At 41.9% G+C, this 144,179-nt stretch overlaps 1 protein-coding gene across 1 annotated transcript; it reads left to right on the top strand.

The window, feature by feature from the left end:
- The first annotated feature begins 32,733 nt into the window (after window positions 1-32,733).
- On the top strand, window positions 32,734-76,719 carry PKDCC (protein kinase domain containing, cytoplasmic). Its single transcript, XM_065401884.1, has 7 exons — window positions 32,734-33,414; window positions 50,127-50,249; window positions 53,381-53,652; window positions 58,328-58,407; window positions 59,767-59,874; window positions 73,198-73,371; window positions 76,634-76,719. Exons 1-7 carry the CDS (start codon window positions 32,734-32,736, stop codon window positions 76,717-76,719), a joined length of 1,524 nt encoding a protein of 507 aa, XP_065257956.1.
- Window positions 76,720-144,179: the final 67,460 nt, after the last annotated feature.

A 144,179-nucleotide genomic window follows, 5' to 3' on the forward strand; every position in this document is an offset into this window, starting at 1 on the left:
GCTTTTGGGCCCTTAATAGTGTCCCTTTGAAAAACTGCCAACTCTCCTCAGTTGTTTTTCCCCTCAGTCTTGATTCCCATGGGACCTTACCTATCAGCTCTCTGAGCTTACCAAAATCCGCCTTCCTGAAATCCATTGTCTCTATTTTGCTGTTCTCCCTTCTACCCTTCCTTAGAATTGCAAACTCTATGATTTCATGATCACTTTCACCCAAGCTGCCTTCTACTTTTATATATATTAGTGAAGAAGGCAGAAATACACAAGCATGAAAATGTCCAAGAACTTAAATGGCTGAAAGGACATGGTGAAATGTGACTCTGAGATCTACACCAACACCCAGGCTGACGAAGCAGAGGATGGCCTAAGTACAACAATCTGTGTCCTGCCTACAGAGCCATCACACAGCTGGCTGGCAGCCATAAACAGCCTTCTAACATCCCCATCATGAAACCAAATGGCTCTTCCTGATAATCAATGGATGAGGTCCTGGACAGAAGGAAAACACATCATGGGAATGTGCTTCCACATGCACCTGCTGATGGCTGTCTAGAGCTATGTGACTTGGCAAACCACATGGCTGCAGACCCAGAGGTGAACACTGATCCTCCATCACTCCAGAAAGCATGAAAGGCCATCCAAAAGTTATTGAATGGATGTGCTGCTGGACCTGATGGTATTCCACTTGAGCTGCTCAAAGGTACCATGGAACCAATGAACATCAGCCTGCATCAACTGTTCAAGTTCCCTCACCAGAGCCTTCCCTTTCCCTCAGATCGAGAGAGAGTAAACAGACCTTGCAGCACACCCTGAAGGTTAATAAACTAGGACTATTTACAGATAGAAAACATTTTGGACCAGACTTTTAAAATTTCTGATGCAATTTGGTTTCTTTAGATGCCTAATTGCACTTGGAAATCCTGTATTTTGACAGGTACATGATCTAAATTGCACCCCCAAATAATCATGATATAAATTTTCACCAACAATGATGTATGCCGGTAAAAAGGCACAAAAAATGAGGTCCAGTTAAACCCAGTCTTAAAATTTGGTCTTTTCTCTCTAAAATATATGACATGCAAAATATGCCACTGTATTTCTTTTATTTTTGTCTAAAAGGCTAAAAATACAAAATTATATGAACTATTAAATTTCTATAATGTCAGCTGTAAAAACCAGAATTTTTTCAAACTAAGTTCAAATGACTTTCTGGAATTCTTCACCACATAGTGGGTAAGAGAGAGAATTCAGCTTAACACTGTATGGTGTCTTGTATTACACTTGATCTGAGAAATATACAATACAAATGGCTTGGCTTTCAAAAACTTAATAGGAGGCCTCTCTCTAAACATATTCTCTCCCCCTGTGTCCGTGAGAAAGAGATTAATTTATGTGGCTGCACTTAATATTTTCTTCAAAGGTGTAAACCTGTAGAAACTGGATTAGTACGTTGACTCCATCAATTAACGTTAATCTAATATCCTGCCTATTTAAATTAGTGTAAACATTGGCATATAGGGTTAAGGGAAGGGATTTAAATTGAAAAGGATTTATTTAAGGATTAGGCTAGTAGCTAAATTAGAATTAAATCCAGGAAGTAAACATCCAAGCAAAGCAAGTTGCGGGAAACAACAGACCGCTGCTGAGATCAGCAGTTCAAAACAATCATGTGCCATCACAGCTGTAAGAGGAGAGAAAAAAGCAAGTTATTACTGTAGAAGTAACACTCTGGGTCTATTCCTGCTCCTATTGGAGTGTACGGAGAAACTCCCAATTGGTTTCAATGAGAGCAAAAGTTAACCCTCTATCATTTTCAATACCAGTGATTCACTTGACTGAAATAAATCATTGAAATCATGTAATGAGGACATTTAAAACATGGCCAAAAAGATACATCCACAGAAGCATCTAAAGGGACAGCAACATTTGCAAGGAAATGATCTTCTGAGCAGATTTGATTCAACATTTAATAAAAGGTAATTTTAACCTTATGACACCAGAACAGCAATGAAAATAGCTATCGACTTCACTCCCTATTACTGTACTGTGGGCCAAATTCACCCCCGATTTACATGGATGGAACTCCATTCAGAATTAAACTGACTTGTGCAAAGTGGCCTAGGCAATGATTTTTAATTAGGTCACAAAATATAGGAAAACTTCCTCTCAGTTAGGCCCCTCTAGAACACATAGTCACACCTGAACACAGCACCTGCCTCTCTTCTCATGCCAACTACATTCCTTTCCCTCTTTCCCACTGCCAGAGGGATAGGTGGCAGAAGCAGGCTGGGTAGTATCTTTTTTGTGCAGCTCATAAAATTCCTAAGTCTCCTTAGCTTCTCAGAGCTGTTTGCGTGAAATACAAAGGGATATATAGAACCTGATGCAGTGAAAGGGTTAAGATAGAACATTATGTGCCACTCCAAAGTCTTCCTACATGTCTAACAAGCATTTTTAAAATGTATTGATGCATTTAGGAATTAAGAATGACTAAATAAAAATAGTAAATGAATGTCCTCTACCTTCCTCCTCGTGTTCCTGTATTCAAATTTTTATTTTGCTGTTTGTGGTATCTCTTTTTTCTCAAACCTCTTTTGTGTCTGTTTTCCCTCAGTCTAATAACTCTCCCTCCACCCACTTTTCCCTTCCTCTCTTTCATCTCCTGAGACTGTTCTCTTCCTTCCTTCCTTCCGTCCTTCCTTCTTTTTCTTTCATTGTCTCCTTCCCTTTACTTACTAAGGCCAGGTCTACACTACAAACTTCTATTGGTATAACTATATCACTCGAGGGTGAGAAAAATCCACATGCCTGAGTGGCACAATTATACTGACCTAATTCCTGGCATAGACAGTGCTACATCGACAGGAGGGCTTCTCCCATTGACATAGCTACTGCCTCTCATGGAGGTGGATTAACTATGCCGATGGGAGAAGCTCTCCAGTCATTGTTGTAGCACAGTTGTGGGCAACCTGCGGCCCGCAGGCCATAAGACATTTTGCTGATGTTGACCATCAGCAGGCACGGCCCCCCATCAGCTCCCAGTAGCCACGGTTCGCTGTTCCCGGCCAATGTGAGCTGTGGAAAGCGGCGGGCCGCAGTGAAGTGCAGCCCGCAGCTTCCCGCAGCTCCCATTGGCCGGGAACGGTGAACCGTGGCCACTGAGAGCTATGGGGGGCCGTGCCTGCGGATGGTCAATGTCAGCAAAATGTCTCGCGGCCCGCAATCAGATTACCCTGATGGGCCACAGCTTGCCCACCACTGTTGTAGCATCTTCACTGAAGCGTTACAGCGGCACAGCATGCCCCCGTGCAACTGCACTGCAGCATTTTAAGTGTAGACCTGCCCTAATTCCCAGCCTCTTCTACTCAGTGCCCCTTTCCCCCAGCTCTCTCCCTCTCTCTTATGCGCATGCACGCATACCCCTCCCCCTACACTCATATTTATTTGTTTCTGTGCCACTGTGAACAATGCCACTGTGAACAATCGATAATTTAGAAGCTTCTTTCCCCCATATAAACACACACTAACTATACACTAGAATAATCATTTCACCACCACTGAAATGCCACCTTTGTAGTAGAATGTGACAGCTGCTTTGGAGTTTACTGCCAAATAACACAACTGAACATGAAGAATACTGTGTCTGGTTAAAGTAGGCACAGTATCATTAACTAAATTGAAATTTTGTACAGGTCACTCTTGCTCTTTCAAGAAATGCCATAGTACCTTTGTTGACCACAGGTGGCTGGGACCTATGATTTGAATCTCATCTAAAAGGTGGCGTCTTTAGGAACATAATACCAGCAGCTCCATGTTGGGGCATTGTCAGAGCTACTGGAGACCTATACATGTAAAATAATCTCAGCTCTCATTAAGATATCCATTTTCTTGCAGAGCTTCCCTTGATAAACCAAAGTAAAATGATGTAAACCCACCTAGATTTAAAAGCTTGTCTCTGATTGTTCCTAAAGATCACCGGTTATTCAGTGTCCCCACCCCTTTCCTTGACAGCAATCCAGGCTCCTCTTTGGGGTCTGTGAAAACCATGGCCCTTGACATGTGAGAAGACCTCAGATCAGTCTGTGGCTGTGCAAACAGTGCTGCCCAGACTGCAGCTGATGGCACCAGGATCTGTGCAAGTTTATTCTCAGTAAGCTGCCTGAGAACAGGGACTCAGATCATTTTCATTATACACATTTTATGTAACAGGAACTTGAGTATATATCCCAAAAAATCATCTCACTAACCCGCCTCAAAATGCAAACGTCATCCCTGTTCTTAGTGGTTTCATAATGGTGGAGAGGAGCTGGTGATATTTTCCTGGAGTGAAAAGTTGCTTTGCACTGAGGCTTGCCTAAAAATGGCAAGTCTGGCTGTGGGCATTAGTTTAAGAATAACTCAGATAGAAAAGTGTCACCTACTGGATCCCCACTACGAGTTCTTAGGTTTTCATTGGTGGTCTTCCGTCCAAGTACTGCCAAGGTCCAAATCTGCTGAATTTGTGACAAATATCTGACAAATTTGTAGCCCAGAGTAGTATGGCTGCAAGCCATATTGGATGGGTAATTTACAAATTAGATATGGGATTATGCAGTCTATGAATGCAGCTTTAACAGCACTTCTCTTAAACCCCAGTGCACTATGCAACTGTCAGCTTCCTTCCTTTTTTGCCAGTACTTAGTGGCAAAGAAATTTGCCCCTCACTGCAGTGCCACCAAGCAGAATGCTAGTCTAGCATTAAATTATACTTCACCTATCAAGGACCACTATTGAATTGCAGTAAAAGCATTATGAAAAATCTGAACTGAAGGAAGGCTTGAAGAATTGGGTGGATGGTTGAAAAGTAGTTGGCTTGTTATCAAGGTACAGTTGGAACCATGCTTGGCTTAATTTAGTCTAGCTGAACACACAGATTGTTTCTCAGACGTGTGGATAACTCAGTTTTTAATCATTTTGGCAGTTCCTCTACACAGCAGAGCCCCAAAAGACTGAAACAATCCAACCACTTTCTTGCAAAGAAAACTGTCTGAATTTCAGTCACACAGAGCTCTCACACAAGCTGTTGCCTTGTAAAGGCAGGCGCTTCCATATTTCATCTTTCTGAGTAAAGCAGCGCACTAACAAGCGCATTGTTGGCAAAAGGTTTTGGAATCAGTAATTACTGAAATGCGTGTGCTGTGTTCTAACAGCATAATAGGCATTAATTGGCACCCTCGTGAGCAGTTCTAGCAGAGAGACCAAAGACTAAGTGGGCGCAATGGTCCCTCCAGGACATAGGGGGCTGTGTTAGGGGAAGATTGCAGAATCACTGCTCATCCTTGGTAGCTAGAGGACTTTCACAGGATAAATAATTCACTTTAAAATGTGCTATTTAAAAACAAAACAAAACAGATCCTCCCCTGACTGCTCCCTGTATACATAGTCTGTGGTAAATCTTGATTGCTCCATTCTGTGCAGAACAAGTACTGGCAGATGTAAATACAACCCAGTGTTCTTTCTGCTTCCCTTTTTTGAAAAATGTGCAACGACAGAAGTAGCTGCATACAAGTCCAACAAAAGAGGTTGCTAAGATTTTTCCCCTCTGTAATTCAAGTTTTCCACCTGCCTGACACATGTTCAAGCCTCACTTGTAATTGAAATTAGTTGAGTCCTTCAGATTATCTTTAATGGACTGCTGACCTGAGACTGGTTCTGACCTCGGGGACACTGCTGCATATCCAGAATAACACCACTCGTTGTTGTGTTATATTGGTGGAAGGGAGTTCAGAATCCAGTCCCAGATCCTTAAAAATCCTATTCTCTTCAGAGGCTAACTAATATGGACCTGGACCTGTAAGGTGCTGAGCACCCTCAACTCCAGTAGAGTTTAATATAAGTCAGTGGGCATTGAGAGCACTCAGGATCAGGCACATGAGCTGAAGGGATAGGTTGTGCCACCCTGACTGCCTTACTCCAGAAGTAGTGCCATTGGGGCTGATTCTGACCCTCTTACTCATTCTAAGTAGAATCTTATTCTTCTGGCAGATTCTAAATGGGCCTTAGAATAGCTGTCCCTTTATAGTGCCAGAGTGGTGTAAAGGGGCTTCAGTTAAATGTGAAACAGATTCAATGTGAGTAAAAGTAGTGGAATCTGTGCCTGAATTACCTTAGTGAAGCGTCAGGACATAGTTTTACCAACTGGATGAGTTCTTCCATCCTACTTCTTAACTCTCTGACTTTGTGGCCTTTAGTGGAGATGCTCAGGATTTACAGTAGTAGGGTTACCATATTTAAGTTTTAAAAAAAGAGGACACTCCACGGGTCCTGGCCCTGCCCCTTCCCCACCCCGGCCCCGCCCCAGTCCCGCCCCTTCCCCAAAGTCCCCGCCCCAACTCCGCCCCCTCCCCTGAGCACCCCGCATTCCTCCTCCTCCCTCCCAGCCACGCGAAACAGCTGCCTGAGCGCTACCGGCTTCATGGTTGGCCGGACAGCCCCCAGACCCTGCGCCCCCGGCCGGGCGCTTCCCCAGCGCAGCCGGAGCCCGGAGGATACTGCTCTCTCCTCTCCAGTCACACCCCTGCCCTCTCTCCAAACCTCCCGGTGGCCTCACCCAGTTAAGAGTAACAAGAGTGCAACGCAGGTGGCTGTTGGGGCTGGGGGAAGAACACTTTTGCTGCAGCAGAAAGGCACTGGGAGCACTTTCGCCCGGCTGCAAACTGCCGAGTGACACCCGATGCGAAGGGCCAGAGACCAGCCAGATCCACCAGCCCAGCCCCGCTTTCTGCACGTTGTCCAAGACCCGGCGCTGCAGCGCCCCCCGGTCTGCATCCCGCCCCCCGCCGCGGCGCTGGGTCTACTCATGCTGCTGTTGTGGCCCGACCAGTGCACCATGGCTTGGTTGTGCGCCGAGTCCCCGGTCAGCGCAAAAGTGCTGCTGCTCAGCTTCAGCTCCTCCAGCCTGAAGCGGGCGGCTTTGCCCTGCGGCTGCTCGGGGGATGCTCCTGCTGCCTCCCTGCCCTGCTGGTCCTGCTCCGCCGGGACCCCCCTGGCTCTCCTCCGCTCCGCTTGGCTCCTTCTCAGTCGGATGCCGCGGGGCACACGCCCAGCCGGGGTCCGCTCTTTGCCTCGTCGGCCCGGCAGGGTGGGCGCAGTCCCCCGGGGGGGAGCTTGGGGCAGGCCGGGGCCAGCGGAGCATGCTGGGGATGCGCTGGGGTCGGGCTGGCTGGTCGGTTTCTCCTGGCTGGGAGCAGCCGGGGAGAGAACTTCCCCGCCAGGAACCACCTCGCCTCTTCCCCCGCGGCCCGGCCACCCGGGCATAATAATCCCCACTGCGGCTGAGGCGGCTTCCCCGGGGCCAGGCAGGCGTGGCACGTTATCTTGGCTCCGCTGGTGCCAAAGGTGCAGAGGAATTGGACAAGCCAGGTCCCGGCGAGCAGAGCATACACGATCTCTGCCTTTGCCCACGCCTGGCTTTCCCATGATCATATGCCACCTCCCCAGACCTGCGTCCTGTTGAAAGTTCCGATCCTCCCCGCAACTCCTCTGAAAATGCAGACACACAGACATGTCCCCTGGGGAATGAAGGAACAAACACTCCCCTCCCCAGCCACTTCAGTAATGCCGGCATTTTCCCGGACATGTTCGGCTTTTTGGCAATTCCCCCCGGACGGGGGTTTGATTACCAAAAAGCCGGACATGTCCGGGAAAATCCGGATGTATGGTAACCCTATACAGTAGTGTACAAAATAGCAGGATTTGGCCCATTGTGTGTTTAAATGAGAAGTAAAGGGAGAACAGCAGAAGCAGGGAGAGTACAGTCATATTGAAACACCCTTAAAACATTTCAGGGCTAAATCCTGTTTGTCTGACTCACACCACTGAAAATCTGGGTGATTCAAGGTTGGATTACCAAAACAGATGCACCCATTGGGCCCTTTTGTGAATTTGGGCCTAGATGGATATACAGGCTTCTGTTCTGACAGTGGTTTCATGAGCTCACACATTTGTGGGCTTGTACTTATGTAAACGTGATGTCCACAAGTAATTTATTGAAAATGCCTAAGAGACTTAGGAACCTCAGGCCCATTGATTTGACTAAGTCACGTACATGCTTTTTAAAATTTACCACACTATAACAGAGGTCCTGATCCAAAGCCTATTGAATTTAGTGGGAATCTTTCCATTGATTTCAGTGTTGTTTTTTTATTAGACCCTCAGCCGGATCACTGTGGTGAAAGCTCTTTCACTGTGGTGTTCTTGCATCCTTCACATTAATTCTGTATATAAAGATCAGTTTTGAGAAGCAGTTTCCTCCTCATATTTAAATAAATTAAAGTGCACAGCTTCTGAGTACCCCATCAAAGCTCCACGTCAGCTGGCCACATTTGCTGAAAAGCCAGCACATCAAACCTATATTTGAAGCAGTGCAGGATATCAATATAGAAAACCAAAGATGTGTCAGTTCTCCTTGCTCATGTTATAGGCTATAGAGTTTCACAGGCTAGAATATTGGTAAATATTTATTTTTAATTACTTGGTTCTTTTTTACAAAACCAAATGCAGCCAAGAAAACTACACTGTAATTTAATGGGTTTTAACATGCCACACTAAACTGCCCTCTTAAACATAATGAATTATGTGAAGTCATCCAGTTTAAGACTCTCTTAAAGAGGTATTTTAATTTAAACATGGTTACATATTACTAGCTTCAGTGTCTGAAAACATTTATAGTGCCAGTAACTGTTCCATCGCCCTAGGTTATGCTACAGACTGAAAGACAGTCATAAACTAAGCTCAGTAAAGTGTGCTGTGGTTTGGTGTAACTGATAGATGAAATTGCCAGTGTGATGGCCTCAGGCAAGAAACACAGGCTGGTTGGACTAGAGTCTCATTTTAAACAAAAGTGTTGGTTAAAACAAGGACAGGAAAATAAATAAGGCACTAGTTGCTCAGCTGTGTTTTTTTAGAACAATATGCAGGAAAAAACAGCCCCCACAGTAGCTCTTCCGGCATCTTCCCTCTTGGAACTGGCCATCTACTGCTGCTTCCATGCTTATGACTGCCACTTCTCACATATGGAGATCAGGCTCAGGCAAATTGCCTTTCAGTCAGCCAGTGTCAGAATTTTGAGGGGGCTGTAACACAAAGATGCTTCTTTTCTCTAGCTACCACCCTGTAACTGATTGGTAAGGGGAAGATAGGCTCCATTAGGCCAAAGATGGCCTTTATCCTCTCCAACAAAAAGATAATTGATGGAAAGAGAAAAAGGAACTGTCATATCACCTTTTCTGGGCTTTGGACCTCCCAACTGCCCTCTTGTTCAATCACCATGTACTCTGTGGGATCACGGGTAGGATCCAGGAGAGTAGGGAATTGTTTTAAGCAGCCCATGTGACAATCTCTTACCTTGGGTCTGCACATGAGAGTTACAGCTAGAGTGCTGTATAGCCTGCAAAAGCCTATTGCAGCTATCAGGTTTTCACTTGTCAACTGTTGTCCTTAAAAGTAGCTCGATATTCTAAAGCTACTGACAAAGTTTAAGAACGTTATTGTTACGGGACAATTGCACATCTTTGCTGAAGAAGGCCACAATCCAAACATAGAGCAGATCCTGCCACCCTTACTTATAGCAAGTGGCACCTTACTCTGCCAAGAGCCCTGCTGAAATCAGTACGGTACTACTCAGTGTGAGTACCAGTGGCCCATATACTGTATGTGTCTTCATGTTAGCAATGAGGTACATGAAAACACACCAGATCTTCTTGCCTATGCTGGTCTTCTTGTGTGGATTGATACTGTGTGTCAGTAAATAAATATAATCCATGTATCATCACAACATTGTCACACTTTAGCTGTGCACCTTGATAGACAGTTGTAAAAAAGTCACCTTGTCACCTTGATCGATTGGTCCATCAGCCCTCACAGAGAGAGTGCTGATCGTAACACGTCATTCATGTTGTTCTAGCCAGTCCTTCAGCCACCCACTAGCCAGGCTGTCAGTGGCATTGGGCACCTGATTGGCATAGCGCACTGCAATCCACAACCCCTGAGCAATCCGCCAGCCTCAGCTTACCAAGTAGCTGGGATTACAGGCATGCACCATTGTGCCCGTACACATTGCTAATTGTGTAGAAATGTGTGCTTAGACAGCAGCCAAGGGGACTGATATTCATTTTACTCACACTGGTGCAACTCTGTTAACTTCAGCGGGGTTACTCTGGATTTATGATGGAGTAATGCAGATCAGAATGTATCCCAGTGGAAGTACAGTAGGCATGTATCTGACCCATTACGTTTTTTTAAATGCTCTTATAATTCAGGCTAGTATATATTTTCCAATAATCAGAACATCACTTGGGGCCAGATTTCTCCACCTATATTCACATTGAATAGTGCTTTACTCTGCCAGTAGTCCCATACATTTCAATGCGACTACTTGATGAGTAACATACTAAACATTTGTATAGGTGACAAAATCTGGCCCTGGGTATTTTAAAACCCTTAATAAAAGATTTACAGAATGACTAAGGACCTCTTTTGATCACTAGCTCTTCAGGGCAGAGACTGTCTCTTTTCTGTGTCCGTACAACACAATGGCACCCTTTGGGTGCTAGCATCATGTAAGGGCCAGACTGCAAATCATGTACTTCCACTGAAGTCCTAGTAACTTCTGGCCCTTAACTAATCATGTGATTTAAATCTTGCTGTCCTGAAACAAAAATCCCCTTTCAATAGCAATGGTAGAACTTTGTAGAAAATGTCTGATACATGTAAGATTTCTTCTCCTTTATGATAAGCAGTATATGTTCTCTTAGGAGAGAGTTTGGGATAGGATTAAAATAGAACAGAGAGTAATGGAGAAAATATTCTCAGTTAGGATTACATTTAAACCTTTCAACATGACTGATAATATTTCCTTCTTTCTTTTTAGTATAAACTTGACTCAGCTGTTGAAGGGGGAGTACAGAGATTATTTCTTGTCAGAATCTAACAAAAATAGTATGGTTAACCTAATTCAAATCATGCTGGAGAAAAACCTTAAACATCATAAGCCTGATCTCCTCTTACATGCACAGGTGCACATCGGGAGTAACTTGTTTGTAAGAGTAGTTCAGAAGAGACAAGAATCAGGCTCATTTGGGCCTGGTTCTGCATGGATGTGAAGAAGACTAATGCACAATGCTTCCAGAAGCTCTGACTGGGGAGGTGCACCTCCATTTTGTCCCCTTAGCTTGCCTCTGTTGAAAAGCAAAAATGGGAACCTCATGGGTCTGCAGCAGTACACTGTATATTTGAAAATGCCAGATTCTAGTAATATTTCTCTCACGATAAAACTAGGACAAAGCCAATAAAGAATCATCAGATCTTTAAAAAGAGGGACCAGATCAGGGCAGAGTTTCCAAGGCAACGTATGAGATGGAAGGAGGAGTTTAAGGTTCCTTGTTTAGAAATTATCTGACTCAGCTGAACCTGCCCTGCCTGGCTATCTGTTCTGTTCTCTCGCTGTAAGATATTATTAACCCTCATTGTCTTCAGTGGGAGTTACATATATTCTGCAGTGGAAGAACAGGGGCCTTGAGAGTCTATAATGTCTCAAGTATCAGAGGGGTAGCCGTGTTAGACTGAATCTGTAAAAAGCAACAGAGGGTCCTGTGGCACCTTTAAGACTAACAGAAGTATGTTAGTCATACTTCTGTTAGTCTTAAAGGTGCCACAGGACCCTCTGTTATAATGTCTCAGTTTATTCAAATTCTCCTTATAGGCATCCAACAGAATGTTCTCTCCCTTGCTCTCTTTCCTGTTGCAGTGCTTCTCTTTGTGTAAATTGCCAGTTTATGATCCCACTGTATTTCCAGCAGCATGACATAAGTCAACCATGTTCCTCTTATGTAGTCGGTTTTCCAGGTCAGTGCAGAGTCCAAAGTCTGGTTAATTTCTGGCAAATCAGAAGAAGATAGCAACTCATCTCAATCACTTTCATGGCTCATGTGTCATCTCTTTGGCTTGAACTTGATTAAATGTGCTACAAAGGGAATTCCAAACTCCCTTGGCTTCTAACTGTGGAAAACAAAGAGTGTGGGGGGAGAGATTAATTTGTTTTAGAGGCTCACTCTCCTGTATAGCAAATGTTCACTTTACAAAGCTGGCATTCCCTTGATAGCCTTGTTAGCATTCTTAGCAGAGAAGCCAGGGGATTCAATGAGCATGGAGAAACAATGCTTCCTTCACACCTAGAAATGGGCCCCCCGGATCAGGGCTCAGACATATTTGTGGGGCATTTTATCTCTCTGTGTGTGTGCCTGAATTTTTCACTGCTGCTACTGTCTGTGCCGTATTTGCTCTGCAGCTATACAAAGGAGTTTGCTCTATGGTGCTGTCAATCACCTTCCGGTAGAACTAATTTTACTGAAGCATCTGGAAATAAAACCATTAATTTTAATGTAGTAAACGTATGTATTCATTAAATTGTATTGTTTCATATGGATTCGCAAGGGACCTATGTCAGGCAATTTCAGATCACTGGAATTTGCAAGTGTCTAGAAGTTACAGTTCATATCTGAATAGCTAAGATGTGTATTTAGGGCCTAATCCTGCATGCATTGAAGTCAAAGGCAAAGTTCCTGCTTTATGTAGTTCGGTCAGGAATTGATTTTTTCCTTGTGGAGGAATCCCAACTCCTGTGCCCCACAGTATACATCCAATCTCTATACTGTACTTAGTTCTGTATTACTGGTCCTAAATTGGTGACATTCTTTTCCTTGTGCCGATGTGGACAACTATGCAATATGTGCTGCATTATCTGAGGCAGGATGGGATCCTTTCTAGTCCATTTTCTTATCTGGGAAGCCTTTATTGAGGTCTGGTCTATGTGTTCTGTGAGTAGCACAATTTCTCCTGGTGGTTTCATAGAACCAACTGGTTCTAGTAATGGTAACTGAATGAGAGCATCACCATAGGCATGCTGATGTCTGGCCTTATAAACTATTTTATACTCATAAGTGGCTAATGTTGTAGGCAGGCCCGTGCCATATTTGGCACCCCCTTATTTTCATTGAAGAGTCCCACCAGTGGTTTGTGATCTGTCAAAATGGTAAAAGACTTTCCATGTAGGTACTGGGGGAATTATTTTATAGTGAGGCTTTGTTTCTCCAACTGGGAGTAATCCGTTCAGCTTTATTTAGGGTCCTGGAGACATATCCAATTGGCCTTTCTCCAATATCTCTCATGTTATGGGACAAAATTGCCCTCACCCCATATGATGAAGTGTTGCAGGACAGGATTAATTCTTTGCCCAGGTCAAAATGAAGAAGGTAGCTCTGAAGATTTGAGTAGCTTTTTAGATTCCTGGACCGCTTTCTTTTGTTTCTTTTCCCAATGCCAAGGGGTCTCCTTCCCCAAATAGTGATTTCAAGGTTCTAAAAGGGCTGAAACTCCTTCTTGGCCTATCCTGTAGCCCAGGTGTGAAGGAAACACCGTGTTCATTGAATCCCCTAGGCCAAGTAGCTGAAGCCCCTATATCTACTTCCATGTGTACCAACTGATTGTTTAACTCTACTGTTATTTTGTAAGGTCCCACTTTCTTCCCCGGTATACAATAAATAGTGTGTACCTCCTCCTCTGTGTCTTTCCTTCCTTCCTTCCTCTTCAGGAAAAAGGCCCTCTGCTTCCCCCTTTTTTCTCTGTGATTATGAAGTTTAACTGCTTAGATTTGATGTGCTGGTTGTTAATTCCCTCTACATTTCCTGGCTAAGTGTCCAACCTTGAGACATTTATAACATTGGGCTATTTTATATTTACAAATGGAGGCCAAATGAGCTCCTCCATAGCAGAATCTGGCACCCATTTTTGTTGGCTTTGCATTTTGTGTACAGAATCAGTTTGATTGTCCTTGTATTCTAAATGCAAATCTTTTTCACTACTACTTTCATAGTGGTTGCCAATTCTACTTCTTTGGGCCTGGTCAAGTTCCCTTCTGCCTTTGAATTTTTCATCATCACAAACAAATCTGTCTCGCAGCATCTTCTCCAAGACATTCCCAAATGAACAATATTCAATTAGCTTTCTATGCTCAGCCACATACACATTCACCTTGCCTCCTCATCCAGTTATGAATGAAAACATTCCACAATAATGCTGGGCTTTGGAGTATAATGCTCAGTTAATATCCTTTGCAGTTCTTCTAAACCTTTCTCTCCTGGTTTCTGAGATTGTTAACAAACTCCTTAAGAGGGAGTAGGCTTGACTCCCACAGACAGAGAAATATTGCTGTCTACTTTTCCTCATCTCTAATCTCATTTGTCCATAAAGTAGTGGCCCAAACTTTCAATACATTGCTGCCAATCCTCATTTTCTGCATTAAACACTTCAATTTTCCTATCGATGCCATTCTCTGTTTTCTCCTCATTGCCAGTTTTGTATAGGGACCTCCAGATGATATGATAATACACTGTCTACTTACAGCTACTGCAGGCTAAAGAACATGTTGCTTTATTGTTGGAATTACATATTCAAAATGGTGGGGCAAGTTTTGCAAACCCCACCAACTAATGGGAAGTAAGTAAAGTCAAAGGGTGAAACATGGCTCCAGTCCATAATACTCTGAGTCACTCAGTTAACCTCTTAATAGCCCCTTTCCTACAGCATCACACTTCAAGTACAAGTAGATATAGGCCAGTGACACATTTCTCCTCTCCACCCCACTGCCATTCTGAAGCAAGGAGGAGAAACTGTGATTCAGAAGTGTCTAGGGGTGAAAGTAATTTAAAGGACTTACCGGTACTCCAGAGTCCTGAGCAGGGGGCGTGGCCTCAACCGGAAGAGGCGTGGCCTCAACCGGAAGAGGCGGGGCCTTTAAATTCCTAGGGCCCTTTAAATCACCCCCAGAGCTCCCAGCTGCAGAGGCGGCTGGGAGCCCCAGGGCTCAGGGGCAATTTAAAGGGCCCGGGGCTCCCGTTGCTATCACAGCGGAGCTCCAGGCCCTTTAAATCACCATGGGAGCCCTGCTGCCACTACCCCAGGGCTCCGACAGCAGGGCTCGGGTGGTGCTTTAAAGGGCCCGGGGCTCCCCGCAGGGGCTGGAGCCCCGGGCCCTTTAAATCACCGCTGGAGCCCTGCCACTGCTACCCCAGGGCTCTGGCAGCAGGGCTCAGGAGGCGATTTAAGGGGCCCGGGGCTCCGGCCTCTGCAGGGAGCCCCGGGCCCTTTAAATCACCAGCCGGTCTGATCCAGCACGGCGTACTGGCTCTTGCTGGTACGCCGTGCTGGGCTGTACCGGCTTACTTTCACCTTTGGAAGTTCTCTCAATCACAATGTCTCCTGGGGAAGTGCAGCTTACACACTACCCCTAGCTCAGGGCTGGGCCTAAAGTCACAATCTAGCCCTAGAAGAATACATAAATTAAAGCTTCTTGTTTGCTTCTTAAGTTCCCTTTACTGTCACTAGTAAATTGGTTCAATGTATGGTCCCATGAATAAATGTGCAAATAAGACTGACTGTTTTCATTTCAAATGGATCATTATTAAGGCTTCAAGCTGTCAATGAGACCAGCGTAGGGAAACTTTATTATTAGCATTGAAAGGCTTCTGTGAATGTGTGAGCAGAATGGCTCCTACCAGGGGATTAGTAATATGCTCCCAGTTGGCTTTTAATTCAGTTTAGCAAATCTGTAAGTGCTGAATGAAAAAGCAAGCTATAGAACCCAGCATATTTGTAAACTACAGCTGGCTGGAACAGTTAATGCCTGGGGGCCACATTTTTAAGTTCAAAGACAAACATTTATTTTTAATAGAGCAAATTAGTTGCACAGCCAATTTATTTTCGTGTACAGCCACATATTCGGACTTTTAACTGAAATGCATCAAAAGAAAATAACTTCCATTGACATTATGCAGTTTCCTAGAGAGTCAAATGCCTCTTAGTAAACATCAGCCCTCTGGGCCTGATCAAGGACACAGAGGTCAAAATTTTTACAAGTTAATATTTTCCAAGCCACACTAAAGACTTCCTATTGCCTACCCAGTGTAAATTGTTTACAGCCTGCTCAGAAAAGGAGCTCCTGTTCCATGCCTCTCGACTGATCAAAAAAAATTCTCCCCAGAAACTTCCTCTGATGAATTTGTCGATAATACACTGTATTTTATTGTCTCTGGTCCTGAGTGCATACAGGGATGCTCTCTGGTGACGAAGTAGACAATAAATAATGGTTTTATAACATAGCACAGAGGACAGGCCTGCATATTGGACTTTATTAAGGAGGGATCGCGTGGGGTTTTGTTGTTGTTGTTGTTGAAGCTGATCAATGTGGTGAAGGAGACTTTCCTGATGCTGCTCTTAAGCTAACACACCAATGGGCACAACTGTGAGGTGGAGTTTACATGCAATTTCAGATATTTTGCTATGAGCTGGTTTGATTTTGCTTCTTCTAATCAGTGGTTTTGTTTTTGTTTCTGGATTTTTTTTCCAAAGTAAACTTTTAATAAATGGGAAAAAACTATGCTGCACAATGTGATACTGAGAACCATGTGTTCGATGGTACAGAAAGATATGTTATGATTCTTATCTTCGTGAGACCATGAAAAAATAGTTCTTTGTCCTCAACCTCATTAAAAAGTTATTTAATAAAGAACTTGAAACCATTATCAATATTTACAAAAGAAATGCTTGAGAGTGGAGTTATGTATTTGGAAATTCACAGAAGGCTCAGTGCGTTGAAGCAACAATATACGTGATAGGAAGTATAGTTGACATTTTCCAAGTATAGAAAACAGATGATGGAAGGTTTAATTTCTATGAATTGGAGCAGTAGCTCAGTCTACTAACCTCATGGGAATGTTTTCAGCTCAGCAGGGTGCTCAAAGAACAGAAAATTTCAAGCACTTGTGGAAAATTGGTTGAAACCTACATGATTTTTCTAAATTTAAATATGACTCTGCTGTTAGAGTGAGACTAATTTTGGAACTGAAGAACTTTGGAAGTAAAAAGAATTTCCTGAATTCCACCATGTTGTTTTTTTAAACTCTCTGGATTAATCAGGCCAAGCTATTAAAATGTATTTGGTGAATAATAAAGCACTTTATTAAACAATAGTTAAGACAGTCGGCTCTTTTATCTTAATGCTTACTGCTGATGCTATTATAGTTCAGAGATAAGTTGTAGTAAAAAAGATGATGGCATATGGGTACTGCCACAATGCCAAGAGTACAAGGGTAACTTGAACTGCATCCAAAAAGGGCTAATAGAACTAATTTGAGAAAGGGAATGAAAGGGCCAAATTCTAGTCTCCTTTACATTGGCATGACTCAAGAGTAACTCCACTGAAGCCAATGGATTTATACCCAAGTAAAATCATTCTAAGTTAAATCAGAATCAGTCCCAGACTTTAAAATCTGAATCAAATAATAACAACTCCTCCTATTTCTCAGGCCTGAGGTATGATCTGTATACAAAAATGTATATTCATTTTCATATGCATTTATTATAATGGAGTGTGCAAGTTGGGCATCTGTGTATCCACATGAATATTTAAACATCAAACAGCCATTTGTATACACAAATGCCTGACTTGTGAGTGCAATTTTGGTGAGAGCGCATCCAAATGTAGGCATGAAAATGCCAATGTCTTTTTCTGTGCAGATCTTGAGTCTTTCTAAAAATAACTAGCTATAAAGGGCAGTAGTTTGTTTATATACTTTCTACCATGCTTGCCACATTTTCTCATCATGAGTGTACTTTACCACTTCAGGTTTCTTACAACATTAGAACAGTTCTTTATTGTTTAATAAGCCAAAGGGAGCTATAATGTGGATTTTTTTAATAGCTATCCTGGGCATTTATGTCTACACTCTAGCAGGCTTTAAAATGGTCAGATTAGGAGCACTGCTGGGTTGTGGGAGACAGAAATGGGGTCAGGAGCGGGACATAGCTCCAGGAACCAATAGTGCTACACTGGAGGAGTAAAGCCAATGAAGGCACTCATTTTCTCTGAGTACTGTCGTGGGTTGCTAGAGTTACTGACTGGGTGGCACATTCAGTCGGTATTTTGGAGCTGATTTTGAAGCTCTTGGCGGATGAGTTCTAACCCTGAGATTCTCAACCTTTTTCTTTCTGAGCCCCCCACATGCTATAAAAACTTCACAGCCCACCTGTGCCACAACAACTGTTTTTCTGCATATAAAAGCCAGGGCCTGCATTGGGGGTAGCAAGCAGGGCAACTGCACAGGGCCCCACACCACAGGGGGCCCTGCAAAGCTAAGCTGCTCAGGCTTCAGCTTTAGCCCTGGGTGGCGGGGCTCAGGGCAGCGTGGCTTTGGCTTTGGCTTTCTGCCCTAGGCCCCAGTGAGTCTAATGCCAGCTCTGCTTGGAGGACCCCCTGAAACCTGCTCACGGCTCCCCAGGGGGCCTTGGATCCCTGGTTGAGAGCTACTGTTTTAACCCATTCATCTGGAAAATGCCTCCATACTGGGGGGGGGGGGGGGGGCGCATCTAATACATTTGTAACCAAAGTGTTTGCTTTTATTTGATTTTGTATGTGTGAGGTTGGGGGGGGGAGGGGTTACATTTTTCACAGGCTTTTTTTATTGGCTCCAGGAAATAAATCAAATGTGTTGTCTATTCAGAGGAGAGGAGCCATAAAACAGCTTATATGTATTTGAAGGTATCTGTCTATCTAAGACACTTCTATAGCTTCCATTACCAGGACAATGGAGTGCCTCACAACAATTAATGCAATTATCCTCACAACATCCCTATGAATTAGATAGCAAAAAGGCAGGAAGTCCCCAGTCCTCTGTTGCGCCCAGTCTCTGCCAGCTGGTAGCAGTTTGCAGTCCACCCAGTGCAGAATACTCCTGCCACGCTCCCTCCCCATGGTCTACGCCACTAGGAATCCTCAGGAATGGAGACGCAGCCAGTTTCTACTCTCTTTGCACCTCTTCAATCTGACACTCAGATTTTTGTTCTGATTTTAACCTTAAATCATCTCATCCTTTTTTTTAAAAAAAAATTGCTATTATTTTAATAGATTTTATGGCATGGAAAAATCCAGCCTCAGTATTTTTTAAAATCACATATAAAAGCTCAGAAATGCAAAAATGAAAACCAAAATGTTGGTATTTGGCTTGATTAACTCTGTGATAACATGCTGCTAGTCTTTGTAATTGTGTTGGGTGGTATGGGAGGAAAGTCAATTAGATTATCTGACTGGGGCTGAACCAGGAAATTTGTCACCACACTCCCAAAACATGGGGAAGGAGGGCCAGGCCAGTGATGCCGAAATCTTCATTCTCCTCCCCTGAAAGTAGCGCAGAGCAGAAGGAATAACTGGGAGCATCTCTGGTTGCCTACCTACTAGGGCCAGGGAAGAAGAGTCATGGGGATCTGCACTTTTCCTCTAAGGCAGAAGTGATTGGAGCAGCACCGTATCTGGGGGAGAGAAGGCACTAGTGTGTGGGGGGGGAGGATAGGTGTTACCAAATAAGGGAAGGCTCCATGGGGAAGGAAAGTCAGATGAACTGGGGGGAGAAGGAAGGTCCAAGGGACAGAGCGAACTGTGAGAATGAGGGATATGTCGCCCTAAAACTTGGCAGGCAGGAAGTAAGATGTCTGGAACCAGGAGGGTGGGAGATGAGAGGTTGCTAGCACTAGGCGGGAACTTGCAGTCAGAGGGAAAGTGGGACCTGGAACAGAACTGGCAGGTAGGGTGACCAGACAGCAAATGTGAAAAATCGGGACAGGGGGTGGGGATAATAGAAGCCTATATAAGAAAAAGACCCAAAAATCGGGACTGTCCCTATAAAATCGGGACATCTGGTCACCCTACTGGCAGGAAGTGAGAAGGAGACCTGAGGGGTTTCATAGGCTGTGAGGAGGCAAGCAGCACTGGGTGACAATTAACAAAAAGGCAACCACTTAGTGGTGTTAGTTCAGGGCAGTAAGGCATCTAGAGTGATCAAGCAGTGAGAGGAGGCAGCATTGCTTCCTGGTGCATTGTGGGGATGAGGGAGCAAGAGTGGAGCCACTTCCAGGGAAGACCCAAGTTGCTGCCTCTGTGTCCGTGAAACCTGAATATCAGGTTATAGTATAAACCACCAGATGTAGTGGTTTGTTCTGTCTTACCTAAACACTGCAATTTTCCCTATGCCAGCACATGCCCTACTCACCACTTTCTTTTGATACCTCCTGGCCACTTGCAAAAGTTTGTCTTTTGATGGCACCTAAAGTGGAAAGTGTCTCAAAAATAGAAACTTGAACAGTGTAGAAGAATACCCATTTAAAAGCATCAATCTTAAGCTGGCTGGTGTCTCTATGTGTTTCACATCATCAGTGCTCATTATGCTTACACTAGACAAGGGTTTCTCAACCCGTGGGTCGGGACCCAAAATTGGGTCATCAGAATGTTTTGAAGGGTCACGTGGCAGCTCGTGTGGCTCCTGTCCCATGGGCCTAGCTGGGCTCACCTCCCTGCTCCAGGCACTGCAACCTCTGGGGTCCCAGCACCACTCAGGTTTGGCCCAACTATCATGATGATGGGAGTCTGGGTAGGCCAAATTTGAGTGAGTGGCACTGCAACCCCATGAGCCAGGTCACAACTCCACTCACACAAATTTGGTCCAGTCAGAGCAGGCAGGGTCAATCCTGAGCGACACTGCAACCCCAGACAGGGCCGGCTCCAGGCACCAGCGAAGGAAGCGGGTGCTTGGGGTGGCCAATGGAAAGGGGCGGCACGTCCGGGTCTTTGGCGGCAATTTGGTGGCGGGTCCCTCAGTCCCTCTCGCCGAAGTGCCGCTGATCGGCTATATCTTTTTTCCCCCGCTTCGCTGCTTGGGGCGACAAAAAAGCTGGAGCCGGCCCTGACCCCAGAGGTTGCAAAGCTTGGAGGGAAGAGCCAAGCCCCGCCAGCCCCACAGCACTGGAGCTGCAGGAACTGCCACTGTGGGGTGAGTGCTGGGCAGGACCCAACCCCTCCGAGGGGGCAGGACACAACCGAAACCACCCCAGGGCCTCCACGCCCAGACTATTTATTGGGTTGTGACAGGCCATAAACATTTACAAATGGCTCCTGAGCCCAAAAAGTTTGAGAAACCCTGCACTAGATCATGACAGTTTGGAAGTGAAAATGAGTCTGCGGTAGTCTGAAGAGTGTAATTTCCCATTATATCTCGACAACAGGGCTCAGTGGCCTGTGGTAAATAACTATGTGCTACCCCCATGAATATTCTATAGATGCTCAATCGCCTTCTCCATGGTTCCTTCCTTATTGGGTGTCAGGAGGCAAAAATAATTGCATATCAGGGCCCAAGTGATAAAACAAAGGCACATTAGTTTAAAACCTATTAAATAGGTTTTTTAATACTGGGCCAAATCCTCAGAAGGTGTAAATTGCACAGCTCCATAAATGAAGCCAATTTACACCAGCTGGATCTGTCCCACTGCCTTTAACGTACACCTCTGGTTATTAGTCTGCATGGACTTTCTAGAATTTCTTTATTTCAGATCATGTTGCTAGTGAAATAGCTACAAGATCCATCATAGAGCAGGTGAAAAGTCAAATGCTTACAGGAGGGAATAAGGAGAGGCAGCATGGTCCAATGGCTAGAGCACTGACCTAACAGACAGGAGACCTAGGTTGGTTTCCTGACTCTGCTGTGTGACCTCAGACAGTCATTTCACCACCTTGCCTTTGTTTCCCTCTCAGTCCTTGTCTGTCTTGTCTACTTAAACTGTGAGCCCTTTGGGGCAGGGACTGTCGCAGATGCTGTGTTTGCACAACACCCTATACAACAATTGTGGCCTTCCAGTAGCACTGTGGAAATATCAGCTGCCCCAAACTCTGACAACCCAGGTTTGAGTCCCTAAGTCCTTACACACTAGGTGACAGCTGAGACACTTCTGAAACTTAGCTTCAAGGTAGAAAAAAGGAGCTTCTACTCTTCAAGGGGGTTCTATCATTAGTGGGGCCCTACCAAATTCACAGGGGGGAGGGATAGCTCAGTGCTTTGAGCATTGGCCTGCTAAACCCAGGGTTGTGAGTTCAATCCTTGAGGGGGGCCACTTAGGGATCCATGGCAAAATCAGTATGTGGTCCTGCTAGTGAAGGCAGGGGGCTGGACTTGATGACCTTTCAAGGTCCCTTCCAGTTCTAGAAAATAGGATATAACAGGGCCCTGATCTCAGCTGGGGCCTCTGGTTACTCATGTAGAGGAATAATAATAGAGATGAAAGAGGGTGATTTTTGTTGTTTTAGAATAATTTACAGGCCATGTCAAGCCAGTTTTTCCTCTGTCTTTCTGAGTTGCTTTTGTTTTCAAGAATAGTATCCTTGGAAATGACCCATTGGTTAAAGACGTAATCATAAATCTCTGTGGAAAACAACAGTTCAAATGGCCAGGGATATTGTTGCCTTCATTTGTCCATTTGAGTGAGAGGGCGGGGGAAGGGAAAGTGGGGGACAGAGAGCAACAGCAGCAATAAGATTACTGAATTAAACAGCCCCTTTAAAAACTATTGTCCTAGATTATCAAGCCAAAAACCAATAATACTTCAATTGCTGAACAATATTTTTCTTTGTATCACGAACAAGTCTACAGTATGTGAAAAGCATTAGTGCATATGAAAGTTTATGACTATACCACTCACAGCTATCAGGATTAGCAAGACAGAGCCATATTACACAGTGACACAAATACCACAAGAATTACCATCATTAAACCACTGGAAAAACCAGTAATATTCAGAACTAACCCAAAATCTCAGTAGCAGTGAGTGCAGCCCTCATCAGCCTGTGTGTTTAGTTGAATATTTTCTTTTCTATAAGTTACTACTATTATTTATGTATTTACTATTTGTGATACAGCTGTGTCTAGAGGCCCCAGCCAGGTGGGCTCTGTTGTGCTAGGTGTCATACAGACAGAGAGTAAAAGTCGCTGTCCCAAAGAGCTTACAGCCTAGTTTAAGCAGTATGGCAGACTGCTCCCAAGTCATTCCCAAAAGCCTGAATACATGCATTTTGAGATACTCTTGAAACATGGGACTGGATGGCAGGAGATGATCACTCAATAATTGCCCAGTTCTGTTCATTCCCCCTAAAGCATCTGGCACCTCCCACTATCGGAAGACAGGCTACTGTGCTAGATGGATCATCTGACCCAGTATGGCCATTCTTTTATTCATATGCTTTAGGGGCCTTGGCATGGCGGAGAGGGAGAAGCTCCCATGGAAACACACTGCTGCTTATAAAGAAAACTGCTGAGAGATTTCATGATGACTGTTTCCACAAACTGTCAGAGGAGCATGCCAGGTAGGTGTCCAGCCCTATTCACATGGCATGGGAAACACTGCTGCATCTGGGCAGGCAGGGGCTGGGAAGAATGATTTAGAGGCAGTGAAGGTATGTCTGGATATCCTGCTTGAGATCCATGTGATCTGGCAGATCCCTCAGGTCTGTGCATATGTCAGGACATGCTCAGTTCCTCTTATCAGGGCTGCTCAGGTTGGGTGGGGGGAGGGGGAGGGCAATTTGTCCTGGACCCCTCATTTGAGAGAGCCCTCAAACCGAGTGGCATTGTGACCTGGCGCATGCGGTCTCAGTGCCACTCAAGTTTGGCCCAGCCACTCCTCCGTCATGATGGAGAGGCAGCTGGGCCAAATTTGAGTGAGTGGTGTAGTGATCCCATCCACCAGATCATGCAATGCCTGGAATGGGGAGACAGGCTTCCTCTGTGGGACAGAAGACACCGCTGTGGCAATGCCTGGGTGGGGGGGTGTCAAGAAGGGTCACATGCCCCTCCCTAGATGTGGGAGGGGGCACATTCAGCAGGGAACCGCAACAGCGAAAGGAGCAGAACATGGGGCTGGCATGGTTGTACTGCCCCCAGCCCTTCCACGCAGCTGTGTCTCCTGGGGTCTGTATAGTCCCCCCGGAGGACAGGGCTGGGGGCGGTACTGGTACAGCTGCGCCAGAGGACAGGGCTGGGGGCGGTACAGCCGCGCTGGAAGAAATGCCGGCATGGGGCCACCTTCCTTTCACCTGAAATCAGTACCCGGCACAGCGGGAGGACATAGGGCTCTTCCCCCTCCTCCCCCCAGGTAATGTGGGATGAGGAGGGGACAGGGAGAGCACAGGGGCCCAGGCTGGGGGCAGGGCAGGAAGGAGTCATGTGGGGAGTCACGTGGGGAGGTCACGTGCCCCCCTTTAACTGGTGCCTCCCTTGTGTCCCTCACGAGTCACCCATTTCAGATTTTGCCCCAAACCTCCAAAAATCTCTCTGTGGCCCGGCTTCTTATGTTTCTCTGCCAATCCTCTGGTGCCAGGGGAACAATACAGTGCTACAGTAGCTCTTCAAAGACTGTTTGCATTTTTTGCTCCCTGCATATTTTTGCATATGGTCCCATCATTTTATTAAAATCCTATTGAAGTACCTCAGAAACCTGCTCTTGACCTAGCTCACATCATTTTTTTTATTGACATCAAATTTTGCCACTTCACTGTTCACCCTGTCTTCCATGTTATTAATAAAGTATTAAACAATATTGGTCCTAGTTCTGATCTCTAGGGCACCACACCATTAATCTCTTTCAAGGCTTAGAATTGGCCATTTATTCCATGGCCATTTATAACTAGATTTTAATCCATGACAGGACTTTACCTCTCACTCTGTGGTTACCAAGTTTCCTTAATAGCCTCTTGTAAGAGAGTTTATCAAAAGGCTTTTGAATGTCTAAATAAATTATATCCTTTGGTTCTCCTTTACCCACTATTTTATTAACTCTTAGAATTGTAAAAGGTTAGACAGGCAAGATTTATTCTTATAGCAGCTATGTTGCTTTGTCCCGATCAGTTACTTTTCTGGGCGTTTTATATTTCTCTCTAGATTGTAAACACCTCACAGCAGCAACTGTCTGTATTTTGTGTCTTGGACCCATACCAAGTATACTGTCAATGTTTAACTAATAACAACAGTTCATGTAATATATTAGTAACTTTATCAACTACCTTCTTGTAATGAAGTAACGTTTATTAGTCTATAATTCCCAGGGGGACCCAGGCACTCTCTCTCTGTCTAGGTACTTATATGTCTATCACTGTAATACCTGTAATGCCACAAGTACTACTGTTCTTTTTGTAATACCTGAGTCCCTCACAAACATTAATGCATTTATCCTCACAACAGCTCTGTGAGACAGGGAAGCATTTACATCATTTTACAAATGGGGAACCGAGACACAGAGAGTTCCCCCTTAAAACTGTATGGAAATATAGATATGCTGTAAGCCACCAACCACTTAACTCACTCCCCAGATAAGATCTGTGTGCATAGCAAGAGAAGAATCATCACAATTCCTAAAGTGAACATAAGTGACTGCTCCCAAATCTCTTTCCTCCAAACTCTTTTGATCGAAAATTGAATTTTCTGTTGGAAAAGTCCTGAAGGGTACCTCCAGTACAGGCAAAGTCCAAGCCTTCCTTTTTTGCAACTTTCTATGCCAGCGGGATTCTGCTGGCTCGGCTAGTGACCATTTATTTTGAATTCTCAGCACATTTCCAGCCTTTCATGATGCATTTTTTGCTCTAGCCAGAACTAATAAAATTGGCTTCCTCTGAGCTTGTTTCAAATATACATGAGAGCAGGTTTACTGAGAAAGTGGCCAAATGAAATCATGTCTAACGTGACTGTGTACGGCACTGTATAATTTACTTCAGACTGTCCCATAGGTTAAAGCCCAGAAAATAGTGCAGAAAGACTGTATAAAATGTATCTGAATATAACCACCTCAACTCTATGCTTGCTCCCTCCTAATAGCCTGAGAAAAGGAAGAGATGTTGCATGCCTGAAGGCTGTCAAATCTGGGCTCTGGCAAACAAAGGAATGGGAGAGCATTCCAACACTGAGGACTCTAACAGAGAAGGTTGAAGGCTCTTGGAGCCAGACTTCCAAAAGCGTACAGCCTCCACAACTGAGGATGGATTTTCAAAAAAGCTCAACTCCCATTCAGACACCAGAATACGTGTTTAGACATTCAAATGATACACCTGAAAGTGTCACCTTGGGAGCGGTTGGGTGCTGAGGGCTTTTAAAATCCTGCTCTTACTCAAGTACCTCAGTGGGAGCTGAGCTCTTTTGAAAAAATGTCCCCATTTGTGGGTGCTGACAGGGCTCTTGAAAATGAGGCCCTGAACTTTTTTGAAAATCTGGAATTTGGTCTTCTGGAACTTGATTCAAAGTCCAATGGCAAAAGTTCCTTCCTTCCTAAATTCCTATATGCCTTTTTGTGAGTGTTTGTATGTCTGTATTAAACTTTGTTAAAAACAGCTAGCTACTGAGAAATGTTAGCTTCACAAAGGAATTCTTAATTCACTATACAGTCCATTATGAAGCTTATCATGATGTATCATAGTTCATTCCACAAATGTTCATGTTATGAACACTGCCCAAAAGTTAGCACAAGTGTAGGACAGAAAATGTTTATGCAAACATTTGGGTCTAGCAGATCAGAAGGCATCTAAACTTTTATTTCCCATCCCCAGTCACTGGAACACAATTTTTTTCTTAGGCTCAGCCCTCCAAGACTGCTATGGTTCCTGGAGCAACAAAGTGATTTCCCCAAGGAGCAGTCAATACATTGCCACAATCTTAATCTTATTTAGCATGGTAGCATGGTTTTAATTTTTCTGTGTTTGATCCCACAGCCTTAGGAATATTGATAGAAATAGGAACTGTTAAGATCAAATAAAGAGCAGTCTTCTGTAAATAAAAGAATAAACTGCAGCTTTTAGCCTTTCTGCAATGTTCAATCTTTTCCAACTGTGCTGTTGAGATAAAAGGCTAGCATGTGAGCAGAACTGTTAGCAAATGCCCAAGCCTGTGATGCCTTCTGCATTCACTATTGCAAAAGTTTTGGTTATAGAGAACAGATAAAATCTATTCAGAATTTTCTTGGTGGGGAAAAAAAATCTGTCTCAGAACATAAAAAATGTTTTGTCTGCCTAGTTTTAATGCAGATTTATGAATTTCTGTTTCACCTAAATCAAACCCTTCCCCCTTGGCTTCCACTGAGCCCTGAAGTGTTAAGAAGTATGTTTGCTGTCCCCTGCAGCTCATTGTTGACTTTAGTCAGTAGCTTTGTTTATAAATCCTTGTTGATTTTTCTCCCTGCATAGTTTAATTAGGTAGACTACAGACAGCTGGTCTCAGCATACTCTTGATTCCTAGATTGTGTTTTTAACAACACTCCCAGTTTATGTAGCATAGGTACTATGCAATAATCAGTGACAGGCCCAGAATGGGTTGTAATTAGAAACATCGAATAAGTTTTCTGCCTTTTGAAATCTGTCTCTTAACATCAAAGTGTTCCACACAAGTCCTCTTCCAGAGTCTGCTTCCATATCTAAATGAGTGATGTATTTCATGGTGTCTGTCGGGAATGATATAATGAAGAAAACCGGCTTTGAGAGAGGCCTGATTTAAAAAACAGCTGGCCCACTTGAATGTGTTTGGAAGCATCTGTTTGCAGTTGTATTTTTTCCTGTAAACTTCATAAACAAGGCACAAGCTAATGTCAGATATTACACTTAGCATGCATGCACCAACAACCCAGCGTCAGACCCAAACAAATTATGTGCTTGCAAAGTTGTCTGCAACAATACACCCAGGAAAGCAAGGCAATAAACTCATTTTGCAGGGGCGCTGTTATTAGTGTTTCACTATGCTTACTATTCAAAGGTATGAATGTTCCCTGCTTTAAACAAGTTCTCCCAGCATAACTAAGCCTTTGAGGCAGAATATGAGCGGTGATGTAAACTTAAAGGACTGATTACAAGGTCTGAAACAAACTAGTAATTCACATCCAGGAAAGCAAAAGCACTGCGGGGTGAGAAAATGACTCAGCGGTGGGGTGCTGAGACAAAGTCTAAATGTGTGCGTGTTTAGGGGGGCAAGAAGGAAGAGAATCTGGATACTCCCAATCCCCCTCATTCTGGTTGCTATCCTGTGAAATGGTTTAAATCAGCCTTAATAATGAAAAGCAGTTAAAAGTTCATTTTTGCTCCCAGCAGCAGGAGGCCCTTGCAGAAGACCAGGCAAGACCAACCCTTCTCCCATACAGGCAGATTTACATTCCTCCCCCCAAACCACCCACAGGTAAAATTGTAATGCAAAGTACCTGGCTAAACAAGCTTCCCTTCCCTCCCTTTCAATGAGGCAGTGTTTGGCCTATTATCTGATAGAAATCTTCCAGAGGGAGGGGGCTAGATTGTGAGCTCTCAGGGGCTTTCCGTTGCTTGTCTGTGAAGTTCGATAATCCCGCGCTAAATGGTTTGTGCGATTCAAACGTGAGGATGGTAAATAGCTGTTAGGTGTCTGCAAAGAACGCGAGCGATCCGGGGAAAGCTCTAAATTAGAACCCTGGAGAAGACTGGGCTGATAAGACAACCCTCGGGGCTGCTAGGGGAGTGAGGAGGCGGAGAACCGTGAGGTAACCTGGCCCACTGATTCCATAGTGCACTTTGAAGAGATTGCCCGATGTGCTGTAATCAAAGCGAACTGCCTGGGAAAGGCATTGGACTGAACAGTCAGTGTCGGTGTTTCTCTCCCTCAGATCACAGCACTTAAATCCATTCCCAAGCATTTGGGGGTGAATTAAGACTGTAGCAGTGATTCTTGACAGGAGCTAAAATAAAAATGCAACCCAGAGCTAGAGAAGTAAGGATTTTAAAAGATCAGCTGAAAATCGGTTCCCCGAGTCTGAGAGCATTCCCATCCTAGGGGAAGGTACCGCCTCAGTTGTAGCAAGCAATGGGGCTGGATCCTTTCTATACTGAAGTCGAAATAGCTATGCACTTCAGTGGGAGGAAGATCTGCTCCAACAGGTTTGCCTTAGTAGTTCAGTGTTTTGTCCTCTAAGAGAGATGAATCTGTAACGTTGAAATCCCGGGAAAACAAAGTAAGAATTTAGCCCTGCCCTCCTAAACCTCACTATTTTCACCGGACAGAGTCTATCTAGGCCCTTGAATGTTACTGGGCAAATTATAAACCCAAATAAAACGGAGTTGGTACAATTAGTATATACAGGGTTTCCTTCTGCTCTTCGTTTCTCCAGTTTCATAAACGCTCCAACTTTACTCATGTACTTACATCTTTGGAACAAATGGGAAACATTGGTTTAAAATCAAACATATCATAAAACCGCGTAAAAATGATCTTTAAAATATTTCTGGACGAATGGGAATTATTTCCCCATATAGCTCTGGGAGAATCTTTTATTTCTGCCGTAGAGTGGGTCAGAGACTTGACATTGTGGTCGGAGATCTTTGATTGGTGATTGCTTAGTGGTTATCTGATCCGGAATGTAGATGGGTCCAGGTACGCGCACGATTCTCATTTATATTATTCATTGCAATAAATTAGCCCCAGATCGAGCATTGTATAGCATCGGAGACAGGTGTGGCTGACAGATCAGAGTGGGAAGGCCCTGCATTAACCCAGGTACAATATATTTAGTTGTATGCGAGTTTCAGATGCCTAGTATTGTAATGTAATGTAATAAAAAGGAATGGATTCAAAGGTGCTGGTTGCCCGCACATCCCATTGAAATCAACGGGAGCGGCAGGCGTTCAGCACCTTTGAAAATACGGCCAGTCGTTATTATCAGAGTTATGTTGCGAGACATTATCACGGGCCAAATTCTACCCTCACTTACATGACTGGGAGCAGGCTGTGGTATCACTGAGGAGAGAATTTTGTCCGGGTTGACAATCAGATAAGAATGGAAAGAATAAAAAAATGAGATGCATCACGCACCGTTGGGGTGTTTTATGTCTTGTTACTTGCCATCCAACTACACAAAGCTTCACCCCGTTGCTGTGTCCGGCAATAAGCTTGCCGCTGACTGAGGGTTTGTTGCTGGTTGAGCATTCAGTTGCAAGGAACAGTAGGTGGCGCTTAACTGATACAGTATTTATCTGGCTTTTGCATGCGATCTCCTCCCAGTCTCCTTACACAGCTCAGTTCTGCTCACATACAAAGGCTGCAATGGCCACAAAGCTAACGGGACAGTATGGCATGAGAACACCGCGAGGCGTTCAGGAAAGGTGCTGCAGGCTATTTAATGGCTTGTTAGAACCACACCTATTTCAGACAAGGTCTCTTTACGGGTAATTTATTGTCCTCATTCTGAGGCTCTCACCATGTTTGACACTAACTCTTCCATTTGCTCTTGGTATTATGTTTCAAGCCTGACTGTACAGCCACTATTAAAATATGTCAAAATTAGGCCTCATTAAAAGCCATTTGATCTGCTGGCTGCTTCTCATAAACTTGTAATTCACCCTCAGGACAGTTTTATTACAAGTGACTGACTGTTCTTAGTTAAACCAGTGATTGAAAAGATTACATTGTAAACGTAAACTGAATCTTTTAAACTCTCCCGATTATCTTGACTATATAGGCCTCTTATTAATATATCATGTCTCTTGAAAACAGTATGTCAGCATGCAATCATAGATTCAGTATCACGTGTAACACATGCAACAAAAATGGACAAACAACAGCTTTGGATTTTGACTAATTACAAGCCATACAAAGTATATTGCTTTACTTTCTACTATCACCGAAAATAAATGCTTTCAAGCATCAGGCACACGCGCCTGTGAGGGTAAACGGAATTTTTGTAGCCGATGTGTATTATCTAAATGACTCGTGCTTTAAATGATCCCCTTCTTTTATTGGAAATGGTTCTTCTTTTTGCATCCCGGTGAACTTTAGCTTGCAGTCCCCCCCCCCCCAGGCTCTTTATGGCTTTTCTTTTGTTGATGTGCTTTTCTTTGTGACGTTTCTTGGGCCGATTGTATTTGTTAATTAGTTGCTAACAGCATCGTAATGTGGGCTTGATGGATAACCATGTCATTAGTACTCACCCCTGCAATTCACATCTCCAGCAGGGCAGGGGCTACCCCATGTTGAGACCATGATTTGTAGATCTAGTCTAGAGTGACACAGCTAACCTATCTCCTCCGTTGCTTTCAGTTTTCATCTCGAAATCACATCCCGCTGTTCTTATATTATCAGTAAACTTATGATTAGCCAGAGTTTGATCCTGCCAGAGGACACAAGGCCATTACTACTTCCTGGGTAATGTTGTACCATCTTCTTGCGTTGAGAGAGAAAATATATGCACCATCTCACGCAGACATAATGAATTAGATGTTATTTATCTTAATCAGATTGTTTTATTTGTAAGGTAACCAACTGCAAGAAAATATGTGGAAAATTCATGGGCAAAATCTTCCCTTTGTGTGCTTATCCTCACTTCTGTATTCCTGTGCGAGCTGCTTTCTGCGCTCTCAAGCACTGGCTTCTCAACATGTGACTGGTGTGATGCCAGTTCAGCCAGCGCTGTCAAACTGGGAGAATGGGAAAGAGTCATCTTGAACAAATAATTATGGGTGAGATTTTAAACATTTCGCTCAAACATAAACACACACCAGGGTGGGTGGGGGGTGAGATAAGCCTTAGAATCATAGAATCATAGAATATCAGGGTTGGAAGGGACCTCAGGAGGTCATCTAGTCCAACCCCCTGCTCAAAGCAGGACCAATTCCCAACTAAAACATCCCAGCTTTGTCAAGCCGGGCCTTAAAAACCTCCAAGGAAGGAGACTCCACCACCTCCCTAGGTAATGCATTCCAGTGCTTCACCACCCTCCTAGTGAAATAGTGTTTCCTAATATCCAACCTAGACCTCCCCCACTGCAACTTGAGACCATTGCTCCTTGTTCTGTCATCTGCCACCATTGAGAACAGCCTATCTCCCTCTTCTTTGGAACCCCCCTTCAGGTAGTTGAAAGCAGCTATCAAATCCCCCCTCATTCTTCTCTTCTGGAGACTAAACAATCCCAGTTCCCTCAGCCTCTCCTCATAAGTCATGCGCTCCAGACCCCTAATCATTTTTGTTGCCCTCCGCTGGACTCTCTCCAATTTGTCCACATCCTTCTTGTAGTGTGGGGCCCAAAACTGGACACAGTACTCCAGATGAGGCCTCACCAATGTCGAATAAAGGGGAACGATCACGTCCCTCGATCTGCTGGCAATGCCCCTACTTGTACAGCCCAAAATGCTGTTAGCCTTCATCACTAGAGGGGGAGATTTTACTAATGAATCCCAAAATGAAGGCGCCTCCCTCCCACAGCAGCAAGTAGCCGCTGGCAGTTCTGGTTCCGCTAAACCTGCCTCCTCTAGCTCAGAGGCTCCTGCCAGAAAAGTGACTTCACTAATGCTACCCCTACCCCGGCCCCCGGGTGTGTGATCTTGTGTATAGCGCTGTTGGCCAGCCCAGCCTACTCCCCACTCTGCAGAGCACACCGTTATCATTTCGGTCCCGCCTATTGCCTGGCCGTGCACGGGAGCAGCGGCTGAGCCTGGGAGTTGTAGTCCTGACTTCCCGGCTATCAAACGGCGGTGGGGAGCGTCATTCGAGAGACTACGTTTCCCAGGGCCCCCTGCTGCTCCGCCGGTCCACGGGCCGGGCTGGACTGTCAATCAGGGGACGTCAGCGAGCGGAGAGCGCTCAGGGTTATTACCCCCCCCCTCACCTCGCCTCCGGGTCCGGCTAATAATCCGCGCTCCAGAAGCTCATGAGCAGGGAGGCAAGTGTCAGGCTGATGTGCCTGAGCTGGGCGAGGGCCGGCGGGGCCACGTGAAGAGGCTGCGGTCCCGGGGAGCCTTTTCCGCCCAAACCTGAGCCCTGGGGGAGAGGCTGGGGCGCTGCGATGAGGCGCAGAAAGATCGCGGTGGCCGCCGGCTGCTGCCTCTCCTTCTTCCTGGGCACTTTGCTGAACGTGTTGTTCATCCCGGGCTTTGATCCTCACCATCAGCAGCCGCGGCGCGGGGTCACCCCGGCGTTTGCGGGCTCGCCTTTGTACTGGCCAGGGGAGGACCGCGAGAGCCAGCGCTTGGAGTTAGCCCGGCAGATCAGGGAGCGCTACGAGGAGGTGGTCCGCTACCAGAAGCACCAGGCGCCCGCGGCTGCTGCCAGGCGGCTGGTGAGACCGCTGGAGCGGCGGCTGATGGACCTTGCCCAGCAGCGGACCTCCTCGGAGCAGACTCTTCGGCTGGAGAAGGGGAAAGCGCCGCAGGCTGAAAGCCGCGGGGGCTCCTATCCCGAAGCCAAAGTAGACCTGGCTCTGAACCCCCCTCTGCTGGGGTGCCGAGACATCCACAATGTCACCAGCCTGCATTACTTGGGCTCCGGCTACACCAAAGCTGTCTACAAGGTCGTCCTGAACCGCACGCTGGCCGTGGCGCTGAAATCGGTCGATTTTGGGGGGCACGACATCGAGAACTGCGTGAAGCAATACGCGGCGTTAGAAGATTGCTACCGGCTAGCCTCCTACAAAATCGTCAAGGAGATGATCCTCCTGCAAAGGCTGCAGCATGCCAACATCCTCCAGGTAAGCCCAGGGGGCTGGGGCGCTCTGGCGCTGGTGCCATGGGGTTCGCTTGGGCTCTTTGAAAGGAATTACAGGTAGCTTTTGCAGATCGGCTGGACGTGACACGGTAGACAATGGTCATCTTTAGGGTTTCTTTAAAAATGCCTGGGCTTGTACCAGACAGCGAGTGAAAACCAGCCGACGTGTACAGATAGGATGTGGAAAAATGTGTCAAGGGTTTATTTCTCACCACAGGCAACCTGTTGGCGCTCTTCAGACCAAGGGAATAAAAGTATGTAGTAACCGCAGAGAGGGGTGTATATAGGGTGGAGCTGATTGCATTTGTGATCTGTATGAAAGAACTAGAAAGCTTTGATCTTGATATACCTATAACACTGCTGTTCCTGGTCTTGCATACCGAGTGATTATAGTACATCGAATAAATAGTATTTGACTATCACTAATGTCAGCCCAATGGGTCGAAAAATGTCATCTTGTGTTAACAAGCCTCCCTCTAAATACAAATGTAACATTCTTTGGACAAGTATAGTTATAACATCCTTTGAGACTAATGTTTATCGAGTCAAATAAGTTACTTCAGTTAATGTTTTCTAAAGATTTGTAGATATTAGTTCATCACCATTTAAATTTTATATACACAAAATCCCTTCTGATCTATCATCTATACAGATCTATAGTTTCTGCTCTTTTCTAACAACTCTTTACTTATAATACGGAAAAGATAGGAAACCTTTATACACAAACACGCTCAACAGACATACACAACTAAAGATATTGACATCCTCTCTGAAGTGATTCATTCTGCCAGATTTACCCTGGCCTGTATACCAAAGCAGTGGGGAAAGATTAGGAATATTGTACATTTTCATTCTGCTAATTGGTGCAGAAGTAATGTTATTATGGGAGAAGGCGTATAGCTACGCCTGGCCTAGTAGCCTTTTCTGATTGTTCTTTCACCTAAGAAAAAATAAATAAAAAATAAAATTGTGATGTTGGAAAGCGAAGGAAGCGTAAGAAGATATAAACTCCCTCAAAATACGTACAATAAAATGCTAACCCTAATCAATACAAACGACAACTCCCCTTCCCCCCGAATATTATGGGAATGGAAATGTGATTGTTCCTCACCTGGCACTGTGGTCGTTATTTAGGTTTATTGTGTATTTTATCGTGTGAATCTTAAATACACAGAATCCTGGCAAATGGAAGATTAGAAGGAATATTAACTGTAACAGGGCTCAGTATTATTCTTACTGTACACTGACATTACTCCACTTGCCAGAAATGTTGCATCGTGCGACTATTACACCTCCACATTAATTTCAACGTGCCCATTTGGATTGAAATTCCTGTTGAATTTCGCACAGTGTGTGGAACGTTGATGAAAAAATAAAACAATATTAGAACGTGCGTTCCCCGTAGCTACTTTTTAAAAGAAATCAAATAGGCAGTTTTTGATTTCTTCGGTAGCAAAAGGTACCAATTCCCCCATAAGAACTAAAGGTCGAAATGAACAGAACGGTCAATTTTCAGTCTAGGAAAGGCCAGATGCCAGTTTAATATCGCCTCTTCCCCATGAGTACATGCAAAAATTGGGATTGGGAAGCCAATTTCTTTCTTGCTTTCCTGGGATAAAACTGGAGAAAACATTTTTTGTAGCTCTAGAATAAAAAATTAACAACCAACTAAATAAAGCGTTTGCTAATTATTGCCTCCATGCTGCCAGGTATAACTATAACACATAATGAAAACAACATCTCGCACACTACACTACAACTTCTGTTAGAGGTTTTCAGTTACTCCATATGATGTAATACATCCTTATAGGAAGAAATTCAAACTAATCACTGTAGTGCAGACTAGGATATCGATAATAGCTTGACAGTAGGAAATAAACTCAATTTTTAAACATTGGCTTTCAAGATTTTTCTCTTATTCCGTAGAAAGCAATCCAGTGTTTCTACAAGTTAGCAAAACTGATGATTTATATTAAACATGTTAGAATTGCAGATTCTCTGGTTTCCTCGGTGGGTTTTAATGATCGTACTGTATTCCTTTCACATGTTATTCAAATAGATACTTTCATCGTATGCAGAGAATAATTTGGAAATAATTAGTCATCTTCACAAAATGGAAACCAAACTTCTGTCCTGCATTATCTATGCAACGAGCAACAACAACAAACTTCAGTGTTTACACATGTGTAGACACTAGGGTTCCTTTAAACTGGGATAGGCATTATGGAACATCTTATTGAAAACTCTGCTCACGATCAGTGATTGCTTTTTGTACCAAAGACTAGAGGAAGCGCTGTCAGTTAATTCCCCTGTTTGCTGAAGGCTGGTGGACCTTATAATAGGTAAATGAAGTCAATCTTCTTCATGTCACATTTTCCTTGTGAGCAGTCACGTCATGTAGAAACTGAACGAGAACAAACACATGAATAGACGCTTCTTAAAACGCCAATTAGAAAATACACGCCCAGCTGGGAGAATGTTCTAATGAGCAAAAATCCCTTGTGTTAATTATGTTTTCATAAATGACATGCCATCTAATTACAGAATAGATTAAATTTAAATCAGAAACATGTTTTCCGTTTGGCTCAGATTCTTTCTTTATTATTATTTTGGCTGCCCGCTGTCTCCTCAGACACTAGCAGAATTTCCTTTTGACTTGGCTGCTCTGATCAGATTGCAAATGCGCTAGAAAAGAGAGCTGCGAAGCCACGTACATCGCTGCCTTTTTGTTTACCCTATTCCATTCATTGCGAATAGCGCGGGGCGAGGTTACTGCCGTGAGTGAACACTAATGTTTGATAAGACCTTACCTTGCAAAGCGACTATTAAAAACCCGACAGACTTTATCTAGTCACATTTGGGCAGACGTATGGTCCAGGAACAGATCTGTAATGTCATACTGGGGGTCATCGGGGCACATACAACGGGGAACAGTGAGCGTTTTCAAAACCAGCCTGCTATTTTTTGTTATGTCTATTCTAAAATCCCCGATAGGGCATGGTCCTGCATCTGCTGACGTCAGTGACAAAATTAACGCAGGATTAGGCCTCTAACGCTTATCTGGGTTTAGAAATCACTATCTATAAATTTCTGCCGGAGACAGAGGAAAGAAACTCAAAAGTCATCATACTTTCCCCAATCTATTCTGGTTTTTGACATAAGCATCAATTTTAATTAGAGGAAAAGAGTGTAAAGGACCCAAACCATTTAACTGATGTCAAATTCACTATAACACAACGGTGTGTATGTCCTAATAAGAAAAGCTTTTTCTTAGTTCATTTTCATCGGGGTTCTTCATCCACTGTAGAAACACAATTGAGAGTGCTCAGTTTGTCCTCAAACGCCTTTCACTTTCTGCCTGCATGCAATGTATCCATCAATCACCGAGTTACTTCCCTAGCAAAATGGACAGTCCGTTTCTGCGTTAGAGAGACAAGGTGGGTGAGGCGAGATCTTTTACTGGACCAACTTCTGTTGGTGAGAAAGAGACGCTTTGACACCCACCTTGTCTCTCTAATAGCCCGGGAGCTACAGGGCTAAAACAACATTGCTGCATACAGTTAATTACTGCGTTGCCAGTGCTACTTCAGTAGATCTTAATTTAGCAAAATACAAGACTTCTGCCTACTGCTCGGCTTAGTTTTTAAAAAGAATTTCCAGCTTCATCATCGCTCTCCCTTAGTCGAAAGAGTTGTGGAGACCACCTGAAATGACTCTCCAGCCACCCCCGCCAGCAGCAGTTTACAGTCCCCCTTGGGTAAGGAACTTTTAGCTACCAGGGGTTAGCTGCTCCTGACGACTCAGATAGGCTCACACTGGGTTTTCAATAGCAATGTGTTTACTACGGAGTTTGACACCACTGTAAACCAGCCATAAAATATTGCACTTTTGTTTCTCAAACTTCCCCTTCCAATTATCCCCCCAACACACAGTGAACACTTAACACCCCTAAGCCAGCTGCGACCAATTATTAGCACGACTCGGGGCTGGAGCTGCTCAGGGCTGAGCTACTTCAACTCCAATTGACTCGCTCAGCCCTCTAAAACAGGGTCCCCAAATAGCTGTACTTTAGTATGAAAACAGGCGCCACCTTCACGCTAACTGCGGCTGGTGATGGCGGTAAGGGGGGGGGGGGCTAGAAGGGGCGAGGGAGAAGAGAGATCTCTCCCTCTTTCATAGGGTCAAACACGGACAGATAAATAGCCCCCCCCCCCCCAAGAACCTACTCACAGAGATGCATAAGGCGGTGTGCAATGTTATTGCTGCTAAGTGGCTTTCCCTACACTGTACCCTTAGCGATCTGGCGCGGCAGCGCATGCCCCCACTCAAGCCTGTATGAGGGGCTATCTAGGGTGAATATGCTTGAGTGAGTCTTTCTCGGGGGAAACCCAGCGTTTCTTTCCTGGAGGTTCAGTCCCAGGAAAGGGGATTTTCCTGTAAATCTCTCGCAGCTGACAGCCTGAAGTGTAGTTAGATAACAGACTTGTTCTTGACTGTCTCTGCAGTTCCCATTCTAGCCTGTCTCTTGTCAAAACTAGCTTTGGTCCCGTCCCCTTTAAGGCATCCTTTTAGAATACCTGATTAGGGCACAATATACGTACGTGGAAGTTTAAAAAAAAAAAAACCCTTCTCAGCTCGCAGCCCTGTTCTCGCACCACATATTGACACGTTCGTCATGCATGGAGCCTGTTCGGGCCAGGCGCCAGATGTGGCACATCCAGCTATCAAACGAAACGCTGAGAACCCGGACAAGGGAGTGTGGGTTAGTGTTAGATACAGGGGTTAGCTGGTGTTAATACAAAGAAAACAGGAGGTGCCTGTCGCTTTAAAGTGTTTGTATTGACCGTCTCTGAATCAGGCTTGGTTTGTCCGATGGGGCATTGCCTCGGGATCTGGGCAGAGGCGGGGATTCAAAGGGCAAGGCTGGGAACTTGTCAATTACACACACACTGCTCTAGATCGCTTCCTATACACATTCCTGTCGCACACCAGCCATTGTGATAGGCAGGTGCAGATGAAAATGGAACCGTATTTGGTTTGGAGAGGGAGAGAAGGGGCTAGTTCATTAAAGTTGATTTAATAATGAGGGGCATTGGGGAAAAGGGGGATTTGGGTCACTGATTTATTGTAACACAGGATTTAGCAGCCCACTAATTGCTTTGCACTCGCTCTCTATCAAGTGCTGTGGCGGGTCTCCTCTTCCTTTCCCTCTCCGCGGTGGTTTCTTTTCTTAGAAAGTTAAAATATTTATTTCTGAATCCAGCTTTTCCGGGCAGCCGGGTTAGTTTGCTCTAATTCCTCCCTCCAGTCTGTCTGTATCTAGGGAAGAAAAGCAAATCAACCACCATTTGCTGTTAATTTCAGACAATGAATACGATTGGAAAGACCCTGGCAATGTTTGATTTACTGTAATAATATAATTACAGCCCTGTAGATCTGAATTAAGGGTGCTGCCATTCATGAGTATAAACAATCTTTTGACGGGTTCTCCCCTTACATTGCTGAAGACGAATGGAAGGGAGTGAAAGTTTGAAACTGACATACGTGTTTTGTGAAACCGCAAGATTGTCTTTGTAGGTTTTTAGGTATCTTTATAATCACTCATAGCGCAATTCAGTGTGTGCTACTGAAAAAGTCTCCACGTCAACCAAAACAAATCTTTATTTTATTTAAAAAATAATAAAAATAAGTGATGATACAGTGGCGGTGGGGTGGGGAGGAACAGCCTTGAATAGCAGCTGATAGCAAACCAGAGGCTTGTTGAGTAAAACCAACCCCCTTTTTTGGTTTGTTTGTCAGATTAGTGTTAAAGCAAATACACTTTAAAAATCATGATCCAGATTATGATTTTATCCCATTTTAAATCTGGAGTAATTCAGTTGTCTTTAGGGGAATTATTTTGGATTTACATATGTGTAAGTGGCCTTGATTACACTCTGAAGATGTATCATGTTAGAAAACATGGGATTAAAAGATTTTGCCTTTGGCGTGGACAAATCCAGTGGTGTTTGAAAACATTTTAGGTGGTCCTGGCATGGGCTATTACAACCAGCTAACACATTTTTAAACATTACTTGTCCCTCTTTTAAATAGGATGTAAAGTCACGTTACCATCGTGTTAGTTAACATGTTTTCTAACATTCTGCTTTTCCTCAGCATAGACAAATCCAGTTAGTGAGGTCAAAAGCAGGACCCTTATTTTTAGTTTGAGAATTAAAATGTTGAGGTCTCAATATATAATCTGGTAATTTTATATGGAAGAAAATAATTTTTCCAAGTGGTAAATTAATTAAACTGCATTTCTAGCTTAAATGAGTTGACATGAATCATCTATGGAATCTTCAGGTCATATTATGTCATGTTGCTTCATTCGGAGTCCACACTAATCTTTAATTAACAAAACTTGCATACTTGGCTAGGGTTGAACTCTAGTTGTGGGGGGAGGGTCAGATGCTCAGGAAATCCTTTGTTGTTTTGAGAAAGTGGGGTCCAGTGGAATTAGAAGCTCAAATAATGAAACACTTTTGTGCTGGTAGCGGTGGAGAATGCTCGGTGATGAACTGAAGAGTTTTTTATTTTTATTGAAAAATTGAGCAACCTTCTGAGTAGACTGTGGTGTAGTGTCATCAACGAAGAGCCCAGGCAAGATGGTAGCTGATCACATGGGGAAACTGTCGTTATGAAATTTGGATTGGGAGAGGAGCATAGACATTTTCCTTCAAAAGAGAGCCCCTAATTAGAGAGAATTAACCTGCTAGAATGAGATTTTGGGATCTTACTATGTGCTTGATCTGCATCCATAGATAAAGGGCATAATATAGCTCCAGGGGCTATCTACACTGGGAAATTTTCTAACTGCTGTTAACCTGTTTTTATTAGAGCATTTTTAAGACATTTTAAACTGCCTGAAACCAAGTGCACACCAGCTACTTGGATGGTTTTAAAATGAGTTTAGCTGAACAAGTTTTAAAACTGCTCAGAAATTTTTCCCAGGGTAGGTAGGTACTTGGGGTAACATTTTCAAAAGCATCTAAGTGACTTAGGAGCCTAAATCCCCAAAGTGATGCAGGTACATAGAAGCCTAAGTCCCAATGACTTTCTGTGTCCGGTTGGCTCCTAAGGATTAGTCCACAAAGGGACGTAGGCATGACAATACCTAACTTCTAGGCACCCAGCTGCCTAGTGGAATTCACAGCTCCAAGTTAGGAGCCCAGGCTCCCCTATACAAAGGTGGGGGGAGTTAGATGCCTGAGAAGGGGAGACTTGGCTTCTGGTTTGCTGGCTACTGTCTATGCTAGCCAGTAGGAAATGCCGAGGAGAGGGGTGGGGTCTGAGCCCCGTGTCTAGTTCCACTCAGGATTCAGAGCAGTGAATCCTCTCCTGGAACGAGGTTCCTAAGCCACGTCCGCTCTTTCTCAAAAAGAGAGAGAGAGAGAGACCCATCATATTATTGCCTATAGCCAGGTGGTTAGGGGGTGCTCACCTGGGCTGTGGGAGACCTGTTTCCAAACCCCTACTCTGCCTGATTTGGAGCAGGTCTCCCCTATTGCTGCCTTGGCTATTGGGCGTGCTGAGGTGGGGCTCTCTCAGTCTCTTCCATTTTGTTCCATTTGTATAAGAAATGAAATATTTATTGGAGCAGGGACCTACATCACAGGCAAGTCCCCTAACCACTGGGCTATGAAGTCAGTCTCTCTTGAGCCCAGTTAATATTTATTTATTTAATACACAAGGGAACAGCTTCAGCAGGACAGGTTGGGAGCACTCTCACCCTAGAATACCCAATAGCCTCATGGTTAAGGCACTTATTTGGGAAAGCTGGGTTTAAGTCCCTGCTCCAAATCAGCCAGAGTGGGGATTTGAAAACAGGTCTCCCACAGCCTGCATGAGAGCTCTACCCACTGGGCTGTCAGGTATTCTGGGACATACATACCCACGTCAAAAAAGTCTAGATTTGGTTGTCTTTTGTGCGGGTAAGGCATGCTCGGACAATACCTACCAGATTTGGCCCTGCAGGCAAAATAGATGGAGGAATGCCAAGTTGGAGAATCCCACCCGGGAGAGCATGAACTAGGGCACCAAGCAGCTTGGTGGTATTAGGCTTAGGTGGTTTTGCACTTGCTCACTAACCGCAATTGAGGTGCTTAGGGAATTTAGGGGTGAGGTGGCGTCTGAGTGGGGGTTTTGAGGCTCTCATTGATGCCTATATTTTGTATTTTTAAGACCCTGAAGTGGGAGTTAGCACTAGATCCACAGGGAGATGTAGTGACGTAAGCACTTTTGAAAATGTTACCCTAGGTGTAATGTGGGGTGGCAGCACCGGATCTCTTTGTAGGGTGAGGAGGAAAAAAGCAAACAGTGCCACCTGTTGATGGAGACAGCTTGCTGCAGCTCCAGTATGCCTCCACAGCCCTGGGGAGCTCGGGGTGGGAATGGAGAAGGCCAGGGGGAGCGGACAGATGCGGCTTGGCGAGGAAAGATGAATTACACAAAGTACTTCTTTATTGCAAGAGTGCTTCCCAACAGGCCCAGATGTTATCCTGCACTTTTAAGAGCGAAGAAAGGATCTGTTAACAAGAACTCCAGTGCTGTTGGAAGCACAGAGCTGATACAATTGCAAACCAGCCATAACTATTCATGTCATTATTAGACAAGCCATATGCCTCAACTCTAAAGTGTCCAAATAATATTTTCTCCCATTGAATTGCATGGGACTGTAGAGGGAATTCAACTTACATAGCTGTTGGCAGGAAGGGATTTCCATGAGGCATAAACCATAGAATTAGTTAAAGAGCTACACCCTCATTACTCACTTTCAAATACATCATTCATAAAACTAATCCCATTAATTTGTCGAATGATTTCTCTGATTGTTCCTCTGTGTTATGTGCCATGTAAATTACCCCAAAAGACTCTGTTTTGAATTTCTGGCTCCTTTATGGGAGCTGATGATTTGCAACCTCATCAGCTTTCCCTGCCTAGGATCCTGGGAGTCTCCTCTCTGTGCAGCATTGAACAGAGACCAATGGCACCATTTCACCTTTTGCAAAAATCACCTTTGCTACTTGAACTTTTCAGAGACACACTGCACGTATAAAGCTGTTCAAGTTGGTGGGTATCCTGCCCAGGACACTGTTTCAATAAAATATAACATTTTGTATAATGAGGATTCCAAGGGCAAACCTGCTTTATTACTTACCAATTGGGCTAATTTGTAAGGTAGGTAAGTACTATTGTCCTACTTCTTTTATTAGATAGATAGCAAGACTGAGCGAGGTTACATAACTAGTCCAAGGCCACACATCGAGTCTGCCACAGCTGGGGTTAGACACAGGATTTCCTGGCTTCTAAGGTCCCATGTAGCCATGTTGTCTCTTTAGATCTGCATCCTGCCCTTGATCAGTGGGTGTGTCTACATTAAGTTGAGGAAAACTTGTCTCCTTCATACTTCCTGTCATGGTTCTGTAAAGGGTTTGGCCCTCCTACACTAGCAATTATTAAAATCCTTCTGCACCAGTTCAGAAGGAACACTTCCTGACAGCTGTTGCAAACAAACAATTCAGTTCCTTAGCTTCAATGGCACTTGATTGCACAAAATGGTTTGTAGCATCACCCATCCTTGCAATGGTTTAACCCACCCACAAGCGCTATTTTGATAGAATTGTTTTGGTGCATCCACGCACACCACACACACTGTAGTTGTAACAGCTGTAGTTCTAAGATGCCTGTAGGGCCTAGCCCATAATACCCACTGCTGCTGAGGGGAGGGGGTGGCTTTAGAGTAATTTCTGCATTACTACTTTGTGGGAGGCCGTGGGGATTAGCCAAACCAGTATGCTGCCACCCCGTGGTAGCCTTGTCCACAATGGGGAGAGAGACTATTGTAGGGCGCACACTTGAGGAGCATTTGAGGAGACAAGGTGTTGTACATACAATGTATGAACCAACCAGTGATGTTTTTAATACCTTTTCACTTAGGTCCAGATTGTTAAAAGCATTTTTGTACCTAAAGATGCAAATAGGCCTCTAGTGAAGTGCCTCAGTGCCTAATTCTCATTTGAATTCTCCTCTTCCATGATGCCTACAAAAAAAACTGTACAGGGGGTTAGGGTGCTGAGACCACAGCCTCCATCTGTCAATCTGTATCCATCTGTTGTCTCTTACTTACTTAGATTGTAAGCTTTTGGGGGCAGGGACTGTGTACAGTGCCTAGCACAATGGGATCCTGGTCCATGACTGGCACTACTACACACTATGGCAATACAACTAATCAATAATAATAAAGGAGCAAACTGTTGTCTTTTCTCCAATCTCCGCCTGGCCACTCAAGCTAGGCAAAAAGAACTGCCAGTGGAGTATTTGTGGACCTAGGCCTTGAAGGCTTTATATTGTTTCTGGCTAAACTCAGAATGATCTATGATAGGAAGAGCTGCTTATTCTGGGACTTTGCAACTGCAGACCAACTCTGAGTTAAACAAAGCTCTCTTGAGGGAAGTAAGCCCAGCAGTGAAGAAGACTGAGACACTTAACTCAGTAGAATTATACTGAAGGGATCAGTTTTAATATGGACGGGTCTCATGAACATTTCAACAGCATTGTCTTGCTTGCTGCTTCAGAACAGAAAACATACAGAGATTAATCATTTAAATAGTTGCATAATTTAGAGTCAAACTTCCACACAACCCCACCAAAGGGGATGGCAGTCATCACAGGTGGAAGTCAGGGTAGATATTCATCCCTATTATTTAAGGTATGGCTTCAAATTCTGCCCTCAGTTATACCTGTCCATTCCCATTGAAATCATGGTTCGATTAGTAGTCTCATTGACTTTAATTGAGATCTTGGCAAGAGCTTGCATGAGTAAGTGTTTTCCTGGGCTGGACCCAAGGGTTGTGCAATGCAGTGTAAATTTACAGTGCTATAAAGAATTTTTTATAATAGAACTATTTCATTTTGGAGTTTAATTGTAATGAAAATGAGGAGAGAGAAAAGGGGAGAGAACTTTTGTAAGTCTTATGTTTACTGCCAAAATATGTGCCTTACAGGTTTTGTGAGTATAAAATATATATATATATATACACACGTGAATTTCATTTTTGTTCCGCTTTCTTTTGAAGCTATTAATATGGATGGCAGCTATGATGACATTTGTGTAACCTTTAGCTCTTCTAGTGTGCAGCACTATTAATAATGGTAAAGTTATTAATAAAAAAACCTCCTAGAGATAGTTGTGAGTAGTTAGTTTAATATTTAAATTATCCACTGCTTGCTTACAATTTCCATCTCTAGCCTGAGGCAACAGGAAGAAATTTTGCCTCTTGTCTTTGACAGCCAGTTTTGGTCCCAATGCTACAAGATGCTGAATGCATCCTGAATGGTGCTGAGTGACCTCTGCTCCCTGCGATTCCTCTGTATGTTACATTTACCTACGAAGATTAAAATTAATTAAATAACCTAATCATTTGCCATGTAAAAGCACTCACCATGTTTACAGATGCTTTTGGATTGAGGAGGGGTGGCAAAAATATTTGTAATATATTCCGTAAAGTTAGAACATGTTTAAAATGTGAGAGAAAAAACAGATTTTACGCCAAAGTGAAAATCCTAGAGCATTTATTGCTAAGTAACAGCTATGCATCATGGCTGTTCTTGTATATCCCTCCTTGGAGGGACTGGCCTGTTGCCATGGCAACAGAGGGCATGGCCAAGGTGTCAGGTGCATGTAAAAGTTTATCCCTGATTTGTCTTCCTTTGGTCTGATGCCATTGGAATGTCAAAGCACTCTACAATCGGTTCCTCTAATTTAGCCACTAGGCGCTTGATCCAGTGTTCAGCGATGTCAATGGGTGTCTTTCTATTGAGTGCAATGAGCGTTAATTCAGGCCCTAGCTTACTACTAGACTGGCTTTCAGATGTCCAATTCTGGACTAATTTTCAGTTTGGCTAGGTGTGCATATGTATCTTTGAAAATAAATACCATCCGTGCGCACTGTGCCCACAAGCTCCTGTGCGCACTGTGCCCACAAGCTCCAGTATGCACATGAACAAGAAAATTTTTGTCAGTTCATGGCCAAACTCTGCTCTTACAATGGAATAAATCTGCAGTAACTCCAGTGAAATCACTGAGGTCTGAGTGAGAAGAGAATCAGAACTAATGCTGTTACTTTAGCAGTTACCAACTCTCACAATTTCATCAAACGTGATTATTCCTTTTTTCCCAGAAAGCTTGAGCTCTGGGAGTCATGTGATTATATGAACAATCTCAGCTTTTATTACAAAAAACAAGTAAATTTATAGCCCTCCTGGTTACAGAGGGAAGCTAAAGGAGGGGATCCTCAGGGCTCAAAAACTAGAATGCAAATCCATTTTATCATTTTTTTTAACATCTCATGATTTTTGGGCCAGTATTCTCTTCTTGGGGGCCAGACTTCTGATCTTTCGATATTTCAGGCTGGCAATCTTGCTTTAGGTTTACACCAGTGATAGAACATAATCTGGCTTTATTTTGTAAGATTTTCAATTGTACCATTCCTGTCTGAGCAAATTGTATAAATGAAAAGTAACACTTTTGCTAAGGCTTTCTCTTGACTTTTTTTTTTTTTTTTTTTTAAATCCAGCTTTGGTGACTACACTAATGCATGAGGGCCTGTTGTTTGCATATACTTACCCACTGATGACAGCTTAATAAGCTCCTTTATTTTGTGTTTTTATTCAGTAAGCTTGTCAGCTTTTGTGTGCAGTCTGACCTCTGCTCCCCACCACCCCCTTTCTTGTCTGAAAGGGGCACCTCTGTCTCTATAATTTGTAATAAAAGGCAATTCTAAAGGGATGTGAACTGACTGGCAGTACAGACATGAAATCTTACAAAAGAATATAACTTTCTCAGGGGCTGACCCTGTATTCTTTAGGCATCTAAAACTCCTGCTGAAGTCAGTGGGAGCTTTAGGTGCATAAGGAATACAGTCTTTGATTGAGAAAATCTAAACAGTTAGTGAAGAACTCAGTAAACACACCTGCTCTACAGGGATTATTGTGCACAATGTGACAACAGTTCAAAATTTCATATCCAGCTTATATTTTCCTAAGGAAAAAGAAATGCATCCTAAGATAGTAACTGTTTATAGATTCTATACAAAATTATGTATTTGTAGTATTTCAATGTAATGGCTTGACATATCAGACCATATTTATTGGATAATATTACTTTCCATACATTTAACTGAAACCATGCCATACTGGGGTATGAAAAAACAATATATTTGGAAAATCTAATATCTAACTAGACGATGGAAAAAATGCTATCCCTACAAAGAGAATTTCATTTGCTGAAGTTCCTGATTCACTCTGCTTGCTCTACTTTTATATCTTTCCCATTTGGATAATCTTTTGTCTCCAGTTTCATTCAAATTGTCTGGATGGTTATTTTTCCAAGTGCAGGTGGTTGATCCAAATATGTATGTATACAAATTAATTACTTTATTATTGGTAGTGAAAATGACATTGTCCTCTTTGGGACCTTTACAAACTAGATTGGACAAAAACCAAGAAAGTATACTTTGGGAAACAACCTTGCATTGACAGGAAGAAGGGCTAGATGATCTAATGAGCTAAATTTTTAAAGGAAAATACACGTACATCTGTATTCTGTGTGGTCATGCACATATAAATGGCCATTTTGGATACCTAATTATTTGTTTGCATCAGGATGTAGCTACTTTTTAATTTTTCAGTCACCACAATTGTACTCACAAATGTGGCCGTGTATTGCATTTGCATTTTTGCATTAGACCTCAGGCCTTCATTTAAAATATATTGAAATGTAGCCCAATATCTCCTTTCCATCTATGATTGCCATGCTCCAATGATTCTATATAACAAAACAGCAATTCCATAGCTAGAAATGTTTTACATAAATAATAGTGATAAAGAAGAGCTTAAGCCAGATGATCTATTTCTTTAGTTAGAATTATGTGTGATGAAGAAAAATATCAAATATTTTTTAATGTATTTAACTATGGACTTAATTAAGTTAAATGGACTTATGGAAGAAAATTTCCCATTGCGATTTGAAGAGAGAGTTTCTTGTGGAAGGAAAATTGGATTTGGCTCTTTAAGCTTTCATAGCAACTTGAAGCAACTAATTAGGCTCTCGAACAGCAGAGTCTGTACTAAATATAAACATCAGTCAGGAATGATTTTTGCAGGACTGCAATTGGATTCTAAACGGAGATAATTCAATTCAGTGCCACCCAACCCCCAAGGACAATTATTATGACAAATGGAACCCGTACTTTGAGATTTAACACTTACAGAAGTATTCTGAATTTATTCTTATTAAATATATATTTTAATTAAAATAAATTCAGAATCTTTTAACATGCATATACATATGCTATAAAGAAACTTTGTCTTAATTAAAATTACTTTGTTTTTATTGCACTCTTTCAGAGGGCTTGAATGGCTAATGAAGACCGATGTCCTTGTCATTCATTATTGCTCTAAATTGACATTTATTGTAGAATTGATATTTTTCATTACATTTGTCTTCTAAATCTCACTTCTGTTTTATTAGTTTTTTCCACTGGACAATACAATTTTATAAATCCCCTCTGTGATTCTATAGAACTAGACTTTAGAAGGATATAGACCCTCTTATTAGGCTCTGACACCAGAAATTAACATATTAAATATAATGGGCCCAATCTTACACTGTTAGTCCCCATCCATACGAAGGCTAAACTTTGTGAGGACTGCAGTATCAGACATATTTATATATATATAAAAAATTCACAGGCAAGTCCAGTAGCATTCTAGCAAAGATGCATATTCTATAAAATATTTTAATTCTCTTTATGTGTTCTTTTTGGTTTGTAATGGTAATAATTGTGCTGATGTGTTCTTCTAAGATAGTTTGTGTCATGCTAAGTTTTTACTACTATACCTATATCAGAAACATGCTTCCATAAAAAATTGTGTCACAGATATTAAGGGACAATCCCTGTATCTAGTCCAAGAAGTCCTAGGTTAATGTGTATTATTAAAACTATGGTGTATACCTATTTAAATCCCATGTGTCTCTAGTGCAGAAATACCTGCCACAAGTATATCTCTCATGCCAAAATATCTGTTGTATGTTTTTAAAATAAACTATTCTAGCTTCCATTTTGTTCGATGTACATGTTTTACTAGTTGTTTTGAAGTACAATGCTATTCTTTCACTGAAAGGAGTAATTGCTTACTTCACTTACGTTTTTGGAATATTTTCCTTCCTTTAAACATGGACAATGATAGAGCTAAGGGAATGATTCATCACAAATAATTTGCTTACTGAATTTAACCTCTTTTTCTGCTTGTTAAATGTTTGTGAGCATATTGCACAAATTTGCTTGCTATTCAGAGTAGTGAGTGAATTTGTTTGCATTGTTTTTTCCATTGTTAGTTGATTGAGAACATTTAATTGCTCTGGCTATTCAAATGTTGCTTAGTCGTGATCGATCACATAACACACAAGGTATTGTTTCTGAACCCAGAATGGCTGAGCATAGTTCTTATAGGATCTGATTCAAAGCACACTGATGTCAATACAAAGACTCCCATTGACTTCAATGAGCTTTGGATGATGTCCATAATCAGGAGACGAATGGGTTTGAAGAAGCCATGGTGTTTTTGAGCCTCTTAGGGATGGGGAGGAGATGAGTAGGATCAGGGGATTTTTAACCTTTTACATCATGCCAGCTCTTCTACCATAAGACTTATTTGGCTGGGGGTAGAGTGTAAAATTGTCCCTGTCTCAGAGTCTGTAATCAGATCTTTGTTCAGCTCATTTAACTGCCTCTCTGCCAAGGCTTTGGCAAGGAGTTTCTAAAAGCCTGTCTCCTGGCTGTGTAAAACAGTCCCCATCCCATCTGAAATAAGTCACTTCAAGCACAGGCTTAAAATGTTGTTACTGTGAAAGTGTCTGTGCAAGTAAAAACTGATCACTCAAGTGACTTTTGGAAAGCAAACACAAAAGGGGCTGGAGCATGGCTGAACTGCATTCATTTAAAAATATTTTTGCAGTATTCACCCCTCTCTAACATTATTGCACATGTAACTTCAACAAGTATTATTAGAAGCATTTTCTGCATTGGAAAGGATATGCCTTGACATTTGCAATGGCTTTTTAAAGTTCATTATAAAGATATAGTTGAACCCTCTGTGGCATTTCAATACAAATAGACACTCAGTGCACTAGCAATAGTATTGCAAAAAATCTTGATCTTTAAATGAGATTTTTCTAATGCTTATTTTTAAGCACAGAATTATTATGATTATGCCAGATAACACATATACTAAAATGAATTCCCTCTGGTAAATCTCCATATCTACACATATACATATTTTTCCATATAAGTTTCTTGATAAGGGTCTTGATTATAAAAGCCTACCCAGAAGGATAGGCAAATACTGCATACACAGCCACCCAGAGTTTGCACTGGGCCACTTAAGAGTTTCAATAATGGGCTTCAACAGGACCTGTCCTCAGATGGAAGGATACAAAGCTGTGACATGGGGCCTTAAGGGCAGCGTCCTAAAACATATAGGATTCAAATGTCCCAGGAGGATGCAGGAGACCGTTTCCCACATCCATGGAGAAAAGAAGAGCATGCCAAGAAGTATTATACTAATCTCTCTCCCTTTGTGTACTTTTTTCAGCTCTATGGCTACTGTTATCAGGATAGCAATGACATCCCAGACACGCTGACTGCCATCACTGAGCTAGGCTCACCACTGGAGATGATTCAGCTTTTACAGACCTCTTGGGAGGACAGATTTCGAGTAAGTACAACAACCAGGGTATCAAAAGGACTTTTAAGTAGCATGTGAACACACAACTCCAAGCATGTGAGAGAAAAAAAAAAAGAGGTTACATAATTTACAGCTTTGTTCACATTTATTAAACAACTGCTTTGCTTGGGAATGTTAAGTCTTAGTTTGTCTGTAAGACATAACACTCCCATTTTTCAGTTTTTAAGACACTGCGCTATTATGTGTGTTGATGGTATCTAATTATAGGCTGTTCTGTGCTATTCACATAATATCTTCAAAGGTTTCATGCTTGTTAAAAACTCAGAGCTTGGCATTTTTGAACATTATGCTCTACAACTGGAATTCAAACAATAGAAGGATGTGACATCTCTGTCTTGATCATTATCACAAGCTGATTTTATAATTGTTTCCTACTGTTTCCTGTTATGTTGCCTTTTACTAGGGGAGAGTAAAGGGTAAAGCAAGGTTTATCAGTGTACACAGATCCTAAAACAGAGTTTGCCCAGTGAAGCCCACATTGGCAATTTAACAGAAACATGGAGGTCACACTTAATTTGTATGGAATGGAACCCAGACTGTAGAGGTACTTTCATCATGATAGGGTATGCTGAGCTGTAGTCTCGGTGGGATGTACCTCACTATTAAAGATTAGGGCTGTTACAGGCTTCATTTAGAGCTCTGTGAACTGCATTTGGCCCATAAGTTGAACTTCCACTACATTGTTCTAAAAGAAACAAACTCCTAATGATGACTCAATCAGAGTTTTTAGCTTGTAATGGCCAATGAAGTGTACTGCTATCTCCCTCACACCTCACCCATGCAACCACAAATTATGGCACTGTGATGTAAACTGCAAAAGAGGCAGTAGATTATTGGCTTGACCATATTATATAGGATGTGGGTGGAAATTCTCTTTAGAATGGGTATCCCTTACAGGGCAGTTAGAGGGAGATGAAGGAGAAATACCTTGGCAATGTTGGTTTGATTCATAGAGATGTAATTATAAATAGAATATTCCTGGAACTGCTGTAATGAAGCCTTAGGCAATGTCATAACTATTACCTTATCTAGTGTGCAGCTGTCATAGAGGAGAGGAAAAAGGATGCAAGTTCTCAGCTCAATACATGAGAATTGTTTATGTATCTGCCCCAGTTAAGAAAACATTAACATGGTTGTTTAACTTTATACACTTAAGTAGTGCCTTTGTGCTTACAGGACAAGGACCAAATCTCCCCAAACCTATTGAAATCAGTGGAAAGCAGTGGTGCAGACCTGAGCCCTAAAATGTGTATTTTAATCTTGTTGTGAGGGATATACACACACAGCCCGTATCAACACTGAGGGCTGGCACATAGATAAAGGACTTCAACAGGGCTCAGTACAGGCACAAGGGTCTGTGTCAGTGGATCCATTTGCAGGATCAGGGCCTTGGTAGTGTTTGAGGAAAGAGGAATGATTTCAGATTGCAAACAAAAATCCCTCTTTAGTTTTTTGCAACATTTTTATACTTTTATGCAGAGTTTTCCCTAGTAGTTTAAGAAATCTGTGAAAAGTGATTTTCCCCCCCTATATTTACCTTTGAGCAGTTAAAGATGTTAATTATAATTTTGTTCAAGCTTCTGGTAACGATTTTAGCACAGTGTTCAGCTCCTATAATGAGGTTCTGTGCAGTACTCCTGACCCAAGGAAAAAAATCACATTGATATTCTGAATGTTAAATGCTTCAATTTGGTCTACTTTCATTTCCTCAGCAACACGATATGCCTTTTATATATAGCATCCTCTGGGACGCTGTATAGAAGATTTCTGTAAATTTCAAGAGGAACAAAAGAGCAGTCAGTGCAGACATCCCATAACCATGCTTGTATTAATTTATACCTACAAGTATCTCTACATAAACTTTTGATATTGCTTAAGTGGAACAAAAATGTTTTAGGCTGGTAAGGCAGGGGAAATGATTACAGAAGTGTTGGATAGTCCTAATATCTCACAGACGTAAAGTCTGTGAAGTATAACGTAAGCCATATTCAAGCTCTATTTTCTTCTGAAGTATGCATTTAAGTATTTCCCTGAGTATATCATTTATGTCCTGAGACTGAACTGTGATTTGACTACTTTAATACATATGGTGTTAACAACAGTTTTAACAAAAAACTAGGGTGACCAGATGTCCCGATTTTATAGGGACAGTCCCGATATTTGGGGCTTTTTCTTATATAGATTCCTATTACCCCCAACCCCGTCCCAATTTTTCACACTTGCTGTCTGGTCACCCTACAAAAAACAAAGCTTACATGTAAACAATAAAAAGCTTTCTAGCTTGCATAAGACATATCATTAATTGAATACAGTGAATGAGCATGCAGATATTTAACTGCATGCATATTAATATTGTTTTTGTTTTAGTGTGTTATACAATACATACAAAGAAATATTGTCAAGGCATCACATAAATGAACTGCAAACAGTAGTAAACACTATAGGGTTGGGTCCAAATTTGAAGGTTCCAAATATTATTCTCTTCTATCTATTAGCAAAGCCCAGATAATTCTTCACTCTATGGCCCCAATCTGATGCACATGTGCAGAGCTCCATTAACTTGAATGGGATTCTGTGTGGACATAAGAGTCTGTCTACATGGATAGGCCCTGATCCTACAAAGACTTAGCTTTATGCACTGTGAATAGTTCCACTGAAGTCAAACTACTCTCAGTGTGAAAAGTTAAGTACGTGTCAGCTTTTAGAAGATAAGAGACTTAGATTGCAGGATCAGGGCCTATGTGTGATGTTTTATTTAAAAAAATGCTTTTATTTCTATTAAAATAATAAAAACAAAACAAGAAAGCCTCAGCAGCTCAGAACTCATGAGCAACTCTACAATAATAAAATTGCATAGGGGAAAAATTGGTAAAGAAGCACGTTTTAGTTTCAAGCTTCTAAAGATTATTATAATTTACATTGAAAGAATAATGTTAAATTTGATGAAGAATACCTTGAATGTACTAACTTTGATTTTTATGATCAATTTAATGCCAATCTTTGGTCATTATTATGTGTGTGACAATTTAAAGCAGATGCATTTTTTTTACATGCTCCATACTAGACAAGTAACACAGGGTATCTGTGCTTTTATATTTCAGATATGTCTCAGCTTAGTTCGGCTTTTGCATTATTTGGCTCACTCTCCGCTTGGCTCCGTGACGCTGTTGGATTTTCGCCCTCGACAGTTTGTGATTGTAGATGGAGAGCTGAAAGTGACAGATTTGGATGATGCCAGCATAGAAGAAAGCTCTTGTACCAGTAACCGTGACTGTTTTATAGAGTTTCCAGCAAGAAATTTCACTCTTCCCTGCTCTGTGGAGGGCCGATGTCGAAATATGAATGAAAAGAGGAATCTTTACAATGCATACAGGTAGATGACCAGTTATCTAAGTAGATAAAGAGAATAAAATTTGACAAGAATTCTGTATAGTCATTTATAGCCATTGAGATCAATGGAAATGTTGGATCGGGCCCTTATAGACTAATAACTAAAACAATGAATAATTTGTGTTGTAAATATTTCAGTAATAATAATACATAACATTAATATCTTGGAAGTACTTTGCAAACATTGGGTCTGATTCACCACTAAAGTCTATGTTGGTATAACTCGATTGAAGTCCGTTACACAGTAAAGATTTATAGCAGTGAAAAACTGGGGTAATCTTATGGTGTTTGGGCACAATTGCTACATTATTAATGAAATGATTCACACAACACATCTATGATGTCGATTAATAAGTGTTATCATCCCCTTTTAAGTATGAGTCAACTGAGGCTGAGAAGTGAAGTGACTTCAGAGCTGGGATTAGAATTCAGACAGTTCTGTCTTCTAGTTCTGTGCTCTGACCGCTAACCCATACACCTCTCTCATTAGACCAGGCCTCTTTCCTGCTGATTATAAAACTCGCTGGTTCAGTTGTTTGAAAGTCAAAAACCTGTAATGTCATTGTACTTCTTTAATGTAGACCGCTGATAATCTGGAGAGTAATCTCCCAGGGGTTATAATGAATCTTAATGTTTTTTAAAAGCCATCACTGCTTTGTAGTTCTCGCCTTACAATTTACCCCAGGCTTCCTCACACCAACAAACCAATTGCTGTTCTTTGAATAGGCAGTGATTTGCCTGCTTCTTGCACTACGCCCATCCATCCTCCAGTGCCTCCCCATTGAGGTCTGCATCCATAATTTATGGTCGTGCCATGCACATGACAGATAGGTAATTGGGTTATTATGTCTGGCCAATAACACTGAAGAAAGCGTCTAGCTGAAATGTGTTTCTTAGAATTTTGTTTCTTAAGGTCTCTTCAGATTTACAACTGAGGAGTTTTACATGAGGGATTTATGTTTGTGGTCTTGGCTCTTCACTAACTCTGATCACTCAACTCACTCTTTGGGCCAAACACTGATCCCATGGAAACTTTACTATTGGCTTTCACAGGATCAAGAATTGATCCTTAATGCACTGCTTCTAATTGTGCTGTGGCTTGATGTTCAAGTGCGCTGGGGAGAGAGAGAGTGATGCGGACTGATCCAGATAGGACGGTAGAGGGTCTCAAGGCAATGCCATAATGGTGTGCTCCTTTCTTAGGCTTCTCTTTCAAGTATCACACCACTCATTCCCTGCCAGGCCACAACTAGAAGAGTCTTCCCTAGGGAGAGTCTTCTACTTTTCTCCCAATGCACTTACCAGCATATGTGTAACATTATCTGACCACATTGAAATGTATTCCACTACATGACTGTCATGTGCATTTGCGCAGTGCAATTTTTAGTGTGTTCTGCAAAATTTTCCATTTGCTTGGGTTAAAGATCCTTCTTAGTGAATTAGTTTTTGATTAGGGCCATTTTGCTGGTCTGGCCAGAAAAAAACATTTAATATTTAAGTGTGATTTTAGCCATACACTATCATACGCTCACTGAAGAAAGCTGTCTTTTTCTATCACAGTGGTTAAGATTTGTGAGAGTGCTATTGAACAATTCCAGCAGTTCTCAAACTGTGGGTCGGGACCCCAAAGTGGGTCACGACCCCGTTTTAATGGGGTTGCCAAGGGCTGGCATTTGCTTGCTGGGGGCTTTGGCTTTGGCCCCCTGCCCAGGGCGGCAGGGCTCGGGTAGGCTCAGGCTTTGGTACCCCCTCCTGGGGTTGTGTAACAATTTTTGTTGTCAGAAGTGGATCGCGATGCAATGAAGTTTGAGAATCCCTGAACTATTCCATCAGCTCATCAGTTTCTAAAGATCTGTTTTTACACTTTGAAAATCCTAGTGCTTTTAGCACCCACTATTGCTTATTATTATGCTCACATAATAGGTCTTTGTATGACAGCAGACCTACACCATGGTAGGCTGCAGCCGCCCTTATGAATGCATCTCCAACAATCTCTATATGCTCACTCAGCAAGGACAAAACTACAATCTACTTGGTATAGACGACTAGGTTTTCCAGTTCCCAGATCCCCATGTTATAGGGACACTGTGATGGCAGGTGACTGGCAGTACTACTTTTTGAAGCTTGGAAAAAGGGTTTCTTGTCCATATCTGGGGCTACTTGGTAGTCCCAACCTACAGCACATTAACCAATGGTATAAATCTTCAGTAGTGTCTGAATTTATTAAAGCCACCCATGAGAAACATCACTGGGCCAGTCCCCTGGCTCCTTCTCAAGGTGGATTATTAGAGCTGAGCAAATATTACAAAAAAATTGTTGTGCAAGTATTGGCTTGGATGTTTAAATGATTTCCTTCAGTCACACATGCATCCTTTTGTGTACCCTCAAGATGCACATTTTTAACAGTGAGGGTAATGAACCATTGGAACAATTTACCAGTAGGTTTGGTGAATTCTTCATTTACTGAACATTTTAAAAACAATATGGGATCTTTTTGTAGATGAGATGGTCTCGTTCAAAAAGGAATTATATTCAAAGAAGTTCTGTGGCCTGTGTAATGCAGGAGGTCAGACTACTAGAAGCCCACAGTGGTCCCTTCTGGCCTTATAATCTACAAATCATGAATGCAGAGACATCGCATAATTATTGGTACTGGGGGCAGGGCATATAAACCCTGGCAGAAATCGGGGGGGGGCGGGGCATGTGACTCTGCATCTTCCCCCCTTCCGCCCGCCCCCGCCCCCCGCCGCCCCAAAGTGCTTCTGCATGAATGTTCCAGTTTGAAAAAACAACAAGGAGTCCTTGTGGCACCTTAGAGACTAACAAATGTATTTGGGTATAAGCTTTCGTGGGCTAAAACCTACTTCATCAGATGCATCAGTGCCAGTTTGAGTTTCACTGGCACTGATGTCGATGCACTTCAAAGTCACATGTATGAGTACCGATGGACATGTGTGAATGTTCATATCAAAATGTTTGCATACTCATTCAATTGAGGATCAGAAACAATACTATGTGACTTTTCTGTCCAATTGTAACTATCCAACCCAGTCTGAAAAGCAAACTGTGACCTTTGAATACTTTCAAAGAGCTGCTGGTGATCAGTCGCAATCCACTTATGGATTTTCCAGGTGCAGAAAATTTACCAGATGAATTCTTCATTGCTAATGATTTGCTTACCTTTAAAACACTATATGTATTTTGAGTGGTGCTTTTTATATAAAGCACTAAGACATCTTTTATAATAATCTTATTTGGGGATTTTGTAAGTATCCTTTTTAGAAGGGATGAATTTTACTCTTGTTTAAAAAAACGTTAACATCTTCAGGAAATATTAATTGTATAAAGTGGAAGTATGTCAGCTGAATAGGCCACAATACTGTCTCCTGTAGCTGACATTTTCCAATCAATAACTTGATTTTTTTTTAAATTATGCTTATGTGAAACCTGCTTTATTCTCTCCAATGAATATGATTCACTACAGTTTCTCTGGCCGTGTGGGGAAGCTGTACTTTATAGGATGGACAAGGCAACTCTCTCAGTAAAATTTCCTATTTGTGTTACCATTCTGCTCATTACCTAATATTTATGTCTGATACTTTTGTTTATATTACCAGCTCCTGAACTGTCCATCTTTATCTAATGTTCCCTCTGCAACAGGGTTGGTAGAGTTTAGTAATACTGGCTTAGCAATAGAAATTTAAAGGGGCACTGTGAAATTACTTCTACCTTTAAATAATAATAGAGAAGTGAAATCAGCATACCTTTAATTACAAATATATATATATATATATATATATTGCTGTGCCTGCTTTTCCAAATCCTAGATGTGTTTTTGTGAAGCCATCACCATTTAACTTGCATTACCAGTTAAATGTTCACATTTCAGTATCATCAGGCACTGAGCACAGGGCAAGAGCCTTCACAACCAGATGCTTGTTTCAAGCTTGTGAGAAATTAGGCTGGAAATTGTAGAACCTGCTTTACTTTTGGTTTCCTTCATTTTACAGTCGTTTCCTCCCTAGGAAAAGCAACGCAAACTACCTGAATCCCTAGCAGGTTTTTTTTTGTTTTTTAGTAGAGAATGTGTATTCAAACATGGAGCCATTCAGGAACATCACGAATGCATGTTAATGATGACCCCACCATGGGAATATTGAAGATGGCCTGAATTTTGGTGGCGTAGAATGATTTCTCCCCCCCCCCCCCAACATTCATCTTAAAGCCTAAAAATAATGCAGAACTGAAAAGGAAATAATTGGTGAAATGAAATAAGCATAAATCTGACCTGTATTTTTAAGGTTTTGAGGAAAAAAAACAAGACTTCCGAGTTTGACAGTGTCCCTTTAATAAAGTTTGTCCAAGTACAGACAGCTTTGCAAATAGTCACAATCCATAGGGCTTCACAGCAAATGTCTATGTTAATGGAACATTTACAGGTAGTTACAAGGCAGCCTTGTGTACAGCAGCTTAGTCTAGGTACGTCAGACAGCTGTGTGACTAGCCTCCGCTATATATTTATTTGATTATAGAATATGATTATATTTCCTGAATAGGTCAGGGACTTAAGGAATAAAATTCTAATAGTTTATGTTGTTCAGTGGTTACTAGACCCTTGCCAACTTTATTTTAAAATATGGGTTACTTTTCCATTGCAGGTTTTTTTTTACATATCTTCTGCCACACAGTGCTCCATCCTCCTTAAGACCATTATTGGATATGATAGTCAATGCGACAGGTAATCCCACTGTAAATATGTGATACTGCCAAATGTCTCCCTTTTTCATATCACTGTAAACTTGAGTGTTTGTTTGGGGGTAGATGGGGGGAAGGGTGCTACATTTACATGTATTGCTTTAAGACCAGATTCTGCTCTCACTTAGGGCATGTCTACAGTGCAGCTGGAGGTGTAAGTTCCAGCCTGGGGAGATGTACCCATGCTAGCTTTGATCGAGTGAGCATGCTGAACATTGCAGTGTAGCTATGGTGGATGGGCTAGCCACCGGAGCATCTACCTAGTCTCTCTGATGGGATTGTACTTGGGGGGCTAGCCTGAGTCGCTGCTCATGCCACTTTGGCTACACTGCTATTTTTAGGTGCTAGTTTGGGCAGAGCTAGCACATGCATGTCTACCTGATCTGGGAATTACACCTCCAGGTGGAGTGTAGACGTGCCCTTATAATTAAATTCACTCCTGATCAGAGGAGCTAAGATGAGGCCTATATACCATTTAACTCTCTATTTTGAGGTCTTAAGTAGTATTTAAGTAGTATGTGCCTTGTCCTGGGCCCAGCACAGGGATGAATTCCACCCTTACATAGGTGCACTTCCCACTGCAAGTCAATGGCAGTTTGACCAGAGCAGTATTTGACTCAGAATTTGGTCTCCTCTGCATGCAGATCTCAGGAGGAACAAGCCAGCCCACAGAGTGAAATTCATCCTGACCAAAGGGCTCATGCACAGCCCTCTGCAAAATGTTAGTCCCATGTTAAGGGATTCATTGGTGTGGAGGACCTTGAATGGGCCATCTCTACCGAGAGGAATTAGAACCACGGAGACAATTTATTGCATACATCTCCCAGATGACATTAGAGATTATTTTATGCTTTAGAATGCAGAGTAGACCATAAAATTATCTTTACCATAAAATGACATTCAGACAAGAGTAGCTTGAGTATGTCTTAACTGTACTTTTGATTTCACGCCAGAGGGTTTTTTTTTTTTCCTGCCTGGTCTTCAGTACATTTTATGGGGAGGTATAATGTGCCAGGCTATAAATAATTTCAAAGGGAATTCACTGGAAAGGAGTTTTCATCTCTTGTGGGTAACCCATCCTATCATATTCAGACAGGAAGCTGGCTGTCTCAGTACACGAGCTGCTCAGCTTTGGAGACACAGGGTTAGGGCTTGACTCATCACATATATGAAAATCAATTTGGCAGTCACTTTGTAATGCCTCATGGACTTTAAGTCCACATCACAAAAACATCACACAGTTTGGCACAACTGAATCTTGATCCTTTGGACCTTACTCAGGTATAATCCCTATTAATTCCAAGTTCTTTGTCTAAATCACTGTTTTTCTGTACTATTAAAGGAGAACTCCACTGGGGAATAGATGAAACAGTGGCTCAGCTAGAAAAAGTTTTGCATTTATACAAGAGTGGCACATACCTACAGAACACTACATGGATGCCGAAAGCTGGTAAAGTATTCCTTTGACAAATGTAAAGCTATTGGCTCGATCTAGACGGTGAGATGTGGAGGGGAGCAGAAATAAGGAGAAGAGACCAAAAAGGCCCCTGAAGTCATGGAAATTGAAGTCCACAGCAGGGCTTCCAGGTAGTCAGAGTTCCATGGGTACCACGGAAGGTACTAAGGCGGGTTGTTGATGCCATGGAGAGCAGCCATCAACCATGTCAAACCTATGGGAAATCTGCAGTATAAATTCATGCTGAAAGGTGCATCATGCCCAAAGATTATCTCCCAATCTGCATTTTGGAACCTCCCTGAGGTGGGAGTTTGGGGCATGCCAAAGCAGGGAGCCCATGAAGAGGGAACCAATTTATCTCCATGCTAATATCCTAGCTCTGCATGGATATCCTAAAATTCATGGGATTTCCTTGCAGATATTGCAGCTGCTGCAGGTTAGAAGCATTAAGCCTCCTATCTGCTCTGCAGGGGAAAATCCCTGCAGCTTGCAGCAGCGATACGGTAACAAAACTGCATAAATTGACAAAGAAATTGCATAAAGCTTGCATGCTAAGGTTTTTCTTTTACATCTTAACAAAAATCTCTTGTATAGCACCATAAATGTATACAGTGCTTTTCAAACATACGCTGTAGAGAGGGATACATATTCTACCTCGAAGAACACATTACAGATTGTAACATTTGAAAGAAGGTAATAGGTAAATGTTCTTGTTTAGCCACACCACCAAAAAAAGATGCTGGGCAGAATTTATCTTTTTGTAGGTGCAATATCCATGTCAGACTTTGAGCTGCTGGGAGGGTGATAGGAAAATATGATGGTTTTGCTGCACATGCATAGCAGAGAGAAAGAGATGGGTGATAAATGAAGATGGATTTAGGGTAAAGGATTTGAAAAGTTCAGTAAAGCATTTCCCTTGTGACAGACTCATGAGTCAAATGTATTCCTGGTGTAACTCTGCTGACTTTAGTGGACTCTGACCCCAGGGATGAATTTGGCCCACTAATCACAAATAATTCAATATTTATTTTGTTGTAAAATTGGCAAGAAAATTGTTACAGGTGTTCATTTAACTTTCTAATGTTCAGATTTTCATCACAGTCTTTGCTGAGTGATACCTGTCAACACAGTCAAATCATTCTCAGCAGCACAATCAACAGTACAAACACATCCTTTGTTGAGGAAGTGCCAGGAAGGTTGAGGTTTTTCTGTGATGCTGGCTAATTCCAGATTTAGCTGCCATGTCAGGACAATATGAGGTTTTGAATTTTAAAGGCTGTCCTGCTTATAAAGAATTGCCGGGAGAAAACCCAAGACAGCAATGCTAGATGTAACAGTGCAAGGCTTCACTGATATGGAGCAGATCTGCACTCACATTAGGCTGCTGTATTTCATATGTGGTTTAGTTATGTATAATCCTGAATAACTGTGGCTCAGATTCTGCTACCCTTACTCAAGTTGGCTAGTGCCTTTGTTTGCAAGCAGTCCCATTAACTTTTACGAAACTGCTCAGGATGCAAAGTGCTACTCAACATGAGTAAAGGGTATAGACATTGCCCTGTGTAACTGCACATAGAGCATGTGAGTACAGTTTTATGCAATTCTAATAAAATTCTAATTTAACGTAACATTAAGGTTCTTTAAATTATTTTATGTGAGGATTCAGCCAATGGCAATCAAGAGAAATCAAATATCCTCACAGAAATTACACTGAAACAAGACTTGTTGACTTATGGGTAAATTTTCATACTTAGATACCATATCTTCAGAATGCATGGGCCTGTTTCTCATTTGCACTAAGGCCATTTTACACCACTACAGTCATGTAAAAGGACCTTAAAGTGGGTGTGTATATATAATGTATTCATATTTTAAGGCCCCTTTATCCTATGGTGACCAGATAGCAAGGATGAAAAATCGGGACACTTTTTTGGGGGTAGGGGGAGTATAGTTGCGTATACAAGAAAAAGCCCCTCATATTGGGACGTTGGGTAACCCTACTTTATCCTCCCAGAGGCCCCAGTGCAAATGAGTGTAATCAGGCCCCATGTGTCCACGCATATCCTTCCTTCTCCACACAGGCTTTTCTCTCGCAAGATTTCACTTTTAGCACATGATGACTCACTTTTTTAAAACTCTCAATCCAAAGATGATTTACCAATGGTGAAATTCTCCTCATGGTGCAGTGGCGCTGCAAGGCAGGGTGTGGTGGTAGGGGAGGATTGGGTGCTCAGGAGAATAGCCAAATGCTGGTCCAGCACACAAGGCAACACTACTCCCAAGCCATACTGGGACCACAGACTAAGTAGTTTGGGCCACTGGGCCACGTAATAACTCTTGCAAGTGGTGTGGTGGGGGGGGGGAGGGAGGGACATGGATACTGTTCCAACCCATCAGTTCAGCAGCCGCAGAGGCAGTAGCAGTCACAAAAGCAGTTACACTCCCATGTTCTGGCCCTGCCTGGGCGGCGGGGCGGGATTTCACCTCCCTAATCCCTTGCATTTTATGTGGGTGAGACAAATTTCACCTTAAAACACCACTGAAAATGTTGTCCGTGGAAAGACAGAGAAACCAGCAGCACTTCACAGGACACTGTATAACTCTCTCCCAAGGCAAGGGGAAAATATTTTTTTAAGTTGTGGCTTGTTTGTTCTTTTTCTGTCTTGTTCTATAATATAGTGAGAGGGGGAGGAGGCTATTTTGTCAGATGCTGAGCTGATTTAGATTTGGGCTCGGGATTGTGGTTTGGGTTCGAGGCTGAATTGGAACTAGTCTTTGGTTTCAGGTTAAAATGAGGCAAGTTGCAGTGGGGGAGGTTTAGGTTGGATATTAGGAAAAACTTTTTCACTAGGAGGGTGGTGAAGCACTGGAATGGGTTACCTAGGAAGTGGTGGAATCTCCATCCTTAGAGGTTTTTAAGGTCAGGCTTGACAAAGCCCTGGCTGGGATGATTTAGTTGGGAATTGGTCCTGCTTTGAGCAGGGGGTTGGACTAGATGACCTCCTGAGGTCCCTTCCAACCCTGATATTCTATGATTCTATGAAAAACTTACAAGGTTGTTCTCATTAGATTTCGGTTTAAATGGTGGAAATCTCATCAGGTGACCTGGTCTCACAAAATTTCCACCATCTTGAATAATGGAAATCTCAAGAAATTAATGGCTCATGTGACGTTACCTCCATTTTGGGCTGCAGTCTCACCAAATAACTGTTACCAACAGATTCCTGCTGCATCTGAAAGAGACCTAGAAAATAAGCCCGTTCTGGTATAGAATTTATACTGAAACCAAAGCCACAATAGTAGGTTCAGATCCAGGAACTGCAAGCGATCTCTCTTTTTTAAAAAAAGGAACATTAGAAGGTTCAACTCATGGTGCTTCATAATTTGATTTAGATCTAGAAACTCAGAGTTATCCATTGTCTTTAATAGAGAGTTGTAAATCCTTACAAGAAGCGATGGTGATCTCTGAAAATGGACTTAAGGAAAAAGCTGAAATCTGACCTTTCATGAAACAGATTTCTCTATCTGAGCCTATGTTTTTGCAAGGAAACCCTTTTCAAGTGAGAAAGGTGATATTGACCATCAGTAGGAAAGTGACACTAGGAAAGTTCTTGTCAATCTGAGCCTGCCCATAAATTAAATTTAACAACATGAACCATGGTCATGTCACAGAAGGACTTAGGTCTTAAGCTTTCACTGTGTTTCAACTGTAAAACATTTTACAGTGTTGTAAATTCTATTATACTCTGGACTTTGCTTCTAAATTACTGAAGCAAAACAGAGAAGGGGTGGGGTCAGAAGTCCTTCAGTAGCCATGTAAGTTTTTTGTAATTGTAAATAACACAAAATTGTTATACAGGTGTTACACTGTTTGGAATGACACTGTGTTCAAATGCTTTTATCTGTAATGAGATATTAGTCTCTTCTTCTTCGAACATTGAACAACGTGGATCATACATTTCCTTGTGAAATTATTTTTCTAAAAATGATAGTAGCATTGCTATAACTGCAAGAATACTATACTATACAAACCCATTGGATTTCATGGGTGAAATTCCTTCCTCCTTGAAGTCTACAGCAAAACTTCCATTGACTTCAAGAGTGATGCTGATTTAAACCAACTCAGGGTCTGGCTCTGGAGTTTTAGTCTAACCTCCCCAACCCAACCTTTCAGTGAATTCAGGAGTTACACAGAAATGTATGAGAGGCACTACAGCTAGTAAATCCTGTAGCTTTGTTATTCATTAAAGAAAATAGGTGACCCATTATTAAGTCTTGAGGGGTGGGTTAGCCAAAAGAAAGGCATAATTAGCAGAAATAAAAGCAGTTGTTTGAACCAAGTACATTTACAGGACTCAAGAGACAGAATGCCAGGGAGTAAGGTAAAAGACATTCCCTGTTTTCCTTTGTCCTTTGACATTTTGGCAGGGTTGCGCTGTATGTAAATATTTACAGTGGAATAATGTTTCTTTAAAAATACTATAGCAACCTGCTTGTGAAATTATAAATCTGCTCAAGAAATTTTAATGGTGTGTGTGTGTGTGAGAGAGAGAGAGAGAGAGAGAAACTTTGGAGGGTGAGAACAGATTATATTCAGGCAGTTTTTATATGCCATATTAGGTTGAGCTACAAAAGACAATAAGCACTTTCTTGAAGATACTTAAAGACACACATGTTACAGATGGGACTACATTACAAACAATTCCCTACAAATAGTCTCACAGATTCTAAAATGAATTAGTTTTGGCCAGGATTGTGCTCCTGTTGTGTCCTTTTGCACAACCATATAGGTCCAGATTGTATGAGGCCTTTTACTGAGGCCCTGGCCTACAGTAGAGGGGGGGAATCGATCTAAGTTATGCAACTTCAGCTATGTGAATAACATAGCTGAAGTCGACGTACTTAGATCTACTTACTGCGGTGTCTTCACTGTGGTAGGTCGACTGCTACCACTCCCCAGTTGACTCCGCCTACGCTTCTCGCTCTGGTGGAGTACGGGAGTCGACGGGAGAGTGCTTGGTGGTCGATTTATTGCGTCTTCACTAGACGCAATAAATCTACCCCTGCTGGATTGATCGCTCTGGAGGTAAGTGTAGACATGTCCTGAGTCGCATAGGGATAGAGGGGCATGGAGGAAGCCTCCCCATTGGCCATGCAAGGGCCTCCCCTGCTAGCAGTCTGTGTGCTCCCTCCACTTTAGGGAGCACAAGGATTCGTTTTGCAGCCATATGTGGGGCAGGAGACTAAAAATGAGAAGGGGAGAGGCATGGTCTGACCTCTACCTTTATCGGCCCATGGAGTGGGGCCAATCCACTAGGAGTGCGTAGTTATGGAACAGAGTGCTCGCCTCTACCAACCTCACGCAGCAGCCCCAGAGAGACAGTAGCTGACTTCCATAGGGTGTAGCTCTGACTCACTTTTACAGGGCTGTAGCATAAATATAATGACATAGCCCTGAGAAAATAAGGAGTTACTGTATTCCTTTCCCTCGTGTGTAGACAGTAGGATATACATCTCCACCCTTGTGCTGCCTTCTTCTCTGCTCTGAAAAATGACTCTAAAAATGGCATCATCGAGTTTCATATTATTATCTTTCCATTGCGCTAGATCAAATTTGACCAACTTAGTAATAAAATGTTTTTTCTAACTGCTGGTCTGGACCTTCAGACGTGTTAGGGGCCAGATTTTATTTAGGCAGCTAAAGATGCGGATACGCACCTAGTGGAATTTTCAAAAGTGCTGAGGTGCCTAATTCCCAATTGGAGTTAGGCACCTAGTAGTGAGATTTTCAACAGGGCTTAACTCCAATTGGGCGCTATGCACCGAGGAACTTCTGAAAATTCCACTATGTGTCTAGCTGCATCTTTAGCAGCTTTTAAATATGTTTAAAAATCTGACCCTATACATTTTCTGGCTTGTGCAGTATCACGACCATTTGGTATGTTCACAGCATAGGAACAGAGAAGTTAGATAAAACCATACAATACTTTTGCTGGAAGGTTGCATTTTAACAATACTTGATTTTTTTTAGAATTTAGAATAATACACAAGAACCCAAAAATAGAGAGACAAAGCAGGCTGCTCCCTAAGACAGAGAGGCACAGGTCACCTCACTTTACTTTAGACTGCCTGTCTGCTGCCAGACTATTGCTCACACACTTTCCTACAAAGCCCCCTGCCTGCAAGCAGGACCTGGGAATTCCCCGAGCATTTAAAGTGATAGCTCTACAATTTTAATACAGTTTTTCATACACCAATGAAGATTTTGCTGGCCAAATTCTGCCTCCGTCACATCTGTGCAACCCCAGTCTCTGGTACAGCTACCTTCAATGAGGTTGCACTGCAGAGGCATAACTGCAGGTAGAATTTGCCACTGTAGTTGGAACCTGGTTAACAGTTCTATTGTCAATGCATGAGGCAGAAAAAAATCCAACTTTTTCTCCTGTCATGGTGCAATGTTGACAGGAGGACAAAATGCAAATATTTGTACTGCAGCAGCCCTGACAGGCTCCAATCAAGACAAAGGCTTCATTGTGCTAGGCACTGTACAGATACATAGTAAGGGACCGTCCCTGCTCTAAAGAGTTGACAGTCTAAATAGACAGGACAGACAAAAGATGGAGCAGAAACAGAAAGGAAGTGTCTTACCCAAGGTCATGCAGCAGGTCCTATCCAGTTGCCTTTTTCACTGGACCACAGCACCTCTCCAAATGGCTGCAGTGATTTAGTGGAGGAGGGCAAGTGTGATTGGAAGTGGAGATAAATGGAATAAACTTGATGAGTAATTTTCCCTGCTATACTACCGTTTTGTTGCTGGCACGGGCATGTAGCGCATGTAGCGCCCCCCCCCCCCCCAAAAAAAGCTTTTGTATAATGCAAAATCACATTAACTTGGCCTAAGAGCCATATTTATGGGGCATTCTTTTTGAATGAATTAATATAGCATATGAAAACATGGACAAATGAAAAATGTAAAATGAGACCTGCTAAAAGTCAAGCAAACAAATGTAATATCAAGAGGGCAAACAGTTGTAATAACAAAGTTCTCGCTCTGTTTCTTAATCTGAACGTATGTGTGAAGCAGTCAGTATATTTTTCTGTTATTTAGAGTCTGGTTCTGCCGTCCGTACTCATTGAGAAATCAGTGGGACTATTTGTATAGCAAGGTATTACTGAGATTGGTAGAATCAGGCCCTTTATGTTTAACTACAAGCAAGGGCAGTTGGGAGTAGGGGGGGGGAAGAAATCCAGAAGCAAGTTTCATTATTTTATCATTACAATGGAAGTGGGGGTGAAATAGGGAGTAACAGGATTACTTTGTCAAGGATGCAGCTGTGTCATTGACCCATGGTGTATTGGCAGGTGATAACTGGAAAAGATGACTGGGCAATTTCCCACCTGGTAGCTGTAGCTGGTAGTAAAAATGCACTCTAGCTGCTGTGGCTGAAATAAATGGTCATTAGGACTGATTAAAGTCAGATTTAAGGTGATTTAAGCAATTTAAAAGGGGGAACCACAGCCTGTTTATAATGTAGTCCTGAAGTTATTTATACGATTGAGTCTGGTACTGTGAAAACGGGCATGTTTATAGATTAGAGTCAGCACTGGGACAACACAGGTGATTTTTTTGCTAAGATAATTTTGGGATGTTAGTGCCTTTTAAGCTTTGCTATTTTGTTTTTAATTATAGTATTTGGTCAGTGATTTGTTAGTTTGCCGTGAACTGATTTCAGTTTTTAAATATATCACTTTATCCTGTGAAATGGTACATTGTCAAGATGTCTTTTCTGCAATATAGGGGTGGGCAAGAGCCTTTAGGACATTTTGGGCCTGATCTAAATTACTTGTCAATTTACAGCAGTGTAACATAAATGAATGGGCTTGAGTCTGATCTTGCTTTACACTTACTTTCTCCCAGTGTAACTGTCCCAGTTTTGCTGGAGTTACTTACCTTACATCTAGAGCTGGTTGGGAATTTTTCAGCTAAACATTTTTTGTTGGAAAATGCCAGTTAAAGCAAACTTCATGGGAATGGGTCAGTTTCAACTAATTTCCCATTTAGAGAGAAAGAAAAAGTTCTGAAATGAAACATTCTGTTTTTTAATTTGAAATGACTTTTTACTTCAAAATTCAGGTTAATTTATAGATAATTAAAAAAACCCTAAATGAAATATGAGTGATTTAAAAACACATCTTGGATTTTTGGTTCATGAACAATTTTTAGATTTCAACTTATGATTTGGGCTGGGAAAATGTTTTGAAATCTCAAATGTTTGTAGGATGGGAAAACTGTTTCCTGCCTGGCTCTACTTACATCAGTGTGAATAGAGAATTTGGTCCCAGAGGTTAAACTGGTATGAAAATGGTATAAGTGATAACAGAATCCGGCCTAGTGTAGTTAAAGTTTATTTTCTTCAACATTTACAAAAATATGTACAAGTGAAAAGGAATATTTTGGGTAAGGAATTATTTATGAACACAGTGTAATTCTTTGATCTATTCCTTGACTTTACAGTGATAGACTTTAAATATGCTATGTCAGATTGTGTATATATATGTGAAAGTGTAAATTTATGGCTGCATTTATAGTATTAGGCAAGTATTTATTGGTTTTAAACACCATTAGTCTGGAAATCGACCAGAACTTTGACCTTTTTATGATGTGATTTACTGCTGTGAGCCTTCAAATTCCATGGACTCCATTTAAGTAAGTTTCAGGTTTGGGAAGGCAAAAACCTGAGCTAAAGCTGTCTTTAAATCAGTAGGGTATTTCTAAATAGAACAAGTATATTGAACCATTGTGATCAGGATGAACATTTAAAGTAGTTGTTTGAGAAATGCACCTTAGATTTCTTAAGCCATATCACACATCAGGTAAAAAGTCCTGATGTGGCTACAAATCTCATTCAAACCTCTCTCTTTGATACATACAACAAAGTACAAGTGAGCTATGTAACGTTTTTATCTTGCTATATCCTACATAGTGAACCACTAAGAGCTAGGTGAGTGACATGAACATAAAAACAAATGGATAGAAAGTAAGTGACTGGAAAGTTACCACTTAGTGGGTTTATTTTTCATCTTGATAGTTTATCTCAGATTGAGCAAGTTTTGAATAGGAGAGGAATGCTCTCTGAACCATTGAATTAGTACCACGTTTATCAGTATTTTGATTCATTATGTATTTGAGTGGTTACATTTGGGTATGTCTAAAATACATAGCTTACCTTTTAATTGGACATACCAATTAGTGTTGTCAGAACTCCTGTTAATTAAGTAACTCTCCAATTGCCTTCAAGTAAGGGCTCCTTATCCTGCTATCCCTACTTAAGTGAGTAAAGTGTCTTGGTTTCAAATACTCACAGCACAATGGGATTACTCACACAAGTAAAGGCTATGGATCGGACCCTTGATTTGAAGTGATATACACGTGATATTCGCGTGATATTTTTCTTCATTGTGCAAATTACAAAGATACTAGATCATCATGTTCTGAGACAAGGTGAATCTTTGGAAAAGGATTCACTTCTCAGACCAGTATTCCGTTATTGTTGTCATGAGTTAGTTTTTTCTAGGTTTAGGTACAAGCAGTTTAAGATATTTTCTATAACCCAAAAAACCACATGGGCCTGACTGCCCTAGGGGGGGGGGGAGGGGGGATGTCTCCTGGAGCTCCCTAATTGAGGAGGAGGAATAATTTGTGGCACCAGTTTAAAGGGGTACAGCAAACTTGTTCCCCTGCAAGGCTGGAAAGCTCTGCTGGCAGGAGAGAGGGGGGAGGGAGGGAAGGAGCTACATTTCAGCCTACTCTTCATCCTTGCTGCCCTCTTTCAGGTGAGATGCTGCCAGGGGACCAAAGCCTCTTGACAGCAGCCCCTACACTCAGGACTATGATTTAGGCTTTCCTGTTGTAGGCCACACAAGTAGTGGCAAAGGCTCCTTTCCTGTTCCTCCCCTGCATGGCCACTTATGGCAGAGGCACAGCTGGCCTTTAGGAGCAGCTCACCCCCTCACATCTATTTTAAAAATAGACATGAAAAAAATTATTAAAGGGAAAATGTAGTAAGGGTTATTACATTAGTGGTAAGGGGAAAAGTGATGTATGGAGAAGGAAGCTAAAGAGTGTCTTGATGTGGCTGTCGAGGTTGCCTTATGGTCCTCACTTTGACAGCAACACCAGTTGGCAGTTACTGTACTCATATGTTAGGGACCCGAGCGTGGTGCCCCTGAAGCCAATGGGAGATTTTCTGTTGACTTCAGTGGAAGCAGGAGAGGATCCATAATGATCTAAGTTTGATGCAAAGTCCAGTTGTAGATATCGGATCAGGATTTCTGTCAGAAAATTTAATGCTTTTAAAAAGTAAACTGCCCATCTCTTCACATTGTGCTTGCTGAAATGCATCATGCTCAGGACATCAGCCTTTCCACAGGAAAACCCACACAATGGAAAGGGAACCCCATGACAATCCCCTCACATTTCCCCTCCCCCCTACACTTTCACCATATTGGAAAACATAGGTGCTGGAACTGGGGATGCTGCCGCACCCCCTGGCTTGAAGTAGTTTCCATTATAAATAAGGTTTACAGTTTTGTTCAATGGCTCTCAGCACCCCCCACTATAAAAATTGTTCCAGAACCCCTGCTGGAAAACCCAAGAATCTGTGGGTGTTTTGAGAAATGTGCCAGTCTTGGGGTTCTGCCAGAGCTATCCACATGGAGGCCCTGTTCCTCCACACTTCCCATTGGCCTCCTATGTCGCTCCTCTGCCAGGACTGTGCAAGGAAGCTTAGTAACTTCTCAGCCAGGGAATGTATCAGTCTTCCTCTGTGTATATTTTTGTGGTTTGGATTATCATTTACTAAATACACTGCGACACTATTTACATTAGTACAGAGCTCAGAGACTTTTGCAGACCATTGTGGCTTCCCTTCTCTAGGAACTGGACAAAGAGGTCACTGCTGCACACCTCAGAGCTGCTCCAAGTAGAAAGACTATCTTCACTCTAATGTTTACATGAACACGACCTAGGTACCTTTTTGAATTTGCGCCAGCAGGGTCTACGTGGGATAGTTAAATCACAACACATTAGCACAATCTATAATTCACACCCCTCAGTCTCTTTGAAAGTGAATGAAAACTGCTTTTTTTGATAGATGTATGAATAAAGGAAATAGAGCTTCAGCTGCTCTGGCCCACTGTGGTTAAAGAATTGTAATGGTAGGTAGGGTAGGGAGCAGGGCCGCCCAGAGGATTCAGGGGGCCTGGGGCAAAGCAATTTCGGAGGCCCCTTTCATAAAAAAAAAGTTGCAATACTATAGAATACTATATTCTCGTGGGAGCCCCTGCGGGGCCCGGGGCCTGGGGCAAATTGCCCCACTTGCCCCCCCCGGGCAGCCTGGGTAAGGAGTGGGGGAAACTGTTGAGAGAAACATTGAATATATAGTAACATGTTAGAAATGAAACAATGTAATATGTAGTAGAGAGACTTTTAAAACATATTTGCCTGTAGGAGAGTTTTTAAAAAAGTAAATTGCAGTTTGATAGGTGGGTTACTCGGAGACAGATTTCTGTTTGTATAGTGAAGATATATCACATGATGTTGGGGTTGCTATGCAGACTTCCTGCCAAGGCCTGCTAGAATTTGACCTTAGACGCTGTCGTCAGGAGCTTGGCAAGCTCTGAGGAGAATTCCCTGTAAGGGCCCAAGGCTTGATCCCTACCGGCATTCCAGCACTATAGTAGATGTTCATTTTCCTCCGTTACTTAAAAAGTACATCCAGCTTGCAGATGTCCGTTTAGGTGTACTGATTCACCTTTGCCTGGCACCTTTTGTAGTCACACCGGTGCAAGGTGAACGTTTCACATCCACTTTGCATTCGGTTGGCACTGGTATAATTGACTACATAAGGAACAGGGCAATGGTAGACTGGACCCTTACATGGAGTGTCTCATTGACCTTAGAGTGAAGGCACAAATCAACTCAAATCAGTCTCTCTGCTGTAGCTCTGGTCAAATAATTCCATTCCATTTAATACTAATGACATATGTCTGACTAGTGACCGTTCTTATTCATGCAGCAGCTTTTTAAGGAGACTTTTTTTTGGTAATTGTTTCCCATTTTTTAAATCCATTCTGGGGTCTGATCCTGCATCTATGGTAGTTAATGGGAGTTTTGCCATTGACTTAAATGGGACATGATTGGACTCTTATTGTGTTTCCTGTTGGTGTATGTCTTATTTTTGTTTTGACCAGGCTCATAAGAGCATATTGACTATTTCACTCACTTTCCATATAAATAGTATGGAATGTACCCTAAATGGTGAGTAATTGTTTATGAATCAAACTGTTGGCTGTTAAGTCTATAGTAAACACTGTCTGTTGGACTGGAAGCATCCTTACAAAGCTCTCTCTGAAATATTAGCAGGCTGAAACTTTGCAGTTTCAAGCAAAAAATCCTTGAACTAAAGTGACTAAAGAAATAGGGCACGCAGCTACAATTTCCGTAATAGATGCAATTAGAATAACTATAGAATGATTTTTTATTTCTGTGTTCTGGGAGCTAAGTAGAAATATTTATAAATGATTAGTTTAATTTTGCTGATGCATTCATCAGAGAAGCCCAAGAGCAGCTGGGAGACTGAGAGGAGCTGTGAACAGAGAACAAGAGGGAGCTCATAAAGGCAAGAGAGACTGAACGGCAGCCAAGGGAGCCAAGTAATCCACAGGGCAATGCAGAGGAGCTGGGCAAGAACCAAGCTGACATGCTTCATGGGCTCTTTTTGTCCCTCCTTCCCCCTCCCTCCCCCCCCGAGACCCATCAAGCAACTCCCCTTTTGTGTTAATCTGAGCAAGGAAAAAAGTTTGCTTAATTAAAAGCCTGTCTTTTCTTCATGTTCTAAAGAAGCTAGAGTGAAATAACATGCTCTCCTGGCTGAGAGGGAGGGGCAGGAGTGCCTGATCAGGTCTCACCCTGACAATCCCATTCAGTGTTAAGAACGAGGACAGGGAATCAGTTCATTCAAGTGGATGCTCTTTATTGAATGGGACATTCTCCCAGTAAAACCCCACATAAAATCTATCGTGCCTGCTCAGGAAAGAGGCAAAAACATCTTGTGTACGCACAGTTTTACGGACAGATCCTTTTCTATAAATAAATAAATAAATAAATAAATGAGAGCATCAGAGGTGATGAAAATCTTATGTGATAGATTATGAGAGCTGTCCCTTCATACGCCTTCTCTCTCCCACCCTCCCGGCACTTTGACAAACCCTTTCAGAAGAGCTTTCCAACTGATTGTTTAGCTCTGGTTTTTGCAGAGTACCAACAGATACCTGAAGCTGCTATTCCCGATGAGAACTACAGGTGCTGGCCTTCTTACCATCACAAGGGCTGCCTCCTCTCTGTGTTCGATGTCGGCGAAGCCATCGAGGTCTGCGAGAATCACTCCCAGTGCAAAGCTTTTGTCCTGACCAACCAGACAACGTGGACAGGTAACCGGTGCTATTGAACAAAGGCAGCAGCTGGTGCTAATAATCCAAAACAAGCTACTGGCCCATCTCAATATATATGGGTTTGAAACCATCTGGTGAATGAGTTACACTGGAGTAGGCTCATGGGAGCATAGTTGCTAGAGATGGGAGAATGTCTCTTAACCCTCAGTTGGAGCTGAGCAGAGGTGGGGGGCTAGGCTGTACTTTCCTTGTGCTCCATAGAGGGGGTCTGTGCACTGACTCAGAATAGCCTGGCATGAAGGGATCAATTGGGGGCAGCTGGACAGGGATCACAGGGACTTGACCTCCCTGGGAGTTTTCACATGAGTAAGATAGGCAAGATTTGGCCCAACATTTGAATTTGAAAGAAACATTCAAGTCCATATGATCTGGTTTGAAATTAGGCCAAACAAGTTCTCTCATCCCTCCTTCCATCACTTAGCTATGACCCTCTGGCAGACAGAAGAGGGTCCTGATCCTGACAGAAATACTGTGCTGTCGTCAGCTGTAATAAATAAGCAGCTGGTGTTCTGGTTTAGATGCAGTTTGTTGGTAAGGAGAGTTGGCACAACCTTTGAGACAAAGGATAGTTCAGTTGCTAGGGCACCATCCTAGGATTTGGGAGAGGTGGGGTTAAATCTCTGCTCTGTCATAGACTTCCTGGGTGAGCTTGGGTAAGTCACTTCGCTTCTGAAGAAATGTCTACACTGTGTGTGCAAACCTGTGGCAGTGAATTTTAGACTTGTGTTACATCACTAAAAACAGCTGTGGAGATGTCTGGGCTTGGGCAGGAGCTCGGGCTCTGAAGCTCGGTGGGGGGTGAGTTTTGGAGCCTGAGCTGCACTACGTACACAGCTGGTTTTGGTGTGAGCCTGTCGGTAGCCCTGGTAACTGAAATTTGCTGCTGCAGGTTTAAAAAGCAGTCTAGATATACCCTCCCTGTCTCAGTTCCTGTCTGAGGGGACGATAGCCCTTCCCTACCTCAGAGGAGTGTTGTGAGGGGCTCAGATACTGTGGTAATGGGAGCCATACAAATACTTGAGACTGTAAACCCCTAGTTTAAAGAAGCGATATGACTACATAATAAAAATCTCCTTCAGCTTCTCCGCACAGTAGTGCTCTGCTCTGGGAAAATCAGCTCTAATCTTCAAAGTCATTGTGTACTAAGATCTATATGTAAATGATAGTACAGTAGTGACACAAATCATCAGAAAGGGAGTAAAACGGTTAAGGCAGAAATGTAAAAATAACAACACTACCTGGGCATAACATTGTGCTACTTTAACTGCTCATGCATTGTGCCCCATTGTGGGTAGATAGCAAAGATGCAGGCCCACATATTTAGAAGTGGCCACTTAGTTTGGTAGCTTAGGGTACGTCTACACTTACCTCCGGGTCCGACGGCAGGCAATCGGTGTTCTGGGATCGATTTATCGCGTCTTGTCTAGACGCGATAAATCGATCCCGGATCGATCCCGGAAGTGCTCGCCGTCGACGCCGGTACTCTAGCTCAGCGAGAGGAGTACGCGGCATCGACGGGGGAGCCTGCCTGCAGCGTCTGGACCCACGGTAAGTTCGGACTAAGGAACTTCGAATTCAGCTACGTTATTAACGTAGCTTAATTTGCGTACCTTAGTCCGAAGTGGGGGGGGTAGTGTGGACCAGGCCTTAGTTTCTGGTGTCCAGCTAGAGACACCCTAAATCTGATTCTCAGCTAGTGTAAATCAATGTAGCTTTGACTTCAGTGGAGCTATGTTAATTTAGACCAGGCCAAAATCTGTCTCTTTATCTCACTCAGGTACCCCAAAACTGGAGGCACCCACAATAGACACTTTTTTAAAAAAAGGTGTCCATAGGATGGTATTAGCTGTAAGGTGTGGTATGCAGCTGTGGGTCTTCACATCCATTGTGCACCCCAAAGACATGAACAGAGCCTACCTAGAACGAAGAATATATATCACAGGCTTATGCAAGCCTTATCCTGAGGAGCCAACACTTTCTTGCTGATCATATCATACTGTCCATTACATGACAATCAGATTTACCAAATATACCACTAAAAACACCTTCTTGAGCTCTGGTGAGATTTGTAGGAAGAAAGGAACAGCTCCCTTAATTGAATAGCACCATCAAAATAATTCTTTAAAATAATACTTTAATTCCTGCTACATTATCACTTGATTCTCAGGCATTCTGATGAGTTATTGATTATTTAAAACCATATTTGTTGGCATCCAGATCAGCATGTGGTACGTTTTTTAGGGAAATGTTATCCAGCTGAAGAGGCAGGATTTGTGGGAATATCATTTGGCTGTATTACCTTGAGGCAGAAGGTAGGGGAAGGTTGAATTACTGCCTAAAGACACAGTAGCGTATATTCCAGTGACTCAACTTTATCAATTACAGTGGGTGCCCTAGGGATTTCAGTATGCTGGGATCACATCCAGATAGAGGGGATGTAAGAAAGATCCTAGTTCGACAAGCATGATGAGAGCAGAAAGGGCTAGCGAGGCACCAGCAAATACCAACAACCAACCCCTTTCTGAAGGACAGCCTTAAATGAACTCTGGCTTAAAGGATTAATTATGTAATGGAAACTGTACAGGCTGCCCATCACTCAGTGTTTTTTGTTGTACTAGTTGGTAAGAGTGGAAAATCTGCTACAGTTGACTTAAAAATCTGAGCTGCTGAACAACAGGAGATGACTTATTTAGCATCTGTGTTTCAGACTAGGCCAAATTTGGTGCATATATACGTTTTTTGTGGAGGTTCAAGCAGGCCAAGAAGATATTCTTGCATGATCTAGTGAATGCCCTTCATTTAAGTTGTTATCCAGAGCCCATTAAAATCAATGGGATGACTTATAGAAGCTCCTTCAACTCTATAAATAAATCAGATTAATACAATTTTAATCGTCAAATGCTTCTCTTAGTTACACCTGGGCAACCCCAGAGAGCCAAATCTTGACCACACTTATCCTAGCATATACCTGGAGTAGCTCTGTTCTTAGTGATTCTGGCTTGAATCCATAATAAACCTATGGAAATCAATGTAGTGTTGGTGTAACAGAGTGCAGTTTGGCCCTTGTGACTTCAGCAGAAAGACTCCAGATTTATACCAGCTTGAAAGAGAGAAGAATTTGGCCTCCTGTGTAGTTTAAAGAATGCAGAGAAAGAATCAGGATATGAGATTTCAGTGTTTGGAATAGACCAAAATGTTGGTAATCACTTCTAATTATTTTTTTCTTTCATGTTCCGTTTAGGTCGGCAGCTTGTCTTCTTCAAAATGGGCTCAAATCATATTGTGCCTGATCCTGACAAGATAACATATGTGAAAGTGACAGGCTGACAGCTTAAGTGGCTTAGTCTGACTTGTAAATGACAGGAGCTGTTTGTGTATAAATATAGACAGCTGTTACGTACAAGATGTCTGCGGGAGGGAGAGATAATTGCACTATTACTCATTCTAATCTAGAGTGCTAAGCAAAACTTTAAAGAAATGACCTGCATGACCAGGATGAATGTGCAATACAACAACATTTTCAAAATGTGATTTTTAAAACAAAACAAAAAATACAAAATGTGATACACTGTTGGAATATAAGTTGGGTTTTAAAGCAGTAGTCTAGTCTTTCTAACCAAGGTTAATGGTCTGTACACATTTGCACAGAGTTGGAAGTTCATAATTTCCATAGGAAGTCTGGGTCCTCTGCCATGATATTTATTTAGACAAGTACAATCACTACAGAGTTAATGAAGCTTATCAGTTACAAAGCTAAATATCAAATGTTATAGAAGACAATCAACATTTGTGTCAATGTTATCAGATATGCAAGACCAAAAACATTTGTAGAAATACTATGGGCCTGTCATCAATGGAACTCAGCCATATTTATAATTTCAAAAATGTAGCCAATTTTCATTTTGTTTGAAAAGTTTATGAAAACATTTATCTTTAATTTAAGAAAGCCATATTTCAGTTGTTTAGGCCCTGATCCAGCAAAGCACTTAAGCATATGGCAACTTTAAGCATGAGTAGTCCCACTGAAGCCAGTGGGATTTAAGTCCATGCTTAAGTGCTTTGCTGAATAGGGATAGCTTTAAGTATATATTTAAGTGTTTTGCTGAATCAAGGCCTTAATCACTGTCCAAAATATTCTCTAAGGTATTTCACTGACAGATCAGCAAAGCAATCCAGCAGTTTGAACAACATAATTTTTGATGAAAATCTTGCCATGGAAAACTTTCCATTTGTAGTATCCTCAAATCCTTGGTTTTTAAGGTGCTTCTTACTAGTTCTTAGAACAAATGAAATGAAAAATGAACACTAGCCTTAAATTCTATATAAATAGATGCATTTTATAGGCATAGTGTGTCTAGAGAATTTGCTTTCAGTGAAAGCAATAAACTAAATGCTAAAAGTGACCAATGTCATACTGTTTTGTAGTTTGTGCATTCAGAAAATTTTGTACTTTTGTTCCTTAAATTGTTTATTTTTGTAAAAAAAATAAAATTTAAAATTTGTCAGTTTTTTTCTGTGCATCGCCCTAAGGCCTGAACCCTGTGAAGATGCATGTAAGTTCTTAACGTAGAATATTGTAAGTCGTGCACAATTCTGCCTTAGGATATACATGACTCCCTACTGACTTCAGTGGGAATCTGGTGTGCGTATCCAAGAGTGAAGTTTGGCCCTGTATGTGTGTTTGTCTATGCTGAAATAAGTGACCTTTAGGTCGAGAGACCATGTTTCAGTAGCTTCTCTTTCTTTGTGACTTCAGTCATGTAAATATAGCTCACTGGTGTTCAAACAGTTTGAATTAACAGCGGATTAGAATAGAATCTGAAGTAATTAATCATAGGACTAAATTCTGTTTGTCCTCACTGGGCTCTGCTCAGGGCAGTGGGGGAGAGGGAGGAAGGGAGCTGCAGCAGCAAAGCAGAAGTTCTCTCAGCTTTCTGACTATGCAGGAGAGGATGTTCTTGGGGCAGCACATTCAGCAACAGTCCTTACTTCACTGCAGTTTCTCAGAGATCACTGATACTGTAATAATATCTCACAAATCACTAAAATGACATGCTATAACTCACAGATTAGCATTTTAGCTGCTGCAATAACTGATTGTATAATTAGGAGTCCATCATTCATTTAATGGTGATAAACACACAGTAAGGAGTCCTTTAAAATTCATTACACATCAGACCAACACATACTGTACTTAGACGGACAGATCATTGAAGTGATACACCTTATTGGCATTGAGGTATCAGTACATACTTTGAAAGCCTTTAACCCTGGTTGTGTGCCTTCATATTAAACATTATATAAAATACTTGGCATTTTAAAAAAAGTAATATATTTTATAAATGGTTGTTTAATTAGCCATTTTACTAAATAAAAAGTATCCAACAGTTTTTTTTAAATTTCAAGGGAAAAAAAGATATCCAAAGGCTAATGATCAGGATAATTTCATTCTACCCTTTCAAGTTTTCCTAAAAACATCTGAAACTGAAAACCAAAAAACATACTGCCCTGTGGAAACTGAAAAACTGCCAAAACAATTCTCACCAGAATTTGCAAAAAGAAAGAACGTAGCTTTGAGCCAAAAGACTGGATGACAAATTTCAGTGGTCATCAATTTTATATGGACCATTTGATAACTCTTTGAAAATAAAGGGTTTCCTATGGAAATGCTGGTAGAATCTTAACAAGAGAAGCACTTTAGTACATTAAATAGTTCTAATAGCCTGAATAACCACTGGTATTAAATATACTTCTGTTATCTAGGGCAATGTGTCTTTGGCAGCTTAAGATCCGATTCAGCAAATGCTCAGATTGGTTCTTGTGGCATTTATTATTTATTTGGTGTATGCAATTCGGTCAAGCCAAGCCACGATGTTCAAGGCACGAAGACCTCCAGGAAGTGGAGTCATTTTGCAGTCCTCAACCCTGTGTCATGGTTTGTGGCTGCCCACATTGACACTGACTGTCTCTAAAACGCCACTGAAATTCTGCTGCAGTACAAATTAATGTCTGGTACGAAACTGGTTCAGAAGACTGCATTGCCTTTGCCGTAAATCAAACTCAGGTAGACGTTGGGTAGGGTCTGAAACAAGATAATTTTGTGTCACTTTCTCTGTGGACCATGAAGCTCACCATGCGTCCCCTACCGTAAATCCCTCACCTGTTAAACTTATCCACAATGGGCAACGTGAGGGCAGACTATAATGTAGTGGATACTTATGGCATGGAAACCCACAGTAGAAGAAAACTCATAAAAGCAATTTGGCAGGTTTGATCCAGTTAGACCCTTCTAGACTTGGAGCAGCAATCATATACCTTTTTCCACAAAGAAATTGTATTTTTATCTTTTCTTGAAGGGTTGGACTGTTTCTTACATTTCCTTGGCATCATCAAACAGCTTCCTGCAGCTCCAAAGCAGGAAAAGGTATTAAAAAAGGAATAAATCCTGAGATCTGAATAGAGATTTACTCAGTGCAAAACCAACAGACTACATATGAAATGAACTGCCACCAATGTACTGAATGGGCCTGGGGGAAGTGAGATCTATCAAATAGTGAGCATTGTTCACAAAAGGCTCTATCTGATCATTTGTATAAATCTGACAAGGCGTAAGGAAGGCCTGATGACTCTTGGAAAGGCTTGAAAGTTTAGGGGTCTGTTAAGATCTGCCCATGGTCCCTTTGCTACAGGAGTTAATACAAGAAACTACAGGCTAGAAGTGATTACTTAGCAGCTAGCCCTACTCCTGCCAGACACTGATTGATCAGCTGACAGGCATCAAAAGGGATGAAGTAGAAGCCTATTTGAATGAACCTGAATAAGCAGTTGGTGAAATGTGGTGGACTATTGTTACTACCCAGGGAGGAAAAGCAAAGGGGATACACTTGGGGAATCCAGTGACAAAAAGACTAGAGGGAGTCATGAGACAGAGATTGGTATTGCCAACCTTAAGCATTTGAAAAATCACTAGTCAATCCTACAAAAATCATGAGATTTAAAAAAAAAAAATCCCATTTTTCTTTGCTGGCTGGTTTCTGAGGGAGCCCTTGGGTCATATTTCCAAGCTTTTCTCCACTACCAGAAGGGATAGAAACTTACCTTTTCTAAAAATGAACATTGATGTTCTCACATAAATCCACAGCTCCTTGAGTCAGCTGACTAAGAAAAAACACCAAATATAATGAAAATTGCACGAGAACCGGCAATAGATACAGAGGTACTCAAACTTGAGTCCAGAGAACCCTTCCTTGTGTCTTTTACAATGAAGAAATAAGTAAAAGTGGTCAAAAATTGGGGAAAAATCTTCATGAATATTTTCTTAGAAAATGGTCCTCATTTTGGGGGGGCCAAAATTTGAAATTCTAATGAGAAAACTGAGGATTTTTTAAATAAAAGTTTGCTAAAATACTTTATACTGTGTCAAACATCTGTGGAAACAAGCAGAGAGGGATTGGGAAGGGGAGGAGGATCCATGAAAGGGTCTCTCTCTTACAAAGTGTCCCACAGAATGGAAAAGCCAGAGAACCCTGGCTTAATGAAAAAACAGAAAATTATGAAATACTATTAAAAACCAATGTATACGCAAACTTAGTGGACCCTATTTAGTAATTGGAATTTATCAAAAATGTAATTTTTTTTTTATTTCCACATCTTCTAAGCTACAGCAATAGTGATTAGGTAGGCATGAGCCAATTTCCTTTTTTGTAATTGCAGCATAGGTCCAGTGCCACTTACAGCTCTCACTGTGTGGTCAGGTGCTCTGTCCTCCCCAAGACAGACATAGAACTTGAAATCTCTACGTTTTCAGGTCTATCTTTTGTAGCCTTTCAAGTCCTGTATTTTTATTTTCATATAATTGATTTTCAATCTTTTAGGAGATGCATGTGAAAGAGTGTTGGATAAAAACCCAAATCCCATTGTCCCTTCATTGTGTTAGCAGTTGCCTTGGGTCAGTAGCTGCACCTTTACCAAAGGGGAAAGTAACTACACCTCTACCTCGATATAACGCTGTCCTCGGGAGCCAAAAAAAATCTTACTGCGTTATAGGTGAAACTGCATTATATTGAACTTGCTTTGATCCACCGGAGTGTGCAGCCCCACCTCTCGGGAGCTCTGCTTTACCACGTTATATCCAAATTCGTGTTATATCGGGTCGCGTTATATCGAGGTAGCGGTGTACATTAAAAAGAAATCACCCTTGTTTTGAAATTGCCTTTGATTTAAAGCCACAGGGAAAATAACTTATTTAATGGAAACTGCATTCTGTAAACAAACAGGCTTGTTCAGCAAGTGACTGTGAGGCTACCAGGGAAGAAGAAAATTTCAATTCACCACTTGAGATGTTAGAGCCTGAATCCGATTTTATCTGTCTGGGTTTCTTGGTATAACTCCGTTGATTCCTGATTTACATCTGTGTAACAGATCAGAATCATGCTCTTAGCGTTCAGAGTGGCCATATTTTAAGATCTAAATAAAAACTTCTTCTTGACTGCAAATGTTTTGACCAGGTAAATGAGACAAAAATGCATTGTCTCTCCCCATCATAGTTCTTGGTGATCCTGTGGGATTCCAACAACTGACTGACAAAAAACATTAATGAAGATAGCTTTTGTTTTGGTTTTAAGTTGGACTTTGCCAAATCTGTCAGAGGGGTAGCTGTGTTAGTCTGGATCTGTAAAAAGTGACAAAAAGTCCTGTGGCCCCTTATAGACTAACAGACGTATTGGAGCATAAGCTTTCGTGGGTGAATACCCACTTCGTCAGACGCATGTGGTAGAAATTTCCAGAGGCAGGTATAAATATGCAGGCAAGAATCAGTCTAGAGATAACGAGGTTAGTTCAATCAGGGAGGATAAGGCCCTCTTCTAGCAATTGAGGTGTGAACACCAAGGGAGGAGAAACTGCTTTTGTAGTTGGCTAGCCATTCACAGTCTTTGTTTAATCCTGAGCTGATGGTGTCAAATTTGCAAATGAACTGAAGTTCAGCAGTTTCTCTTTGGAGTCTGGTCCTGAAGTTTTTTTGGCCGATGTACATAGCAGAGGGGTATTGCTGGCACACGATGGCATATATTACATTGGTGGACATGCAGGTGAATGAACCGGTGATGATGTGGCTGATCTGGTTAGGTCCTGTGATGGTGTCGCTGGTGTAAATATGTGGGCAGAGTTGGCATCGAGGTTTGTTGCATGGATTGGTTCCTGAGTTAGAGTTACAATGGTGCGGTGTGTGGTTGCTGGTGAGAATATGCTTAAGGTTGGCAGGTTGGCTGTGGGCGAGGACTGGCCTGCCTCCCAAAGCCTGTGAAAGCGAGGGATCGTTGTCCAGGATGGGTTGTAGATCACTGATGATGCATTGGAGAGGTTTTAGCTGAGGACTGTAGGTGATGGCCAGTGGAGTTCTGTTGGTTTCTTCCTTGGGCTTGTCTTGCAGCAGGAGGCTTCTGGGTACATGTGTGGCATGCATCATCATTTCTTTCATGGGGGCTACTTGTGGAGTACAGTACTACCAGTGTGTCAGCTGTGGAAAGAAATTATACTTAATGTTGCCAACTCCCATGATTTTGATATTGGGTTTTTCTTAAAGTCCCAATTCCTGGAGTCATGTGTGAACAAAAAGCTGCTACGTGTTCTTAACTACTAACCAGTGTGGATAAAAGAGCCATAAGTGATGCAATTCAACAGCAGCTCCAGTTGTGAGGCATTGTGTATTGATGCTATAAAACACTTGTAATCAGTGTGCAAACACTGGCCTACTAGAATTAACTTTAGTCACATGAAACTCACTCACAAGGTGGATGTGGGTGCTGAAATCCCAACTGCTGCAAGATGACAAAGCTCCAAAAAGGAGATATAGAAAGAACAGGGGCACAGAAAAGGAGGCATAAGAAGAAATACATGGGTCAGACTCAGACCTGAACAGAGAGAGCACTGACATAGCAAATGCTTGCACCATGTGCCAAACTGCTTGTGGCTGCACAAGGACAATACCCAATCCACTCTGAGTTTCAGGAAAGAATTAACTCTTAATTCCCTGAAGCCAAATCAGAACACAACACAGCCCATAGCCTTCCCTCCCAGTTGTCAGCTTCTCAAGAATTTCCTTGGTTCCCTTCACAGTCTAGATCTTCCAATTCCTGATTACCAGTGAACCCCAAACTCTAGGCGTTTGATACCTTTTGTATACAAACAGGACAATGCTCAATTAGTGATTCTGACTGACTGCTCAGTCAGCTTTCAAGTCCTCTTTCTCAGGTCAGAGTGTGTTTCATCCCATAATTGCACAGAAAAATGCCCTCCAGTTGCCCACTTTATGCCTGAATTGTGCTGGAATAAACTTTTAAACAGCTAGAGAGGTAAAGAACTAAACTCCAAATCATATACAACTAACAACCCAAATAAAATAGCCAAAAACTGTGGTAAAAATTACATATTCTTTAACACAAAGCAAGATTACCCGGCATCACCATCTAACACCATTGACAGATTCTTATTTAAACCTAGCTTCTGGAGCTTTGACAGGAACTATTACAGCATGGGTCCCCTGCCTTCTGAGCAAAGCTAACTTTCTTCTGAATAAATCATAGCCTATTAGAGCAATATAAGTCTTTGTCCCCCCTCTGGTGGCTAGTCAATATAAGAGGTCACTTAGTGTGCCACAGTAGCTAGCTAAAAAGCCTAGTGTTTAGCTCAACAGGTAGAAACTCATGCTTTAAGCGCTGTATGTCTCTGGTTCAAACTCCGCTGATGGTTAAGACTGGTTGCATTAGCATAGATGATCATCCTCCCAAAGCTTCAGCTACCATGCACTGGCCTAACTGGGTCCTTACATTTTTTTTCTGCTTAATATTTAGTGTAATGGACAAAATATAAACACATTATAAAAGGTTCGGTTGCCACTACATCTCTGATCTATTCAGACTCAGAGTGATAAGATTTCATATTGCTGTAGAGCAGAAAATTTGGGGGATGTAAGATGTGGGGAGGGATGGAGGAGGGAATAGCAAATTTGCTATTTTTTCTGTATTGGACACCATCTGTATTTTATTCAAATAGGGTTATATATTTTGTGAAAATAAAAAACAGCCTCATGAGTCAGTATGTGCATGGCCGTCCCTTGAATATCTATAATGGGAAACATGTTTTAGGTTGGAAGTTGCAAAGGGAAATCAAATGTTTGAAGTGTCAGAGTTGGAGAAATATAAAATATGCCTGACACCAGAGCGATTGAAGCCAAAAGGAATAAATCATCATCTCAGGAAAGAAAAACCCCACCAAGCTCCTGGCTGTAACATGCATTTTCCTACACTCAAATAAAATTACATACAACCTGATAATTTAACCAGACTTGTCAATAAGAACTGATGGGTTCAGCAGACACTATCACTGCATGCTCCAGAGTAGACTTCAAAAGCATCTAGTACGTTAGCCAAAAATTTTAAATGGAACCTTAAATATTAGGGCTGAAGTAAAATATCTCATTTTGCAGAACATTTGAATAAAGTAATTAATGCCAGTTTAGTAGTTTAGTCCCAATGTAATGTCTCTCCTAAGCTGTTATATAAGTGTCTGTTTAAGTAGGGCAACCAGAGCATCCAAGAAGGAACTTGAGAAGAACTCTGAGGTTGTAATAATAAGAGTTTGAATGCACGCTCATTTTTGTTATGCCCTTTGTCATGATTCTGGTTGAGTTTTAACCCATTTTCTGTTCACATTATGCTCATTGTCAGAAAGATGATTTACTATAAGTTTTACACCTAATGTTGCATGTTTTGTGCACGGTACTGCTACAGAATGTGTTCTACTTGAAATAATTAGAGCAGTTCAGTGAGGAAATGAAAATACTCCCTTTAAACTGTAAATTCACATGCTATAATTTGGCCAGGCCAGTGATTTCCTTTTGCTGTTTAATAAACATTGATATTACTTTTTTTCAAAAGGAAACAGCGCCTTGCATGTCAAGCCAAGGTCTAATCTTTATTTGTTTAAAGAATAAACTTATGCAGTCGAATTCTCCGCTGTGTCCAGCTTAGGCTGAGCGCAGCTGCAGAGTTGTAATGGGAGCTCATGATTCTTGCCTTGACCCTGGCCCATGGTATGGGGTAGAGCAGCCTGGGGGAATTCTCTGAAGCGTGTTGGCTTTCTGTGATTCCCTAGGGACCATATGCCAGAATGCATCATGCTCCAGCCACCTCTCCTCACCTTGACTCCCAGCCCCTATCCCACCATGACACAGAGCATGGCAGGCAGCTCTGCCATTTCTGGGCCTCCTGGGCACTTCCTCATGCTGGGAGCATCCACTGCAAGGCACTTGAGGGAGCTTCAGGTCCTTTGGTGCCACTCAAGGACCCAAAAAGGAGTGGAGAGGGGTTGAGAATCTGGCCCAATGTAGGTTTTATTTTGTCCAATCAAAAATGCATCAACCAGTCAGAAAGCTGAATCACTGTTATGCTCTGATAAGATCTGAAAGAATATATTTTAGCCAGACACTAGCTTAATTGTTCATTTCACTTTCGAACACCCCCCTCCCCCACCGTATGTTTATAGATAAGCTGTTCTCTGATTGGCTACAGCACACAATAAGCCTCTTTTACTAATCAGTGAGCATGAAACTGTTCAATAGTGATACAGGGCCAGAGTCTGGTTCCTCTTCTCCCACTGAGTAGCACCTGGATTTAGAGGGGGCCACTTGTGGAGTAACACGAGGAAGGGTATTGGAATTGAGCCCACAGCGAGAACCTGTCACTCTACTGCACCAGGGAAATTATTAAATCAACATCAGTCACTAGATATAAGCGAATCAAAGTCACTTCACTGGAAAGGGGTCACAGGACCAGTGTCTCCTGCTTTGAAAATAAATGCCTTAGCTTTGCCTCACTATTTACAGAGCAGCAGGAGACTGTTATCCTGTGACAGTGCAATGCTCTATTGACATGATCTCCTAATTAAATCTACAAATGGAACTCATCTTTTTGTGTTTCCAGTCTGTTTTTTCCCCTGCAAAGTACTTTCAATATTTGTTTGTTCGCTGGCCAGAAATCTATTCCAAGGGAAGTTAGAAACAGTGTTCAGTTTAGTACTTTCATATTAGCACACGGAGCCAATACAGGATGGTAAAAAACATGCATTTAATAAAGTGGCATCGCCAAGACAGATGGGCTTTTTCATTGGAGACTAAGTCAAACCTCTTTCAGTGGATGGCACTGATAGATGCAGGCTGGCATTGTCTGTCACCCTTCCTTTGAAAATCTGTATTTGGACAAGTTTCTTGAAGTAAATATTTAAATCAATACTCACCAATCAGAAAAAAATCAATAGTAGAACATTCATTTCCATATAAATTATTATGTAGATACGGGATCAAGCATCTGTACTCGGTTTGTGAATAACCTCCAAGTTCCACGGGGCTCGCTCCATTTCTATCATATAAAGACTGCCCCCACAATTCAATTTGGCCCATACTTCAGCTCCTTGCCCTAAATCTTAGGCACTTATATGTCCCCCCACTACTGTAGTATCTTGGCACCTCGTAATCTTTAATGTATTTATCCTCACAACAGCCATGTGAGGTAGGGCAGTACTGTTATCCCTGCTTTACAGATGAGGAACTGAGATTCAGAGATATTAAGTCACTTGCCCAAGGACACATAGGAAGTCTGGGATAAAGCAAGAAGTGCCAGGTTAAGGCCCTAACCACTGGATCAGCCTTCCTCTCATATTCCGAGGTTCATGGATTTCAAGGCCAGAAGGACCACTGTGATCCTCTAGTCTGACTTGCTGTATAAAACACAGGAGTACAACCTTTATTATGGATTAAATGATGAAACTACTCCTCTCTTCCCACAATTAACTACTGCCTTCCCCATTCCCTGTGACCTCTAAAAGGTCACGTACTCACTCCCAAGTATCCACCATAGACGCCTCTCTAGCACTGAGGACCTTCTAGAGGGGTGCAGCAGGTCTGGTGGTCTTGCTGCTGGGCTTTTCATTCACAATATGAATGGCTGCAGTTCCATTCAAATGTTGAGTGCTTTAGATGTTGGTGCATAATGCACTTCCCTCTGAACTAGGAAACCCCAAAGTCAAAGGAGTTTAGATGGGAGAGGTTTTCAAGACAGGGGGTTAGTGTGGGTGTATAATCCCACTGGTGGAAGGGACTTTGCTCCAAATCAAGTGGTTTCAAACTTTTCCAGAAAGTTTACCATACGTTAATAATATAAGGATCACCTTGAGAATCACCTCCCCTCTTATTCACGACAGCACAGGCCACCCTCCCCCTCCTATTCACAATAGCATAGTATTCCTATGGCAATTAGAGCAATTGCTTTAATGGAAAAATTAAATTAGGAATGTATTTAATGTTTGTTTAGCTGCCTTTTGATATGAACTAACTGATGTAAATAAGGAGGAGTTTTCCAGGAACCACCAGTAAGTGCTTTTTGGACCACATTTGCCTTACACAATCAAACAGCTGGGAAGGACCATACAGAGCACTGGATACATTATCTAAGGTAGTCTACAAAGTGCAAGTAGAGAAGTAAAAGTTTCTCTTTTCTACTGGTCTTATGGCTCTTGGTCTGTAGGGTATAATGAAGCGTCAGTTGCTGACACCATTGTATATGTTGGCTGAACATGGTAAGGAACAATCAGTGATACAATGTTTAAATTCTAACCTGTACCATTTGCCAGTGGAAATATACTTTGGAGGGAGAGGGAAAGATTAATCCCTGTTCATGTATTTTTCCAGTTCTGTAATATAAGGTGTCATGTTGGCAGCTCTATGTGGAACAAGTATGTACCTTATGGTTATAAAAAGGTTATTCCTTTAAAAAAAAACTTTCAAAACTTCCTTTACTCCAAGACGTTAAGAATGTAATTTTCAGTATAGATACATAATTCCTTAAATATTATCCATCCATACATTTTGAAGTGATTATGATGACCAGTGGGCTACTGGCTCTTGGTAAAGCTATTAGGTGTACATCCAACCCAGGGAATGCCTGTAAAACCCTATGCACCCCTTTTGCCCTCTGCCAGTTGGTGGCCCTGTGCCCCAGATATACATACAAATAGCTTACATGTACACAGCATTTTTCATCTACAAGGATTCCCAAAGCCCTTTATAGCTTGTACACAGCATACAAGGATCATTTGTCCACCATAGAAATTCAGCTATTCTTTGGTGGGGCTAAGCAGTCCTTCTGTACCAGCAATGCTACACAATAGGTTATTTTTCACTTGCTATAAACTTTCTAAACCGAGACTGCAGGGGAAATTTTATATAGGCAAGAATGTACTTAACCAAGCTGGAATTTGCCAGGATACTGGCAAACACCCCCACTGTTCCCAGCATTTTAAAGCACTTACTGATCCTCAGAGGAAAGGCGCTACATGAGTGTAAAGTGTTATCGCTTTTCTCATTCTGACAAATGCCAGGGAAGCATTTGATCACCCGGAATGTGAGTGGCGAGGGCCTCAGATCTCTTTCGAAATGTGGCACCTGCAGCAGTGCAGTTCCCTTTTCCACATTATGCTGGGGGCATTGGTTCAAAACAGGATCACTCATCAACACTGCTTAATTTTCACCTAGCAACTAGAATTCTTTTGGAGGTCTCCCATCCAAGTACAGACCAGTTCCAACCCTGCTTAGGCCAAATTGGGCCATTTAGCCACTGGCTGAGATACTGGATTGGTGCTGAGCTGTGCTACTCCGTTAGGAATTCAGGGAGGAATAGTGCCTCAAAGAGGCATAACCTCCCCGTGAGCAACCAGGTGTGCCAGGCAACTTCATAGACTGCACTGTCCTTTGGAGTCATGCAGCCCAATTCCCCTGATGCACCTTGTCTGAGCTATGGGCCAGGGGAGAGGGGAAGGACAAAGTCATAGCCTCATCGCCTCCATGCCTATCTCTGCCTCCTTTGAGGCACCATTCTGCCCTCAGTGCAGGAAGTACAATTGTGATGGCTCTGTCTGCAGGCCACACAAGATACTGCAGGTCTACACAATTGTTTTAGTGGCTGTCATAATCTGACTCCTAAATTTGCGGGATGTGATGAGATCGCAGTCCATGGTGGCACATCACCCATCATATATCTTACCTATGACCGACCAGAACTGGAGTCTTTAGAGTGCATGTCCAGTTGTCCCTTTGAAGGGACAGATGAGATGCAAATTTCAAAGTGTGACCAGCACACCATCCCCTAGGTCATAAATTAAATCAAAGTTACTTATCAGTAGACATTTGCATGTATGAAGTTATTGATCCATAGTTTCAAGTCCATTTAATATGACAAAGTTACTTGAAAACCCCACAAAAGCATTATCATGCCGTATATACTGAATGCCTCTGCACATCACAAAAAGAGATTTGATCCTCTTTTCAAACTACATGAAGATTTAGCCACAATCCTTTAGTTTTCCAAATGTCAAAGGTACTCTCATCCAGTTTCCCAGCACAGTGCGGATTAGCTGGAATACAGAATCCAAAGACTAAGACTGACATTCCCCTTACCATTGAGAGCTACTCATGTGCAATCCCAAAGAAAAACATTTGGGAAATCTCAGAATATTTCCTGCTAGAGAAAGAGAGTACTTGCAATATCTGTGAACTATTACATCTGCTCATTGGATTCTGCACATAAGTCTTATTGCTATCAGTACTCAGTGCACGACAGCCAAACAAGTGACTTTGAAAGCCCTAAAGGCGACTTCAACTTACGCTTCTTACTCCTTCTTTCTATTCCTTGCTGTGTAAGTTACACTCAGATTCTCCTACACATCAGTAGAGCAGGTGTCAGTAGATTTAGAGGAGACTGGGTGAATGTAAAGGCACTGAAGTTAACTGAAAGGGGTCAAACTTACACCACCTTACCCATCACTTTGAATTTGACCTTAAGATGAGAGCTCAATCCTGCATCTCTTACTCACCCTTCTCTTACCCACACAAGGAGTCCCATTCATTTCAGTGTGACTGCTGGTCTGAATGAAGCCCGCAGGATCAGGCCCCAAAACACCAAACTGCCCACCTGTTCTCTGCATTATCAACACCACAAATAAATATCTTTAGGAGCCTTTGTGAATGAAACCATTCAACTCCTTGCCCTTCCAACATCTAGCAATATAACTGACTTCAGAAGGTATTGCCACCGTTTTTTCCTCTATACTGCCCCTCTGTAAAACAGCCACCTGTTCTCTGCATTGTTTCCTCTATACTGCCCCTCTGTAGCTCACTGCCCCTCTGCTGTAGCTCACTGCCTCTCTATACTGCCCCTCTGTAGCTCACTGAAACTGAAAATTTATGTCTAGTCTGCAATTTCAAATCCCACATTCCACCCCGGGAACAGTGGCTGAAGAGCTGAAAGGCGATGGTTTGCCTTTGCCATCCCCAGCTGAAGCTTGTCCACTGAAATTTCAAAAGTGGAAAATGACAATGGTACAGGGCACATTTTGTCCATTAACTCACTTGCTGAGAGGACTGAAACATTGCACTGAATGCTCATTTTTCCCTATTGTGAAATGCTGTTTCACAGGTACGCTGCTGAAGCAGGTCAGAGAATATATTTGCATAAACCGTTTGTTAGAAACAGAAGGTTCTTTGTAAGGACTATTAAGAAACCACATAATATACTTTTCTGTTCTTATGCGAATCATAGTCCCTTGTAAACAGTGACTAGATACACATGCTGGGTATGTTTTGTCTGCAATCAAGATTCCACAAACAATAAATTTGGTGTTCAAAAATGAATGTACCCGGAATTGGTTATTGTAATGTTAATGATTTCCCATTACTATCTGAGAGCCTGGAAGTTTAGCTACTAATACCAAGCAGTTTTGATTTAATTGAGAAAACACAATCTAAATTCGATTCTGAGATGGTCACCCTAATATGACTTTTTTCCCCTAATCAATCAGGATCAATTTTTGATCATTCAAGGTAGTGGGAAAATTCACCACCTTCCTTTTTTCTTTTTCAAATTAGCACTTCTGCTGTACAGAAGAGGAAATTCATCCTCTACATTCAGTTGTGGATTTTAATAAATCGTTTCACTTAATTTCTGTTTGTATCGCTTGACTGAACACTTCTGCCTAGAGAGGTGGCTGCAGAGATTGCTTCTGTATGATTCCACCTCTCCTTCTTCACGTTTCATTGCACTTTTCCAGCAGCTGAACTTGTGCACACTCAAGGAGGACTTCTACCACCTACATGATCACACAAACTGGGATAAGTAAGCCAGATAAGTAAAGGCAAACAAAGCCCAAGTGTGGCACACTGAACAACTAAAGAGATTACCGCTCATGCGATTAACATCTTTTCATGCCCCTACTCCCACTGCAAGATGGTCTTGTTTCCTTTTAATTGGACAAAACATGCTCAAGTATTTCCACATTGTGTTTCACCGCGATGAATTTTTCAGGCAGTTCCTCCATTATTTGGCAGCATCTACTGCTATTTATCAGGGATAAACATTGGAGGAGCGCTCATAAGAAACACATAGGCAAATTCACTTTTGGACAAATTTCCCAAGGCAATGCTTTGCAAATAATATGTTGCTGTAAATGTACTGATTGGGGTTTTTGTAAAAAATATTGGATAATTAAATATTTTAAATTAAAGCAGTTGCAGAAGTGACTTTATTTTGAATGAACTAGGAAACTTGTGTGGATAACATATGCCTCTGGTGTTGACTATTAATTGCTTGGACTAATAGAATACAGCCAATTACCCGCAATCATTATCATCAAGAAAAATAGTATGTTCTATTTATATAGCACCTTTAATCCAGAGACTCTTCCCAGACTACTGTACCCCTTTCAGGAGTCTGATATGTCTTGCGTACCCCGAGTTTTACCTTACTTAAAAACTACTTGATTACAAATCAGACATAAAAATACAAGTGTCACAGCACACTATTACTGAAAAATTGCTGACTTTATCATTTTAACCTTATAATTATAAAATAAATCAATTGGAATAGAAATATTGTACTTGCATTTCAGTGTACAGTATATAGAGCAGTATAAACAAACCATTGTCTGTATGAAATTTTATTTTGTATTGACGTCACTAGGGTTTTTTTAATGTACCCTGTTGTAAAACTAGGCAAATATCTAGATGAGTTGATGTACCCCCGGGCCCTGGAAGACCTCTGCAAACCCACAGGGGTACACGTACCTCTGGTTGAGAATCATTGCTTTTAAATCTAAGCATCTCAAGATGTTCTACCAACATTAATTTAATAGAGCCCAATCCTATAGGGTACAGAGTGCCTCTTAAGAGGTACTGAACACTATCAACTCCCAGTGAAATCAACGGGTGTCGAGGATATTCATAATCTCTCAGGAGGGGCTGGATCAGGCTTGTAATCCTCACAATACTCCTGTTTGGTGGGCTAATTTTTCTAGCTGGTTACACACAGGAATTCTGGTGGAAAATAATTGAACAAGAATGTCATTAAAAGGCCATCAATTTTTTTAAAGTTAAAAAAATAGCAAGGAAAGTCAGAGGGAAGTGGTGTGAGGTGTCTACATTTAAAAATATTCAAGAACACTTTGCACTTATATAGGCCTTGATTCAGCAAAGCACTTAAGCACATAAGCATATAAGAATGGCCATATTGGGTCAGACCAAAGGTCCATCTAGCCCAGTATCCTGTCTTCTGACAGTGGCCAATGCCAGGTGCCCCAGATGGAATGAACAGAACAGGTAATCATCAAGTGATCCATCCACATGCTTAACTTTAAGCACATAAGTAGTCTAAATGAAGTCAATGGCACTACACGTGCTTAAATTTAAGAATGTGATCAGGTTTGCTAGATCAGAGTCATAGTGACATTCTTCAAAGACTGTGAAGTACTTTGCAATTATTTGCTAGGTGAATATAGTCCATATGCACTTTACAGATGTACAAAGAGCTCTAGGGGAAAATTTTCAAACATGGGTACTCAAAATTAGGCACCTAAATCTGTAAATAAGTGGCCTGATTTTCAGAGGTGCTGAGCACTACTTCCTCTTTCACTTCAGTAGTGGCTGCAGATGCTCAGCCCCTCTGAAAATAAAAGATGAGCTTTTCAAAGCAGACAGAGAGGACTGAAATTGATGGGAGTAGTGTGACTAAATCCCTGATCTGATTTGCAAACCTAAATCAAACCACTCATTGAGGTGACTTATTATGGATTTAGGTGCCTAACTTCAGGCACCCAGGTTTGAAAATGTTGGCCCATGTAGCTTGCCCAAGTGTCTACACAGCAGCTGGGAGGTGTACACATGCTAGCTTGGCTCAAGCTAAAAACAACAGTGTCACCCTGGCAGCACAGACGGTGGCTCAGATTAGTGGAGTTAGTACATATCCTGGGGTTGGGCAGGATTGTACTTGGGCATCTAGTCAGCCACCACCCATGTTGCCATGGCCACACTGCTATTTTTAGGGTATGTCTACACTGCAATGTAAGCACAGGATAAGTGGAACTTGAATCAGCTGACCAATGTACCCTGGGCATGAGCATCTACATTGTATTTATACCCTATATGAAGACTTTTCTAACCCATGCTCGAACCTAGGGCTCTGGCATTCACACTGCAAGACCTGAGTCAAAGTAACTATATCCCAGAGTCCCCAGTACCCCCCTGAAATGTGGCCTCTCTAGCCCTAGGACCGTGGTACACTGTAGAAAAATTTTACTGCCTGCACTGTATGTTACAGGAAGTTTGAACAGACCGCCAAACTCATTGCAAACACAGGAGACTCTCTGATAGAGTGTTTGTGTAACCCACACACCTTCTGTCCCATCTAGTGGCACTGAGACCACTTAGAGAATGAGTCTGCTCTACAGCCTTAGCTAACAGCCAGTTGGCTTTCAGCTCATGCGGTAGGGGCTCATGCACTAAGCTCCAGCGGTCCCAGGTTTGATCCCGTCTGCCGATGACTGGGGTCTGTCGGTGTTACATTTGCAGATCAGTGATCAGAAGAGAATGCTGATCTGACCTGAGCTATTGCCGTTCGCCAAGGTGGTGGGCAGCTTCTGTTTTCAATAGAGTGGATTACAGATTGTTGGGATAGAGAGGACTAAGGAAGTGGTCCAATGGGATACTTCTGTATGGCTCCTGGGACCAGAGTGAAGCAGGGCTGCATCTATACTGCAAAGCAATAGGGCTCAGATCCTGGGGCCCTGGGTTAGTGTAATTGCAGTATAGATGCAAGGGGGGTTAGGCTCAAGCCTGGGCTTACATTGAGTGTAGACATACCCAAAATATGCTAGCTCAAGCAGACCCAGTCCTGCCAGCTGATGTATAACACACCCTTAGTGACAGAATAGGGCATAGAACCCTGGGCTCCTACTCCAATTGTGAATCAGAATCTGCAGCTAGAGCTGGATGAATAGTGCAGGTATTCAGAGTTTTACATGAATTTATTTTAGCTGAGCTCACAAAACTGTAGTGTTCGCTTTCCATGACTGTTCATGTGATCTAGTTTTACTGGCACAAATGTTTGCAGGAAGTGAAGATCAAAGTCTGAGGAAATACATTTTAAATTTAAACATTCATGACTCATCCAATGAGGATACAAAGTCAATATCATAACTCTTCTGGCCAATCACATCTAAACAGCACAGCTTGAACCCAGAATATTGATGATCAATTCATACAGTAAAATCAATCAAAAAGATAGTTCTGAAATCAATTTGAATAACGATAACTGGAGCAAACCAGGATCTACTTGCAAGATCTACTTCCACAAGGAGAAAAGAGGCTAAATTAATCAAATAGAAGCCGATACAAAGCCTGATCCAAACCCTTTTGAAGTCAATGGGAATCTTTCCCATTGAGATTCCCAAATGGGAGTCACGTTATATGCTAAACTCTAGTAAATAGTTTATCAGGCATTAACTAACAAACAAATAAAACTCCTAGATGGATATGTCAGACAGACAGCAAAAAATAGGTTTTATAGCACCTGATAAATGATTAATCCTCTACACCAGACCAATGCATAAAGAAACACAAAGTTATTTGGTGAAAACAGTACTTAATTTTAACTTAAATTCAGACTGGGTTTGTGAAACTCTGAAGAGAGAGAAAAATCAGATTAGGAGAAGAATGTTTTATTCTTTCACTTGTATCATTTGGCCCTGTGGCCAAGTGTAAGGAGCGTAAAGAGAAGACTTCTAAGTGTTTCAACAGCAGTTTAGTTTTAGGCATACTTATTTTTCTTATCAAAATATCCCTTTAGTCAATACTACAGTACATAACAAATCATTCATTACTAGCCAATAATGTCTGAGTTGATAACCAATGGCACACGCAGAGAACTGAAATAACGATTGACTCCAGATTTTGATCCAAGATCTTGAAAACAGCTGTGTGTTTTAGGCAGATCATTTACTTTTGGTTAAGAACAACATTTAGCCAAGTGGGTCATTCTTAAGTGCAGACATGTGCCAGGTGGGTCTGTTTTGTTTAGACATATGCCAGGCCTTGGAAGTAATTTGGGTAGCTTCAAACAGGGGGCTATCTGATGACTTTCTGGTAGTGTGGATATTATAATATTACACTGCATGATGTTCAAAGATTATGTTTGAGAATGGGCATTCAGTACATGTGTGTGTCAAGTTTTGGAATACAATCTCAGCAAAACAGTAACTTACAAACAGTGTTTAGGTGAAAAGTTCTTAACTGTGATATTCAAATTGCCTCTGAAGAGTTCAAATCAGATGCATTTCTTTCTGCCATATGCCTTATACTTCTGACTAGCCTCTGGGCCACTTAGACTGAAATTTTCAATTGGGTCTAATGCAGTTAGGAACCCTGCTCCTACTGATATTTGGTGGGAGTTAGTCACCAAACTTCCCTAGGCCCCTTCAAAAATCCCAGGCTTAAGCTATACAACTGAGACTGGCTCTAAACTGGCTAGCTACATTATACACAGGCTCCAGGTCTGTGCATACTGAATGGGTAAATGCATCCCTAACTGCTTGTTTTGTGCACAAATGTGAGATTGGTGCAACGATTTAGGCAGCCAGTTTGGAAACTTTGCCCTGAACATTTAATTGGGATCAAATTCATGTTTCTTTAAAAAAAACCCACAACAACCTGACAACAGATCTTGCCTCTTCTATACTTTGAATGCATCTCCTTCATGTGAATTTTCTTCTGATCTTTATATTTTATTTATCTACAGAATTACATCCATAGTATTCTTCAAACATTCTTTCCCTCATAAACATGTTATTTATACATGCATAAAACAAGAAAATAAGGAACTAAAAAAACCCCTCCACAAATATACTGTTCCTGCATCAAACCAAAGGGATGGCATATTTTGTATCATACACAAGAAATGGGCCAAACCAGAATCCTTAGACAAATCCCCAAACTTCGTGGGTTCAGATAAATGGGACCTGAAGCCGAGTTAACCTCTGGCTTTGCCTTTGCAAAACTAAAACCTGGCAGGGGAGATTTTGCAAAATTAAAACCTTCTCAAAGCCCTGGTTTTGCTCAACTCTCTCAATCACTTTCTGTTTCTACTTTAGCTTACATCCAAAATCATGTGCTGGAAGTGTAGCAAGTGGCTATGTATCATGTGGAAGCACTACACTGTCAGCTGAGTGACGACTTCAGACTCAACATTCCATCAGTTCTCACTCGCACCAAAGATCCTCAAAGCCAGTGGTAAGTTAGATAACACTGGAAGGAAAAGGTAAAAAGTACCCCCTTGGATTCCTTCTACATTTTTGAGTGGTGACACATCATACAGCATTATATTCTTTAGATTGCATTCTTCCCTAGTGGATGCAGTGTCCTAGGCTAAGTCATTATTTCTGGCCTTTTATATTCAGGGATGGAATGAAACTGTTACATATTAGGCCAAAATTTAAGATGAGAGAGTTTTTCCCACCTGTCACTGGAAAATGTAGAAAAGGCTAAATTTTGTCAGTTTGGCTTTAGGTGTAAAATTCTCTTCAAATGTCTACCTGTGAAGAAAGTATACAAGATTAGGCAGGACTTGTGACAAGCTTAAAGAAATTCAGGCACATGTTTTCTTTTCATTTTTCTTCAGTGGATTCTTTTCTCACCAAGAAGTGTTCTCATTGTGTCCCTTACCAGCAACACCTGAGGTATGACAGAAAATAAGTTTAAGGAAGTTGGAGCTAGTGAAGTAGGGTAGTAGGGCAGGTTAGAAGCAATTGGGAAGCAACTGAGACTAATGGAAAAGGTGAACACTTCCTTATCTGAGACTGATTCTAGGCTGGCAGCACTGCCAGTACCCCACAGCTCAAACTTTGGAAGAACCTCGTCATCTGTTTAGCCCAGTTTGATCTTTGCAGTGAATTGGGTTTAACCAGAGAAAGATTGTGTCCAGAGTGAAAGGGTGCTTTTTTAAAAGCAGCAGTCATAGTGTCCTTCAGTTCAACATAAAAACAGGGCACTGGATTCAGGGAACACTACATTATAAAGGGAGGCAGTGTTGCCTACTGGCTAGCGCTCTGCCCCCTCCCTTTATATTTTTGAGGCTTTATTAAAAATCTAGACATTTCAGAGCATTCCTTGAATCTCAGTAATAAGCACTTGTATAGTGCTTTACATGCTCACAGCCCTTTTCAAATACTAACTAATCCTCTAAACATCCTGTGTGAGGTAGAACAAAGAGCACTAAGACAGTAGAACCAGTAGCTCCCTGCACTTCCCTTGCCCTTGATAACCTTACGTTGGATGTAGTTCTTAACATAAGCTCAGATACCAGGCTGTACCTGAAGAGCTCTTGGCATAGCTCAGGAGGAGATGAAGCAAAAGTGGCTTTTGAGGCATCTTTGTCGTCCCCTGATCCTGAGTATGGTAAGCACTGGACAATGTCAAGGTATAACTTAGAGAAGGCATAGGGTGCTCTAAGCTGTATGGGCTGCCAATGACAATCAAGGGCCATTCCACTTGTAGGAGACTGCTGTGTTGTAAGCATGTCCTAGTCCCACCCACTTTCCCATGGGCATGCCCTCTGGGCCAGCAGCTGGAAGGGGAGGGTGGTTGCTACTGCATCTTTGTGCCCTGTGAGGATCCCCATTCTAAAGCGACTGGATCTGTCGGGTTTAAGGTTGCTTTGTGCCAGAGAGGAGTGCGTAAAGCAGACCTAGCGCCGTGGAGAACTGGGCCATAATATAAAATATAACCTCAAAAAGGCTTTGTTAAAATCATTAACAGAAAAAATGCAGCTAAGAGAATTCTACTACAAAGAATCTAAGATGGTGGGAATCTTTCATAAGGAAGTGTTAGATATTTTTATTTGAAAAAAATATCTAGCAATCCCAGAGGCCTCTGTGCTGTTTAATATCAACCAGAAGAGTAAGACAACTGCACATATTAAAGAATTCCCTGACATTCTGATTTTACCCTCTCTGTGGTTAAATTTATTTCTTTTCCTGCCATTCATCTATCCAGGCATCCCATTAAAAATCAATGGGAATTTTATTTAAAAAAAAAAAAAACCCTGATGATACAACATGGCCCTATTAAGCGAACAGGGTGTCTTCTTGGGAGACTTTTGTTCTATTTAGAAACCAAATCATTGTGGAGAATGTATGGGGAACTTCACTAATGGGTTGCAGAGGGGAAGGAAGGAGGACCTGCTGAGTTTTACTTTGACAGATTTTCACAATAGAAATGAAAATATTCCTGACACGGAGATTGCAGAACTGCCCCACTCAGATGCAGCGTGCCGCCAGACTTCCAAAAATGTAACATGCAATCAATTTAGCTTACAAATAAAGTCTCTCTCTTTCCACTCCCTCTTCCCTTTGGTGTGTCAGAGAAGATAAATGAAAGAAGCAGTAAGAAGGGCAAACAACAGTAGCACCTAAAGCAGAAACTGCTTGTGTGGGGTGACTCATAGTGCCAGCCAAGGGCAGAACCCATGGTTACAGGACAAAACACAGAAGTGAATGAAAGATCCTTTTGAAGGAGCAAATGAAAGACTCCAGTGACCTCTTGGTAGAAGGGAAAACTTCAAAGGGGATATAACAGTTAAAAGACACAGCCATCCTGCAGCAAGGGCTGCTGTTGTACTTGGTGCTAACACAATGAAACCAAGCAAGCTACACAGTGGCTGTGGATGGGAGAGTTTTTCCCACCAGTGATTGGAAAATGTGGAATAAGCTAATTTTGTCAGTTTGGCTTTAGCTGTAGAATTCCTCTTAAAATCTCCATGTGAAGAAAGTATGGAAATTTAGGCAGGCCTCATGACAAGCTTAGGAAAATTCAGGCACATGATTTATTTTCATGTTTTCAAGAACATTCAACAGCTCAAGAAATATTCCCATCGTGTCCCTTTGGAAACATTAAGAATCACCTGTAAGGAAGTTGGAGCCAGTGAAGTAGGGCATTTAAATACAACCTTGCTGAATACACTAGAAAGAGAAAAAAAAGTGCTGATTGCCAGAGGATGATGCATTCTGATGTTTTTCCTCAGCTGGGGCTCAATTTTGCAATTTGCTGAACACTTGATCTAGCAAAATATTTAAGCACACGCTTAATTATAAGCATAAGTAGTCCAATTGGCTTCAGTGAGACGATCCCTGTGCTTAATGTTAGGCAAGTGGATAAATGCTTTGCTGGATTGGGGCCAGAATGCTCAGCACCTTGCCTGATCGAACCCCTGAATTCCAAGGATTTGAGAGCAAGTGAATCACAGCACTTCAATGAACAAAGGCTTTGCCGTTTAATCTGTCTTTAGTTGGAAAAAGATAAGGCTCCAAATGGAATCTACTTCAAGACTAGATTACACATTAAGATAAGCATAACATGATAAAGACCAACCAAGACAGCTTCTGTAAGGGTAAATTGTGCCTCTGTAACCTGCAAGTATTCTTTGAAGGAGTGAATAAAGTAACGGATAGAGTGAACTTTGTGGACACACTTTACTGGGATTTCCAAAAGGCTTTTGACACGGCCCCTTATAAGAGATCTTGAAGGAAAATAAATAAATTCTGTTGTGAATCAAAAGCCATAGGAAACAAGTAGTCCATAATAAACAGTTGATTTTTAGTATAGGCAATAGGGTTACCTATGGGAAGTGGTATGGATCCATACTTATTAATAATTGGAAACAAATATGATAATGATGAAATTGGCCAAATCTGAAATGTAGTAAAAGTTAAGGACGATTGCTACAAACTCCAAAAAGATGTAGGTCCAACTAAATCTCTGTTCATCCATCTTAACAGCAAATCTAGTGTAAAATTGCACATTAGAAAACATAATAAACTTCTCGGTGTACTAGTGGACTCTGATTTAGCATGGTTCCCTCAGGAACTAGATAAGGATCATTGTGGATACGATAACGCAATGAAAATGCCTGTCTAAAACAAATAAGCAAAGATGACTTGAATGCATTAAATATTTTACATAATTAATACTTCCCAAATATTAACTAATTTCATAGAAAACTATGATACATCTTGACCAAAAGTACTTTGTTCAGAGCTGGTTGTCTCAACATAGGACGGACGTGGGAGAAATTGAAAACAAAAATGGTTCAAGATATATAGGGGATGGCTCAGCTAATGAGAAAAAAAAATGAACCTCCTCATTAAACATTGGATTTGACACAGAAATAAGATGCTAATGACTACTTGTCTGCCTTGCTGATTATGTATTTGTACTTGTAAGTGGACAGGAATAAATGGTACATACTTCAGCCTGTTCACTCACAGTCACTGATTATATGTTATGCAAATAGCTGTAGTAGCATGAAGATTGATTATACTTGTTCGTAGGCAGCAGATGTAATTTTACAAATGCCAACTAGTGATTCTCATGAGGGTTGTGCTACAATACTAGAAATAGTGCTGGCTTATTTCAATTAGCTGCATATGCATGTGTAATTTTTCGTACTTGCTTAAAATTTCTCACCTTAACTGGCTATTCATCTGTTTTCCATTTTCAACATGCACATCTTGTAACATATACCCATATTCTACTCAGATATGTTTTTCACTCATAGTACAGGACTGATAAATGTACAAAGTCATTTACTCCAGCTAACGTGTTACTCGTATGTTGATTTGTCTGTGTTGTAAAGAAACAACTCTGTACTTTTGGTGGGCATCATGCTCTCAAGAGACAACCTTAGGACAGTTTCCTTTCTTTTTGCACAGATGCAGTTTGCCTGGTTCAAGATTAGCCACAGCAATCACTTGATATTTTACAAGATGTAGACAGACTGGGCTGAATCCTGCTTGCCTTACACATGCAAATAGTTGCCTTGACTTCCGAATTTAGCCCATTATTTCTTTACTGTATACTGAGCTGTATCAAGCTAATGTGGTAACAACACGAGAGTTTAGAGAGTGGGGTTGAGACAAGCCAGTGTGCCAAGTCCACTTCTCTTCATCCTAGTTATGGGGTTACTTAATAGGGGAAATGAATGTATGCTGGTGATCTGGCCCTTTAGAGTGACAGAAAAGAGAAACTGGTAAATATGGTAGGGTGGGCATCTGTGTTTGAAGACTGTGGTTGAAGGTAAACAAAGAAAACTGAAGTTATGCAAGTAGGAAGAGTGGCAGAAGAGATACTGATTGACGTTTCAGGAGAGAAGCTGAATCAGAAGACTGAATCTGCGTGCTTTGGAACGGCACTTAGTACCAATGGCAAGAGTTCTGGAGAGTTGAAAAGAACAACACAGTGTGCACAGGCAGCAGTGAAAAAGGTTTCAGGCATACAGTGGGACCAACAATTAAGTAACCAACTAAAAGGAAAAGCGTATGCTGCATGTATCTGTCCCTGTATGGTTTGGAAATGGAGGGTCTTACAGAGATGGAAGAAAAGAAGATACAGGTAGTAGCAAATAATATACTGAGGAGAATGGCAGGCAAGCAGAGCGCGCATGGAAGAAATTAGGGGCTAGATGAACTTTGGGCTCTCAGAGATAGATAGGCTGGAGAGCTCACGTTTGATGTGGGCTGGATATGTGAAAAGAATGGGAGAAGAACCACCAGCAAAGTAAGCATGGGAGGAAGAGGACAGCAAGAAAGGACATGGAAGACCAAGGATACAATGGAAAGACTTTGTCAAGAGAAGTTTGACAAGAAAAGGACTGGAATTCTAAGACCTGCAAACCCGTGCAATGGACCCAAAAGAGTTGCAAAGAATTGAGGGCACCTCTGACCCTATGTAAAGAGGAAAAGGAGTTGGAGAAGGGATTTCTTTATATCTTCTACATCAGAGACTAACATACAGAAAAGTTGCTCTAAAGTCCTTAGTTTCACATGGGGCCAGATTCTGCCATCCAACCGAGTAGTATCTAGCACGGCAAGTAATCCCCCGGCTTTCACTTGGACTGCTTGTGGAGTAAGGCGATAACTCAGCATGATAAACGGTGTTGCCAACTCTTGCGATTTTATCACAAATCTCATGATATTTGTTTTCTTTCTTAGAGCCCCAGCTGCTGGAATAAGGGGATTTCATGAGAATCGCAGCTTTCATTTAAAAATGAAGTAAGTTTCTAGCTCTCATGATTGTTGAGAAAAGCTTGGAAATCTGAAGTAAGTCAACCCCAAAGTTTCCCCAAATTTATTATTTTTTAAAATTCATAATTTAAGACAGTCTTATGATTTTGGCCCACCTCATGATTTTTGAACGTTTGGAATAGGCTATACTGAATCACGGGGGTAGAATCTAGTATTGTATTACCATGAACAGGGGCATCTCCAGGCCCCAGCACAGCAAGCGTGTGCCTGGGGCGGCAAGCCGCGGGGGGCGGCCTGCCGGTCCCTGTGAGGGCGGCAGTCAAGGAGCCTTCGGCGACATGCCTGCGGGAGGTCTGCCGGTCCCACGGATTCAGCGGCAATTCGGCGGTGGGTATGCTAAAGGCGTGGGACCGGCGGACCTTCCGCAGGCATGCCACTGAATCGGCGTGACCAGCGGACCGCCCGCAGGCGTGCCGCTGAAAGCCGCCTGACTGCCGTGCTTGGGGCAGCAAAACACATAGAGCCGCCCCTGACCATGAAGTAGCTGATTTTTAGAACTCTGACTCCCTGAAAAGAATTGAAGGAGGAAAACCTAGTGGGGGGCTAAAACAATAACAGTAATATGATACAGGGCCAAATCTGGCTCCCCTTACAGAAATAGGCAGTCTGCTGACTACACTAGCTGGCGATTCCCCAGTTTCCTGCTTAGGTCAGCTTTGTAACCCCTCTGTGCTACCAGAGCAGTCCAAAGGGGACTTAGCAATGCCACACATTTGGCCTTATATATGCAAATATATAAGATTACATATGTCAAACTTTATCTATCTTTCTAAGTTCTACTTGGTTCCTCTGAAATGCAGAAGCTAGAACCCAATTCCCCATCACCCTTTGTGAACTAAATATGCTCATTAAACATCCAACTTGTTTTAGTGTCCAGGCATGTCTTTCTTGCAGACCTCAAACTCCCAGTGAAATCAATAGAAGTTTTAGGTGCACAAAAGTGAAGAATCAAGTCTACCTCTGCAAAGGACACACTGAAAGTGTAGCTATTTTGTAATGATCTAAGAAATCTAGCAGCTGGACTACAAATAATAATGGCTCAACAGAAGCACTATATCTTTTCTCAAATGCTCTTAACCAAAATATCAGAAAGCAAACAAGTTTATTATGATCAACTTTAATTATGGAGCTGCTACTGGTGCCTCAATGCTAACAAGTGTTTTTGGGTGGGACAATCTAAAGAGCAGTTGGAGGCAAGCCACAGCATCTTTAAATCAGCGAGCAATCCAGCAGTTGTTCCATAGGCTCTCTCCATCATTTCCCTCTGATTTGTTGTTTTGCCCTTGGCTCTGCACCAAAATAAGACAGGTGGCTTGACACATGGTTGTCAGTGGCTCCAGAAGCCTTCCATCTCCCAACATCCTCTCCCTCCCACATGCGAACTAGGTATATTGTTGAATCTTTTAATTTTTTTTAAAGCAATCTTGTCCATAGCTGTAAAAGACTAAATTAAAACTCTCTTTGACCTGCTTTTCCTGGCCAGTGCCATGCTAGCAAGTAATCCATCACCAGAGGAATGTCAGCCTTATGATCCATTGCTCAAAAGGGGCGCCAACCAAGAAGCAGGAGCATGGGAGATCCAGCCATTTTAAATTTATTATTGTAAAACTTCTAAAAATAAAAAATAACCTTATGGTTTATGGAGTGGGAAGAAGAGGGTTAGAAAGTTTATGAAGTCTCAAAGGTCAACCAAAGGCTTTAAATAATTGGATTCTGGCAAGTCCAGCTTTATTTCACATGGGAGTTATCTAGTTCTTGAATCAGGATAAGAGCAGAACTTTTTTCTCCACTCCCAGAGAAGCAAAGCAAAGAATCCACTCAAGCCCTAGATTCTTAGCCAGGCAACTGTGGACATTTTCCCCTCCTTGCTGACTCACCCTTCACTCCAACCCTTTATCTCCCAGTCCTCATCCCTCTGCTGCCGCCTCACTCCCCTTGTTCTCCATTCTTTCTTCCCTTTCTTCTCCTCTTTCCTCCCTCAACCTTCAAAATTTCCCTTCCTTCACCTACTTCCGTGTTCCTATTAACTTATCTCCTTTGTCTTGCTCTCTCTCTCTCTCTCACACACACACAAAACCAGAACTACCCTGAAAACAAATGCCCAAACAACATGACATTTGCCATCCATCACACCGAAGATTTTGCTAACACATTGAGACCCCTTTCTCACATCCTTAATCTGTTTTTATCCATTTAGATTCTAAGCCCTTTCAGGAGAGGGGCTGTCGTATTTTATTTGTACGGCCAATAGTGGGTAACACCAGCACAACAGAGCCCCAATCTTGACTGAGGCTTCTGAGTGCTATTAAAATGCAAATGATAAGTATTGATTATAATAATAACCCCACTAAGGGCATTAGAAGTCACAATATTGCAGCCTCCTATAGCAAGCTATTTGACTATGCCTATATTTATGCCTTGCACTCTTGTAAAATACTTTAATTTTGTCATGACAGGTTTCAGAGTGGTAGCCGTGTTAGTCTGTATCAGCAAAAACAACGAGGAGTCCTTGTGGCACCTTAGAGACTAACACATTTATTTGGGCATAAGCTTTCGTGGGCTATATCCCACTTCATCAGATGCATGGAGTGAAAAATACAGTAGGCAGGTATAAATATACAGCACATGAAAAGATGGGAGTTGCCTTACCAAGTGGGGGGTCAGTGCTAACAAGGCCAATTCAATCAGGGTGGATGTGGCCCATTCCCAGCAGTTGGCAAGAAGGTGTGAGTATCAACAGAGGGAAAATTACTTTTTGTAGTGACCCAGCCACTCCCAGTCTTTATTCAGGCCTAATTTGATGGTGTAAAGTTGGCAAATTAATTCCAGTTTTGCAGTTTCTCGTTGAAGACTGTTTTTGAAGGGTTTTTTTGTTGAAGAATGGCCACTTTTAAGTCTGTTATTGAGTGTCCAGGGAGATTGAAGTGCTCTCCTACTGGTTTTTGAATGTTACAATTCTTGATGTCTGGTTTGTGTCCATTTATTCTTTTGTGTAGAGACTGTCCAGTTTGGCCAATGTACATGGCAGAGGGGCATTGCTGGCACATGATGGCATATATCACATTGGTAGATGTGCAGGTGAACATGCCCCTGATGGTGTGGCTGATGTGCTTGGGTCCCATTTGTTAGTCTCTAAGGTGCCACAAGGACTTGTTTTTAATTTTGTCGGTTTGCCACATTCAGTACCAGTATCTTAGTCTCTCCAAATGGGATTATGGCAAGTTTTTATATCCTGTAGGCCAGGGTGCAACAATTTTCGCCATGGGCCCTGAGGGTCTCGGTTTGACCAACCAAAGCCAAAAAGTTCACAGTCAGAGAGAAAACAGCATCTTTCACCTTTTGCACCTAGATTTTGCTGCTGATAGAGGACTCTATCGGGGGGCCTGAGTACAAAGAGTGACCTTATGTAAGATGAGAGACACAAAACCTAGGCATAACAGGATAAGCAAAGGGCAAAATTTCAGCCTCAGTTCTTCTTGGCTTATGTTATTTTAACCTAGTTTTGTGTGTGATATATAATGTTTTGGAGTGCTTCAGTAGAAAGAAAAACGTCAGAGGCCTTACATGGCTGGGGGAATTTTTTAAAATGTTAAACAGCTCGGACCTGCTGTGTATTACCCTATTTTCTTTTAAATATATAAAGTTTCACAGCTCCTGCAGTGCCAAGGATGGGTTTTTTTTCATTAACTTTGTATTAGATTTTGTGAAGGAACAACAATACATTATCTCACTTATATTAATATAACACGCCATGGCTATGCAAGACATTTGTGAATTAATGCAACTTATTCTAACATCTGAGGGACTGCAGCATGGCCTGAGGGACTGCTGCAGGATGGAGAAAAAGGGACATTTGCACCCAGGCGAGCCCATTATTGCTCACTATAGGGTGTTGCCTGAGTCTGAGAGAAAACTGAATTCACAGTATTGTTATAGAGTCTCACTTGTATCCTGTATTAATAACCACTGTCCCTCCTCTCTTTGGTGTGCTGCTTTCCCATCACATCTGGTCTTCGTTAGGCGCTGATCCTGCTATTAGCTCTGCAAGGGCAGATCTCTGCACTCATGTGGATCCCCACTGAATTAATACGGGGTCTACCCATACGAAGCTCCTTGCAGACTATAAACTGTATGGGGTAAAGATTGTCTTGTGAAATATGTTTTGTGGCACCTAGAACAAGGAGGTCCTGTTTCTGAATGGGGTCTTTGGGTTCCACTGTAATAATAATATATAATGACCAGGATACCTGGTCTTTCTATAGTGATACGTATAGGGTGGAAAACAAATTTATGCTAATAAAATAATTATTTAAGAAGCTTAGTTCCATAGTTGCACTCTTGCTTTTTGCAATGATAAACCCCACCATGGTATCAAGCCAAGGGGCTGAAGAAACATAGGAAGCAGAAGGGGAAGTAAGTAAAAGGGTAGCACAGATAAGGTAACACGGATATGTACACTAGGAAGTGTGCAACAGTATGATGTACGATTCAACTGAAAAGTTTCTGCTTCTCCATTTCTAGATAATGCTATGACACACTAAGAACTTTGCAGGCATTTTATTTTGCACTGCTTTGAAGTGCTTGTCCATAGAATAATAGTAGTTCTTAACAAAAGGACTTGTGCTGAGTTTCTTCCACTTCCAAATCCCCTTTCATCCCATTTTCTAACTCGACTACATCTATTCTCTCATTCACAATCTCCCTCTTTCCTCTCTTCTGGCTTCATCCCCTTAACATACACGCAAACTCTAGTATTCCCCATTCTTTAAAAAAATGAATCTTCAGCTCTATCTTCCCTCCCTCGCTTCTAAGCTCATAGAACAGGCTATTTACAACCATTACAGTAACTTCCTGCCCTGGAGCTCCTTCATGCGATGGTTTTCCTTCTGCTGAAACTGCTTTTGCCCAGTGGCATTGGAACAGTTTGTATAGTGGAGTGCTGAAAGCCATTGAACAAGACTGTATATGATGGAAACCACTTCAAGCCAAGGGATGCTGTCGCATCTCAGCACCCCTAGTTCCAGCACCCCTGCTCTCATCTGTTTCCAACAACTTCTTCCTGCCTAGGTCTCAGGGCCTCTACTCCACCCTCATGTCCTCTCCCCTTTTGGAGCCTTTGGTATAATTGACTATCCCCTGCTCCTTGACACAATGTTCTGACTTGGCTTTTGTGTCGCTACACTCTCTTGGTTCTCCTCCTCCTAACGCTTCAACTGCCCATTCAGCATTTCCAATAGCCTGCTTCATAATCCATCTAATACTCTTGTACTTAGACATCTGGATACTGGCAGTGATTGTCACTTTCCCAACATCTCCCTCCTCCTCACCTCTCCCTGTTGGTGGGAGTCCCAGAGGACTCTGTCCTTTATCCACTCTTCTTCTATACCTTTCCCCTCAGTCATCCCAGCTGTTCCAAAGATTCAACTGCCATATCTATGCTGGTGACCACCCCACTACACATCTTTCCAACAGCCAGCCATTTGGGTGAGATGTTGGGCTCTGGATTTGAGGCCAAAAGTCCAATGGGAGTATTCAATGTACAATGGTTGGTTCCTAAGGGACCATTTCCAAATTCTATTTGCCCCTCCAAATGTATTTCTTAGAACTTTCTGGTGAACAACTCTGAACTGAAGTTTTTTTGGTAAACGATCCCGGAATAAGAAAAATGGATATCTGGGTATAGACTGTCAAATTCATCTGAACTGCAAAACCAAAACAGCCACTTCTTTGGCAGCTTATATAATAAGGGCAACAATTTATTTTTATTGTTCATATAATAGAAAGGAAGCATGTCCAAATATTAGTCTAATGTCACAACAGAAAAGTGGTCTTAGAAGTGTCAGTAACACTAGTGAAACAACATTAACCTTAGCAAAACAATTATTCTGTGTACGCTATATACTTGTGATTTATATTACAGTTTCAGAAGGGAATAAATGCAACTCTGGGTTGCATTTGGCCCCAAAAGAGCAAAAGTAAGATTAATGTATCAAAATGCATCTACCATTTATGGCATTTACCGAACAAAGCAGTCTCTTCTGATGCTAGAAATCCAACCTGTTTCAAAATATTTTAACCCACTGATTTTACTTCTGAATTTTTGTATAAATATATTATATTTATTTATAGTTCCCCAAACTGTGCCATGTGCCTTAAATACATATATTAACATAAGTCCCTGCTCTGAAGAGCTTATGGTCTAAGGACCTGAGCGTGCAAACATATACAAGCTCCGTAATCTTGCTCAAGTGAGTACAGTTACGCACATGCATAAGTTTTGCAAGACTGCGTCCTGTATAAAGAGCAGGGGAATGCATGTGAGAGGCCTGAAAATCAGGACATCCAAACTATGACTATTTTTAAGGCTGATTTTTGACTTCTCAAATTCAGAAGTTAATAGATTTATTTGAAAATCCTGAAATTCAAGCTTTAATCAGGGACCATGTGCTCAAAATTTGGGGCAGATACATGAGTAAGAATCTCACCAGCTCATATACATCATGTGAAAGGGCCAAAATGGTGTAAAGGGGTGGTAAATGCCATGTATCTGTATCTGGCACAGGCACTGTGGAGGATAAATGGGAAGCTGCCTCCCAAGGATCCCACTGCAAGCCCTGTCAGAGGATGTGCCCGGGGTTTGGGATCAGCACATCAGGGCTGCAGCACCTAGCGCTGCAGAGATTCCAAGCAATGCTGTGACCCATCGGGCAGGCTGGGGAGGCTGCCTGAACTCTGGACAGGCCCCCAGGGATGTTGAAGTCCTGCCCCCAGAAACAGCCCAGGATTGGGAGGGTGCAAAGGTAATTTAAAGCCACCGCTAACTCCATCTCCCCCTGGACTGCAAGTTCTGAGCTGTGCCTCAGAGGCACAGCACAGAATCTCCCACCACTATTTTTCATTCCAAAATAAGATTTGAGGGCATCACCCTGTGACCTTACCCTATACAACTCAGTGAGAGTTTGGACACTGACATCAGTGGGAGGCATCCCAGACCCTATGTGCACAATAGAATCAACCTTTAACTACGAGTCATTACCACGCTGCCATAACTTCATACAAACAAACATCACAACAAACTGACATGTCTGTAATTATAATCACTCACCACAGAACATTTGACTCTTTAAAGGGAAGTATAGCGGGTTTTAAAATCTGCTTGGTAGGAACCGCTCTGCACTAAGGGCTTGATTCTGCATCTGCTCCTTGCACAAAACTGTTGAAATCGACGTGAGTTTTATGCACAAAGTGGCTCAGCAGCATCAGGCCTTCATCCCCTGAGGGAACCATGCAACCAGCTATAATATATCCTATCTGCTGGAGCTCTTCCAATGTTCGTTTTAGGGCTATCAAGTGATTAAAAAAATTAATCGCAATTAATCGTGCAATTAATTGCACTGTTAAACAATAATAGAATACCATTTATTTAAATATTTTTGGATGTTTTCTACATTTTCAAATATATTGATTTCAATTACAGCACAGAATATGAAGTATACAGTGCTCACTTTACTTTTGATTGCAAATATTTATATTTTTCAATTCACCTAATACAAGTACCGTAGTGCAATCTCTTTATCGTGAAAGTTGAACTTACAAATATAGAATTATGTACAAAAAACCCCCTGCATTCAAAAATAAAATAATGTAAAACTTTAGAACCTACAAGTCCAATCAGTCCTACGTTAGCCAATCACTCAGACAAACAAATTTGTTCACCTTTGCAGAAGATAATGCTGCCTACTTCTTGTTTACAATGTCACCTGAAAGTGAGAACAGGCGTTTGCATGGCACTGTTGTAGCTGGCGTCGCAAGATATTTACATGCCACATGCGCTAAAGATTCATATGTCCCTTGATGCTTCAACCACCATTCCAGAGGACATGTGTCCATGCTGATGACGGGTTCTGCTCGATAACGATCCAAAGCAGTGCGGACCAACGCATGTTCATTTTCATCATCTGAGTCAAATACCACCAGCAGAAGGTTGATTTTCTTTTTTGGTGATTTGGGTTCTGTAGTTTCCACATCAGAGTGTTGATTCGTTAAGACTTCTGAAAGCATGCGCCACACCTCATCCCTCTCAGATTTTGGAAGGCACTTCAGATTCTTAAATCTTGGGTCGAGTGCGATAGCTATCTTTAGAAATTTCACATTGGTGTCTTCTTTGCATTTTTTCAAATTTGCAGTGAAAGTGTTCTTAAAATGAAGAACATGTGCTGGGTCATCATCCGAGACTGCTATAACATGAAATATATGGCAGAATGCAGGTAAAATACAGAGTAGAAGACATACAATTCTCCCCCAAGGAGTTCAGTCACAAATTTAATTATCACATTTTTTTTAATGCGCATCATCAGCATGGAAGCATGTCCTCTGGAACAATGGCTGAAGCATGAAGAGGCATAGGAATCTTTAGTGCATCTGGCATGTAAATATCTTGCAACGCCAGCTACAGCAGTGCCATGTGAATGCCTGTTCTCACTTTCAGGTGATATTGTAATTAAGAAGTGGACAGCATTATCTCCCGTAAATGTAAACAAACTTGTTTCTCTTCGCGATTGGCTGAACGAGAAGTAGGACTGAGTGGACTTATAGGCTATAAAGTTTTACATTGTTTTGTTTTTAAGTGCAGTTATGTAACAGAAAAAACCCCTACATTTGAAGTTGCACTTTCATGATAAAGAGATTGTATTACAGTACTTGTATGAGGTGAATTGAAAAATACTACTTTGGTTTATCATTTTTAAGTGCAAATATTTTTAAGCAAAAATAATATAAAGTGAGCACTGTACACTTTGAATTCTGTGTTGTAATTGAAATTGATATATTTGAAAATGTAGAAAAACATGAAAAATATTTAATACATTTCAGTTAGTATTCTATTGTTTAACAGTGCGATTAATGGCGATTAATTTTTTTAATCGCACTAAATTTTTTTGAGTTAATCGCGAGTTAACTGCGATTAATCAGCAGCCCTAGTTCATTTTTCTTAGCGCAATATCAAAACAAACAAATGTCCCTAATTATGATGAATATCCACCAAAGTCTCAAATCATGTGTAAGCTTCCAATTTCTTTTTACATACGGCAATTTTATTTGTGAGGTTTTGTGTGTGGCTCACAAAATGCCATAAAACTCATCCTCAAATATTTACAGTGTGTTTATACTTGTGTTCATCTCTGAACAAATTGTTTGACCTTATTTGCAAATGTGTTACAAGAACTCACAATGACAGATGATCTTTCACGGGCAATCACAACATAGAAGTGAAATTGAAGCAAGGCTGCTGCACTTCTTTGTATATCAAAGTGCACCGATCCACTTGAGACACAAGTCTGAACTGTAGCCACCATGAAAGGGCTAGGGTGGAGATGGAGGACAGTCTTCTTTTAACCTTTAATGTACGAACATGCACTTCACGGGTCAGTTTGCGCAGTACACGATGACATTCTGACACGCAAAGCCTGAGGGGTTGATGTTACCCAGTCATTCAAATCACATAATTAATGTGCATCTGGGTTGCAATAATAAACAATTCTGATGTATATGCACTACAGGCAAACTTCCCTGGTTAAGTAAACAATCCTTTTCCTAAAAATGGCTCCTATCCAAAACAAAGTTTTCAACTATTGACCAATCTGACTCTTAGCTTATAAATTCATGTTCAGGGATATCAACTATTTCAGTATCCTAAAGCTGACAATAAGGTTGAAATCATTAAAGAATTATTTGACTCTGTATCTATAAATTTTATGTGTGCGTGCGTACAGTATCTGTAGGTATAATAGCCATGTTTAAAAACTTAAAAATCAGAACAGCAATCAGGGATATAGAGCTTTGTTCTTTTACCACACATCTGTTTTACTTTGATGTAAACAGTGTATCAAACACAGGAAAAAATCCTACTTTTTCATGTTATTCATTGATTATTCCATAAACATATGCCTCATGTCAACCACAATAATGATTAGAAATAGCTGCAATTTCACTGCTGACTACATATTGCTTTTTACTGGATAGACTTAAAAAATTAAACGTGAACATCTTCTTTTAGAAAGATGTTTTTGATTCTAAGTAGAAAAACTATTTCCCTCCAATTCATTTCCCCTTGAAAATCACTAGGACTGGTTCAAATTAAAAAGTGAGAAAATATTTTGACATTTCCACAACCTTTCCCCTCCATTTTCCAACCAGCCCTAAGCTAGTCAAGACGTGTTTAATTTCAAATTTTCACATGACAAAATACTTGTTAATTCCTCCCCCTTTTTCGACTAGCCCTAAAAAATAATCACAAACCACTTCACCAATAACTTATCTTACTGGACAGAAGTGATTGAAGATGCAGCATGAGCATAAGTTGCAGTATGTAACAACAAGTATTGTCAATGGGCAAGTTTTATATCAGAGAAAATATTAAAAACCTTTCAGAGGCAGAACATCCTTGTAAATGATGTACCTGCAGTGATGATGCACCTTGATGGGTACACTCAGTGGGAGTAAAATGGCTAAAAGACATGGCTGAAGATCATATTCATCACCCAAAGAATATATTTAAAGGGTATAAGTCAGTCCAGGCTAGTGAATCTACTCACCCATCCTATACCATGAAGATTAATTCATGTTTTCATTATAATCAATGGGCAAGTGGGAAGGTAGATTTTTGCAAGGCTGGCATAAGGACAAGTCCCAGCCTGGCCCCACTGAAACGACAAACATCACGGGGACTAGATTTTTGTCCATAATCTCCTCTCAGTCCATGTGGCAGGGAGGGCAGGCATACAGGAACTTAGAGTTGTTTCTAAGAAGCATAGAATTGCTAGTGGGTGTCCTGCCCTCTGAACACTTTTTGCAGAGATGAATTTTAGGGGGCAGATCCTCATCTGGCCTAAATTGTCATAGCATTATGTCAGTATCAGTGGAACTATGATAATTTACAGTAGCTGAGAATCTGCCCTACAAGTTTTGTTCAGTTTTTAAATCCATGTTGCTTACATAATATCATTAAAAGACTTAAGTTAGAAAGCTTTGCAAGATCTCATTTGTTAACCATTATGATGCTCAGTATGACCTTAATGCACCAGAACCATTCTACAGTCAGAGTTTCCCATATTATTTCTGCAAACACCTAGAGCTGTAGTCTCTGGTAATTTCCCCCCTGACATGCATATTCCGAAAAGCTGTCAAACAAGTATTCTGTATTATTTTTTCACATGTATTTTTCTGTCTAGCCAGATAGAGGGTCACTATTTAGAAATAGCCATGACAAGTGAAATGACTCTTTTGTCCTTCAGTTATGATGAGAATGAAACCAGAGTGCTTGGTTACACATTAACAGTTGTACTTTCAATTAAACTTCTCTGAATGCAGGTGCCACTACATGAGCTACTGATAACAAAGGCAAAGTTTAAAGGTTTTATTTGATCTCACGCCTGTTTGAGCCAGGAGTGTTTCTCAGCCATTAAACATAGCTAGGCAAAATATATAGAGAGAGAGCAAGGCTTTTTAAAAAATTGGTTATAACAGTACTAGCAACTACCAGGTACAAGAGTTGGTATTATTATTCTACATTATGGGTCTGATTCAAAATCCACTAACGTCAATGGAAACATTCCCAGTCAGTTCAGTGCATTTTTATAGTCTTTGGCATTTAAGTCCTGCCCCTACCTAGGGATAGCCCATTTTAGGGCACCCTCAGGGCTGATCTAGATTGCTTACACTAGCTTGTAATAGCCCCTTAGGGTCTGTCTACACTGCAGTTGGGAGTGAGCCTCCCAGCTCAGGTAGACAGAGTTGAGCTAGCAGGGCTCCAGCCAGCATGTTAAAATAGCAGTGTGGGTGCTCCAGCTCAGGCTGTGAGCCTAGGGGGTCGTCGGGCGGGTGAGAGATCCTGAACAGCCTAAGCCGTAATGTTCACACTGCTCTTTTTAGCACACTGGTGCAAGCCCTGCTAGTGTGAGTCTGTCCACCCAGGCTGGGCCACACGCTCCAGCTGCAGTGTAGACAGAACTTAGAAGCCATTGTGCCAAGAATTCACATAACTTTAAAACTCCTTTTCTGGTTTTTTAAACAACCTTCCCAGGAAAATTGTAAAGAGAAGTGCAGTGTGACATTAATCTGCTTCTTTTTGAGGTCGTTAAGGAGAGTTGAAAACCAGATTTATAATGGCATCTTTAACTACAGACCTATTACCATCACTACATAATTATCACCAGCATCGCCTCCCACACACCATTCATCAATTTTTACTCTCTAAGTGCATTAAATGAGCTATTGCTAATGGATGAGTTGTCTCTGGAGTCATAGAGATTAATGAACCAAATTTGGGAGGCAGACTGGATTTTATTTTTTTAAAATAATGATCAAAAAGTGAACCTTTCCCCACAGATGTTTCTAATGCAATTCAGGCCAGGTGGAAAACACTAACTAGAACTAAATTTGCCTCATTGGGAATCTCCACTCCAATTTTATTTCCATCAAAATTATGCTTAAATTAAGAACAACAAAATTATATTTTTTCTTTGATGATGAAGCTGAAGTCTTTTAAAAGAGTTCACGTGGACACCAATGAATCTCATTTGGATAATGTTGATAATGGGCCAAACTAATTCTGCACCTCCTAAATAATACTTATTTCCACATAGGTGAGAACAGCATCCTTAAAATCATGCTAGAGAAGATCAGCATGCAGAGCAATTTGTTCCCGTCTGTGAGTTACAACCATAGAACACAAGATTTACCAAAGAAAATTGACTTCAAGTAGTTCATTAAAGGCCTGATCCAACACACTTTGAAGTCAATGGAAAGACTCTAATTGACATTAGTGGGTTTTGGAATGGGCTTGAAGCAATCATCAATTCAGTGCCGGGTGGTACTGAATAATACTTGCTACCATCTGTATAGTGGTGGTTAGGTGGCTTGGTAAAACCAAAATTAAATCCAAAACTAAAGTGGATTGAGTGGCTCCATGTCCCATTTCTTACTCCTACGGTTTGGGAGAAACCTGGTTCTGATATTGACCCATCTCTAATTTTTCATAACCCTAAAACTGAAGGTTTTTTTGTTGTGAAAGGTAAGCAAGTAGGCGCTATTACGAGCCATATGTTAGCCACACTAGCTCTGCTAATAATATGTAGGCAAACCACAGACTATTGCAGACTCACAGCAGAAACTAGGCCAGTTCCCTGTTGCCTTGCACCTTATCTAGTCATTTATTATAGCAGTTCAGAGTGAGTGTGAAATGCTGCCATTTTGCTCTCGTGATGTGGTGCAGGGCCACAGTGAATCAGGTGCACTGTTTGGTGAAATATCTGCTCTTTCAAATCATCACACTGGGTAAGAGCTAAGCTTGTTTTAATGCAGTATTTGGCTTTATTTAACTGTACCATACAGAATGGAATAAAAGACAATGATTATATTTAGATCAGGGATCGGCAACTTTCAGCACGCAGCCCGCCAGGGTAAGCCCGGTGGCTGGCCGGGCTGGTTTGTTTACCTGCCATGTCCGCAGGTTTGGCCGATCGTGGCTCCCACTGGCCGCGGTTCGCCGCTCCAGGCCAGTGGGGGCTGTGGGAAGTGGCGCGGGCCAAGGGATGTGCTGGCCGCCCTTCCTGCAGCCCCCATTGGCCTGGAGTGGCGAACCGCGGCCAGTGGGAGCCACGATCGGCCGAACCTGAGGACGCAGCAGGTAAACAAACTGGCCCGGCCCGCCAGGGGGCTTACCCTGGCAGGCTGCGTGCTGAAGGTTGCCGATCCCTGATTTAGATTAAAACCCATTTTCTCTGTCTGAAAAGACAAGTTCTTCTTTTGTCCTTAATACTGACAACACCCAGGGTCACTGGGCAAAGCTCTGGTTCCTGGGCTAAGCTGAACTGTCTGAGCATAGGTACGGGGGGTTCCCCCCAAAGAATCTTCCTTCCCATAGGATGCAAAGCAGCAGGACTAATCTGATGCCTTGCAGCCTCAGGGATGCAATATATTAATAGGTTATAATGCCAGAAGGGACACTTGTGATCTTCTAGTCTGACCCATTGCATCACATGGTACTTCCTACATCAACCCTCTATCTTCTGGTTGAGCTAGAGCATATATTGTAGAAAGTTGTCTGGAGTGAATTAGACTTCAGAGGATGGACTTTCCACCACATAGCTCCTGGTGGTGCACTACCCCCCACTTCTGCATGAGGAACGGCTGGTGGAGCCATGCAGATGTGCATTCACCCTTCCCCCAAAATGCCTATCTGTTGTGAGGCTTAGGAAACTCCCATGGGGCTATGATCTAGTCACTTCTTGTGTGTGCAACCCCTACATGCTGATACCCTATGTCCCACATAGCAGATCCCCATTAGTTCCCTGGTGTTCAGGGCCTTCCACAGCTGTAGGAAAGAATTATCCCCGAGGAATATATATTCTGAGTGAGAGATTGCCATTTACAATTCACTGTGGTTCATGTTATTTTCTAAGTGCAATAGGCACTCGGAGGTTAAGCAATATATGTACCAAAAATAGCCACCTTGCTTTACCACTACCAGAGTTCCCTGGGATCATTTGGTAAGTGTAACCCCATGGCCTTCTCCTGGACACCTCTTTGTTGCCTCAAGGGAGCCCTGCAAGTGGTCCCTTGCCTCAGTTTCTCTCTTGATTCCTCAAACTCAGTCCAGCCTTTGGAGTACATAAATAGCCCTTCTAGGGGGTTAATTAAATACCGTAAACCAGAATTCCCCAGAACAGTCCAGACAATATGTTCATCCCAACAGCCCAACACCAGGTACAGTTCTGACCTGAGGCTCTCACCACATCTCTCCCCAGCTCTTGCCTGGAGACATCAGCAGGCTCACCCATTCATCATTCCCCAGCCTTCAGCCCTCTCTGCAGTTCAGCCAGCAGGCATCTCCCTCTGCGGCTGTTCTCTGCCCTCTCTGGCCATGGTTCTTTGGACCCCTGCCTGCCTTCTGCTTTTGTGAGCCTGATCTGGCTCCACTGCTCAACCAGCGAACTCCCACCACTCCCTCCTTCAGGGGCACCCCCTCCCTGAAGCTCTCAGCCCAGCTCTCCTCTTCCTCCAAGCTCTCTTTACCCTCAGGAGTCTTTTTCCTTTTCTAAACGCTGGGTTCTAAAATGCTCCCTCTAAGCTCACTGTCTCTCTCTCAGGATTCTGGGCTCTCTTCTGAACTCCTATTTATAACTCCTGGGACAGCCCCACCCTCCTCATTACACCACACTAGGGTGCACCTGGACTGTAACAGGACAGCCAAGCCCCATTTCATTTAAGGGGCCAGCTACCCTGCAGCAGTAAGTTAGGAACACAGAAACTGCCGTACTGTACCAGATCAGTTGTCCAACCAGTCCAGTATCCTGTATCTGACACTGACCAATACCAGCAGCTTCAGAGGAAGGCATAAGAATCCCATAGTTGGTAGCTAGGGGACAACTTGCTCCCCATGGAAAGTTTCTTCCTAACTCTCACTAGTTTAAGGTTGGCTCATGTCTTAAAGCATGTTAATGTCGCTAGTGATCCTGGCACTAGCACTGCATGACTTGGTCACAAAAGTTGCAGGACTGTCAAGCTGTGATTATATGTATGTATGGAATAATTATCACCGTCAGCAGGGCTCCCCTCCTGATAATATTAAAATGTATTTTCTTGAGCTCTTATGCAGCCCCGTACCACCAGTGTCATCCTGAAATTCACGGTCAGTCCCTGAGAGATTGGCAAATGGAGCAGTCAGAATGGCAGATCAGATAGTCCCTTTGACTGCTCAAAACTCTGGACAAAAAAGGACCTGATAGAATTGCAGTGATGCTCGTGGGAGTCTTTCCATTGGTATTAATGGAATTTGGATTGGGCCCCTGGATGTGGAATGAAAGTATTTCATATAAGGGGCTACGGTGAAATGTTGTCCTGATTTGGCATTTTCTGGTACTGGTTAAAATTCATAACAAGCAGGGGGGAAATAATTTAGAGGGATTTTCTCTGCCTTTTGCTGCCCAGCCTCCAATATCTGTCAATGCTCAGCACAACAGAAGAAAAAGCACAATCCTCCTAATATGTTAAACTATTTTAAGGCCTGATCCTGCACACTCTATTCAGGTCAGTGGGGATTTGGGGTACTCAAGGAAAGCAGAACCAGACCCTTAGTGCCTTTCATGACTTGATGTAATTGTAATTCTAATAATGTATTTCATAGCCAGGCCCAAGCAACAGGGCAACCCACATTCAAGAAAACATCCTAATAGATAAGTGAACAAACCACTGCTTACATGTCTTTGGTTGCCTATTGTGCATTGTTAGGAAATAAAAATGACTCTAGCAAGCCTCTAATAGTAATGGCACCAGCAATACTTATCAGGAGCAGACTGCTTTTTGTACAAATGGGTCTGATAAAGACCATGCAGCAGAGCAGGCAACAATTTAAACTTGTAGAATGAACAAAGATGTATAGCTTATCTCTCGGGGGGCATTTTCCATGCCTTCAGAGTATCTGACAGTGGAGCCAGTGTGAATATGTACTTTGCATGATAACAGCTACATATGTAGCCTGTACTTTGCACATTGTCTGGGTCTGAGCATGCATAGCTTCCTGCTTAATGATGCAAGGCAGGTTACCTCTGGCACATGGGATCTGCCACCACTTCAGCTATCCTGGCTTCAGTATTCAAGGTGATTAAAGCCTTTATTTTAGGATGAGAATAAGCTACGTTGACCATTTCCCATTGCTGCCGCTAAAAGTGGTCTTGGAACAAATGCAAGTAGTTTTTTCAATCAGCTCTTAATACAATTTTTGGTCACAACATGACATTTTAGGGAGTGTCTCTCAATTTCTACTATTCTGAGTGCAGCAGATTTGCTGTTAGTTTATTCTTACTCAGTTGTCTCTCTCCCTCCAGGAAATACATGAGCCTCACTTTTATGAGAAAACCCTAAATTCTGTCACTCCAGTACTCCTCCCATCAGAAACATACAAACCTATTTCGGGCTCTGCATGTTTGGTAGATCAAGAGCCAGCTATAACTGTACCCAGAATCTGTACACTTGGGATCAGATCATTGAGGCAGATGCTGATCTCATTTACACTGGCTGAAGACAATGGAATTACTCTGTATTTACAGTGGTGTATCTCATCACAGTCTCTCTCTCTCTGTGTGTGTCTATATTTCTTACCTATTTAGGTTTTCGTGTTGCACTTATCACCAAGGTATCTGGTCCATTGAGGGTTTGCTCTGGCTCCTACTGAAGTCACTGAAAAAAACTTCCATTGATTCCAGTTGGTACAAGACTGGGGCCTGAGTTTACAGCAATTGCAGGATTGGGCTCTTTGAGTGTTACATGAACTGCAGATTGCTTCCATCTGTAGCAGTTTCATGAAAGAAAAAGCAAGGACATTTTGCCAGAAGAGGAGAAGACATCAGGAGAAAGGCCAGAAAGCGGTTTATACAACAAGTCTGAGTTGACATTAAAATAATGGGATTCTCGCCTGTACAAATAAAATTTCACAACAATGGAGGAAATGCCATGATATTAAGAACTTTCATTTTTTTGGGACTGTCCCAAAGTGAAAGACTCCATATTTCAGAAAACTGATGCATGATTTTATGGAACACATATAATACCCATATTCCCATTACTATGACATTAAGGAAGTGTCCTTATTTACTGAAATATAAGCATTGTATCTGTGTGTTATTCTCACTGGAGACTAATGACTTGTTTTGGTTACAAAAAACAAATATTCACTATGGAAATAAAGCTCACAGAAATAAAAGAATTAAGAGAAACAGGAAGATTTGCTGTCTAACAACCAAATGGTTTGAGGAAAGCTGGACTGGGTGGTGATGCAAATCATTCACATCTGAATGATAAAACATATATAATAGTAACAGTGGATCTGATCCTGGATTTCCTTGAGCATATAAACCTCCCATTTACTATGATAGGAATTCTGGATCGTCAAAGAATTACCTCAGTTACACCCGTGCCACCTTACTGTTTTCAAATTATAGCCTCAGTCACACCTGTATGATTCCATTGTCTGTGGGGACAATCTGGCCCTGCAATTGGAATATAGTGCCATCAACAATCTGCTGATACAGAAGCCAAGAGAGACTTCAGCTTCCCCTCCTATACTTGTATTCACCCTGCTCGTCTGACGAGGGTAAGGAATGGAATAAACTAATATTCGTCACTAATGCTAGTATTATTTTGGTATATCCAGAGCCCTGTAGGTGTGCATGGGGCTCCACAGACAAATGTAGGAGGAGTTGATGACCTGTCCCTGCAAAGTGATAAGTACTTCATGTGAGCAGTTTAGCTCCCTCAATTTTCATCAACTTCAGTGTGAGCTGAGAGCACCCAGAACCTCTCCGAAGAACTCATCTATAGTCCGCATGCACACAGGGAGGAGACAGCATCCATGTTTACAAAGATACTTTTGAGATGCACTTTAAAGGAAGGAAGAAGTGGGATTTCTAAGCATGGACATTACTAGGGAAGGACTCTGGGTTGATAGTGGGCTGGGTTCTGGCCCCTTCGAGCAGTTCTGACAGAGCAAAGAAGCCAGGAAGCTGCCATGACCAGATTCCCCCAGGATTGGTGGCACAGATTTGATGTAGGGGCCATGTTATGGGTGTGGCTGGAGTGTCACTGTACTCAGGCTGCCCCAGGACTGATGGAACAGGAAGTTGGCTGTTACCATACCAGCCAGGGCAAATTAGGCCGCTCTAACAGATGTCAGGGGTCAGACCAGCCTTGGGCTAGCCCCAATATGGCAGATGCACGTATAAGGTAGCATAAAGTCACTTTTGGCCTCCCATCAAGCCCTGCACTGAACATAGCTCAACTAGACCTAAGGTCCTCACATAGCTAGGTTTTCATCTCTAGCAGGAAAAAAAAAATCACAGGTTTGTAGTAGCTGCTTGCACAATCACTATAGCAGCACAAAACTGAATATCCCTGAATTTTTGGACATTGTGAGAAAATAATTAGCTGGAAACACTGCATTACCCTTCCAGGTATGGGTGACCCCCCCTTCTGAAATACATGTAATCACTACTAGTACTGCAGGGCCTATTTTCAAACCTTGCACTTCAGTTCAAGAGATCCTATTAGAGAGCTGAATCCAAAGCTTTCTGAAGTCAAAATGAAAGATTTGTATTGGGTCCAATAGGCTGTGAATTGGGCCTACAGTCCTCATATTTTAAAATGAGGGCCCCATCATTCCGAACGATCATAAGCATTACCATTGTCCATTTCCTTATGGTTTATTTCAGCAAACGCTGGAATATTCTAACATTTAGCATCGCAATCATATATTTAAGCTGCAGTTAATAAACATGGAGATGAAGGAAAGGTATCACTGCTCTTCTGCCTCTCAAGCATGGCCACTCCTAATCAAGAGAAATGGGAGAAGTTTGGTGTACGGAGAATGGATACTGTTTATCCCATTCTCTTTTTCAGATGGACATCTATCATTCCAAACAGCTGTCTGCAATATGTATAGTCATGTATCTTGGGAGAGTCATTTTGATATTCTTGGAGGTTAACATTAAAAAAAATATGTTATTGAAAAAAGTCCATACTTTGAAAATTATACTCATACTGCAGATAGTTATAAAAAGGGATGTGTATGACCCAGTTTGAAATCCACATAACTTTCCATGTGGTTCACATATGTGTAAAATGGGCATGTTTTTATGAATCATTTGTATACTCCCCGGCCAGGATCCTGTGTTTAAACAATTGAGGAAACAACACAATACAGCTGTATAAGGAATTTTTTTGTTCATAAATAGGATCTATAGATTTTTAAAGCTGCATTTCAAGCAATAAAGAAATTGTCCATATTGCTGGAACGTATTTCATGCTTTGATTAAATCGTTCGTTCTTTTGGTCTGGAAATAAGGACCTAAGCACATGAGATTGATGCCAACTTAACATTGTTATAGTTATTAATAGTCAAGGCTGAAGGTGCTATTCATTACGAAGATATCAAAACAGGACTATCTATTTGGCAAGAAAGAGTAGATCTGGTGTTTCTAAAAATTAATAACTTATTAAATGAAATAGTTCAGACTTGGATAGTTGAACATTAAAACACTGAACAAATTAAATGTAAAAGGTATTGCATTTATTGGCAGTTCCCTCAACATATTTCTAAAACTTTTCCCCCCTAAAGACCCTGCAATGAATAGTAGATTAGAAGAAAGTGGCCCCATTTGTTCTACTAAGTGACTTGAAATATCTCCTTTTGGAACGGATGCAGGCAGTATCAACAAAAACTAAAGACCTGAAAAGCAAATACTTGCCAAAATATAATGTTGAATTTGGACAGTTTGAATACTTTTGGAGTCAAATGCACCGATTCAGTGGTAGGACGGTGCACACAGATAAATTGCGTAGTGTTCCCCTTGTCTGAGATGAGAAGATGAAGCGTGTCCAAAGTCTATCTTGTTATATAAAGAGAACAGACCTTATTCTGATCTCATTTCACCACAGTAAGTTAGGAATAACTGCACTGAAGTCAGTGATATTACACTGGAGTGAAACTAGTGTGAGATCAGAATCAGGTCCAAAATGTTTATGGATGGGATTTTCAAATGAGCCTAACGAAGAGAGAAACGCAATGGGATTTGAGTGACTATGGGAGTTGGGTGTCTAATTCCCTTAGGTTCCTTTGAAATACCAACCTATATTTTTAAAAGGACATATTTATGTTTGTCTGTGTACGTACTAACCCCAGGCTAAATTGTGGCATTTAGCTGTACCACTGTGTTGGTGGCGAAGTAAAACTGTATCACCTCAGAAGTAGCACAAGGCAGCTTTCTGCTTCTGACAGGCACAGTGCTTCCCAGGGCTCTCCAGTAAGGGAGAAGGAGCAAAATCCAACACTCATTTAAGGGTTAGAGCATATCACCTCCCCCCATAGCTGGCCTGCTTTGTTGGCTGGTGCACAGGTGTTTTGATGAGATGGTTCCCAATGGGTGCAACTCAATAGCAACTTACTGGCCTTGCCCTCTAGTAGCATTTTAAAATGCCTTTCCAGGAAAGCTCACTCACATACTAGTGTATTTTTGTTCAGATTAGGTTTTGAAAAAGACAATCTCTACAGGTAACTAATAGATTTCAAAAAGTAAGTCATTTCCCTACCCAGAATGCAATCAAATAAAAGTCAGTGTGTTCATGTTGGCCCTAGATACTAAGAATGGGGGTGAGAGGGAATTAATGTGAGAGATGAGGTACATTTCTGGAAGTTTCATACAATCTTTGGAAGAAAGTGAAGAAAAAATAAAATATTAAGTTTTAACAAATAAATAAAATGTAACTGACTCAAGGGTTCATTTTAACTTTACACAAGAGCTTTTAACTAGAGAACTCAGGGTAGGTACATTCTTAACTTTATTCAACATGCCATTACGCAGTTCACTTCAAAAGTCCCTGACATTGCTATCTCAGCTCAAGACGTTAATGTACTAAAACATAATGACACATTTGTGGTTTCAGTATGCAACATTGTATCAGTAGCAACCACAAAATACAAAACTTCACACACAAAACTAGAGTGATTTTCTTGAAGATGATGGGTTAATTTTCAACCCCTTGTAGACACTGTACTTAAAGCACATTGGGCCAGATCCTGAGCTGGTGTAAATTGGCAGTTTACACCAGCTGAGAATTTGTCCTATTGAAGTCAATTTATAAAATCTCTTATGCTCAGCTTTACTTTCTCCATATCCAAAAACTTCTTTAAGTTCCATTTAAGGTTGCAAAGTACAATTTAAGGAAGGAGGAGTCCGGTGGCACCTTAAAGACTAACAGATTTATTTGGGTATAAGCTTTCATGGGTAAAAACCCCACTTCTTCAGATGCATGGAGTGAAAATTACAGATGCCGGCATAAATATACTGACACATGAAAAGAAGGGACTTATCTCACAAGTGGAGAACCAGTGTTGACAGGGCCAATTCAATCAGGGTGGATGTAGTTCACTCCCAATACTTGATGAGGAGGTGTCAATTCCAGGAGAGGAAAAGTTGCTTCTGTAATGAGCCAGCCACTCCCAGTCCCTATTCAAGCCCAAATTAATGGTGTTAAATTTGCAAATGAATTTTAATTCTGCAGTTTCTCTTTGAAGTCTGTTTCTGAAGTTTTTTTGTTCAAATATGGCTACTTTTAAATCTGTTATAGAATGTCCAGGGAGATTGATGTGTTCTCCTACTGGCTTTTGTATGTTACCATTCCTGATATCCGATTTGTGTCCATTTATTCTTTTATGTAGAGACTGTCCGGTTTGGCCAATGTACATGGCAGTGGGGCATTGCTAGCACCTGATGGCATATATCACATTAGTAGATGTGCAGGTGAATGAGTCCCTGATGGTGTGGCTGATGTGGTTGGGTCCTCTGATGGTGTCGCTAGAGTAGATATGGGGACAGAGTAAGCAAAGAGGTTTGTTACAGGGTTTGGTTCCTGGATTAGTGTTTCTGTGGAGTGGTGTATAGTTGCTGGTGAGTATTTGCTTCAGGTTGGGGGGCTGTCTGTAAGCGAGGACTGGCCGGCCTCCCAAGGTCTGTGAGAGTGAGGGATCGTTTTCCAGGATAGGATGTAGATCGTTGATGATGTGCTGGAGAGGTTTTAGCTGGGGGCTGTATGTGATGGCCAGTGGTGTTCTGTTATTTTCCTTGTTGGGCCTGTCCTGTAGTAGGTGACTTCTGGGTACCCGTCTTGCTCTGTCAATCTGTTTCTTCACTTCCCCAGGTGGGTGGGATTGGAACAAATTCAGTTGTATCTTAGGGCTTGGCTGTAGACAATGGATCGTGTGATGTGTCCTGGATGGAAGCTGGAGGCATGTAAGTATGTGTAGCGGTCAGTAGGTTTCCGGTATAGGGTGGTGTTTATGTGACCATCACGTATTTGCACGTGGAAGTGGATCTCTTGTGTGGGCTGGTCCAGGCTGAGGTTGATGGTAGGGTGGAAATTGTTGAAATCCAGGTGGAATTCTTCAAGGGCCTCCTTCCGGTGGGTCCATATGATAAAGATGTCATCAATGTAGCGCAAGTAGAGGAGGGGCGAAGGAAGATGTATCATTAAACATACATACTAAAACTGAATACTGACTGCTCCTAAGAATATGGGGGCCAAAACATTATGAAACACTAGGAAAAACACAATTTTTCATTAATTAGTTTATAAACATCTGGGGTGGGGAGTGGAGAGAGAAGGGATGAGGGAGCAGGCAGGCAGGAAGGACTGGCCTATTGTGGAGATTGAATCCAGATCCACACTTGTAGCAAATGTGGCAATGTGTCTAAATTGAGATCTTCACAAATCCAAAAAGATGTGTGGAAAAGTATGAATATCAGGAGATGCTGTTTGTGACCTTTAAGATTTCTTATGCCCTGGACTATGAGAAATATTTAACAAAGCTATCAAAATCCTAATGTTTAAACAGATCACCAAAGCATGTGTGATCCCACTAGAATGAATTTTTACCAAAACTGATCCTGTGACATTGAAAAATGCTTTACGTCCCTGTGTGATTGTAAAGCTGGTATTAGAACATATGCAAATAAGAGCCTAATTAAGAGGTTCATAACAAAGCATGAAAATTTACCTGTGCAATCACCTGTTGGTTTGCAATATCCCATTCCAAAAACACTAATTTTTTTTTAATTAGCAGCATGGAAACAAAAATACACCTCCACTAGCCGCAAGTGTTTATTCAGCTCTAAAATTTGCTGCAGTTTACAGTTAGTCTTTATTAGAGAGAGGCCCAAACCAAAAGACTGCTCAATTAGAAAACCTTGCTAAAAGGACCAGCATCATGCCCATAATTCACAATTTTACAGTTTTCCCCTAAAACAAGAAGGGATAAATATGGGAAACTTTTGGGGTTGGATTGTCATATGAGAGACAGTGGGGCCAGACTCCCCAGGACATACAGGCTGTCATGCATTGCTCCAATGACACAAAGCAGCCATAAGCCTAGTGTAACTGGCCAGCTAAATTGGGTTTATGGCTACTTTGTGTCACCGGAGCAGCCCAAGGCAGCCAGAGCTAATCGCTGACTCTGGCCCTGGGTTTGTATAAACATCAGTAGAACAATCATATATAGATCTGAGGCTGAGAGTGATTCTGTAGAAAATGTAGTAGGAGACATCTTGCTGGATTCCTGGCAGGATGCACAGAGTCAGTATCTGTATTAGTAATAAGTGCTGAAATTCAGAAGAAGAATTACTGCACGTTATGGTACTTGTCCTTTAGTTCTTTCCTTTTGGAAGTAAATAGTTATGTTAATCTAAGCTTGCATACAGGCCCTCCTCCTAATCCTATACTTTTTTCTATTAGGGGCTTTTAATAATGTATCAGGTATTAATAGGGTACATGAAGTATTCCTGCTAAAGGCTAGCATAATAGCTAAAAGACTTAAAATTTAGGAGTCAGCATTAAAAATATACACTACAGACTGGTATTTAGTACTGAGTTATGGCAAACTCAGAAAAGACTACTTAAATAAATGCTAGATCTGAGAAATTTCAAAACATTTGCTCATTCTGTTTGGCAGCGTATTCATAGTCATAGATTATAGGGTCAGAAGGAACCATCATAATCATCTAGTCTGACCCATAGGACCTGCCTGAATTAATTCCTGTTTGAAGTAGAGAATATCTTCTACATAAAACATCCAGTCTTGATTTAAAAATTTCCAGTCATGGAAAATCCACCACAACACTAAGTATGTTGTTCTGATGGTTAATTACCTCCACTGCTAAACATTTGCACCTTATTTCTAGTCTGACTTTATCTAGCTTCAACTTCCAGCCATTTGACCTTGTTATACCCATGTCAGCTAGAAGAGCCTTGTATTATCAAAATTTCTGTTCCCGTGTGGATATTTATAGACTGAGATCAAGTCACTCCTTAACTTTCTCTTAGATAAGCTAAATAGATTGAACTCCTTGAGTCTTTCACTATAAGGTGTGTTTTCCAGCCCTTTATTATTTTCAGGACTCTTCTGAGTTCTTCCCAATTTATCAACATCCTTTTTGAATTGTAGAAACCAGAACTGGAAATAGTATTCCGTATAGGTCGCATCAGTGCCAAATACAGAAGTAACATAGCTCTCTACTCCTACTAGAGATTCTCCTGTTTATACATCCAATAATTGCATTCTCTCTGGGAGCCCATGTTCAGATGATTATCCACCATGACTCCTAAGTCTTTTTGAGAATCACTGCTTCCCGGGATAGAGTCCCCCATCTAGTAAATATAGCCTGCATTCTTTGTTCCTAGATGTAGGACTTTCCATTTGGCTGTGTTGAAATGCATAGTTTGTTTATGCTCAGTTTATCAGGCAATCCAGAACTCTTAATTAGTTACATTTACCCATTTTTGTGTCATCTGCAAAATTTATCAGTGATGATTTTATGTTTTCTTTCAGGTCAGTGAAAAAAACGTTAAATAGTGTAAGACCAAGAACCAATCCCTGCAGGACCACATTAGAAATAGTCGTGCTTGATGAGGATTCCCCATTTAAAGTTGCATTTTGAGATCTATCAGTTAGCTAATTTTTAATTTACGTAAAGTGTGCCATGCCAATTTTGTGTCATTCTACTCTACATCAAAATGCTGTGCGATACCAAGTCAAATGCCTTACAAACGTCTATCATCCAAATACATAATCTCATCAAAAAGATACAAAGTTAGTTTGACAACATCCATTTTCCATAAACCCATGCTAATTGGCACTTATTCTCCTATAATTCTTCATTAATCAAATGCCATATCAGCATATTGTCACATTCGTTTTCTTCTAGTTTTCTTGAATTTCCTCAGTGTTTCAAGACTTATTGAAAATCAACATTACTGGTCCAGAGAGCTCCCTGGCTCCTCCTCAAATGCAAATTATTCAGACCTGCTGATTTAAGTGTCTAACTTTAGTAGCTGGCGTTTAACCAGAGTTACTGTTGCAAATGAAAATATTTTATCAGATATAAATACATCATCCTGTTTTTTCCCCAGATACAGGACACAAATATTTATTGTAAACGTCTGCCTTTTTTGCCTTATTCTACCATTTCCATCTAATAATGGACCAATACCATTATTAGGATTCCTTTTGTTCCCAATATACTCCTTATTGTCATCAACTCTTCAGCTATTGATTTCTCCTCGTGTCCCTTTGGTTCTGTTATCAATTTTCCACAATTCCTAGCTCTAACTTATATTATCAATTTCCCCTTTCTCTCAATTGATCTATATTATTTCTATTGCCATTTTCACTTCTCTAAGCCAGGAAGTTTTTTTCGTCTCTCTCTCCAGCCTCAGTTGTGGATTTTTGAGCATATAATAAAAAAAACCCCAAACCAAAACAAAAAAACAGTTCCCAAATGTATTTTCTTTTTAGTTTTAAATGATTTCTTCGAGATGATTTGGCTCTTAATTATTTTTAGCTTTTGAAACTGGCCTTTTAAAGAACCATTATACATATTACTGGTTTGGAATCTATTCTGTTTATACATAACAAATGTGATCAAGTCATAATCACTTGTACCTAATAACCACTAATTTTCAGTTGTGTGATCAATTTCTCTTTGTTTTTCAAGATGAGATTTAATACAGAATTCCCCTATGTCGGATGAAACATCTTTTGAGTTAGGAAATTGTGATCTATAATTTTTAGGAGCCTGGGGAATAAATAGCAGGAATTGGAATTGTATGACTGAATAACGTGGCTGATAGGGCTAGTTATCTCTTTAATTATATCTTGCTTGTGTGTGTTTGGGATGTATTACTACATATGCACATGAACTATATTTCTATAGAATGTATAGTTATAGGGACAAATTCTGCTTGCAATGCCACTGAAATGGCCAGCATAGATTTTTGTCCTCATATGTTTGGCTGTATGGTTCTTGATGTGGAACGCCAGCTGGCCACCCTGTGCTATGAGAAGCCTTCGGTCATTGGTGCTCAGGGTCTGCCCAGTACAGGAGGATCTCTGAGGTTCTACTGCCTAGGGGACAGGCTGGAGCCTGTGTAATGGGTAGAGAGGTGACTCTCTGTGTGCTCTGGAACATAGCTCGGCAGAGCTTTAGAACAGCAGCAGCTTTTTGGCGGAAGGGCTGTGGTGGCCAGGAGATGGACTACAGTCCTTAGGACAGTCCTTTGGCAAGATTAATAGCTGTGGAGTAGCTCTGTAGCCTGGGGAGCGGGATTCCTCCCACTGTGCTACAGCTGAAGTCTCCGGCACCCAGACAAGTTACTCATGCGCGTATACTGTCCAAACCGACTGCTACAACACACCCTCAGTATGGAGAGGAAACCAAGAGTCACCAACACAAGTCCCTCCAAGATGTTATATTATTACTTCCTTTTTCAGTTCAACCTGAAACAGTGTTTAAAAAAAATTTCAAGCAAACCAAAAAATTCTCTATTCTCCCAGCTCTACTTACAAGGCAATGCTCGATGGAGGCTGTAAACTGGTGGAACAGCTCGACAGATACACAACACAGAAGCCTCTGGCTAGGCTTTTCCTCAAGGGAAAAGGTTTATAACCAGAAATCAAAACAAGTTAACATAAGCAAAGAAGAGTAATAGCAGAAAACTTCCCATTCTGGACTCAACCAAATCCTCTGACCTATTTCCACATACATCTTCCCTTTGCGGTCTTTCACAGGTTCCCCTGTGCGGAGCTGAGATTAACCCCTTGCTCTCCAGAGATCAAGTCACGTACTCTGTATCAGGTCATATAGGCAAGAGGGGGCACTGACGTTTGGCTAAAGGAACCTGTCAGGGGGCACTCCATTCACCGCTGGGCTGACGCCTCTTCCTGGTCACTCTGGGGATTAGCTCTTGAGGTCAATGCCCCGCATCTGTGGTTTGTATACCATTGCTCCTCCCCCCGATCTGGAGCCCCTCTCTTGCTCCAGGAACTGCAGCATCCTCTTTGTGACATAGAACTCTGTCTGGGTCACTCACTGTCCCCCACTCACAGTCCATCAACAGTCATAGGCAGTCTTCCCATTCACTTTCCTGGTACCACTCCCTCACTGGCTGGTAGGGGAACCTGGGCCTGCCCTCTACTTCAGGTTCCAGTCCAAGGACCCTCAGCTCAGCAGTTCTGAGCCTTCCTCTCTCTCTCTCATCAATGCTCTTTCCCTGGACTGCTTCCTACTCTCTGGTTTCTCTTCTCTCTCTGACGGTACTAGCTCCAAGAACCCTCCTCCCTGGGAGTCACTGCCTGCCTTTCTTCAGCCTTTCCCAGCAGCCCCTAAGCACTCCTCCCTCTTCCCAAGGAGTGACTGCCCTTTCTCAGCAGTACATCCAGTATGTAGCTGGCTACCTGGCTTTATAGACCCCACCTGTTTCTGCACAGGTGAGCCTGTTCTCTAATTAGCTGCCTCCAGCCAAAAGCTCCCCTGTTTACAGCCTAATTAGCTGATTGGGCCCACCTGACCCAATTCTGCTCTTGAAAGACTAGTGTGGGGATCTTTTCTCACCCCATCACGGAACCCTAGAAAGTATCTTCCTTGATACTCTTGAGCTCAGCCAGTTCTAAATGAGGAGATCATGCCTTTGCTGAAATAGCTTGTAATGAAATTCTGAATACAATTAAAACCCCTAACATTTTCAGTATCTGTCTAGACACAACACCAGATGCCATTAAAAGAGACCAGATGTCAAGTATTTTCTGTTACGTCCTAAAACAAGGGGCAATAAAAGTCTCTACTTGACTTTATTCATATCAGCCCCACATGGTGAATCATTGTGCAATTATGCCCAGATATTTCAGTGACATAATAATTACACTGGGGACACAGATGTTCTGCAACGTCATGATAATATCAGCACCTCCAGGATAATGTTTGGGGGAAATGATCTGCAGGATTTACATCTTCAGTGCTTTAGTCACAGATGAAAACTTGGCCTGACATATACATTGGGCCAAATTCTCCCTCAAAAGTTCATGCACAATTCCTATCAAAGCCAGTGGGAGTTATGCACATGTCTATAGGGCAGAATTTGTCCCACTGTCTCTTCTGTGTCCCTTTTGCCACAAACCCTTTTGATAAAGCTAAGGGGTTTTATCATTCATTTTATCAGTGAAAGAGATACAAAGGGCAGCTAGAGTCATGTTCAGCTCCAAATATCATAGAACATGGCTTTGACCCCTGAAAAATACTTAAGCAAGTTTTTAACTTAAAGCATAGGAGTAGTTCCATTGACTTCTACAGGATTATTTATATGCTCACAGTTAAGTACATGCTTAAATGCTTTGTTGGATCAGGTCTTAAACAAACTGACAGCAAGTGGTGGCAAATCTGATGTATTTGAATGAATCTGGGATACATTTCTTATTTTGCAGATTTTCTAAAATTTCCCAAGAATGTTAAATTTCCATTAAAATATTTACAATTTGAAATCTTGTTGCACCCTATTTGATAACATCTCACTAAAGGGATTGAAAAATGAATATGACCCAGAAGCTAATGATAGAAGATGGAAGCATGTTCACCAGTTTTCAGTGGGCTACTTGCTTTAAGCCATAGTTTGCAGTTGGGACCACTTGTGTATCAGATAAGCTTTAGGGGAAACTTCACTAATACTGCTATATTTCTAAAGCAGATGAAACAGAAATCATAAAATCTATTAAGTTTTGTAGTCAGGAATATGCATTTCCAGAAAACTACATTTTCCATCTGTTTATTTTTATTTAGTTAGTTAGTTCATGCTTTTGGCTTTTCTGAGGCAGACTGGAGTTTTCTTTGTAGAATTTAATGAAAGTTGGTGTTGCTGGTTTTCCAGGTTTCATGCAAATCTTTTTTTTTTTTTTTTTTAGTGATTCTAGGGTATTTAGCCCTGAGGCTTGGGGTTCAAAACCCAAATCTCAGCTAACCCCCCCAAATTTTGACTTGCTTTGTGTTGATATCAGGTAATGCTCACCCAAGGCTCACTTGAAACCTGACCCTAGATTTGCTAGAAAGCATTTCAGTCTTCTATGTATGTATCTATGTGGCCCATCCAAACACCTCTTCCTCACTAATTATTTTATCCTCACAACACCTCTATAAGGCAGGAAAATATTACTCCCCACTTTACAGATGGGGGTCAGGGTAGATTAAGTCTCTTGGGGTACGTCTTCACAGCAGCTGGGAGTGTGCCTCCCAGCCTGGGTAGACAGACTCACGCTAGCTTGGCTTGAGCTATCGCACAGACAGACAGCCTGAGCCTCTGCTGGTGCCACAACACCCACATTTTGTTAGTGTTGTTAGCCTGAGCCAAGCTGCACACACGTATCTATCTGACCGGGGATGCATGCTCCCAGCTGCAGTGTAGACATACCCTTACCCAATGTCACACAAGATGTCTAGTCAAACCAGCAATCAAACCCACATCTCTTGAGGCCTAGTCCAGTACTCCATCCACTAGAGCATCCATTCTACTTTTCCTCCTCATTAAGATAGTATGAGTTTTAGGCTTCCAAAGGAACCTGAAATCAGGCAAGCTATTTTTGTGCCACTCTATTAATTTGCAAAGCAGTTGCTTTGAGAGGGGATGAAAGTGTATAGTCCGCCTTCCCCTCCAAACATTTCAAACTTTTGCTTATCTTCATTTTTGATACCTTGCATGAGCGGAGCTGGAATCTGGGCAGCCCTAATTTGTCTGTATGCCAGAGCACTTTGTAAGCAGTCAGTTCCTTAGCCTCTTATCTTTTGTAAGAGAAGGAAAAAAATGACTCCAGTGAGCTAGCCGGTCATGTTATAGGTCATTTCTTTTCATTCTTGCCAAATCCAGCTACATTTACAAAGTGATAGAGCATTTTCCTCTAGGAAAAAAAAGTCTTTTTGAAAAGCAATTGGAATTCTCATTCAATGCATCATCTGAATCCGCATACTTTTTAGGAGAAGACATTGAAATAGTAAATGTGAAAGGTTCACTGGAAACCTTGCTTAACCTTTCAGTTTTACAAAGCTTATATAGCCCAGGGTTGCACAGCAAGATGCCCTTTTCAGTAATTTTAGGTTGGTTTTTTTTCATTGCACTATTGTCAGACCCATTATGAGGAGAAGAGGTCAAGTTTGTTTGCTTTTTTCCTTGCAATTTAAGCATTCCGTCCTGTTAGGGTTCACTGTTCGGTGACCTCTGAATTCATCTAAAATTGCCCCAAAGAACCCAAGTGAATACAAGTGTGGGAACCTGCCTGTTTGTCATCTCCACAATCAGCAGACCTGGTGCAGGCAGTTTGCCATTGTTTCTAAGTGGAGACAGCAAACATGTCTAGGCTGGCTTGATAAAGCTCACAGATTCTGCACTCTTTATAGCACTTGCCTGCTAGGCTCAGTATTAAAACTGAATATGAATTGAAAGCTGCTGCTACTTATGACCCAGATTTTTAAAGTGACTAGTGATTTTGGGTGCTTTGATTTTCAAGTGCTCAACCTGAGACACTTACAGATCCTTCATTCTCAAAGCAGGGAGTGCCCAGTACTTTGAAAAATCTTAGAGTACGCATTTGGGTTTAGGAAATGTACTTATTTCGCATGAGAGTTAGGATAGTTGGTGAGAGGAAAAACTGCTGAAGATCAGAACTAGAAAAAGATGCATCTTAATTATTTCCTTCTTGGAATTTGGTTGAAACTCTCCTTAGAGTCAAGAATTTTCAGAGATTACTTACCAGACAGAGGTCTGCAGCTTTTCACTACTGGGATCTTGAATCTAGTCTGTGAGATGGCTTGACTTCAGCCCCTTTTCCCATCTTTTACTCAGAGTAGATAAAATGCAAAGGCAAAATATTTCTTTCTCTCCTACATTATCAAGACATATTATTTATTAATGAACTGAACATTCATTTAGAACATTTGGGTCTGTTTAAATGTCATCTTCAACCTGTATATTCAATACATTTATTAATGGGAAAATGGCAGAAATAAACTAAATAGTAAAATCCTCCTATGTTAAACAGCTGTTTTATATATGAATGTGCTGTAAATAGCATATAAAAGCTTCAGAAATGCTCCCTGGAATGTTGGGATTCAGTTTTATTCCACTAAGTTTACAGTTTACATTTGCAGACATTATAGAGAAGTTCTGCGTGAAATTAGTTAAGCACTAGATTTAGGCAAATTATTTGCAACAAACCATTTATTTGGTGAATCTAGCCCTTTTTTCAATCCGTGAATTATTCACAAACAGACTTCAATTTTTACAAAATGTTTTTGTTATTCAAATAGAGGCTGGTCAGACGCCCAGTGAAGTCAAGACTCCCATTGATTTCAAAGGGCTTTGGATCAGGGCCTTGATCCAATTCTCACTGAAGTCAGTAAGAGTTGGATCAGACTCATGCAAACATATCTCAGCCTGTGAATTGCTTGCAGAACATTTACTCTGACTATTGCGTAGACTATTCATAATTCACTATTCATGCTTGATGATTGGTCACCTAAGTCCCACAATATTGTTTCTGCTCCCTGATTGGATTCCCACCCCCAGAAAGAGTTTGCAAGGTGGCTGTGCAAATCCTTCTGGCCTGAAAAATCATTGAAGCTTTTGCTTTCTGTGAACATTTTAGACAATTTGTGAATTGCATTCAAATGAATATTCATGAATAATTCTTTGCTGTGTCCAAACAATTCTGTTAAGCTCTGTCATGCTCCTGGCATGTATCTGCTCATTATCTTTCAGATGTTAATTTCTATTTGTGAGAAACAAGCTGTTGGTGAAAAAAATAAACATTGAGCCTATTTTCAGTCTGCAAAGTCTAGTGGTTTTGTATATATTTAGACAGGTCCTACAGAGAACAAAACTCTTTGGTGTTCATTACTTAATGGGTTGACATGTGCACCCACTTTGGAAAGCTTTAAGATCAGTGACCCATGGTAAAACAGTACATTCCAACACACCCTGATGCCAGGGGGCATTAGTTCTAACACTTATCACCTTTCAGGACAGGAAAGAAATAAAACATTATCATCTAATATCAATATATCTTTCTAGCCTTAAGGATTTTGCAGTGTGGTTGTAGCCGTGTTTATACCAGGATGAAATAGAGACAGTATGTTAGGTAATATCTTTTATTGGACCAACTTCCGTTGGTGGAAGGTACAAGCTTGCAAGCTTCACAGAGCTCTTCTTCAGATCTGGGGAAGGAAACCAGAGTGTCTGAGCTAGATACAAGTTAGGATAGATTGTTAAGCGTATCTGAGTGCCTAGCTATAGATAACAGATTTTTTTGGTGTGTCTGGGGTGATTGTTGGTGCTATGGAGATAATTGTGGTGATCTGGGTTTCTTGTATATAGTCATTTTCAGGGTTCCATTTCTGAAGGTAATTGTGGTATCCAGGAAGTTGATGCTGGTGTGGAAGCGTTCTAGAAAGAGTCTGATGGATGGGTGGCAGTTGTTAAAATTGTGGTGGAAATCTATGAGGCAGTTTAGGTCTTCTGTGCAGTGGATGAAGCTATCATTGATGTATCTCAGGTGTATCATTGGTTTCAAGGTGCATTTTTCAAAAAATTCTTCCTTGAGGCAGCCCATGAAGAGGTTGGCATACTGGGGAACCATCCTAGTTCCCATAGTTTAGATAAAGTATTTGCTGCTAAATGTGAATTTGTAGTCAGTGAAATGAAAAACGATGAGTTTGGTGATGTATTTAGGGTGGATTTCAAAGCATTGTACATTACTGTGTAGATATTTGAGGCAGGCAGTGATGCTGATGTATAGGGAGGTGTCATGCATGGTGACAAGGATAGTGTTCTGGGGGAGGTTGTTAACGGCAGAATTTCTGGAGGAAGTTGGTAGTGTCTTGGAGGAAGCTGGCCCTTTGTGTGGTGAGTGGTTTGAGGATGGTTTCTCTGAGTCCTACTATTTCTTCAGTGGCCAGATATGATGGGTCTGCCTGGATTCCCTTGTTTGTGCATCTTGTGAAGCATGTAGAAGGTCCATGGGGTGGGTTTGCGGGAAGGATGAGGTGGCTCCGTTTTTCTTGGAATTGTTTGGGAAATGATTTGATGGTATCTTTAAATTCATGTGTGAACTGTGGTGTGGGATCTTCTTTGAGTTCTTTATAGTAGGTGGTGTCAGATAGTTGTCTGTTGGCCGTGGTGATGTAGCCATCACGATTAAGGACTATACAGCACCCTCTCTGTCTGCTGATGTGATGGGTGGAACTGGGATACCACTGAGCCCCCCGACCAACCAGCCTGGGCTCCCTTTTACATCGTACTTCTGTGACAAGCTGCAAAGCCCTCTCTAGCCTGCACTGTCACCAGCATACATACAGATAGGGACACATTCACATGCAGTTACATGCAGTCAGGCTCTCTGACCAGCCCCTGCATGGGAAGGCTCCAGCTAAGGCACCTTCCAGCTCCTCAGGCACTCACTCCCTCTGGAGTGTAAACCCAAAATTATACCGTCTTGCACTGCACAGGGAACTGTACAGTGCAAGCTCATAAAATTCGCCCCCTCCCTCAATGTGGAGAGGAATATGCAACAGCCTTTTACCCCACGTTATGATTCCCATCCACTGGTTTAGATAGAGCAAAAAGAAGTTTATTAACTACAGAAGATTGATTTTAAGTCATTATAAGGGATAGCAAACAGATCAAAGCAGATTACCTAGCAAATAAACAAAAACCACAAACTAAGCTTAACATATTAAATAGATTGGATATGAATAGCAGATTCTCACCCTAAGTGATGATACAAGCAGGCTGTGAATTCTTAAGGGGCTAGCTGCACTTGCTTACAGCTTGGAATCCCCAGGTGTTCCATTCACAGGCTAAAAATCCCTTTAGCCTGGGTCCAGCACTTCCCCCAATACAGTCTTTGTTCCTCAGGTGTTTCCAGAAGTCTTCTTGTGTGGGGAGTGAAGAACCAAGATTATGTCACTCCCCTGCCTTATATAGCTTTTGCATATGGCGGGAACCCTTTGTTTCAAATCTTGGTTCCCCCGCCAGTAGGGGTGAAAGTAGAAATAGGAACTTACCGGTATGGGGCTGGGTTGGGGCCGGCTCTGGCCCCCGGAAGGGGCGGGGCCTCGGGCGGAAGGGGTGGGTATGGGGGGGATCAGAGCCAGCCCCGGCCCGCCCTGTACCGGTAAGTGCCCTCCCCCGCCGGGGTAGGAGTGGCAGCCGGGGGCTCCGGCAGCAGTTTAAAGGGCCCAGGGCTCGGCTGCCGCTACTGCCCCGGGCCCTTTAAACCGCTGCCAGAGCCCCCGGCTGCCGCTGCTACCCCAGGGCTCCGGCAGCAGGGCTCTGGGGGCTATTTAAAGGACCCGGGGCTCCCCTGCTTCTATCGCCCTGGCCCTTTAAATAGTCCCCGGAGCCCTGGGGTAGTGGCAGCAGGGCTCCGGTGGCTATTTAAAGGGCCCAGGGCAGTAGAGGCAGCGGGAGCCGCGGCCCTTTAAATAACCCCCGGAGCCCCACCGCCGCTACCCCAGGGCTCCAGCAGCAGGGCTCTGGTGGCACCTTAAAGGGCCTGGGGCTCCAGCCACTGCTGGGAGCCCCAGGCCCTTTAAATTGCCGCCTGGGGAAGCCGGGCCACCTCGGTACAGTGCACCGTCTCTTGCCGGTACGCCATACCAGGGCGTACCGGCTTACTTTCACCTCTGCACGCCAGTCAGTGGAAAAATACTGACATCCCAAGATGGAGTCCAGCACCAGGTGACCTGGTCACATGTCCCTGTAGAGCAGGGGTCGGCAACCTTCGGCACATAGCCCATCAGGGTAATCCGCTGGTGGGCTGCGAGATATTTTGTTTACGTTGACCATTCTCAGGCATGGCCTCTCGCAGCTCCCAGTGGCCGCGGTTTGCCGTTCCCGCTATGGCAAACCATGGCCACTGGGAGCTGCAGAGGGCCATGCCTGCAGACAGTCAACATAAACAAAATGTCTCGCAGCCCGCCAGCGGATTACACCTGATGGGCCGTGTGCCAAAGGTTGCCCACCCTGCTGTAGAGTCACAGCAGCCATCCCCCATGAGTTGTTTGGAGCATTCACGGGAAGGCTCACCAGGTGGGAGATAAGCTTCTCCTAAGGCCTACTGTTTTCCCTAATGGCTCACTAACCTAAATGGGCCCTTCCCAACCAGCCATCTAGACTGAGAACATTTTGCCTGGTGGGCGTTGCCCTGGAATAGATACATGTGGAATAGGTACATAGTCAATATTCATAACTTCGGACACACAAATGATACATGCATACACGTAGGATAATCATATTCAGCAAACTATAACCTTTCAAATGACACCTCGCGTGCCTTATCTTGCATAAAATACATCAAAATTATGATACAATCATTTCATAATAATATAATCGCGCATAATATGGGGTGCACTGTCACAGCTGGTTTGATCACTATCTGGTGGTTTGTATAGCTTTTCTCTTGGTGGTAGAGAGATTGTGAAGGATGTAATGTTTGAGGATTTTACAGTTGATTTTTTTCTTGAAGCAATTGATGTAATGATCCAGCATGTGGTTTTGACTGCTGGGGAGTGTCCAGTCAGATTATTCTTTTTTCTTATGACTGTCATGGGGATGTGGTAGTTCTGGGTGGTGTCATTTTTGTTGTGGAAGAATTCCTTAAGGCAGAGATGGCAGAAGAATTCTTCTAGTTCTCCACATGTTAGTAAGTTCAGTCCCCTGGACAGTACGTATACTCCAGTTCTGCTTGGGGTAGTCTTGATAGGTTGATGAAGTTGTGGTGTCATGTGGTGGGTCATGGTGTCTTGAGTTTCCCAAAGGTGGTGTACTGTTGGTTGTGGAGTTGTAGTTGGTTCTTCCAATTTTTGTTTTTGTCCCTGTTAAACCTGCCCATTTCATTTTAAGAGGTCTCCCACAATAACCCTTATGCTTAACAATCTGTTCCAACTTGTATTTTGCTCAGACACTGGTTTCTTTCCCCAGACCTCAAGAAGACCTCTGTGAAGCTTGCAAGCTTGTACTTTCCACCAACAGAAGTTGGTCCAATAAAAGATATTACCTCACCTGCCTTGTCTCTTTCATAGTCTTAAGGCTAAAGTTAGAATGAGCAGATTCTATTAACCTTTTTTCTGGTTATTATTTCATGGCAAAATTTTAGGTTCTCAAGAACAAGAAGTAAAAATTAAAAATTCAGCTCCAATGCATTAATGGAAATTGTAGCATCCATACATTTAAAGGTTATCTGCAAAGTAGAAAAATGGGTTAATGCACTTTTTTGCTTCTTTATAATATATAAAGAATGTCTGAATTTTTGTTTTTTATACGGTTTCTTCTTTTACTTAAGAAATATCAGGAACATCAAGTTTTGTCTTCAGTGTTGGACTCCTCATTACAGCTGATTGGAGAATCTTTGATCTAACCACATTCTGTTGGAATATGCCATTTGTTAAAAAGACAACTTTTCAAAATTGAGTTGAGTTTGCTGGAATTTTGTTTCCAAAGAAAACTGGGAAAACCCCAGCATCCTATTTCAATGTTTTTAGAATTAAACATTTTGGTTTTTCATTTTGAAATGACTCTTCATTTCAAATACTTTATTGTGTATTATTATATATTCTAATATAATAGAAAATAAAAAAGTCAAAATTAAAAAGAAATTTTTCGACTGACCTGAAACTTTTTTAAAAATTTCATTTGCAGAGAATTTCAAAATGTTCGAATTTCATTCCAATTCAGAAAGAAGCCAAATTTCAAAATCCTTCAGAAAATGCAATTTCCATCCTCCATGCAGCTCCACTCTTTGGGTCTCAAATTTGGATCTTGCATTTTCCCAACTCTTAACTGAAGAGGCAGAAGACATCTTTTCTTCCAAATGTTTCTCATTTAGGTTAAATAGGTATTTAAAAATAAAAAAAAGGGTGTGTGTGCTAATCAGTATGACTAAAAATCTCTTTCCCTACCAACTGAACTAATTTCACTTAGTGTCACTGATGTAATAACCCCACTAGTTCTACAATTAAGCATAGAGTCTTTCAGGAAAAGCAGGGTAGAGAAGACCTGAATTTATAATGTAAAATAAAACAAAACAACCCCCCGCCTTTCTTTTGTAACAAATCCAAACCCAAGTCTTATTTACATATCATAAGAAGCAGGTCACCTTCAATAACAAAAGGTTAGACTTTGACTAGTCCTAATATAAGTAGCCCTGCACAGCTCCTGTGCTCAGATGCTCACCCTCAAGCAGACTGGTAGGTAAGGTTGTGGACAGTAGCTGAGGGCCAAGTTCTTCTCCAGGCATGAGCCAGAGGAGCTGAGCCAGCATGAGGGGAAAGGTAAATTGTTTGATAAATGCCTCCTGAGCGCACGAGTAATTTCTCTTCAGTACTGAAAGATAAAACAGCGGACTCCATCTGACTATGTAGTTTAGTGAAAAACACATCCATGACAAGGAACTAATAAAAAACTTTCAGGCAAGTCCTTGTTAACCTAGTGCTTATGTACATAGACTTAACTGCCCCTGGAAACAAAATGGAAGCACCCATGAGCACATAAATTCAAATCTGATGTTAAAACATAAAGCGTGTAGCACCGTAGAGAATAATAAGACAATTTCTCTAATACAACCAGTGCATATAAAACGTTCTCAGGATGGGTAAAATTCCATCCATGCCTCCCCCATTCCATCTGCATAGGGAATTTCTGAACCTCCTGCTTCCAGTCTGTTAGTCTGTTAATTTCTAATAATATACAAACATGGATCTTTGAGGCAAAGAATCTTAAGTTTGTCACACACCATTTTAATGGTCTAGGCCCTGATCCTGCAGCTCAGGAGTGTTCAGTTCCTATTTCAGCTTCTACGTAAGGGTCAGATTTTCATAGATTCATAGATTCATAGATTCTAGGACTGGAAGGGACCTCGAGAGGTCATCGAGTCCAGTCCCCTGCCCGCATGGCAGGACCAAATACTGTCTAGACCATCCCTGATAGACATTTATCTAACCTACTCTTAAATATCTCCAGAGACGGAGATTCCACAACCTCCCTAGGCAATTTATTCCAGTGTTTAACCACCCTGACAGTTAGGAACTTTTTCCTAATGTCCAACCTAGACCTCCCTTGCTGCAGTTTAAACCCATTGCTTCTTGTTCTATCCTTAGAGGCTAAGGTGAACAAGTTTTCTCCCTCCTCCTTATGACACCCTTTTAAATACCTGAAAACTGCTATCATGTCCCCTCTCAGTCTTCTCTTTTCCAAACTAAACAAACCCAATTCTTTCAGCCTTCCTTCATAGGTCATGTTCTCAAGACCTTTAATAATTCTTGTTGCTCTTCTCTGGACCCTTTCCAATTTCTCCACATCTTTTTTGAAATGCGGTGCCCAGAACTGGACACAATACTCCAGTTGAGGCCTAACCAGAGCAGAGTAGAGCGGAAGAATGACTTCTCGTGTCTTGCTCACAACACACCTGTTAATACATCCCAGAATCATGTTTGCTTTTTTTGCAACAGCATCACACTGTTGACTCATATTTAGCTTGTGGTCCACTATAACCCCTAGATCCCTTTCTGCCGTACTCCTTCCTAGACAGTCTCTTCCCATTTTGTATGTGTGAAACTGATTTTTTCTTCCTAAGTGGAGCACTTTGCATTTGTCTTTGTTAAACTTCATCCTGTTTAACTCAGACCATTTCTCCAATTTGTCCAGATCATTTTGAATTATGACCCTGTCCTCCAAAGCAGTTGCAATCCCTCCCAGTTTGGTATCATCCGCAAACTTAATAAGCGTTCTTTCTATGCCAATATCTAAGTCGTTGATGAAGATATTGAACAGAGCCGGTCCCAAAACAGACCCCTGCGGTACTCCACTCATTATGCCTTTCCAGCAGGATTGGGAACCATTAATAACAACTCTCTGAGTACGGTTATCCAGCCAGTTATGCACCCACCTTATAGTAGCCCCATCTAAATTGTATTTGCCTAGTTTATCGATAAGAATATCATGCGAGACCGTATCAAATGCCTTACTAAAGTCTAGGTATACCACATCCACAGCTTCACCCTTATCCACAAGGCTCGTTATCCTATCAAAGAAAGCTATCAGATTGGTTTGACATGATTTGTTCTTTACAAATCCATGCTGGCTGTTCCCTATCACCTTACCCTCTTCCAAGTGTTTGCAGATGATTTCCTTAATTACTTGCTCCATTATCTTCCCTGGCACAGAAGTTAAACTAACTGGTCTGTAGTTTCCTGGGTTGTTTTTATTTCCCTTCTTATAGATGGGCACTATATTTGCCCTTTTCCAGTCTTCTGGAATCTCTCCCGTCTCCCATGATTTTCCAAAGATAATAGCTAGAGGCTCAGATACCTCCTCTATTAGCTCCTTGAGTATTCTAGGATGCATTTCATCAGGCCCGGGTGACTTGCAGGCATCTAACTTTTCTAAGTGATTTTTAACTTGTTCTTTTTTTATTTTATCTGCTAAACCTACCCCCTTCCCATTAGCATTCACTATGTTAGGCATTCCTTCAGACTTCTCGGTGAAGACCGAAACAAAGAAGTCATTAAGCATCTCTGCCATTTCCAAGTTTCCTGTTACTGTTTCTCCCTCTTCACTAAGCAGTGGGCCTACCCTGTCTTTGGTCTTCCTCTTGCTTCTAATGTATTGATAAAAAGTCTTCTTGTTTCCCTTTATTCCTGTAGCTAGTTTGAGCTCATTTTGTGCCTTTGCCTTTCTAATCTTGCCCCTGCATTCCTGTGTTGTTTGCCTATATTCATCCTTTGTAATCTGTCCTAGTTTCCATTTTTTATATGACTCCTTTTTATTTTTTAGATCATGCAAGATCTCGTGGTTAAGCCAAGGTGGTCTTTTGCCACATTTTCTATCTTTCCTAACCAGCGGAATAGCTTGCTTTTGGGCCCTTTCAAGAGTGTTCAGTGCCCAACATGCCCAGCTCTTTTGAAAACCTGGCCGTGAAATAGTTTATCATACCGGTTTGTGAGGATCGTTCACTCTGCAGCAGAGGAGAGAAAAGCAGGTTCATAATTAGGCAAATTGGATTGTAAAACCACAGAAATTGGCTGGGGGCGGGGGGGGGGGGGGGAGGAGGATCTAGGGTAGGTGTAGCATCTGAAACAGTTTTGAAATTGTCTAGATTTCAAACCTCTGCTATCTCTCTAACCACCTGTTCATTCACACTCCCTGATATTAGCTTTAGAAATGTGTTTCTGTAAGATATGCCGCAGACCAGAGCCAAGTTCAGTACATCTTTTGCTAACTCATTCTCTTTTGACTCACCTGGAAGAGCTATTTCCCTATTGATCTCAAGGGTGACGTGGTTGAAGATTCAGCTGCAGTGCACAGTTTGG

Source organism: Emys orbicularis, chromosome 3, assembly GCF_028017835.1.
Source record: "Emys orbicularis isolate rEmyOrb1 chromosome 3, rEmyOrb1.hap1, whole genome shotgun sequence".
NCBI lineage: Eukaryota > Metazoa > Chordata > Testudines > Emydidae > Emys > Emys orbicularis.

What these genes read in the sequence shown, in the direction of transcription:
- PKDCC (XM_065401884.1), top strand. Translation starts at nt 32,734, where the DNA reads ATGAGGCGCAGAAAGATCGCGGTGGCCGCCGGCTGCTGCCTCTCCTTC. An exon ending in AGCATGCCAACATCCTCCAG is followed by an intron (nt 33,415 to 50,126) that starts GTAAGCCCAGGG and finishes TACTTTTTTCAG; the next exon opens with CTCTATGGCTACTGTTATCA. An exon ending in CTTGGGAGGACAGATTTCGA is followed by an intron (nt 50,250 to 53,380) that starts GTAAGTACAACA and finishes TTTATATTTCAG; the next exon opens with ATATGTCTCAGCTTAGTTCG.